Source organism: Dicentrarchus labrax, unplaced genomic scaffold, assembly GCF_905237075.1.
Source record: "Dicentrarchus labrax unplaced genomic scaffold, dlabrax2021, whole genome shotgun sequence".
Taxonomy (NCBI): domain Eukaryota; kingdom Metazoa; phylum Chordata; class Actinopteri; family Moronidae; genus Dicentrarchus; species Dicentrarchus labrax.
In genome coordinates, this window is record NW_026136702.1 from 3179154 (window position 1) to 3323332 (window position 144179).

The window sequence follows — 144179 nt, forward strand, 5'->3', positions numbered from 1 at the left end:
TAAGACTCTGTGTGTCTTTGTGTGTGTGTGTGTGTGTGTGTGTGTGTGTGTGTGTGTGTGTGTGTGTGTGTGTGTGTGTGTGTGTCGGGGGTGGTTGTGTGTGTGTGTGTGTGTGTGTGTGTGTGTGTGCAGGCGTGTGCACATATATGGGTAAGACAGTAATGTGGGAGTGGTTTGATTAACACATGAAGAGAAGAAATTTGTCGTTCATTAGCAGAGACACTACAGCAGTATTAATTGGATACATGCCAACCCAGAGGAATCAGACTGCAGTAGCTCACTGGATATAATTTGATTTCACAATGTTGAAAATAAATCTTAGAATCTTTTAACCTCAAAAGTAACAGGCACAATTCATCTGTGTCACTTGACATGATCATCACAACCGCTCATCTTATCAAAGCATCATCTGTCAAAGATCTCCCGTGCCATAAGGGACATAGTCAGGTATAATAATGTGATGAGTGCTAACCTATTACAGGCGTCAAGGTAAGAAAGTCATTTAAGGACATTTGCTTGGTTTTTGAGGGTAGACCCCTATTTACGATTAATGAATCAATATATTTGACTTATTTAGAATTTTTTTTTTTTTCATATAGTAGTACAATATAGTTATTTCTACTCCCTCCATATTTGTAGCTGCGATGCAAACTAAACTATCAGTCATAAACTGCCACCATTCACCTCAGTTGCCCAAAGAGGTCAGGGGTTGCATTCATGTATGAATATTTGATAACTCAATTAAAAAAAAAAAACTTCGACAGGGGTGAAATGCAAAAAAAAAGAAAAGAAGGGAAAAAAAGGAAAAGTTACTCCTAATTACGGTGGTATTTCTTGCCTCATTTTAATTTTATGGACATTTTGTGAACTTGCCCTCACTAACCATTAACTTCTGACCCTAGTCATAGGTCATTAAACATCATTTATTTCATACAATTTAAAAACCCAACCTCTGAGCAGCATAACCTTTTAAAGGGTCAAATCATCATATGCAAAAACTTAACACTAAGAAAAATAAATAAATAAAATAAAATTAGATAATTGCTGTTGTACAACCTTAAAGGGTGACATTCAAAAACTCACAAAGAATCGACTGAAAACATTAAAGCCACACTAATCAATATTGTTATGTCGACAATCAGTCATATGACTATGTATAATGTGAAAGAGTTGCTCGCAGTGATCAAGAAATAGAGAATTAGCACCCAACTCTGTTGTTCCCCTCAGTGGCACATGTAATTATATCTTAGTTTAGCTAACTGGTTTAGTTTACGACAACTTTACTGTTATGGTTCAATCTCACTGCTCTCATCAAATTAACTTCCATCAGCAGCAGGCAGCTGTTTTCAAGCGAAAAAACCCAAACCCCTAAGAATACTACTAGCTGGTAGACTCAGTATCGGCAACCAACTGCCCAGCAACACACAGCAGACTGACAAAGTAAGTGACATGCTGGGGAACACTAGATCATTTGGGTGCTAAAGAGTCAAATATATCAGTCCACAGTTGTTGGAGAACAAAATGAGATGCAAGAAAGCTGATTAAAGTGATAAAGTCTTATATTTGTCAGGGTAGCCAGAAAAAAAACTCCAAATGAATGCTAATGTTGCTCTGTTCCTGCTGGATATGGTTCTACAATGAACTCTCATATGAAGTGATCACACTTTTTACATGGAGTACAAAGTCTCAGAGTGTGTCGGGGAGATTGATTAATTAATAAATCATTACATTCAGATACACCAGATACCACTGACAGTTGTGTTAATGGTTTGCCACTGTCATTTTGCAAACACGGCCCCTTGTCTTTGTGTTTTTGGTAACCCTTGCATTATGGTAGGCCGAATGTGTGGTTTATGATTATGGAGACTTAACTGTTTTACCTAATTTTCTCAAAATGGCTGATAAAAGAAGCATTTTCATAATAATAATAATAATAATAATAATAAGGAAATATTGCCTAACTTTTATTTATAGACATTCAAGCACTAGCTACTTATACTGGTTCTTGACAGAAAATTAACATTTGTGCAAAGTCTTACACAACTGTATACACATGTATCACAAAATGAGTAGTTCAAGAATAAAGATGTGAACTCTTTAATATAAAGTAATGTGTCAAGTTTTTATGGTACATTTTTAGAAACATCAGATAAAAATATCAGATGGTGATTAAAAAATGATGTTGCCAAAAACATAAATGTAATAGCAACAGCACCTCAAACTGTGCAAGTGTGTAAGTACAGAACCTGAGTAAACTTTGTTACTCTATGAGATGTGCACAGTTCTGGGAACATTCGATCAGACAGGCAAACTAGAGCTGCAGCTCTCGCAGGGAGCACAGATTACAAAGAAAGACTGCTTTTTTCTGCAGGATGCAGTCATAAAAAAAGACATTTTTCATTGGCTGTGGGTTATCGACTGTGACTGTGATCAATAGCAATGTATAATGTCTGCACTCCACCGCTCTTAATAATGAGCCGCAAACACAGCCAAATTCTCATTTTGTTTGGCATCGAAAGAATAACAAGGTTGTTAACTACAAAGGTTACATTGATTAATATCCCCTCTCGCCCATCAATGGATGAGTAATTCTTGGTAATGGAACATGCTTTGCTCAAAGAATCGATCGGGGTTCATGGAAGTGATGAAAAAATATCTGGTTGATATCGGAGAAATGAATTAGAGGACAATCACAAGGGGGCAATGAGCTCCTGCCTTTTCCAGATGTCTTAACTTGATGGAGTAGAATCTGAGATAACAGGGAAGAAAAAAACAAAAACAAAAATCATGCATTTACAGTTGCTGTTTTCTGCCAAAACTGCAGTAAATCTACACAACTAAACCCTCCGTAGAGCTCAATGTACAAAACTCTACTGTATATGTGGGCAGCTTGCTTCCAGCCCACATCCTGCTTGTGGACACATTCATAATGACTCATTTGATTTGTAGCCAGAAGTGATTATACATATGGCAGATAATACATGCTGTACCTCCTGATAAACCACACATTAAATTCAGCTAAGTGAGGCATATTTTGCTGCATTCAAAAAAGAAAAAAAGCACTTTTGTGTTATTTTTAAGTGAGTATAAAATAAACAACATTCTTTTTTGGCTTCCATGTGGCATCCCTCTTGAGGTGAGGGGGAGCTGCCATTCTGATCATCTAATCCCCACCTCCTCCCCCTCTATACGCCGCTCCTGCCTATCTCTGTGACTGAGGCAGACACCGGTGGAGGGCCAGATGGTGCATGTTACACTTGTTTCGCTGTCGTGCGACTGTTATTTATACGCCACAGAGGCAGCAGCAGCCGCAGCAGCAGCAGCGGGCCCCCTAGACGAAAGCTTTTGTTTCGGAGCTTGAAGAGGAGAGAGAGGAGGCGAGGAGCCGGGAACGAGCAGGAGACAAAAACAAATGTCCCTATTAGATTATCACCTCAGCCCCTGTGGAAGAACTCTCTCCTCCTGTCTTGTGTTTGTAAGCTCTGCTGGCGTGGGTGTGTGCCCCCCGCTGCCAGGAACAGAAAACAGCGGTCTGATATCTCAATATCACCGGTATTAGCCCGCGAAAGAGGCCATGGATCATTTTAATGCCACCTCGTGTACAGGAAGCCCCGAGTGGCGGATCGATGATACATGTCCCCTGGCCACCCATGACACCTACAAGTCGCTCTCTCTCTCTCTCTCTCTCTCTCTCTCTCTCTCACTCACACACACACACACACACACACACACACACACACACACACACACACACACACACATCCCTTAACTGTGCCCTGCATTCCTGCCTTTTTATTCTGTCACACACACACACACACCCCCCTCCCCCACCCACTCAATAAACTGTGAGAAAAAGCAATATCTCTCTCGAAGGCAGAAGAATATGATTAAAGCTTTCGTGCTGCCGTTATCATCCCATGAGCCGTTAACAGCGAGCAAAATGAAGCAAAGTGAATTACCTCCAGCTGTCACCGTGTAGCCTGCAGACCCAGAGTCAAGGGCCTGTAATGTTCAAAGCATTGTTGAAGCTTATAATGACAGATAGAAAGAAAAAAAACCCACTGAAAACGATGTATTGTGGTAAAAAGTTTCTGCCATGGTTTTCACTGTTTTTACTGAGAAGTTACAGAGAAAATACTTGGACAGCTTTTATTACAGTGTAGTGTGTGCAAACAGCTTAACATTGATGTTATGGATAAACATCTACACCAGTGCTGCAAGGCTTTTCCTGGTGCATACTGTAATTTCTCAAATATTGGTGTTTTCATTCACTCACCTTACAGTTATTTCCAGTCGCCTTCATTTTGCCTTTTTTCGGTCAATGTTGAGCTACTCTCAATAAAACTCAACACTTCCTGTAAAAATGTTTCAAATGAAAATGGGCATAATCTCTCCCATTGCTGGTAAACTTTAATTTAAAGCTTTTGTTCCATTAACAGTAACTAAAGATCAGCAGTGTCAAAGCAATTTAATATGATTAATTAAATAAAACATTATTTCTGTTTAAAAGAAAAACTGTTGTTTTCACCGGGTTTTATTAGCAACGACCCTTTATTTTTTTCGTCCACCTTTATTTTACCACCACCTTTTAAGAATCTACAGAATTATTGTGTTGTTCTGTACAGAAGTCAACATCTTCTTACAGACATGTTTATTGTGCTACAATATATAAAAAAATGTTTTACTAAATTTTGTGCTTGTTTGGGGACTTGTTCACCACTGTGATCAAGCAATGGCAGGTGGTGGTTTTCTAACTGTACTTTAAAAAAGATGCAGATCCAGTTAAAGGCTCTGTGGTCCTGTTTTCAGGAGGACCAGAGATCTGTGTGTCCACATTTAAAAGTGAACTTAAAACATTTGTGTTTTTTTTATTTGGCACTGGGTCATGATGGCAGCAGGCCACGTGCACACAAGGTAGTGGATCTCTAGGTGTTCCCAAGCCAGATGAAATACATCTCTGCAGTGTGTTCTGAGTTTACCCAAGTCTCCTACCAATTGGACATGGCCCAGAGACCTCCAAAGGAAGATCATATGCCCGAACCACCTCGACTTGCTTCTCTCTCCTTCTGTGCTAAATACAGCCTAAGTCATGCCCTGGTTTCCCTACTGGCATCCCAGTATCTTTTGCTGCTTCAGGAGACCCCTGGGCCAACCAAGCTTGTAGAGCCTACTTCCCACAGTATGGTACGATACGATACTGTCAGTTTACACTGAAATTAATATTGCATCCTGGGGCATCTCCATTCCAGAAATGCACACATAACAAATTACCTCGCATTGTTCTTGCTAGTAAGTGTTAAAGGGGCAGTTCACCCAAATGATAATAAAAAAGAAATACAAAAAAATAATATCACCATGGTAAAACACCAGTGGTTTTTTTTTTTTTTTTTGTCTAGGTCATAAAAAAATACCTTCTTGGATTTATGCCTCCATCCCAATATGCTGAAAAGATGAAAATCTCAAACTATTTTAGCACTGACAAGACGAGTATTATAACACATACGTTTCTTTCCCTTTGCGTTCGTTTTGCCGTCAGGGTATAAAACAAGACTGTAAGATCAGGGTGTAAGTGGCAATTATTATTCCTGTCATCACACTGAGGCATTCGTGGGTTGTTGAGTTGTTGACTTCCATATAGATCTCAGCAAGACAGCAACGTAAGGGGAAACACTGAGTCATTTCCAACATGCCATTTATTCAGTTAATCCCATCCTTTATCTGTTCTCTTGCTACTTCCAGAGTGCATATTATGTGGTGGGGTGGAAACATTGCAGAGAGAGACACGGGTTATAAACACTGTCGTTAGAAAATGTTCACTCCGTCCTCTTGAAAAGCCAAGAATTTTGCAATCCTTCAAAGATTACATTACAGCTCACCATCAAACGAAATATCATCAGCTCTGGCTGCTACACTAATCGGTAGCAGCAATGAGATGAGAGGGGAGACTCAGACAAGAAGAAAGAAAAGGAAATAGAAAGGAAAGAGAGGAGTAAAGTGAGAGTAGGAGACAAATTGCAGCCGGCTCTCTGATCCCTGTCGGTCTCCCTGTTTGATTGCAGCCCTGTCAGCGTGCTTTAAACCTGCATTTTTGAAGTCGATGGACAATATAATGGTTTACTCTGTGATCTGTACTGAAATGTAGCAGGTGGCAGATGCCTTGTCAAACCTCAGGAAGCATTAGCATTAAAAGTAGTGTGTAGGCAGAAACCAACAGAGTAGATGTTACGGCAGTGAGCTCTCATGTGAATGGAAAGGCAGAGTGTTGATAAATTAAGTCAAATAAATTAGGACAGGGACTCATTTTGTGCCAGACTGACAATTAAAGATGTCTTGGGATTCACCCAGTGATAACATCCATCTCCTCTTTTACATCCATTAAACAGGAGCAATCATCTAGATTGACACAATGAGTGCTTATGAAAAAAAGAACAGATCACATGACATTATTACTTGACTTAGCAACTAATGCTCAGTAATCTAGTTTTCACTGTTTTGTGTCTCTCAAAGGATGTCCCAAATCCATCCTATATTCTCAGCAGGATTTAAGAAGTAGACTGTGCACATAAGGAAAGTGACAGAATGAAGTGTCAGTATGCCCCAAAGTTATCATTTTTATTAGTTTTTGTTTTTATTTCATTTTTAACTTTTGTTTTCAATTCAGTTTACTTTCAGTTAGTTTCCAAAGTGGGTTTGCTCATTTCAGTTTCATTTTTAATGGTTAAAAAAGTTTAGTTTTTGTTTGGTTTCTGTTAGTTTCAGTATTACTTTTAGTTTTTTAAATTATAATATAGGGGGTATTTGTCAGGATTTTATTATGTTGTCTTTAATCAGTAGTGACAGCCGAAGAGCAACAGGAAAGGAGGGAGAGAAAGAGAGAGGGGATGACTTGCAGCAATGGGCCATGGGTCGAAGCCGAACCCATGGACTTTAAACTACAAAACAGACCGTCATTGACAGATAGGTGTGTCTGATCTGGTGCCCTTAACATCAGGAGAGCATTGTCTTCAATACCTTCCAAAATGCATATGAATTATTCATATGATTTTGTTGGTTAGGTTGTTTATCTACGCTATGACTTGGTTAAAGCTGCACTAACTGATATTTCTGTATTAACCAGGGAGTAAATGAATGAATGATGTGTAATGAGAGAGGTGTTGCTTGCAGAGACAGTTTCAAAGAGAATCATCACTCAACTCTGAAGTTTCCTGCACCTCTGTGGAGTGTTTTAATGTCTTACAGCTAATTGTTAGGGTTTTACACTCCCATCAGTGTTGTCTCCAGCTGCAGCAGGCAGCTGTTTACAGTGAAAAAGCTCCAAAAGCACAGTGTACTCTACCTGTCTATCACCAAATCCGAAAGACAAAGTTAGCAACTGGTGAAGATACAGGAACCTTTAGCCATTAGAGAGCCAGATATGTCCTTCTGGGCATTGTGGACACCTAACCAGAACTACAACCAGAGTGAATATCACACTGAGATACTTAGATTAATCAAATGATGATTATTATGTGTAAATAGCTTGCATGTGTTATAAGACATGGATACCCCAAGATGGTGGCTTTTCACTGTCTGCCAACAAGTTTGTCATATTAATGTTATAAGAAGATAATTATGTCAAAGTTGTGTTTACAGCTTGTTCAGTTTCAGTTACTGTTTTGAAGGTGTTAGTATATTTAAAAGAAACAAGTGCTTACTGTTGCTAGGAGACAGCTTCAAACAGAGGTCTCCTGTGTCAAAGTTGGATACTTTCTACTCTCAGTCTCAACATACAGCAGTATATTAAAAAATAAACATATAGCTTGTTTTTAGTGTTTACCAGAAAAAGCAATGCTTGTCTAGTCAAAGACACTCTATTACCATTTGTAATGAAGAGGAGATGGAGCCCATAGCAACTTTTCATAACGATCAATATGCAATTTTAAGCTCATGTAAAGTAGAAATGATGCAATTATAACAGTGAAAATGAAACAGAGTTTTACATGAATTGGAAAATCAAAGCTGTTACCATTTTGTGCAGTCAAGTAATCCAGCAGATTTCACACCTACTTTCGCCCCATGGAGCAAAATGTAAAACCAACTGCAGAGAGATGCCAATCACATTGACAATGATCTCAGTTTACAGTGATTACCCAAAAAATTAAAAACTCCACCACTTTACTTTGTAATACAAACTAAGAAAACATGGCATTGCTTCCATTTTAAAAAAGGTGTGCATTGATCTAAAAAGGCTAAGGGTAATACTTTACTGGGCTTTTGTCAGCCTGCACTACAAGACCGATTGTTGCCAAGCACTTGACGTTTTCTTTTTTTGCTCAATCCAATGGGATGGCATGTGGCTTGGCCCTCGAGGGTGGTCAGACGTAGGTGTTTATTCAGCATGAAATGAGGTGAAGCCTAAAAATACATGGGGGTTGAGGGGGGCACTGGGCGGGGTTAAATGGTTGGCCCTCCATTCAAAGAGCCACAGAATGAACAGCGCCGCCTCATTAGCAGCCTGATATGGAAGCAGGTCCATCTGGAATAGCAGGCAGAGGAACTGGAGAGACTGGGACTGGGCACAGAGAGAGAGGGGTCAGAAATAGCTAAAAGATGAACAGACTGACCGCAGGACACACACACAACACACACACATATACACACACAAAACCACAGAAGCAACCAGTCAAAGAGGAGGATGAAGAGAAGCACAGACACAGACAGAGGATCTCTGAAGCTGTTAGTCAAAGACAATGTCAAACACATACAAATACACAGGACTACAGTACAGCACAAAGACACACAGAGATGCAGATACATTCAATCACATGTACACCATCACAGGCGCACACACACACACACACACACACACACACACCACACTAGACAGAGTCGTCAGATCTACTGTAAGTCCACCATTACATTCTTTCAGCCTCTGAAAAGAAAAACTGTTAAACCGATTGCAGTTTTGTTTTTTGGCATTACAAAAAGCATGAGACAACTTAGGTTCAGTATGAAGACAGTCTGCAGACTGCTGTAGGATGTGAGGTTTGTGATCCAAAGTCAATTGAGACGTATAGACATTAGAGCAGATTATCAAAATCCAACAAACAGTCAGCCCTGTTGCATCTTTTTATTTGATTCTCAAGAGCCCAAGTAGTTTTCCATGTTCTTTTATTTATAACGTGATGTCAAAATGCTGTCCTGTAGCCTACATAACTGAGCTAGTGGGTATTTTCATGGAATAGGAAAGATGTGTTTGTGCTGTACTCAGGTTGATTGTTTACTCAGCCGTAGTCAGCTTCAATTTGTGGGAATGCATGTATATTTTAAATCCCCATAGTGTGATGCAGTACACATGAGTATGGTATATACACAGAGTGTTACTGAGTGGTCATGTTTACATTGGGTATGCAAAAGTAAACATCTCTTATTGTGGGAAGTTTGTATGCATTGCTTGAAGGGTTACTAAATACTGTTCTGTTGGGGGACTCAGGATCTACATTTCCCATAATGCATATGTAGTACAGTACAGTTGATCACAGACCTGTACTCGCCACACTGACTGCACCCTAGGATTTTCTCCATTATTGGATCTGCCCTAATATATATCCCCTCTTATGGACTGAGATACATCAGGAAAAGCTCCTTTCATTGCAGTACCATTTAATGTACAGGATCAGTACATATTCTGTTCCAATTAGCATTTTTTTGTTTAATATTCTTTAAAAGGATGCGTTTTTGTGTTTTTGTGAAATGGGCATGGAGCAGAGAGAGTTTCTTTCTCTGGAATTATTAATTCATTTGATCAAACATGTGATACTCCCCATAGTTAAAGTCATTCACATAGATGCAACCTTGCAAATATTGTACAACAAAGATCATAGACAAAAACAGAACATAGATATAGAAGGCACAAACTTGGACAGACTTAGAATAACAGACATAGTGGAAGGAAAGCTGTGCGCGCACACTCCCATACAAAGACAAACGGATCAGATTCTCTCCCCCTGCCTGTTTGCCACAAAGCAGAAAGCGGAGGGAGGAGTGGAGTGTGATGACATGTTGCAGCAGATGGCTCATCTCCTCCTCATCCTCCTCCTCTCTTCCTCTCGTTCCTCTGCCACCTGTGGAGGAGGACACACACTCTCCGAAAGCGTCCGCCCTCCCTGAAATCAAGGATGCAGGTCATTTATCATGAAAGGAGCAGGTCACCTCAAATTAAAGTTAGTTGTGCAAGTGCATGGTTTTTCTTGTGCATACGCGGGCTCTGCACATCACTCTTTACTTGTCAGACTGAACGAGTTTGAAAGTCACAGTGACACCAATGGGAGTTTGTCTTTGCAAAAAAGTGATCCGTAAGATCTATTTTAAACATCTCTACTGATCACACAAATCTTCAATTTCATTTCTTTTTTCAAGCAAATTAAAAGAGCTGCAGAAACTCTCTGTGGAAATTCAAACCTTTTTTTGTCCTGGTATTTATTCAATATAGAAATGTTTATGTACTTTGTATGCTGTAAAATTGTCTTGCCTAAATGTGATTTGAACAAAAGACGATCCGTGCAGAACTCGTAGGTGGTGACAGGGTCAAGATGAGAACTTTTTTAAAAACCCTTTAAAAGTTTAGTTCTATTTGATGAAGACGTCTCCCAGCACACCAACTTCTCTTCACTGTCTGTTCTTTTGTTTCAGAGCTGGCCAAAGCCGTGCATCGGCTTCACTTCTCTCCGGCTGAGTTGACGTTGTGACAGGCCTTGAGAGGCAAGGATACACAGTGTCCTTATTCTGTCACCTTCCCCCATTGGCTTTGACTTGCCCCAACACATGCATTCAAACCCCTACAGCACAGCCAATAAATCACTGTCTTCTGATACAATACAAGAGAAAGTTTGCTCAAGGAGCTCGGCTCAGACATTATCAGTGTTTGGTCCCAATCTATTTTGGTCCTCTCCTTTTCAGTCGCTGGTTGTCTGACATGAAAGGATAGATATGCCAGTGGCTCAAACTGAGATGAAAACTGTGATGTTCTTCACTGCATTAATGGTTTGGATAATAATCAAACAGATCTAGATTTGTGTGTCAGCTCCTTTTTGGCATTTCATTCAGAGACGCTCGCTCTCACCTCTGAGGAATGTGTCCACGCAATTATTCACATTACACACTTACTCACTCATTGTTCACCATGACCTTTTGTCACGTAACTTTGAGAGGAAAGTGACACTTCATATTCTATCTTCAGACCGTCTCCGGAGAGGCATTATGGCTGATGCATGTTCCCCCGGGTACATGTGTCCTCCTCAAAGAGCCACCCATTAATCTCTGAGCACTTCCTATCAATGCAAACCGTCCCCATATCATCAGCTCTCTCAATCAACCTCATAATATCTGCAGTGACAAATTGACAGAGCTGCAGAATGACCTTACATCATTTTGGATCGCAATGTATTCATGGTTAATTGTGGATGCCAAAATTGCATCTTTTTCAAACAGTTTTTGTCTCTTTGTGGTCTTTGAGTATATTTGTAGTCTTTTTGCATCTGTGTGTGGTCACTTTGTGTCTCTAGGAAGTCAGTTTTTGTCTTTTTTTGTCATCTTTTTGTAATAATTTCTTGTTTTTGAGATTGTTGTCTCTCTGTAGTCGTTTGGTTGACTTTGCAACAAGAAATGTTTATCATCAGTTTAAACAGAGGCTCCATATTGGGAACAGGTCCAGGGGCCCAAGTAGGCAAGTTCAGTAATCCATCCAGGACTGGATCACAGTGCACATGCTTGTTAAAAGGTCAGGAGTAAGGCTGCAATGTGGCAGGACACAGAATGAGTGAGACCTGGCTGGCGTATACCATCAAGTTGTCAATATAAAGCTCCTATACCATGATGGAGTTAAAAGAATGGTTGTCAGACCACAATGATTGAAGGCTTTTGGCACTGGAATGTCACTGAGGGAAAACTGGGGATTGGAAATGATTGCATAGGTAGAAATGAAAACTGATTGGATGGCAAAATACATTTTTGTCAGCAAATCAAGCACTTTTATGCAAATTCTTGCAAGCAGTTTTTCATATATTCACACATCTGTCATCTCAGTCAGACCTCAGACATCGAGCATGCAAAAAAGGGAGTGTTTTCCAGGCAGCGAGGAGCCAAAGGCGGTGATTTGCATAGAAAATGGCCATATGTGATTGGCTGAAAGTGATGAATAAACAAACAAGCTAGATCTGAGGCTTTAAAGTTGGACTGCAGCCAAAACTATTTCTCTGAGTGAGATTGAAATTTGGACAGGAATGAGTTAATAAATTGTGTCAAGTCCTTTTTTAACCAAATTTTTACTCTTTGTAGAGCAACAACAAGTAGCCGGCAGTCCATGCATTTACTTTCCAATGAATTTCCACTTTCAAATGAATTTCCTGTACTACATTAGTAATTACCTAAGTTCACTGAGGTTAAGTGTTGTATTATAATCAGTTGTATTGTTAAACATTCACAGCTATCTCTGACTAAAAGGAGAAAAGATGGTCTCATTTAATAATCTGTGATACCATGCAAATGTATTGCTCCAAATAGAATAAAATGGAGGACTTTGGAGCAGAAAGTGTTACCATACTACACTTAATTCTTTGCTTTACAGCTTTACAAACAGTTTAGGACTCTCTAAGGCCAAAACAACAATGTGTGAATTCTTAAATTGAGTGCTACAGCCTTTTAATCCCTTTACACTGGTGAATATTTAATGTGAATGTAGAAAGAGATCCCATTCGCACTTGAAAAACAATTAGGAAAAAGAGAGAAGGACAAATGTAAATTTATTGAGGTCAGCTTTTTTTTTTTTCATTTCTTTTTACTCTGGAGAGAGCTCCTATTATTTGGTAAGAATCCCATCCCACTTTAAAAACATTAGATAACCCAGGAGACCAGGGTGCTGCAGCATGCTCCATCTGGTTAACACTGCAACTTGGAACCTTTTAAGTTTGTTTTGTGTCAGCGAGGTTGAGAGAGCAACACAGCGGGAGAAAAAGAAAGACAGAGACCATGAGGGAGAATGAAGAAAGGGTGGTGGGAGGAGGCCCGGGTCAAGTCCTCAAAGTGCAGGACTGTTCTACTTAAAGATCTTTAAATAGGGTGATTCACTAGAATGCCTTGCTCTCATCTGTCTCTGCTCTCGTTGAGGCACCATGGGATAAACCCGGGGGCTGAGCATCATGGGAAAGTGGGTTGGGGTGTGGACAGCGGGGCAGATTGTGTCATGACTGGAAGAAAAAGTCAGACTTGCCCAGATTGCCTACAAGGATCAATTAAGTTTCTTCATTAGTGGATCATTGTCCTACAGAGCCACTGTACGTTTGAAAATTAAGGACACAAATCTTGATAAGCAACCATCATACATAAAACATAAGCCAAAATCAAACCCATAAGATAATGGATGAGTTGCTTTGAATGCCAAGATCCATCCATGTGGTTATGGGCTCATTTACCTTCCGTCTGAATTCTTGACGATTTCCCGGTGCAGCTGATTACCTCTAATTTCAGCCGAGCATCTGGGGAAAGGGGATTCATTGTGGAACGAGAGCGGAGACTATGGGTCTTTGGATAGCGGCATGTCAGCTAAATGATCTCCAGTGGACGTAGGCTTAAATGGAGGCTAAATGGCGATGCCAAGCGCTCCTCTATCTGAAGCTCATTACCCGCCTCTCAATTCCCCAGAGACCTGGCTCAGCTTCACGCCGAGCACTTTCCTGCCAGGAGGAGGGTGATTACAACATTTTGCTCGACAAAAGCTCCCCTCTCCCTCCCCTTCGCCTTTCTCATCGTTTCCTGTATTCTCCCTCACCCTCTCTCTGTGGTCACCCCCTTCCCCTCTTTTGCTTCCCTCTGTGTCTTTTTCAGACTCCCTCTCTCCTGCACCTCGCAGGCACCCCAGGCAATTCATACTCCGACTGATTTGTCTTTGTGAGCTGCCTATGATTACAACACTTAGAGACAGGCAAGCCATGAATGGTATAGCAGAGTGTTTACTCACTAAGAGACAATAAGCAGAATTCTGAATCATACACCAGCGTGTAATGCAGACAACAACAATACCGGCGTCAACAACACAAAACTGTATGGAAATCAAAAGCTGTTTGAAAGTGAATCACAGGAGAGCCGCAGAACGGCAAGCAGATGGGATAAACACTGATGTACGCACAGGATATCATCCAGCCAGGGGAGGAGCGGAGGCCTACGCATTTCTCTGCCAAGGCTCGATGTACTCGAGACCCAGATGGGCAAAGATGTCCTTTTCAGTCGTGGCTGCCAGGAACTCTTTCTAGAGAGAGAGGACAAACAAACAGAGAGTCAGTGACTTGTGCAGGAATGTGTCTTAGTGACATCAGTCAAAATCCATCAATTCTCAATTTTAAGCTTCACTATTCTTGAAAATGTTCAGGTTTTCGACTCCTAGCCTCGGCTGCGCTTGTATTTGGACTTCTATCTTCACTGCAAGCTGTCAATATCAATTTAGGATTTTATTCACCCAGTTTGTGCCAAGCCTCAAACATGCCGTGACTGTGCAGATTTACATTTGACCGGCCACCTCTCTTCCAACCCATAAACACGTTAACCTTGCTCTTAGTGATTGCACTCTTCAGCAGATGAATATTTTCCCTGACAAATCACGACAGGGCTATTAACTGCTGGCCGTCTACCAACGCCATGTGATGGGCTATGTCTCTATAGGAGTGGTGACGAGGCCTGACTCACCTTGGGAGCGAGACAGCCTGGAGAGAGAAAGGGCTGTGATTCTGACACATCCTGCCTTCAAGTGCTAAACTGGACCTGACAAGTTGCAAAGAGATGGCTGAAAAACCGAGAGCGCGTCGGCTCACACTGCCAGCCGAAGGCAGAGATAACTGAGAGCAACTAGTAGGCAGCCAGGAAAGGGAAAAACACTACAAGGCACGTCTCCTAGCATACTGGCTTGTTATTTATAATGCAAATGACAGGTTAGCCATGTGGCAGGGAGATTTGGGTGCACACTGCATGAAGCTCTGTTCAAATCACACCTCTTTAATTCTCTTTCAAGCCTCATTTGGATTAAAGTTATAAATAAGTTGTTTTGGCCATCAGTTCTATCAGGTATTATAACATTCTGGGATATGGGAACACGCTACACTGATGGAACATTCTTAATACTGTCAAAAAATGCATTGATATATTTTGTCACCACTACTGTTTGCATCTCCTTTAATTAATATTTTGAGAGACTGATCAATATTAGTTAAATATTACCATGCAGACAGTAAACTTAACCCCATTCTTTTTTACATTTTGGCAAGTCTTACTGCATTAGCTTGAAGCTCCTGTTTCCTGTTTTTACTACATGCATGCATACTAACCAGGTTCCAGTATGCTTTCTTAAATGTCATGTAAATGATAAGCAGGTTTCTGTAATCTGGATAGGGGATAACATTGGAATGAGCGGATGAAAGGAGATATCATTACATAGAGAATTTAAAATAACTCAATTAAACTGACTGAAGCTGAAACTAACAGTATATCGAGAAGTAAAAATAAGTTGGTTTCTGAACATTTGACTATTTGTCTGCTCCGACAGACACATACACCGGAAAAAAGTCAGGAAGCAGTCTCTTCTATCACTCATACAGTCACAATAAGCAAGCCACTGAAATAAGATTGGCAGTAGGTGATAAGTCTGATTACTGACCTGCTGCATATATACACAGATTTACATTAACCAGGTTACTACAGTGCATGTAAACACATTCTCCAATTACCTGCATATTACTTTTGATATTAAGAAAACATCTAAGCATGATGATTATTAGGCGAGAGCTAAAGTTATAAGTGATTCATAAGCGAGTTTATGGATGTCAGTGTGATGGACATCAGAGATACCTGGAAGGACCAAGTCGCACATTCCAGGTGTTTGCGTGTGATGTCTGTGTGTTTGATTTGACTGGATTATGACTCTGAAAAGAAGAGGTGCCAGTTTTTATGCAAATCGCATAAATCAGGTTCAGAGGGTAAAGTTGCATTTTAATCTGATTAAATAAAAAACTAAATAAGACCCCAGGTGTAATAACCCATCATATGCTTTAAATCCATTTCTAAAAACCTGTTGCCTGGGTCCAGACCTTTGAATCCACCCACTCCAGCAGGTTGACTGGTTCTGGTCTGGCATCATGACATGAAACAGCGGTTTCTCAGTTGAAAAAGTATCGATCCGATAAGCGCCGCAGGGGGGCTAATGCTGTTGTCAAGGGGGAGTAATAACATTGGCGAGCACTGTAGACAATAGACGCAGCTATTGAAGCGTACATAGACAGCATGTCTTCTCAATATCTCCCGACAGTGTAGTTTGTTCCAGTATGTTGGCATAGCTACCCATCACGTATTGACTTAGAATTACATTAGATTCAGGCTTATATGTTGGTCTCTTGCGATTGGTTAGGGAAAGTCAATTCTCCCTCCCCCACGGAAATCAGTTAGAATGAAGCCAATGTCAAACTAAAGACGGAAATGGAGTGTAATGAGTTGACCATTCTGTCTGATATGAGGCGAGAAAATCTGTGAATATGATATGATGATGTGCAATAAATATCTAAGGTTAGTTGTGTTTATTGCTCGCATTTTCTTTTGCACACAAAAACATCTAATCAGTGGTGTCCAGAGAAATATTATTGCTCTTTCACAAAGAAGAGCGTTTTGTTAGTGAAGCAGTATTATATTTGAGGGAAACTATCCTGAGGCCCATTAAGTGGTCCACCAATGCCTGTATTTTTCACTGTGCTCATAACCCTCAGCCTATTTATTGCTCTAACCACTCAAAACACATGAAATGCACACAAATCACTGCAATTTATGATCCGTAAAGCCATATTGTGTTAAACATACAGGTGATAAAAAGTGTTAGTAGGGATGGAGGAGGAATGGAAGAAAACAGAAAGGAGCCTGCTGGACAAGGTTAAAGTGATTTTGAGCAAATCCACATTTCTAACAACACATGGCAGGGCTTATTGTTCAGTGGAAACAGAGGACAACTCAGGAGATCCAGCTAAAGAAAAAAACAAAGGGCACAGATGAGATTCTCAACATTACCAATTTAGCCATTGTCCTGGATCAGGGCTAAAGCCCTTTCTCCGCTGCACTGTCCACTTTCCTCAATTCCTACAATCCTTACATGCCCTCAGGGAGATGCTGCTTTATTTACTTTGCACAACACAGTGTGGGCTCTCTGAGAGATAAATCCACAAACCTTATGTACCTCTGAGTTCTCCCCTTTAGGCATACACAGGGAAACTATACTTGAAATGGCAAAAGCAGCATTTATTCCAGATATTTTTGGTATATCAAAGGAGCTTAGAGTTAAAGAACAGAGCAGTGGTTAATTAAAAGGAGAGGTTATCTGTGTGAGACACTCAGGTTCTCTGTGACTGGCAAGCCATTAGCACCACAAGCCAGAATGGAAGCCGCATGTTACTGAAAGCCAGTGTCCTTGACTTAATAAGCCTCTAATCAGCTACATGTTTCTCTGTCCGCCGTGTAATGACATCCCTTGTGGACGTGAACACATATCAGATCCTGCAAAACATCTGCCCCTTCTCTGCTGCCCGTCATCCTCTCTCTGCCACCCGGCCCACTGCTTGATGGATGGAGCTGATGGACATGGCTGCCTGCCCGGCTCTGGCCCAACTCAACTGACACATCAAAGAGAGAGAGGGAGACAGAGAGACAAAGAGACAGAGGAAAACCTGGATAGCTGCTCAACACTACGCTGCCAGCAAGCATATGAAGGACAGAAACATGGAGGAAGCTCAATATCAAGCCAAATGAGCAAAACCATTGAAACGCAAACAACAAAAAAATACTGGACTGATGTCTGAATGAGCACATCATAAAACATAATGTTGGAACTTAGTGAAATAAACTTGTGTTTTATCATGAATATCTTTTATCTCACATTGTCAAGTTTAAATAATTTTGAGCAAGTCTTGTGAATTGAAATGAGGCGAATGAATGTCCTGCTGAGTGTTAACTAATCTAAATCAAATTTATTTTCTGAAGACACATAGTGAGCATATTAGCTTATTTCCCATGTATATAGGTCAACACCCTCCTCAAAGTCTTCTCTCCACTACAAAGGAAACTTGCTCTATACGTGTGAGGACAAAATAGTTTCCTCCGATTAGAATGAAACTGTGCTAACCATGATGGAGGCTCACATCAACTTTAATGAACAGGTGTCCACTTTGTTTCTGAGGAGAGTTTTCTGAGATCCGACCCAGGACCCGTAGGAATTCCGATCCACGCTTAATATAGTCAATTGGATATGGGACGGGTCCCGTTCTATTACTGCGGATGCCGGCTCTGTTTAACATTATGTGTAATACCCGAGTAGATCCGAGAAAACCGAGCCGTGATCAGACAGCGTTGATGTAAGGCATAATAAAGTTCTACAGTTGTTAATCTTGTGTATGAATGCTACGGCCATTAAAGTTTTATACCTATCCAAGCCCTGGAATTACTTTAACTGACAGCTTAGCTAGCATTGTCTATGCAGAAAGTGAATAGGACTTATATTCGCAAAATCGGGATGTTCAAATAATTCCTCCTACTGCAACTCAATACGGTTATCTCACAACTAGCAGGCTCATCAGTTGTCACACAGTTGTTGCTCCTGTACCCACAGCTACAACTGGAGCTTGCACTGCCCCCAGTGGCCAAAAATCAATGAACGTGGAAGTAAAATGTTTTATAGTGTATGGCATGATTAACATACCCAGAGGCTATGGACAAGCGCAGATGGTTGTTAAACCAAAGTTTTTATATTTACACAGATTTGTGGCAGTTTGCGGTATCCACATAATAATCCTGCCTGAATGTTACCTTGGCATGGCAACCTTAGTGTGCATGTACAATTAAAAGATTAAACAAGAAAGAAAAAGACAAAAACGATGTTTCTTTAGTAACAAAGTGAGACAAAAGAAAGACAAAGTCTGCTAAGAGAGCCACACCAAAGTTCATGTGGAGAAGTATGTAAAACACAGCCTGAAATCCATGCAAATTCACTTATACAAACTCTCTGGTAGGAAAATGTATCTGAACAAAAGCGCCGGTAAGAGAGCTGTCATCTCACTTTCAGTACTGACTGTCTGCTTGGCCACAGCAGCAAAGACCAAGTATGAACTTGAGTATGGAGGTCAGACTGAATGGCAGATGCACATAAAGCTTTCAAAATCATCACTTTGAGCATGTATTTTCACAGGAATAACATTGAAAGGAATATTTTCGGGGTGAAGTATTTAATGTTTGAGGACATCCACCTTTATATAGAGAGTCCAAGGTACACTTCCGTCAGAGACAGCACACTCGAAGGCAAAAAGAAACGAAGTGAATTTTTTCTCTCACATACATCTCAGGTTATCAGATCAGTCGGTGTTCTCCGTCTCCTTTTTTTATTTGGACTTTCTTCTTCTCACTGACAGTTAGAAATAGATTAGTTTATTGCCAGGAGATCAAGAAAAAAATCCTTTGATTGCCTTTTAAGTTAATTTGTCTTTATTGCAGCACACAGGAAAGGGCTGACAGGGGCAGAAAAAGTAGGAAGTCAATTATGCCCCTGTGTCTTCCTCCTGCAACGATCCGCCGCACACCCACGCTTCCCTGTGCTCCGGTCTGCAAGAGCTCAGTTCACAGGACAGCCGGAGCAACCGGAGAGGGCACAGACACCTCACTAATCACGCCAGCAATTAGTACAAGCATCATAAAGCACCGCTGCCTATAAAACCGCTATTGAGTTTAGTGTTATCGTCATTACCTATCCTTCCCTAGCTTGCTAATCAGCCCGTGCACTGGGCAGAGAGGCAGATGGGTAGCAAATAATGAATTCCTAATCAGAAACAATGGGATCCTCATTCGACGTCCCTGGTGTTATGGCTCTTTGCTCCTGTGGAGGAGTAAACATTTGCAAATCAAAGTTATTTAGTTGATTAGGCTGCCCAAAGGTAATGAACAGATACAGCAAAGAGTCAGAGAGAAGTGTAATAAAAGCTCCATGTTATTCCAGTGTCCTTATAATGTTGCCAAAGTGGAACTGTAACACTTCTGGATTCAAATTCAATTTGTGTATCATTGAAAGGAACTGAAAGTATTTAGTACAGTATTCCTTCAGGATGTAATGATGCTGTAGCTCACTGTGAATGTATAAAAAGTCTTCATTTGTTGGCACAAAGTTCCACCAACTCTTTTTTTGTTTGTGATACACATGTATTTATATACATTGTAGCTTTTCTATTACTTTAATATCAGCCTTCAAATCTGTCTCACACTGCTCCGCATACACAACACTGCACTATGTACATGGTTAAAAGTCATGTCACACAAGTTGAGTTGATTAAGAGGAAGAGGCTAAGTGGCCACTTAGAGCTTCATTAGTTTCATAATTTGTAAATGTTTTCAGCATAAGTCAGTGTGACATATGCATTGAAAACGCCTCTGAATGAATGTGTAATGTGAATACAGATGCGCTACTTTTTCACCAAACTCCACAATACAGATAATCTAACTGCATCAGATGGTTTGTTACACAGAACTACATAGGAAGAGATCCTTGGAAATGATTGGATGAACAATCTGTCAAACAGGACCACGGTAGAACCAATCGGATCAATGAACCGTATAATGTAGTTTACATATTTACGTATTTTATCTTTGTACATGCATTAAGCATATATTATTACAAATAACTTTTGCACATTTCTGTACAGCTCTTCACTTGTTTATGTAACTATCCAGTCATATTGTACATATTCTCTTTTTCTATTTGAATATATTGGCTCCTTTTATTTTCTCTATTTTTATCTTTATTTATATTTTTCTATGCTTAATTGTTATCCACCAGCTTACCCAGGTTAAATTCTTTGTATGTGAAAACACTACTAGGTGTAGGCAATAAACCTGATGTTATCTACTGTAAATAATTAAGTTGAAGATGACAGTTTCAACAAGAACAGTGTAAACCAACAAACTGAATCAACATTTGTCAAGACTACAAACCACAATAAATCAGTTAGTAATTAGTTTTTGTCCACAATATAGACAGATATAATAACAATGTATTCATTTAATGGCATTCAAGAGAGGCAAGGTACTAAAAAAATGTTTCAGTACTTTATTTATTTAATAAGTACTTTAATTCCTCCTGACATAATTTGTCAACTTGGACAATTGTCCTTGCAAGATATTCATTTGTTGGTCTCATTCTTTTTATTTGAATTTATTAGCCCATCGTCTTCCTAAAGCTCATCACTGAAGTTTGGAGGCATCATGTGAAGTGTGAGAACTGCTGTCAGCCCCAGTCATATGAAGTTCTCTCTAATCTGTGGAGCCTGTAATTGTAGCTTGACTCTTCCTCCTATGGACCCAAACAGAACACTCTTCTAATGATAACAATAAATTAACTTTCTCTGCTCCACTGAAGCCCATAAATAATTAATTGGTTTGTTGAAGAGGGGCTGGTTTTGCATGACCAATTTGCTTCCTGCTCCAGACAGGGTGATCGGATGCTGCTGCTGCCTCAGCACTCCTTTCATTCTGCTCAATTAAAATGGCACACTGGCAAAATATGAGCTTTGTTTGGGCATTTAAACAACACATTTTCATTCTAATATGAGCCAGATCTTCTGAGTCATCTGACCGGTCACACCACTGGAGAAGCAGCAAAATCATTGGATTGCATGAATGAAATGAAAGACTTTTTCCTAGTTTTGGAGATACATTTGATAATACAGTAAGTTGCCATTACTTATTTGTTGCTGTCATACTGCCATTTCAGTGGTGGCAACTTACTTTGAAACTTGCTTAACACTAATGTATGACAGGGTTTGAATTTTAACAGCTTTTTCTTATAATATGATCAGTTACATGTTGAAAACTGTCATCGAAATACCCTTGAAAATACATTTATAATGCAAAACACTAAATGACCGAAACTACTTCCTGGCCAAAATGACATTTTACCATTTTAAATGTGTATTGGGATTTTTATCCAATAATGTATTCCTTTATTTTCAATGCACGAAATCATGGGTTGCTAGTTTAATTTATAATTAGAAGCTAGCAAGTAACACAAGGCCACACAGAACTTGCACACCCAGTTTCTGGAGGTTGGACGTGACTAAAGTGGTCAAAACCAATTTCAAAAGACTGAAAGACTTTCTGTCTGAGGGGGCGATCGCAGGCTGATCAACCCAAGTATCTGTATTTCCGCTGTCAGCGAATGCGTTCAGTTCCTCTATAAGGGCACTCAGGGTTCTATTTTTGTGACAGTGCACTGGTGGGCTTTGTGCTGGCATTTTTGCCAGATGCACCCAGGTTTATTTTCTTGATGGCAGTCATTTTGTATTTTGCTAACTCACTGTGATGGTGAATGTCCCATTGGGGAGCCAAAGGTGCAATATAGTGTCTGTCAGTAATAATCAACTAGGTAATTTTGGTATCAGGGCCCTGGAACACGTGCTTACAGAGAGACTCGGTCAGAGTTTCATGGCAGAGAAGCAGTCATTTTCTGTTATTTTCAGGGCAACCAAGCTGTGTACATAGCAAGAGGTCCAAAACTTCAAAATAAAAGGACATTTTTCATTCCAACTGCTTTATCCTTGCTGGCTCTGCTTTTAATGGTTATCGTCCAACACAGAATTACCAACATGCGTCATGATGCACAGAGTTAAAAGTCTGGCAAACGCCATCATTCTTATTCCATATCATTGAACAGTTTTCTACATTGGAAATGGTTCTCTTAGGATCCAGGAACATGTAGCACTATCTCCTCCCACGCCAATTTAATTTAAGGTACCATATATTTACTTCAGAGTCTCATTGGGAGAGGCTTTTGTGGCAGAGAATCTTTTGTGGTGTGTTTTTGCTGTGAACGGTTTTCTCCATCACTAAATTGCTCAGAGAAGACTGCTTTTAAAAGGAAAGAAAAGAAGGGATCTGATTTGTCATGACTCATGTCAGAGCCTACACTGGCTGATTAATGTATTCCTCCTAATCGCACCCTGTTTCCAACAAAGTGTCACTGTGGCCATAAGGTTACAAAAAATCTGTTGCCACATCCTGTGCGCCTGCACAAAAATAGAGCCCTGGATGAAATATAGCTTCTTATCTTTGCCCCCTCATATTTCGTCCAAACGTTTCGTCAGTTGTTGGTTCTGTAAACGGACAAAATGCATCGCCTCTGAGCAGGAGGGCTCTGATCAACAAACAGTGTTCAGAATAGCTCATGTACAACCTTTCATGAACTAGGTACAAGCTAAGTCAAACATATGATATCAACTGACAACAGGGTTGCTACACATTTTCTTTTTTTTTTAAAACACTGTCAGCCTGCTCTATTAAATTACTAAATCCTGGTCCAGTCCTTCAAGTCCTCTTGGTCATCAATCATAGTTGAATGTCAATAATTATGAGTGCAGGCATTCATTATATATATATATATATATATATATATAAATATATAAATTTAACATTTTGTTGATTTAAACCTTTTTCTTTGGTCCAGGAATATGTGGTTACTTTTTCAGTGAACTTAGTGAATGCGCATGAGGGATCGCATCACCGTTTAAATGCACTTTATTACATTCATCTGTAAGTAAACACATCACCATTCATAATGATCAGGGATTTGGCACTGACTCTGAGTGTCTTCGGTTTAGTAGTATGTTCAGTCAGTTTCTGGTTTAACCTGACATGTTTAGTTCAGTACAAAACCAGCCCCATCTGGGACTGTCTCATCCACTGCATGGGAGACAGTCCAAGATGCTTCCCATAGGAAAGCTAAAGGAGGATGTCTACGTGCTGTTCTTAAGACATAGGAAGGTTAACCAGATTTGTCATTTGCCAAACCAACCAAAAACTTTGGATAAAGCATAAATCTCATGCTTATACGGCTTCACCTTGTTTGTGAGGAATAGGCTCATTGAATATCTTGTTTCTCCACTACTGTTTTGGTTGTTACTGGATGGGAATAAAGGGATTACTTTCTACATGCAGAGTTAGACCCACTGCACAAGCACTGTTTAGAGTATAGATTTATCACATCATGATTGTTTCTTTGTCTTTTTGCTGTCTTTCAGTAAGCTTTTAACCAAGTAATCACATCTAAGCTGACAAGCTGACACCAGTGAGGGGAGCTCCGCTGTTAGAAAGCTACCAATTCATTCAGTGACAATGATGCAATATAGTCAGTTCAGTATAAAGAGTCTGTGTCAAAGACTTATTTGTACATATACTAAACACCTCTTGCAACATGACCTCTCGTTTTCCTGGTATTCTACAGGACGTGGCCCTAATCCTCTTCCTTGGAACCAGCTATGCCTTTCAGAGGGCACAAGAGACTACTACAAGATAAGCCTGAACCACCCCAATGATTGCTCAGTCGACTGTCCCTGTAAATAAATCATGGTGCAAACTGTAACAGGAGCTATGGAAGGACGAGTGCCTGCGCCACCGCAAGCGCTGTATCAATTAATGTTACATGACAAGGGGACATGGCCCAACACCGGGCCTTCCTGAAACCTTCTGCCATTCACTTTCATCAATAATGGAGCAGGATCTGTCTCCTGAGTGAACCGAAACCCCGGTTCAGCCCAATCCTCAGACTCCACCTCCAACATTCCCTGTCTCCCTCATTATGTTCCCTTCTTTGTCCTCTTCTTCCATCTCGCAAGTTCACAGAGTGAACTTATTTCTTCTCTATACACTGTAATTCCAGGAAAATAGATTGAGGGTTGCAGGATTCAAGGAGATAATAGCTTGCTATTAAATTCAATTTTTTTAGGCATGCGAAACACATTCTCAATAGAATCTATAAATACTTCCTATCCCTTTTCTTACCCATTAAGCACTGGTAACAGGCACTGTGTGGGTGGATGGGAGGCTGGAGAAGTGGAGGCAGAGGTACAGTGGGTGAGGTGGCGATGGTGAAATGGGTGACAGGAGGAAAGAGGGGGTGGTAGAATTTGAGTAGTGTAAGTGAACAGATAATATTCATGCAATTAACATGAATGTGCTTCTGTTCTTGTAGAATTTTTTTCCTTCCCCTCAATATGTCCATCACTCTTCTTTTCCCCCTTAATTCCCCTTAATTTCAGTCTATTTTCCAACAGTTTTACATTCCCTCCTCTATCATTACCCCCCTTCTGTCAGGCAATAGCTGTCAATATGATTTATCATTGATGCTAAGTGATGTAGTTGTCCCACTGTGAAGGCTGATTAGATGACCATCCTGCTGATACAGCCTCGCCAGGCTGCGGGAATAGCGACAAAACCTTCCTGTCGCTTTCCTTCTCTTCACGTGTCACTCTCTCTTTCTCTATCCCTTCTTTTATTGTCATGACTGTTTGTCTTCCCTGAGCTCATTCCCACCCCGAGCATCATATGCCAGCCTCTTAAAGCTGCACCAGGCAACATTTTTATGGAAACACATACTTGTCCTGTCTACATAAATCACAAATTGCAGCAAAAAAACAAAAACAAAGTGTCCCCTTCCCAGTGATGTAGATTTTCCCTATTTGCCCCAGAAAAACTGTGGTGTCAGGCATGAACGGATTCTTCTATGCCTGCAGAAAGTGATGAATTGAAACATAAGACTGAAGAACAAACTACGTGCCAAACAGCAGTGAGAAGCACTCCTTCCACAGAAAATGGAAGCACTGTTTTATTGTTTCATCTCTTTGCTATCATTTGATATGACGCGTCACATGAAACTCAAACAGTTTCACTTTAAAACTACTCTTTAAAACTACTCTACTCTCTGCGTGTGTTGTGCGTATTGTGTATGACCAGGAACAGCATCACTTAAGAGCTTGATGGAAAATAAATATGTGGGGACCTTCTTAATCAGGTTCAAGTAAATGCTAAATGTACTAAAAATTTAACAAAATGTGAAACTGAAAGCAGAAAAATTCATAAAGACTATCATTACGCCAGTAAATCAACCTGTAAACCAAATGCCAGTGGACCATTTATTAACTGGCTCTAACACTAGGCGTACTCTATCACTGTGCACCATTATTGCAGCAGACCTCCCACTTCACACTCCCCAATCATTCCCATTAAAGTCTCTTAATTGTTTCTCTGACCTCTATGTGGAACGACCCAATCACATGGCAACTGTATCCTGAAATGAATGTCCGTATTTGCATTGTTCACCTGTCATGAGGGTGTCATTACTTGGGTGGTTAGAGCGAGCAGACTTCTTGCTCAAGGGGAGGGAGGACAAAAAGGGTTCTCACACATTTGTGCTCATGAATATCTTGATTTTTCAACAATTATACCATCACATGGAAAGACATGAGGACAACTGACTTTAAATTTCCAGCTCTACAACTTGCTTGAGATTTGCTAAATTAAAATGTGACATTTAGGCCGTCCTTTGGAAAACAAAAGCTACTGTTGTCTCCCATGAAATATCTGAGAAAGGATAAATTGCCAGCATCCTATATTGAGTTTAGGATGGCATATTTTCTCAGGAGTGGAATTAGACGTCACTGCAGCAAACACCTTCACATTACACTCAATGAATGCTGTCACTGTATAATCCATCATACATACATGCTGATTTACCTGTCTGCAATCATTCCACTCGGCTTCTGTCTAACAGTTGGAGCCTTTCAAGACCAACTCAGGGACATAGCACAGAAAACTCCCAAACCAATGTGATCAAAGCAAATCCCTGAAGTGAAAAATTCCTTGAACCCTTTTTGACTGGCAGAAAAAAAAAGGAAATATGTGCAGGCTTTTATGGTGAACCTGCAAAACTCCTGTCCTTTTAATGCTGAGTGGCAGCTCCCTCAGAGGAGAACAGGGTTTTTAATCAGAATAGATGCAAAAAGACACAAGACCTGTTGAGTGGCTACAGCATTAACATGGACAGAATCGTCAGACATTCCAGCCATGTAGAGGAGATCCCAACTATAGCACTAGCACTCAGACTGGAAGCAAATAGCGATCAGCCAACCATAAGAATCAAGGCAAAGTGCAGCAATAATTGATCAAACTAGGAGGTTTCCGATGTGTGTAAGATTTGTATGGGCATGAACAAAAGCAAAAGTAATAGAGCCTTCCAGATTTGACCAGATACTGCAGACGTGCAGCACCTGCATTGTTCCAATGGAATTGTTTGCTTGGCAAGTATACAAAGACCTCATTTATACCTCGTAATACAATCTGAATCTAGATGTACGATCCAGATAACTACTAATCTGATGGTATTTGCTGTTATCTGCATTCTGTCTGTATTAATTAGATCCTTTTATGTATGAGCACTGCGCAAGGCAGGTGAAAAGGTGAGGCAGTGACATAGACACAAAAGATACAAAGCACTGTACACCCTAAACATGTTTTTTCTTTGCCATGGAAGGCTTAGGTTGTTAACCAGGATTTTCCCCTTTTTCCAAGTGGAAAAATTACAGGGAATTACAGGGAACAGTTCAAGTAAAGAAGCCAGTCCATTCTGTCAGATGCAATGTCCAGATAAAGATGTGTGATTAGTAATAAAAACCTGTGTTCGTTACCACTATTTACCACCTTTGGCCCTGACATATACTGCCACACACCATGGCAGTGACTCAGAAAGGGACCTGGAGCGTCCCATTGTTTAAACCAATCATGCACATAACAGAGTTGATGGGTGGATGCTACTTCCTACAGATGCTTCATTCAAGTTCATCCCAATGTGCGCAATGGGATTGACATCAGGGGATTGTGGTGGCTGGGTCAAATTGGTTGTTATCTCACAACTATACCCACCAACTATATTGTGATGTTATCTTACTTCTTATGACCTGAGCCACCCAACATCTATCATGTTCATCTTCCAAGGGCAGGCACCCAGAGAACAACTCTAGAGTGCTGTGATACTCGGACTCACCTTTTGTGGCACACATGACCAAGTCTTTATCTGTTAGATCAGGATTTAAACCCAGTCACAGTAATCCTTTCTTCAGTAGTGTGTGGAAATTGCACATGTTGTTGCCTGAATCTGTTAATGTAGCAGCACAATTGCAAATGGTAAAGGAGAGGTTGGGTTTCTTTAGTTTTTTTGTCACTGACTATATGCATCTGAAAGGCTGTACAGTGGTGCTTTAAGGTAGGCTAAATGGTAGCGGTATGCCAACATGCCCACAGTGACAATGCTATGATTCTGTTGAGCTCATATAATGTTGAAATGTTCCCCATCTTAGTTTTAGCACGTTAGCATGCCATCATTAGCTAATTAGTATGCTACTTAACACAAGCACAGCTGAGGCTTATGGGAATGTCAGTTTTGCAGGTATTTAATCATAAACCAAATTATTGGATACATTAAAACGATGACACTAGATGAAAAATAAGGTCATCACCATAATTAATCATTGAGGGAGGGGCATGAATACCAAATTTCATGGCAACCCATGTAATAGTGTGTTAAGATATTACACCCAGAACAACAAGAGGTACTAGAGGAAAAATCAGAGTATGTGAAAACTTAATCCAGTCCCCCACACTTTTCTGACGTCGGAATTGGGGGGGTCTGCATCTGACAATTTAAATTTTCCAAAAGTGACAATTTGACAAGCACCCCAATGCCAGCGATTAGCTAGTGGCCCTTTTCAAAGCAGTGATTTACGAGCATTGCTTACGTGCAGATTGCAAATGGTAGCAGCATCACATTTTGAAAATGAAATGCAGATAAATCTGAGAGTCATGCATGGCATTATGACATGACATTTGTTTTGATTAGTATGATCTGTTCAAATTAATAAGGAAATGATCTCACAGAGTAAATCACAGCTGGCATGCTGCAAATTTGGTGAAACTACTTCCATAATTTTTCTTTTGTGCAAGTGACAGAAAAACCATCATTGCCTTTAAGGATAAACTGTCCAAAAGGTGTGCACAGTTATTCCCATTTTTATGTTTCATAGTGTCTTGCCCCAATGACAGCTTTTCACTCGAACTTGGTGTGGCGATTTGAAACAGATATAAACACTTACACATGGTTGAAAACCACTTTGTTTCAAGCAAATTCTAGCCTCAGGAATAGTAAAAAGCCATGGAAAGAAATGTCACAGCAACAAAAGTGAAGACTAGCTCTTAGAAAAGCTTAATACCACTAAGAATGTTTCTGTGAAACCCAAAGCTCCTGGTTTCCACACCTGCACAGCCATTCTGTCATCCACATGAGTTTCTCACTTCACTTTTTGCAGAGACTTTACTGCTGGCCCAGCTCCATGCTTGTTTGTGAGAATGCACATGCTTGCAACATTCAAGATGGTCCAATTTTCCAAATCCTATTTACAAATCCAAATGAATCTTGTAATTTCTAATTTCCTGTCCTTATCTCACAGTTAGGTGGGAGCTTCTCTTGGAAGAAGGTTTTGAGAGAAATCTGGAGCGGACGGCCTGTAAATATGAGATATGTTGAGATTTTTTAAATCCTGTGGTCTGATCCAGCTTAAGAAGCAACTCCTCATCCAGCACTGCTCCAAGATGTCTTCATGTAGTATACTGGTCTATTTTTATAACTGCTCAATTTTTCCTGGACAGTACTGTCACATCGTTGTCCAATGTTTTTGTGAGGTTTCTGTTAGTTCCAGGGATGATAATCGGCCATTTTATGATATATGACCAGGAGTATGGGACATAGTCAGTATGTTATTTTCAGAGGTTTCTACCTGTAGTGATGACATTGATACCCATGGTGATGACATTTCTATCTGCGGTGCTAATATTTGCACCCACAGTGAAAACTATTTTACCCACAGTGAAGATTTTTCCAGCCAATTGGTCCGTCCCAATTCAAGGAATTTAAATGGTTGATGGTAGAAAATAAGGGTAAGGCAGCTGAAATTGGGAGAATATCTTGGCCATCACCTTACAAAATCTTATGTCTAAGGATTATTTTATGCTTTTCATATTTTATGTTAGGGACTCACAAAGCTATTCAACTTGAGAAACTGTCAGACAGTGTGACATGTAGATCTAAGGCATGTTGTGGGCAAAATACCTTTCTATCAATGTCTAATAACTTTGGTGATCCCATGACTTTTCCTCTAGTACTCTAAAATCTTTCATTTTAATCCTGTGAAAGCTAGAGGGTTGCCATACAATTTTGGGCAGACATTCATGCCCCCCTCAGGATGAATTTTAAATAGTTGATAACTTCTCATCTAGCACCATCATCAGGTCCAGTTTTTTAATTTTGTCCATTAGAACCACTTCTCAACTGCATAGTAAAAGAAAAAAAAATCCACTTGGACAGACATATCTCACAAGTACTTTCACAATGACAAAATGCCTCTTCAAAAAGTAAAAACTGGATATGAATGAGGTTTTAATGAAAATAAGCAAATAAACTAAACCAAAAAAAGCTGCAAGCAGCAGGTAATCGTTAGTTACAAAAAACTCTTGCACGAATGGCACTAAAATCTGCCCAGATGCGGGTAACCAAGTGGAAGGAGTTCTATAATTAATCAGGTTTCAGTTCCAAAAAACTCAAAAACACTTTGAATCAGAAACAAAAGAGACAGCAAAGAAATCTCAATAGGGCCTGAAGACCAGAGTTTCTAGCTAACAGTATCTGCTAAAGCGAGTTCTGCACTAAACTGAAGAAGGATAGGAATCCCCCTGAGTGTGTATTTCCCCACCTCTCATATGCCCTAAAGAACTGGTGTCGTCACACCCTGATTGTTCAAGAGGGGAATGCACCAAGCTGCTCTCAATCATTGTTTAGGAGTCAGTCCCCACACACTGTGCACAGGTGATTTGAATAACGCTTCAATAACCTAAAAGGAATTTTGACATTCAGCTAAAATTAATTAAAAAAAGAAAAATTGAATAACAGCAACTAAAGAATGAAGGACTGCTGCAACATGCCTGCACACATTCACAATGTTTTCTTTGGGGATTTACACCTTAAACATACTTTTTCTTATTCAGGCACACACTGCACTTTGTTACAAGGTATAAATGAGCCCGAGACTCCAGCTGCACCTCCCACATGCATTTTCTCTTTATGTCTCACCTTTATACTCCCTACTGCAGTAAGTTCTTGATCAATGTATGTAGCTAAATAAGGGTTAAAAGCAAAAGATAGCACAATCCAATACTGAGAGCAAAATCAACCACTTACAAACCACACGCAGCCTATAATAAATAAAACAAACCATCCACAAAACCAGAGGAAGCTAAGAAGAAGGGGGAAAAAACTTTAAATCAATTTCTGTTCCTGAAAATAGAACACCCAGTGTAGCAATTACCAGTGTAATGTTCCCGGAATACTCCACTTCCGCAACAATAATAAACAGTGACGATGCTTCAACTTGTAATCCACTTAGTGTGCCTAATGAAATGCTACATATTGTTTGTACCTATGTAAGACAAAGGAAAAAATAAACTTTCCCTCTGGCTCCACAGTTATATTTTATATGAATATTGTGAGGACGCCGAGCAGAAAAGGGTCCATGTCTTATTTTAGCAATCTGAGCCTTGCACTCCTCGCTATCGGTTGCTTAAAAATGTGGACAACGAACAGGAATTCATTTTGCATTGCTTATTCTAAACAGGACTGGATTAAAGCTGTCAGCTAAAGGTTTATAACGAAAACAGAAATGATAATGAAGTAGCATGAAATTGCTGCATGCTTTTAATTGGTATGGGATCATATTTGTTCCTTTATAATCACAGGGAAAAGACCTGGTGGTTAGGATGCTACCTTCTCTGTTAGTCTGTAATTCTCATTTATTCTGGTGAATGGTGCTACTACAGCCTGAGAAAGATAACTGTGGGTGTCCAAATTAGTGTGCGAGTGTGTGGTTTGGAGGCTGTGTGTGAATATCTGTGTGTGAAGTGTATTTCCTTTCAGATTCCATGTCCTTTCCCCACAATTTGCTATTTGTATGCCATTTAGCCTGTTTTGATATCATCAGCAATAAAAAAAAAAAAGGGAAAAAAAAGATACTTCAACTACTGCACCAAATACAAATCGATTAACTTGCGTTGAAAGCTAGTAGCCCCGCTGAATGAACTGGATCTACTTCTGACCTTGAAAAAGAAAAAAACATTACAGCGTATCCCTCCTCTTTCAAAACACAGCTACACCAGGGTCTATTCATCTACCTCTGTTAATTAAAATTCAGATGAACAGACGTGCCACCAAGGTCGAGAAGAAACGTTTGTAAATGTGAATGGTGAGTGAACACCCTCCCCCCCCCCCTCCACACATAGCTCCATTTAGAAACGGCAAATCTCCCAGCTCTCCCAGCCAGCCTGCCACTAGGATGTTTGGAGGACAGAGACCGCACCCTCCTCGGCTCACTTGTCTGTCACAACGTACGCTCAGGTATGTGCGTCTTACCGTATGTGACGCCCTGAGGGTCCCTGTGCCACCATCCGCTAAATTAAACCTCCCCCTCCTCCCCTTCCTCTGCTCGCTAAGAGGGGCCTCCTTCCAGGCGGCTCCCTTCCTCACTGCAAACACTGCCTGTGTGAGCACCAGCCAGCCGGCCAGCCAGGGGAACGTTCGAAACCGCCAACGCTCCCCAAAGCCCAGTGCAATTGCCCTGTTATTGTCCACTCATCCACTGCTCAGAGGGTGGAGGAGGGTGCGGGGGTCGAAAGAGCTGTGAGCAATCTACATCCAGGATATCGTAATTTGACAGTGAGCTTCGTATTAAATTCTGTTACCCTAGTGGACAGACACAGAGAGGAGGTAGCGCTGGGGCACATTTTGGAAACACTTGTCGAGGAAAATTGGAAGAGCAATCTGCAGCCTGACGTTCATTTAGGTGTATTTTAAAAAATGGAAGGAATATTCTGTAGACCTTCATGCTTCATACATTTGTGCACAAAAGCTCTAACAGATTGCAGGAATTCCCTGCAGGAATCTAATATTGTTATAACCAAACACCAGTTTTTACTTTAAATCCACTATGTGTAGATTCTTTATGTGATTACAGCATCTTTAGCATTCCTTTGATGGCATTCATTTTTGTTGTGAAAATTCATTTTCATTTTAGCTTTTAATAACAGTTTTAGGTTGTTAGATATTTTTGGTCTAGGCCTGTATTTATCAAACAGCTAAAAGTGACTTTTGGACTTCAAATAATCTTCATTTCACTTTTACTCCTACTCACAAATTTAAGAATAAAAGCAATTTCTTTTTATTTATTTTCTTCTGACTTAAAACTCATTTTAAATTTGAGAGCACTCCAGAGGTGTCTTACACCAGTTAAGAGTTGATCCTTAAGTACAGAAACCCACACCTTGCACCTCGAGCTTCAGTTTTTTTTTTTTTTTTCATTTAGGCCAATTTCCTGTTTCATCCATATCTATATTTATATTGTAAAAATATCAGTTTTAAATTGTTATTCGTTTCCTATGATTTTTCTGGTTAACTGCTACTAGAGATATTAAGGTGAACCTTCCCAAATGGAATTAGCAGTGTGCAGGAGTATTAGGAGTCTTATTGCTCACACAATATTTTTTCATATATTATCATAATCAAGTGCAATTCCTATAAGTTGGATAAAAACAGGCCCTGGTCTCTTTGATAAATGCATATATTATACCTATAATGTGCAAAATAATTATGGGAAGAAAAATAAAAATACAAATTTTCTACAAAAAGTCTACAGTAGATTTTACAGATTCCTATCGTTCATAGCTGATATTAAATGTACAAAATGCTGTATTTTTGGGATAAGATTATGTTTCTTTAACAGCACATTAGAGTCTGGTATGCAGCCGGAGGGGTGTCAGGTAGAGAGGATATGAATGGTGCTCTCATATCAGTAACTGTGCTTCAGGACCAAAGCCAGGACATCTATGCTCACAGCCTTTTGACCAGAACCTCATTAATCACACTCCTACAGATGACATAGAGTAATTACCCTCTGAGAAAGACACATAACGATACACACACTCACACCCACAGTATATAACACACTTTCTGCACAGGGTATGTGAAAGTATGCATAAATAGGCAGAAAAACGACAGTGAATTGCATTTACATGAACACATTTTGACCAGGTGTACTTTGGTTTGCTGCCTGGGAACACCTGAGCCGCACCGCTGTGTATTCACACACACACATAAAGCACACACAGAGTTTCAAGGGTAGATCCTTCTACACATAGAGGAGTGTGTTTTTTTCGAGGTGTTGGGCAGGTCATGGATCCCTCCTGCCCGGGGAGGGAGTCAGTCTGTCTAGGCATGATGAAATCCTCCACCTGTCCTCATTCATCAAGCCCACTACACATATTAATTATCACAAACCTTCAGACTTACAGCAAAGGACACACACACACACACACACACACACAGACCCACCTCCCTCCCTCGGCCCTCTCCCCCAGCCGACACCACTCCCTCAGACCTACACTTCAGTTAAAATTCAACTGTGGTGGCTAGGTACTGATGCTGGTTGTAAGTGCCTGTGGCACTACAAGTCAGCAGAGTATTTTCAGAGGACGCCTAGATGTCAGTTATTGCTAGCAGGGTGTCCCAACCCAGACCCGACAGAGAAGGTGCAGTCATATCGATCACACCAGGGTGCAAAAGAGTTCCTGGTTGCAATTTGGTTTTCAGTACATTTCGGTTCACAGTGACCAATTACAAGTACTGACTCTGTGACTTCTTTATCACAAAAAAAGGTTTTTCCACAGCAGGAACTTTTCCAGGGAAACCATGGGAGCCAAGATCTGAATTTGTGTCTTGGGCCTCAAAAATGCAGAGACTACGAGGGTGGGGGTCATTTTGACATGTCACAGCATGAAAAGCACAGGTGTGAATAATAAAATAAATGATGGCTGAATTCCATTTAGCTGCTTTAGTGTCAGGGTTTAGTATTTTGCATGCTGGCTCACTGTCACACTGCCAAGCCATGGACACTTGAATTGTACAGAGTCATTGTTATCAGTAACACCTACGCTTTCCATACAGTGACTTTCCACTCATCTTTACAGTGAGTTTCAGCTCATTGTTTAGTGGTTTGGTTCACACAGCGTCGTTTTCAGCCACAGCAGACAGCTGTTTTCAGCGAAAAACCAACTGTACACAACCTGCTCAGCACCAACAGCAGACGGATGAAGATAACAGCTAGCTGGTGAACACTGGAGCATTTAGCAGCTAAAAAGCCATATTTCCCTTAGGAGTTGGTAGAGACACAGAAGAAAAACAGAACTAAAAGATTCATCAGTTGCCCAGAAACACGACTCCAAATGAATGATAATGTCCGTAACTGCTGGATGTGTAAACAAAGCCCCTTTTACCACAAACACCCACTAACATCTGGCTTTTGTCTTCAGAGGGAGAGCTTACAATCGGCATTCATTCAGGTAAAATGAGTCTGCGGCAGTATTTATCGGCTCCAGCTCCTATCAGCAGTGATGGAAACCATGACACCTGGGTGGACACACACATTTTCGAGGAAGACGAGAGCTTCTGATCTGAGGGGAAGAAGAAATAAGGGGACAGGTCGCTGGCACTTCCTCCAGAGCTGACACAGTGCTGTGGCGGTCTGGCGTGATGAACAGTGAGATATACAATAAAATATTGAAAATGCTGAGTGAAAGAGGCATTGCTCGCAGCCCAGGGGAACAAATAGTGCTTTCTACTGTTTACAAACGCTGTTTTCCTTTGTGTTTGTGATCTTGAACGTGACACATGAGAAAAAAAGCAGAAAGGTGAACATGCATACAGGCAATAGGAAAGGAGTCAATTGTCTATTTTGGCAGGTTTACCCTCATTTAAAAAACCTACATGCTAATTTTAGTGCAAAAGGGTATAAGCAAGTGTTTGCCACCAGGTAATCTTCAAAAAGGTGATGATATGTCAGTGCTGTTTTCACAACATGTTCCTGCTGCCCCAAGTGGGAAAAAACTGCTATTTTGTATTAATTTATTATTATTATTTTTCAGAATACCATTCTAAAATCATCATTAATCATCTAGTCTAAAATGTCAGAAAATAGTGAAAAATGACCAGTTAAAATTCTAAAAACCCAAGAGGACATCTTCATAATGCTTGCTTTGTCTGACAACCCAATCCAAAACTATCTAGCAATCTAAAACCCAAAGTCTTCACATCTCAGAAATCATTTTTTGGTTAATAAAGGAATCATGCAACTAATCAAGATTTAAAAGTGCAAGAGATTAATCTTTTGTCAATTAACTAATCAATTAATAAATTAATAAATTGTTTTAGCAGTAAGTAGAAATGTCTTGTAATGTTTATTCCATTATTAAATGTACTATAAGGAGTTAGTTAGGAGTAAATTTAATACTGATACCTCTGTTTGATCGACAGAAACATGTTATTCTTAATGCCTGCCACCAGATTGGATTTGATTGGATTCCCATGAATCAGGTGTTGAAAACACTACTGCTTTTGTCCACAGGGGCCACCAGAATCAGCAAAAAATTAAAGTTGCCAGGGGTTGCAGGGGCTCTGAAGTAGAAATAAATAACCATAAAACATGCACAACCCAGTTCAGTCTCTGTCCTCCTCTGTATGTGACAATCGAATAACAGTTAACTACAAAGAACAAAAGCACAACTCTTTTGTTGTCATTGTGTGTGAAAAACGCCCCTTTGACAAATGGCCTAATCTTAATGGTTCTTCCGATAAAGTGAAAACGCAAAATGGACAGTCAGTTTGTGATTTAGTTCCTTTGTGGGGCTCCTTATTTCCTTGGACTGTCTGGTAATAAATGGGGCCTACAGTTTTGGCAATGTGTCATTCTGTAAGTTTAGAGGATTTAAAAGCAGGGAGGGAAATGGTGGAGGCAAAACAAACGTAGCTTAGCATCTCAGTATAGGTGTGTTTTCTTTCAAGGAGATGGGAACTGAGCTCCTCAGGCTATATTCTCAACACAAGTTACAGTGTGTTCATTTTGTTATGCGAGGCTTTATGAGCACGAGGAACTCTAGCTGTCAACACCCATCTCCTGATACCCATAAAGCCTTGTGTTGTGGGGTCATTCCCTGTAATTGGTTTGGATTATGCTCCCACTATGGACCAGAAGCTGCATTTTCAGCCATTTTACTGCTGTTCCTTTGGTGTTACCTGTGTTTAAATGACATCATTTTCACCTGTGCAAGCAAACTGAATTACAGTCGATCCTTCTAACTGGAAACACGTCTGGTATGCATGAACCCTAAGTCATTGTGTCCCTGTGTGACAGTTGACAGCGTTTCGAGGATTCCCCCTGAGCCTGTTCTTAATTGGGAGGAGATCATTAGCTTGAGTATAGCCCTCTAATCTTTTTTTAAGCATTTTATAATAAGACGGAGACCAGCTTGTATCCGTTGAGAGCCTCTCAGAAGCCCACAAGATTAAAGTCCTCTAAATGACCGCCTTTGGTCCTTAGCTGGGATGTCTCCCCTTTAATCAGACATCAGTCCTCATCGCTCCCCTGTTTCTCTGACACCAGTCACACAAGCAGCACAGAATCTCTCCAAAACTACTGGCCAATTAGAAGGGACACGAAAAAGATGAAAGCGCCATTATTGCATCGTCTTCAGCCATACGTAGAACCAATTAACGGTGGGTGAGTGCAGACAAAAAAAGGAGAGAATGCTCCTCCTCTCCTGCCCACGGCAAAGCGATAACGCGTGGAGGGAACAGCGTTGTGTGCAGGCATTCACAGGACAGATGCCGGGACAGTTAATTGATCTTCATTACGTTAATTACGGCTGTGATGTGGAGTGGAGAATGAAAAACGGGTCACACTGTTGTGCGATTCTGTCTGAGTGTACCCCGAATGTACCCCTGTTAAGCTTTCTTCTGACCTTGAAACTAGCCTGGGAAGTGAAGGCGAGTGTGTGTGCATAAATAGTTTGGCCTGTTTCACTGCCCTTTTAAATCTCCAACGGGCTGATGGTTGTCTGCTATAAATCTCCTATTGTGGTCTCATTCCCTCACCCTTCTCACTTTATAGAATCTACTTTTCTTCAAAGTGCTTGACGTACCTTCTTACCTCATCAAACTCCAACAAACACATGCAAGGATTCTGTAAGAATGAGGGGGTGTGATTTCCCCCTGTCCACCGCAATGCACGGATGGCTGCACTGTCAGCAAGCCTGGCTCTGCCCTTGCATTTGAATAAACACCATCTGAGTTGGCTGGTTGTGTATAATATCTGTCAGGAAGCTGCCACCCAGTGATCCCACCGACTCTGACCTCTGTCCCCAGGGAGCAGCTGACGGGACACCGCGGTGACAGGGTGTCTCCCCTGTCGATCCACTCGCTGATACGCCTTACACCCTTGTCCCGCTCCGCTCGCAACTCAAGTGCTCTGCCTTATGCATTGGAAATGAGCTGGTGCTGCTTTACAGGATGCAATGAATAGTCGCAAGGATAGGATAAACACGAGCTTCGGAGATGCCTGTCACAAAGATTGATGGTTCCCTGGAATTTTTGTTGTCGTCTTGTCAGTACTATAAACTTTTCCCTGCTGAATAATTGAGTCCTTCAGCTGAAGAGTCCTGTCAATCTTTTTTAAGTTTACACTCACGCACTTGTGCTTTCAGGAGTGTATCTCACTGTGAGCTGTAAATCACAGAGCCGTGTGGATAAAAGAAAGCTGAGGTTGTGCAACTTCAGCGGATGTACGACTTACAAATAACTCCGATTTAATACAAAGACTGCAAGTGGCTTCATTAATCAACACATTTCACAACGACTTGCATTTGTTAGGCTTCAGTTGTCTAAATCCTAATTATATTACACGATATTCAAATTCCCTTACTTGTTGCTCTCTGTGTGGAAAATGTAAAAATGGCTGCCATCTGTCACCTCTGCATCCCAGCTCATCACACCTGTTGTCAAAACGATTTCTCACACGTGAACTTCTCTGTGTGGCTAAAAATACCTTTTAGTCTTTTACTCAACAAAATGCCAGAAAGCTGTGAAAAGAAACACAAAAGAGTACAAGGTGATGTTTTCAAAGCGCTTACTTTGTCTGACAAACAGTCTAAAACCCAATGATATTTAAATGTATAGAGATAAAAAAAAAAAAACAACATTCATCTTTAGTTAGTCTCTGCTTAATAAATGACTTAAATGATTAATTGAGCAATTATTCTGCCAATAGACTATTTCACTAATTGGCTTTCAAAGGCAGAATTACATAACTCCAGTGGTTGACTGATCAACACATTTCAAACAAACTTCTAATTATTCCTTTCTTGGTTTTCAGCAACCTATAGCTATATAAAAATTATATTACCGGATAATTACACTCCCTGACTGGTTGCTCTCCGCGTGGAAAATGTAAAAAATTAATGCTATCTGTCACCCCTGCCTCCAAGCTCCTCACATCTATTGTCAAAACCGACTGTCACATGCGGGAAAATGACTTCTCTGCATGGCTAAATATATCTCATGCTCACAACTGAAGGAGTGACTTTGACATAGTTTACCAGCATCTTAACATAGTACCATTATCACCCCTGCATGAGACTTTGAACTGCTGGATGAAAACACACCTACCCACTGTTTTACCTCTCCTGAAGCCAATTAAGAACAAGATTCCAACAAAGGCAAGGTGTTCCTAAAGAAAACCTAATTATCTTTGTATGCAAACAAAGAGTTAACTGGTTATTAAATTAAAAGAGTTACACTGTAAATAGACTTTCTCTCTTTTTCTATGTGCCTTTATACCACCGTGTAAGGTAAGATTCTGTTTATTTAATTTGAAGATGTGTAAATGAACCTTGAACTCCCCAGTGCAATTACCTTTACGTTAACAAGCTCTGGCTTTCATATATTGAAACATGTGATGTGTTTTGTTCACTCAGCTTGCTCTGATGTTGTCGTTAATACGGTGCATTCATTTGTGAGTGTGTGCGGTGGAGCATCGCACTGCATCCCACCCGCCAAACCCTGCCCACCTCCCACTAAGCACTGTGCAATAATTAAAAATGTTGTTCTCGCTCCAGTATCACCTTTCTGCTCGCTCAGGGGGGAAACACATATTGCACCAAATAATTTGAGATCATTTGTCAACGTTTTCTCCTGCTGTGGTATTTCAACGCTTCGGCCCTAATCTTTCCAAAACCCTTTGAGGACCAAAGCTTTAGCAGTAATTCACTAACCAGATTCATATGCACACTCTCAGAGGGGAGACGTGGCAAATTCCACCTGATAGAATAAACTCTGTGGAAAACACTGATCAGATGGCCTTTTGCACTCAATGCTGGTGGACTCTCTTTTTCTTCTTCCTGGGAAACGGTGTTCTGTTTAAGATTAATTGAAAGGAGGTTGTGGTTTTAAAGTTTCACTGGCAGTTAGTCCATAATTGTTTGATTTTTTTCAACAGGGGGATGGCCCAAAGGGAGGGGTAAGGTTAGGGGTAGGGTACACCTTAACCCAATGGGTGTATTTCCAGTAGCACACTAGTGATTGATCATAAAAATATTATAGGAATACTACAGGCAGTAGTGTGTCTCTATGATCCTCTTTACTTGTCACTTGAAGGCGACACTACTCTATTGTATACATAGATAGATTAATCGGTTGGGCGATTAATTTTGAGGTAATCGGTATTGGCCCATGTCTGCACTCACAAGGCCGATAAACAACAAATCAGCAAGCAGCCTTGTCAGTGTGGCTGCTGTGGAACAATGTTAGCGCTACCCTTTGGGAGTTTTGGGAAGGTGGTGAAGAAGTCAGTCTCCAGCTCTGTACTATAACTGTCATGCATCCTACTGTAAATGTTGGTCTGGATTTCCTCTTTCCTAAATGTAACGCTTTTCTCCCATCCTAAATGACAGCATGCATGTATATATAAACATATATATATATAAAATATAAAAGAATTTGGACATACTGTGCCCTGCTCTCCCTTAAATACCACTCACATTCTGAAATCTACAGCATAATCAAATGTATTTTTCGATTCATTAATTCATAAAAATTCCATCTAAAACAACATTGTAATGTGCATGAAACAATAGAATTATACATGACTTTTCTTTGTTTTTATATTATATATCGGCCACCGGTCGCCATGCTCTCTAAATATCGGCATTGGCCATTGACAAACCAATATCAGTCGACCACTACTCTATATACATTATACAGGCTACGATATAGAATTGAGTATTTACAGTATATAGTTTAGAGAATATTATAGATCCAACACGAAACTGACAGAAGGTCAGGACTAAAAGAAAAAGGCACAATTACAAATCTGTCTGCTACTTGAGCACAGCACTGTGGATTTATCAATACACAGCACAGTTAGGCTGCAGATATTTCACAGCCATGGTCGGGGCCATAGATTCTAACTTGCACAAACCTCAGCCAGATAAAGGACCAGTAAGTCAGACAGACAAGACTAACATATTCAACTAAACAACCCCTCTGCCCCTGCACTCTCCCTGCTACTAAGGGATGGAGAGGGGGGATGGCAGGTTAATAAGAAGGATGTTTTTTGCTTAACAAGTGGGATGGCATCCCCGCTCAAATCGCCTACTGCTGGCAGTACAGGACTTACAGCAGATGAGCTTGGATGAGCTCAACACAGCCGTAGAAATTGTGCTAAATTGACTCTACTCTTAAATCTACACATCTCTTTGACCACTGCCATAACTTCAACTGTGTCAACTGAAAAAGGAGTCACGGAACGGATTTGTTGCTTGCTGCTCATTCACAGATCATAATGCTTTGTGCTTGCAGTGGTAGCCATAGTAAGTTCCAGTTTTGTATACTTCTATCTATTCCAAACATATATTCTCAGCAAAAGAATGGATAAATACTCTGCTTCCATTTGCAGCTTTATGGTGGGCTATTTTCAGCAAAAGATGCAACAAAAGTATAGAGTTTAGAACATACTGAGCAAATGGCTAGAAAACAGACAATTGGATTATGCTGCAAGAAGTTTCTTTAGTTTCTATGGATATTTTGATACATTTTCTCTGCTGTAAACACTTTAAGCATATTGACGCTAAAACATCTCTGTGAAGGATAAAACTACTACAACTTTATCCATCCTTTACAAACCTTTACAAACTTACAGTGGACGAGGATTTCAAACTCAATTTTTACATTTTGTCGTTCTACATAGTCAGAATGGCAAATTACAAGTGTTTTAAGCTATAGCATAAATCATCTTTACAGTAAAGGTATCATAAGGATGAATGTCTGAACCTCAGGTATTTTACTCTGGAGCAAAGAGTGTGACCAATTTTGGCATACAATATTGTGACTCTTGTTTGAGCCACGCCACTAGTTTAAATCATATAGAATAAAATGTAAATGTTTTTTATATGTTATTAGCTTATTGACAACAGTTCGGTTGTGTATCTACTCTAATGTTGCATTAAGTACCTTGGTTTTGTCGTACAGTGCATGGTTGTCCAAAAGCATATGCCGCTCCATTCGAGCAAACCTCCTCAGGTCTCTTTCAAACTGCTGTGGAAGAAAAGAATCAATAGTCTGAAATCAAATACAATAACTACTTGTCTGCTTTTATGGCAGTGAAAGAAAACAGTAATATGTGAATGCATTTTTCCTTCCTGAAGGACTTATTTATTATATTAAGTTAAGATAGAAGATATTTTCATATTAGACATTTTTATGTAATGTTGTACACTTGCATAACTCTGTATTATTTCTAACAACTTTCAAAAGAAAGGTTTCTTTGAAAATGTTTTAGTTGATTAAAATGTATGTCTCCTTATAACCTGACTCCAAATGAACCCCTTTTTGCCGAAATAAAGACTGCATGGACTTTGACCTTGATGTTGTTCTTGTGTCTTGTGTCTTGTGCAACATTTTATTACATGGTGTTGGCACAAACAAGAAATACAGTAACTTTAAGAAAATGTTTTTCTTTAACCATGGATTTGACCTGCAACTACTGTTCACTGTCCTTCAGTCTGTATAATCCTTCATACCCTGGAGCCGGACCAGCCCAGGAGGGCAAAGGCGTAACGATCCATAGGTGGCGACACCAAGTCCACGCGCACTGCCCTCCAGCCCCTGATGTCCCCCTCGGCAATGTGGAGACCTCCCCCCACTTGGCTGTCCTCCAGGCGCAGGATCAGGAAGCACTTTGCGAAGTGGTCCATAGCCTCAAATCTGCGACTGGGAAGCTTTGAGATATCAAAAGTGGATGCCTGGTAGTCACAGTACAGCAGAATGCCCTGGTAAAGAGGGGGAAATTACATATTTTAGAATGGATATTGGTAGAAATTAATAATCTATGCTAACTGGGATTTATAGATGTAGATCTTTTTTCTTTATAAAATTCTTGCTTCTACTCTATACCACCCTGTCTGTTTGTCCAAGATATACACCAGTCCATTAACTATTCTCTATAACCGTTAATAAGAGCATTATTTGTAACATAAACATTACATTAAGTAGAAGTTATGAAATAATGAAACAGCCTTTTGCATGGGTATTGGCAAGTGACTTTAAAGAGGACAGCCTGTCTATCTTCCTCAAGAGAGCACCCAGGGGCCCTCTCAGCAAAAAGCCGGTCACCTTTCATCTTTAGCCCAGACTTCAGAGCAGCCAAAAAGAGCCTTATCTGAGGATCAGAGCCTGCACACTGGCTCCTAGAAGGTTAAAAGTACTGCAGTGTAATCTGCAAGCTAGGTGTTGATCAGCCTTTAACATATCAAATAACTCTATCAATTCCAAAGTAAGGATGCCACATTTTAAGTAATGTGGTCTCTTAGTCCTGTTCAAAAGCACTTAGGGTTTTGCCAGACCTGAGTCATGCTTTGTTAGCATCATGGTAATTAAGATGAGACCATATCCAAGGCTGGCGTGGTTGTTTTTGTGTCACTGACTGGCAGGAACCATTTCATTTTTTAATTTCTATTCATAATGAATACTGCTCGAAGGTTTAAACTTGGAAGCTTAATTACAGTAAAATGTTTCAATTCATGGCCTGATGTTATTTGTTAGAGGACCATCAGATACACTTTTGCTCAGGCAATCAAAACAACCTCTCTGTTATCACGGATAAACTGCGAGTTTAATGACATTCAGTGCTGTACATCTGCCACAAAATGATGTAATTTAAATTAAGTATTTAAGTAAAAGGTTTTACTGGAAGACTTGGCTGAATATTGTCAGAGGAGAAATGATTGCCAGTCTGGCAGACAAGGTCGACTATTGCACTGTCTGACCTAGAACTGAGCATTCAAGGGACACAAAAGTCTTTCAGTGTTATTTGACAGGTAGGATGAGAGTATAGCCACAGAAAAAACAGCCCCTTAAACCTTGTAAAAAACTTTGGGATAATTTTTGATCAAATGCTGTGATTTAATGCAGCAACCCTATCACAGAGCACCTTACCTGATTTTGGATTCATCATAAGTTCATTTAAAGTCTCAACACAGAGAGTTTCAGTGCTCACTTATAGAAACCTGACTGCAATTCTTACTAAATGTTATTGCTTTCCACGAGCACTGCAACTTTCTTAAAAACTAGATTCCTCATAATCTAGGAGATGAAAGAGAGCTTAGATACAGGCCTGAAGGTGTTGAAAATGGTTGAATAAATGTTATGTTTGCTTAAATGTGAGATATTCATCTGAAAAAATGAGAGGAATTTTCTGGCGATGACGTGGATGGGTCTGATTTGTGCAACATTTGTGGTGCACCCTGTTGTTGCCTAGCTGATATATTAATAGCCTATAAGTGAGTGTGAATATCGAGACTGATTGTTGTTTGCCACATTTTTTCATTTGGTCCGATAGTCCCGACTTTCCAGACTGAAATATCGCAACAACTGTTTGGTACAGACCTCCATGGTTCACAGAAATGAATAATTCTTGTGATCTCCTGAGTTTCCCTCTTCCACCTCCAGGAGACAAAGTTTTTGCTTATTCAGTGAAATGTCCACATATTTGTACACATTTGTATTTTGCACAGACATTTATGGTTCCCGCAGGGTGAATTCTAATGACCCTAACGTCTGAGTTTTCCTCTAACGCCACCACTAAGTTGCCATTTGTGGTTCTGAGTAAAATATCTTCAGACATTTAGAAAGGTACAGACATTATTTTCTGCACAGAAAGAATTATAACAACTTTGGTGATTTTCTGACATGCCCATCAGCCTCAGCTGTACTTTGCATTTAGTCTAATTAATTAATCTAATTAGCAAAACATTAAATATTACACCTGCTAAACATCACCATATTAACACTGTCATAGTGAGCATGTTAGCAAGCTGACAATAGCATCTAGCTTCAAGCACGGAATAGCAGCCTGTGGGCCAAATCTGGCCCTCCTATAAAAATATCTCGATGTTAACACTACAATTAAGTTGTCCCATTTATATTTTGTATCAAACCTTTTGCCTATTTAAAAAAATTAAAACAATAATAATTCTAAGACAACACCAACAACAAAAGAACATTGATTCAACCATAAATGAAGCATCTATAGTATAGATATAGTATAGATCTATCAATAAATTTCAAGTCTCATGCTGGAACTATTTTTGGCCAAATGAGCAGGAACCTTTGCAGCCCTTACTTAATGATGGGTAAAGTGACCTGCCCTCAGATAAAATCCTAAAAAACACATTTATAAATCAGTTTTACTGTTAAAAGAAATAAACTGCTAAAAATTAAAATACTCAAAGTTGATCCTATTTCACTTTGTTTTGGTAAAATCTCCTTACAGCAGCATTGGCACACTTCAGGCAAATTTTTTGTGTACTTTGATATTTAAAAAAAACTGTAGATTCTCTGTCACAGCTGGAAAGGGAGGGTGGAGCGAGTGAGTTGCAATCTGCAACTACACTGCTAGATGCCACTTAATCCTACACATTGGACCTTCAATCAAATCCAAAGAGTATTATATCAATAGAAAAGTCACCTTGATTGGTTAAATTAAGCTAACAGCTGTAACTTTTGTCATGGCTGAGAACAAAGGTAGCCATGGGGCTATGGATGCTGGTATCGGGACGTGGACCACTGTGTGAGCATCTGCTCAGACTTGTCATCAGTCTAATTTGAGCCCAGAGTGGCGAAAAAAGAGGATGGCTGTGTGTAGGATCCAACAGAGAGAGACAAGCCTCCAGTCAGCCATAGTAGATGGCTGAAGCCCATTCCCTGGTAAATGGTTCCACTCCTTAGATAATGGAAATCTCTGTCAAGTAAGATGTCAGTGTGTTGAAGAGAGAGAAAGAGAGAGGGCCACTGATGAGAAACAAACCCTTAAGTGTAAAAAAGAGCGAAATAGAGTGAGTGCAAGAGAGTTAGGGAATAAAGCATTGGACCTATGAGAGAAAGTAAGAAATAGGTGGACGAGGAGATAGTGGGCACGACGGAAAAGAAGAGAGAGGAAAAAGACAGAGGGTCTTTGAATTGATTTCCTCCAGGCCTCGCCCTGGCTGATTATGCTTCTCCCTGGATACAGGAGTGTTAAGGCGATTAAGATTACAAATTGTCAATTTAATTCTAGCGTCCTGTGTAATTGTTGGGATACTACTCTCCTCTCACTGGCCATAAATCTGCCGCACTCTCCTTAAAGAGCAATAATTGGGGAAGCGAGTGGAGCGAGCAGCCACTCTGCCTGTCCAGTGCAATGACTGAGGTTAATCACAAAACATTAAACACCTTGTCAGCATAGCCCGAATAACTGCTACTAAACATTCCTGCCCGACCACCGAACCGCACAACTTATCAGACGAGGACAGCGCTTCCCAGAGGGCAACTGAGAAAGCAGGTACGGAGAAATCTGAGGTGATGATGGTGAAAATCTTGAGTGAAGCAGATCTCAAAGAAGTCGCCAACCCCAGCCTCACTTTTCCTTCTCTAATTATGTTCAGGGGTCGACTCGTTTGTGATGCAAATGCAGGCAAAAATTCTTGCTACTGCACCCCTGGAATGCTTTCCCTCAGCAATTACAGATAACCATTCACCTCTCAATAATAGGCAGGGAGAGGGATTCTTAAAGTTCCCTTTACATTCAGTAATAGCTTAGCTAAAGGCAGTGACAGTCCCCACTTAGATAATGAGGCCAGAATGACAGCATAAAAGCACTTAAACACTGACTAATCTGAAATTAAAATCCCTGCGAGCCACACTTGAGACAAGTTGTGGGAGAAGGTCTGCAACCCATCTCATACATGAGGCCGCAAATGTAGGTCACTTCTTATTCTGGCGGATATTTTGGTCCCTCCTGGCAGTGCATTTCTTTCAGCACTGAATCATTTTGATGCCTTCAGAGAAAAGTATTAATGAGTTATGATGACAGTTGCACAGACTATTAAGTACCTGAATATGGATGCCCTTCGTTCGATGAGGTCTGTGGCCCTTCTGCCTACGCACATACTGTAGCCACGCTGCTTTCTTTCTCAGCCACTCTCTTTCTGTCTGACACACATACACTCACAAATCCACCATAAAAACAGGATGTCATGAAGTTCCCCGTCTCAGCATCGCCGGGGGCTGTTTAGCCCAATAGCGCTCTGTAATCATCTCCCACGCAGCAGGTAATGTCAGTGAGCATCTGAGAGTAAGCTTATTCCACCAGAACTGTTTACAGAGGGAATTACAGAGGAGGACAGCGGGAAGATAATCTTTTCCCCCAAAGCTTCGCCTCAGAGCACTGAAAAAAAAAGTCAAGTGAACACGACTTTGGAAAATGTGATCTAAAATGTGAGCTTTTATTTTTTTTAATTGACGATTTACTAAGGGGCTCTTTTTTGAGAGCGAGCTGAAAGGGTCGCAGTAGCCGGTGCAGCCACCTGCATCCAGTGCATGAGCACGATGTTGTCAGGGAACACGAGGTGCTCTGATCTCATCTCGCAGTCTCTCTGACTCACAGAAAGAGACTTCAAAACTCGCCTTCAAGTCGCAGATTAGCGTGCGTTAGCTAGGGCTGTTTGAACTGCACTTTGACTTTGATTCGCCCAGAATGAAAGCGACTGATTGCTGAAATTAAAGTGCAGCGGTTTGTGTGTCTATATGTGTGTCCTCTCAATGTCAGTCAAAGTAGCCTTTACGGCTCCGATTTTATTTAGATCTCAAAGTGACTAACTCTATGTGACTGCAAAATAACCTCAGCTTTATGTGCAGCTCTGCCTGAATCACTTATTCAACCAAAGGGAAAACTCTCCGATCCCTAACCACATTGACTCAGACCAAATGCAGAACAATAAAGCCTGAGCTGAATGGCATTATGGTGGTGGCAATGCGCGCAGAGCTCAGCCTTCAGAAAGCAGCACTTATACAGTATTTAGAGACAGAGATGATAGATGGATGGAGGATGAAACATGGCCCTCTCCGTCTCTCCGTTGCTATTACCAGGGCCAAGCTGAATCTCATCTGTCTGCCACAGAAGCTGGTGGCTGACCTTGCCTCTGCCCCCAAGTTATGCTTTCAGAATATCAGCAGGAGGGGGGGAAGAAAAAAATGATGAACCCGTTTTTACAAGGACATTTTCTAGATAGATGTATTTTTAACTCCCTGCAGGCTGAAGAGGGGTGCTGAAGGGGTGGGAGGGGGGCAGCAGGGACCCATGATATTAGGCCTGAGTGAAGACACGTGTGCCCCCAGGGGCTTGATTGCAGATGACAAGGTTACACGACTTAGAGTCAACCTCTGCTACCTCCACTTAATCATTGTCTCTTGTGTCCTCGTCCCCGCAGACCGGTCCCCTTTGCATCCCTATTCCATCCAGCCTGGCTGAGAAGAAAGCTTCCGGTAGTATCACGCTGTCCCTTCTCAGGCTCCTTAAGCCTTTTTAACACCTGCCCTACCAGCCTAATTCACTGTCTCACATCCATTCTACTTCCTTATCCCCACACATTCACACATACTTTCACACCTTCACCTTGTTCCCCCTACCTATAGTGAGCATAAGTGGCTGCAAGTGGTGAGAGCTCCCCGCGATAACATACAGTAAGTAGGAGGTAATTATCGCCAGGACAGACCGCTGAAGAAGTGGAGGCATGTGGAGGTGTGGGTGGAAGAGGGGACGGAGGGATTTATTTTTAAACCCAGCTGATGACAAAAAGAAGCCGACAGCTAGGCTAGACAGCGCGGTCCTGCTCTTCATCAAACACTTGTCTCCTCTCATGACCCTCTCCAACTACGCATTTATCTGAGGCAGAAAACTGTGTTGACAAAGAAAAGACCTTCCACATCCTCTCCCTTGGTTTTCTTTACACAGTGTAATGTACTGTACATATTTTGTAAGTGATATTGTTCGTAATGTATTTGCGATGGCTTTTGGAGATCCAGTTTTGCTGTAACATGTTGCATCATCATCCATGTTCAGTAGAAAGGAATTCAACTGGTCTGCATGACATTAATTATAAGGGACTTTACATTAAAGCCTCTCTGAAGGCAGACATAATCTCATTGGTGTGACTGGTGTGACCTGCTGCACACACCTCTATTTGGTGTGGTAATATTAAATGACTAGTTTCACATTTGATATATAAGATAGAACTATATCTTACACAATATAAACATGATACGTCTACATTGAAAAAGATATTGGTTGCAGTAATCACTGTACATAGAGGCCACAATGTCAACACTGTAAGAAATGGGGGGAAAGATTCACAGTTCTTGTTCTGTGCACAATGTTTTTTAAAGTTCTGTCTATTCAAGAGGTGTTTCAGCATTTTTCAACTGCCCATTTGACAGCACAGCCACACGTCTATTTTAATCAATACAACTGTCTATTCAGGCCGTATTCACATGTATTTTCAACCGTTTTAGTGGGCGTTCAATGCAAAGAGCTGCGTTGGTGGCGGCGTGCTGCAAGTAATGGAGAAACAATAAAATACGATCCAGAAATTCAGCTAAAGAACTGAGACTGAAGGCTTATTAGAAGCCAAAAAACTGCCCAGCGTACTATGAGAAAAAATTTTATTACCACGGTGACAATTATTATCTTTTGTTGCAATGATCACTAGGTGAACAGCAGAGATGCAGAATTGACATTACAAAGTAATCTACCAGGAATGTGCAAATATCTGACTGGCCAACACCTGCACTTTTTGGCAGAGCTCTCTGCACTCGGACACATGCCACATTAATTTTGTTTAAATACTACTTCTCATACTCATACTACCTTTGGCTAAACTTTACCATCGATTTTTGCACATAAAAATAATTGTACACTTAGGACACCATTTTGTACATTGTGTACATGCTTTCCACTCTAAGGAGGTTCATGTATCATGGCCAGTATATAGAGAAGTTTAGAGGATGATTACAGTGACCCACAGCTCTGTATGCTTCTCTAAAACCTTTTATTAACTAAGAAAAACAGCCCTCAGGTTTGAGTCAATGCAATTTTTAGATAACACGTTCTAATGTGTGGTTTCAATAGTTGAAAAGAGCTTTCCCATAGCAGATATTTGGACACGACCAACATAGGTGTAACCAACAACAGTATTATTTGCTGCATTATAACAGTTGTTTATGTTGTTAGTTCAACATTTCCTGCCATGCAAATCAAATATCTGCTATAAAAAGATCTGAATAAAACGGTGTATCTGATTTATTTGCTAGCTATGTAAAGTACAGATATTAATAATATAATAAGATTTTTGACATGGAAGAAAAGAGAAACTGGTGATGCACATCCAGCAAACACAAATCCATAATATAGAGCCTTTTGTCTTTTATACTTTTAACAGAAACTAATAGGAAGCATGTGGAAACATAAAGTTCATGTTGTTGTTAATGATGATTTACTAAAATTCTACTTGGATCCTTTAGTTATTAGTTTCCTCAAAACTGTTTCACGTTGATAAAAATGTGATAAACATGTGCATTAAATGGTAGTGTGAAATTCTTTAAGCTTCAAAGGGGGACATGGGAGAAGTTCAGGAACTACTGCTTTAAAGTTTGCGGATATTCAGGAATCTCAAATGGAAAGGTCATTATTCATGGATGAAAAACAACCATTTCTATTTATATGCCAGTTATATAACAGCAAATCCAATCAATGTTTGTGTAACTGAACTTGCAGACATTAAAGTGATTTGGAAATTTCCCCCTTTCAGGGGCTGAATCTATGCAGCTGCTTTCGTCTCCACAAAAAAAAGAACGCACAAACTAACGCAAACGTGCTGTGATTGAAATTTCCATCTTATGAAGCCAGAGGGCTGGACGAGGTAAAAGCAGTAGGTGTAAATATGAGGATGCTTGACTGTTTGCACAATTGTGATTAAGACCTCAGTTTAATGTTATTAGATGAATGTGTTTACCTAGACAGTAAACAGTTTTAATTGGACACTTCTGGAGAGCATTGATATTTGTCACATTACTGTTATATTAGCAGCAAATAATTGTCATCATTATTAGCTGAGTGCAGCCAATAATGACACCATACGTGTATGTAAACATAGCCTCTCTGTGTGTTTTATCTCTCACACACATATTTTCTCACTATTCTCACTTTCTACTCACTTTCTCTCTTTTTTGCCCATTTTCCATTAAAGGGTCCATCTTCCATTAAAGGGACTGCAGATGGTACTTGAAAGCGCAGCTAAAAGTTCTTAAAGTAACCTACTTAATTGCACTATTTCTCTTTTACCTTATTCACTCACCTTTTCCCAATCTCTTTCCATTAGAGGCAACGAAACCTGCAGAACCACAGACCACCTTTCTTTAAGTTTCATTTAAAAAAAAGGTGCTGTAATTTTCCAAGGGCGCAGGTCTTAATGATGGACACTGACCAACTCAATTTTATGCCTTTTTATGGAAACATTCTGCACTAATCAGAGATCTGTCCTTAAGTATTGTTAATTTTTCATATTTTCATGAAAAAGTCTTTATGACTGACTTTTGGATTTATGAGCTTTTTATCATGTATCTTCATAGTGCTATCAAGTCGAAATCACATCATTAATTCAGTATGTCATGAATGCAAACATGTCTCTTTGTTTGGGTCAAGGTATGTGCAAAGACATAAATCAGTCTTCTGTGCCTACACTTGGTATATTACTGAGTGCATTATGTGTCTAAGTGGATGCAAAGGAAAATTCTGATTAGTAGAGATTGTTGGGCAGCCCTTTTGGTCAGATGAGTAAAATTTAAGAGTCATTCATCGAGTCAATAAACACTGTAAGACATAGAAGCAGTAATGTAGTCCTCACACTAACTTAAACACCTGGACTGGGTAGCAGCAACTAAAAAAAACATTTCTAAGTTTGTGTGTTAAAGATCCAGTGTGTAACATTTAGGAGGATCTATTGTATCTACAGTAGTGTAGAATTTTTGTGTTTTTGTTACCTGACAATGAGCCTACAGAGGGAGTGAGTCCTCATCAATGTAGTTCATGTTGAACGGCCATGTTTCTACCGTAGCCCAGAACAGACAAACCAAACACTGGCTGTAAGGCCTTTTGAGCAAGTTTTACGGCCATGGTAGTTAGCTCCCATGCTTGGAAGGCTGAGCTGTATTCAGGTGGTTGCAATCTGCAGCTTCACTGCTCGATGCCACTAAATCCTACACACCAGCCCTTTCAGGCTGTTCTACGTTTTAGCAAATAGCCTACTAGTTAGTTATTAATCTGGTTTCAGCATAAAACTTGAAATGTTGTAGCTGGTAAACTTTAGTAATGTGTAAATCGGGGACAAAAATAAGGAAGTTACTGTACCATCACACTATTATAATCTAACATAACCAAAGAAGCTATTTATTGGCAAAGTGTTTTGTAATTTTATTTTTGTAACATGCATATTAAATACTTCACAGTTTACATCATTATTAAAATGCTGACCATATCCTATTACACTCATAACAGGTTACAAAAATATAGGCAACTAATGTTAGCTTTGTCAGTTATTTTAGTTGCCTACGAATCAGTTAGTAACTAAAAACAAAAATTTCTGTGGTGCAACCCTTTTAATGTCATCGTAAACTTTAGCTAAGTCACTAATACAAACTGCTCTTGTGCAATGTAATGCAATCAAATATCAGAGCCCTGCAAAAAATATTACTTTATGAGGTTTTAAATGTCAGTTTAAATGTTTGTTTTGACACCACATCAAGTGATGTCAGTCCAACTCTGTGGTACTTCTCAAGGCTGTAGCTGCTATGCTGTACAGGATTCCTTTAATTTGTTGACTGCTGTTTGTGTTATTGTGTGTAGGTTTAATTAAAAAAGTGTTTGATTATGCAAATGGAAAAAAAACTAATGGCCAAAAGGACCCCAAAGTTTTAGTTTCTTGAGACCCTAAAGCAGTTTCAGTAATTTAACCTTAAATGCAAAGCACTTTTATTGTAATGTAACACTCGAGTACTACGAAAATACAGGTTTTCAAGAGAATATTCTGCAGTGCTCTGTTTATCCTATCATTTTGTCCACAAAATTGTGTTTTCATATTTACCTTAACCTATAATAAATTTTTGTTTCTCCAAAATACATTTAAATTTAGTGATTTGGATTTAAACCAATACAGCTTAGTAATTATATAAATTGTAGGGAAAGCAAAACATTTCATTCACAAATGATGGCTCAACATCTTCATTACTTCCCTTAAGTGAAAAAAGAAGGGGAACAACATACTTACTTCCTTTGTCAGTTTATCAATGATTCTGGGTAGCAGACCCTCCTCCTTCCCCATCTCAGTCGTGGTCACGATAAAGTCTACGTCATGACCAAACTCCTTACCCCTGGAGATAAAGACATACCACTGTTACCCACTCACTGTGTGAAGGAAATAATGAAAAGAATTATCTTTTAGTCACAGCTCTTAACTGATGAAGAGGGAAGGTGGCAGCCGGAGCTATTAAAAGCACAGGCCATACTAATGGCACTGACTTTTTTCATTATTCAAACAAGTAATTTGTCCTAAGTTGTTAAGTGTAAAAGCTCCCTTTTTGTTGCCTCAGCTGTCAGAGCTTTAACTTTTATGAGAATCATCATTTTCTACTTGGATCAGTGTCATAAAGCAGACCCATATGGAGCCTGACAGCGCTTACACAATGCATTTTCTCCGTCAGCACTACTGCAGGCAAGGGGTGTTTCGGTACTGTAAGTGATTATCAAGTGATTATCAGGCAGGCACAGATAAGAAAAGATATGAAAAGCTCAGCAGAGAACCCCTGCATTTACATTACATTTGTACACAAAAGGAATGAAGATGCAGCTTGGGATGATTGATGTCTGTACATTTCAGTAGCTCTCTCACACACTGTGGATTAGAAATATGACTTGTTTAAAGCAGGTTTATGGTTTCGGGGTAGTGATTTGTTTTGTTACAGTAAGTAAGACATATTCTTATTTAAATTCATGTTGAACAGTGTCTTCACTGAAAATGTCTTCGAGCACAACACTGTCAGAGTATGTAATGAGGCATGCAGATAAAATCTAAATTCAAGCTATTAGGTTATCAAAATCTGTTTCTGCATGTAGAATGCTTAGGCCTGTACGACTCAGATTGGGAGGTTTCTAAGAACCAGCGGTGGAGTTCTGTCGATTTGTGCTACCTTATCGCACCTTCATACTGTGGCATAAATGTATTTACTTATAAGCTAACCTGTGCTGTAACACACGTACATGTTGTACAGTCCACTTCTATTTAACCTTCTCTGATGGAGTAGAAACTGCTCCACAAAAGTAACATGGTTTGACAGTTGTTAGACGAGAGTTAATGTGTGGAGAAGATGCAGAAACATTGATATACCTAATATTGAAGCAATTAGATTAGATTTGTTTCTTCAATAAAAATCAGCCAGAGCTCTTATTGGCACAGATGACTCAAATGGAGGTTAATTCTTATCTGGTTCAGTGGCACCATTCAGTTTTACAAATAGAGTACAGATAGTTAAAGTTAATCAGATATATTCCACTTCCATTGTTACTAACTCAGGAGCAACCCAGGGTTGTGTATGCTTTTTATACAGACGATTGAAAACTCATATACATTTAAGCTTTCAGATGACACACTGTTGTCTTCGTTAGGCACCGAAGATGATCAGTATTGTACAGTTAGGTTAGTGGGTTGGTGTGAAAAGAATTCACTTATCATTAATCAAAAGATGAAATCATTTTCGGGCTTCCTGTGAACTCTTATCCTCCAGCTGTCACCGTCCATAACACACAGATTGAAGTTTCCTCCTATAAATTTTTAGGTGTCTATGTGAATGCTGGAGCGCTCATATAGAGTGTATCAGGTTACAACAATGCATTTACTGTCTAAGGAGACTAAGGACTTTCGGGGCAAACAAACAGATCCTGTTATTGTTTTTCTAATCTATAATACAGACTGTTATGCAGCATCAGTGTATAATACTGTTCAGCTTAAAGCTAGACTGCCTACTCCTATGTGTCTGAGGGTGAGGGTCAAACGCTGGAATCAAGTTTCTAAACTGCATGTAAGAACGTCTCTGGCTGCTAATATTACACAAGAGTTTTACCATCAGAGGGAAGAGGCACACTGGCTCAACTTAACAGGTTCAATCAGGATGTATGATGTTATTCCTTCTATCATATTATTTATTTACATTCTCTCTCTCTCTCTCTCTCCCTCTCTCTCTCTCTCTCTCTCTTCCTTTTGCCACTTCAAACTCAATCTGCTGACACAGGGCGTTTTGCCAGTTTTTGCCACGACCTATGTGAGCCAATCATATCGTTGTTGTCAATCTACCAAACTGCTCCTTTCTCTGCCGCTGTCGGCTGTCATTCCAGTGTCAGATTGATGCGACCCGCCTCCACCCCATTCACCTCCAGTTTTCATCACGTCCAGCACCCATGGGTCCTTCCACTGAGCTCATCAGAAGTCCCCCTGCACGTCACATCCATCCCTTCAGCCATTTCTTTTCACCCACAGACTCCATCGAATTGAATATTCCAGTATTGCTCATGGCATCTCTACTGCCTTAAAATATCACATCACGATGGGGTCTAATCACCATCAACTTTCTATTCTGCACTATGTCAAATAAATCAATTTAATAACACAAGTCTCTCCTAATTTGACTGCATGTAACATTTCCTTTTACAAATGAGTACTTGGTTGCAAAAATATAATTACTTCTAAAACAGATGGTGACAGGAAGTTAAATGTTTCCTGAAATGTGAATTTAATAAACATCATGCACACATGGGACATTGCCTGTCCTTGAAAGCGTATTTATATTTGTTGCTTTGAAGGTCATGACAGGAGCTGATTTGATTGGCTATTACTGAAGCACATTCCAACTCCACCTGCTGATAATGTATTCCTCCTACTAGCAAAACATTCATCCTGTTCCTGCCAGTTCTCCAGACTGGTCCATGTTTTGCCGGGGCTGCATGCACCTCCAATCGACACAATTACAAAACCAGTTGGCAACACCCACATGTCTACATTACACGTGTGTGCATTTCTGCTTAGACCCAGATTCAAGGAAATGTAGTAAAGCTTGTTGTATTGTTAGTTTCCAAATAAAGTCTTGATTCAAATGATCACTGGCTTTATTTCAAGCAAGACAACAAGACAATGGTGGCTTAAAGCAACAAACTGACAATTTCATCTGAATCGGAAACTGCCCCAAAGTGTAAATAATGAGAGTGAATGTGTTTGGACAGAGCACCGGCCTATAAGGTGTTTCCCTGCCTTTTATTCTGAGACGGCTCAAACAGCAGTCAAGTGGAATAATGAAAAGAAACAGTGGGCTCCTGTGATTGTAGTAACCCACTAAAACAACCTCATATGGCAGGGTTTTTAGCAGTCTTTAAAATGAGAACAATGCACACAAAAACACACAGCAAACGCCGTCCACGAGCCCCGAAGTTGCCCCTCAAATTACAGAAGCTTCCCCCTGCCAGGCTGTGATCTGCTCAAGTTGGCTGCCACCTCAGCTTTGGCCTATGCCGGCACAACCTGCCAAAAGGGCCAGGCATCATTTCAAACTAATCATTACCCGAAGCCCACTCACAGGCACGCACGTTAAACAATAGGTGAAATCATACAGACGTTAGCGCCGATGTCACCGCTAACAACAAAGCGAAATGACAACGAATGTCGGGGGCGATACGGCTCCAAAGAGACCTCCACTGCCATGAGGCTCCGGGTTTGATCTCCCCTCGCCACCTCCAACGAATGAGTGACAGCAGTGAGAGAGAGGGACATTAAAGGAACGGACAGAGGCTGTGAATGGCTTGTGGGTAAGCTTCAAAGGTCACCGTGGCTAATTCAGGGAGCAGGGAAGTATTAGAAAACAGCCATTAGAGCTCCACCAGGCATGATAATGTTAATGGTTAGCGTTACTGGCAGAGAGCATGTACCCCTGTGGCATTAACAGGTTCACTCAGCAGATGCTGCTTCAGTCACAGTCATTTAACTTGCCCTGTGACTGTATATAATTCATTCTCTTTCAAGAGTAATAGAAGATGTGGTAGTACTCACTTTTAGGTTTGTGTTCATACTCAGTGGTATTCATGTAGGCCTTTATGTGAAAAGTTGACACTTCTTTAATGAGTTGACCGGTAGGACACGGCTATTTGAGCCTGCATCACAGATTTCCATCTGCTGAACGAGCAACTTTCCTCCGAACCCTCTAACACTCTTAATTGGCAACACTGAAATTCCACAACACTTCCAGCTTGTACAGTGCGCTCAAGTTGTTAAGTGAATCTCACTGCTAGCCTCTGCTGCGCTGGCAAAACTCACTCGAGTGCACTGCATAAATGTGTGCCATGAATAGCAAAAAACCGAAGCAGGAGAGAGACGGAGAGATCATCAGCATAAATTCAGTTTACCTCCAATCAGGGCTTAAAAACAACCTGACTTTATCAAAGCCTGTGTGCGTGAGAGGGCTAACATGGGAATTGATGGTTATTTGAGGAGAGGAAGACCGTGGCATTACGCTTCTCCGCTCCTTCCTGATTGCACCGGCGCATTAGTATGTGTCGGGTCAGTGCAGATACCTCCTCTCGTTCAACCCCAGTCAGCGGAAAAGTAGACAACAGCACGTGGGGCACATTCTCCCCAGGAAAGAGGGTGTTTTTCTTCTGCTCTGCCTCTAATGGTGTACCTTTTAGAATTCTGTTGTTATTTAGCATTAGGCATCCACTCCTGCTCAGCGGGAGATATGGCTGGGAAGATTCTGCTGAAAATATGAGCTTTGATGGGCTGTTAACACACTGTGCCCAGTAACACCACCAGTGTTTCTATCAATTTGGTGCAACACAGAGCAAAGCAGTTGAATTTAGCCAGTCTACTATTTTATTGCGTGAGGGAAAATGATAAATTATTTATTCTTTCTGCACAAAGCCTATAAAATATACATGGTTATTTACAAATTTGCGTGGACGACAGGGTGACATGTATAAATAATACAGATGTGGGAAGTGTTGCTGCTGCTGGAAATTTTACAGAATGCATTCATCTGCAGGAAGGAGAGTTTGGTCAGGGAAAAGAAACAGGTCCATGCATACTAATGCATCATTTCACCTTGTATCTCGCTTGCCATCTTAGTTTCTTGCTAACGCAGAAAAACAAGGTGATAATCAGTAAGATATAACATAAAAGGAAGAAAAAGCAGCCAGTGTGAAGCGTCAGTGGGCTATACCTCATGATGAGACAGCTTGTTTTGCTCTTTCCCTTGCAAGCTGATAATAGAGTTGGTTTTAAAAATCATGACACCCTGAACTAAACTGATAAGGATGACTTATCTCTGTTGTTGTTCAGGGGAAACAATGCAGCGGGACTCGACTCCTGTTTGAGGATTTGAGAGCAGACACCATTGGCCCCCTCATCAGTGTCACTTTGAGTCGTATTCCAGACAATCTGATGTTAAATAAGATCCACAGCAGGGACTTGCAGGCTTCACACCGAAATAAATACAGCGCTCCGCTGACACTGCGTGAGCCTTTCACACACAGTGGTAGTAGAAGCTGTATTTTCAAGCCTAATCTATTTTTAATCCTCCCCCCAACAAAACCGCTTTAAGACTTGTCACCCGCCTTCCACAGCTGTCCTTTCAATAAGGCTAATGTCAGTGGCATCAACAAATCCTCACCATGCTGTTTCCCTCTGAAGTGGATGACAGCTTGAGTTTACTGGAGCACGGCGCTTATTTCCTGAAACTTTTCGGAGCCCAGTTGCTTCTATGTGTACGTTATCCAGAGATGAAAGAATTTTCCAGAGCCAAGTATATCTATTTAAAGAGGTATAGAGTATGTGTGTGTTTCCATGTTTGACAAGGGCTATCGGCTGGAAAGATGAAGCTAATAAGAGACTCCACATCACGTTGGAAATTATAGGTAATTAAATCGAGCTTTGACAGGACTTTAGAAGGGGAAATTTTCAAATATGTCACACTGAAGAGAATTAGTGGGTTATTAGTGGTGCTGCTGGCATCTTAGAGAGCATATGAACTATTTTGATATAATGGGCCTTCTACCGCCTCCTGCTGTGTTTTAACCATGTCTGGAGAATCCGTTTTTCAACAAGATAAAGGTAAATTACTTACTTACTAACTGATAATGTACAAGTCATCATTCTTCAATTATAGCTCCGTATGATTCCAATTAGATCTCACGTAATGCTCCCCTAGTCTGCACCAAATATGAGATGAAGTAAATGTGTGCTTCATCTCCCTGAGTTTGAAGCCATAAAAACTCTCTCACAGGCCCCTTTACACTTTGCAGCAGACTCCTGGCCCATAAATCTTGCGCTGTTCCTCCCCTTCATTCTTGATGTTAACTATCCATGATGCTCTAATCACTTTTCTCATCTCCTTTACCACATTTTCCCCTTGAGGAGCAGTTATTTACATAATCAGATATCATTCCAGCTGTCATTTATCCTTTTGAAGATTAGAGATATTGGATTTTTTTTTTCTTGTGCTGTTTGATACCATCTTTACTTAGGAAACTTGTGGACCACCAAGACAAATTAAATATACAACACAGTCCCAGCATGAAAGCTAGACTATGTAACTTCTGAAAGAAGAAATAATACAATCTTCCTATTTAGGTTGACCATATTTTCCAACCCCCAAACCGGTACCCTGAAGTTTACCGCGTGCGCACATGTATGAACGTATGCACACACAATAGGAGTTTTCATCAGCGTGGGAGTATATTATTTCAGCTCTTAGCACACCTACCGAGCGTACTTATAAACACCATGCAACCCGGAGCTAAGCTGGAGCGTTTTAGAAAAAACTGACACCTAACCGTTACCAGACTGACAGCTTCTGTCAGAAAGAGCCGGAAGCACCATAGCCTGTAGAATATAGTGTTTAATGGTTCGGTACTAAATTTCTATGTAGAATAGAATGAGACAAAGCTTATGACTCATTTCCACTTGTGCTACTGCAACAACAGCTTAGCCTTCTAACTTTTGCTAAATTTGTCGCTGAGTGGCACTTGCCACAGTGGTTGTTGTTTAGGAAAAGTTACTTTGTCTCATTTTAAAAGTCAGTCTATGGCAGCGGTTCTCAAACTGTGGGGCGGGCCCTGCTGAGCCACTGCAGGTGGAGTGTGGATGACCTGGGTGTCTGGGGGGGGGCATGCCAGAAAAAGTTTTAGAACCACTGGTTTATGATCATTTCGTACCAAAATTTGACAAACTGGAATATGTTAGAATACAATAAATAGAGAAAAAGGAAAAATTCATATGTTTTTTAAAGAAAAAAGGGAACTCTCCCTGGCAACATGTAACATTTGTAGCCCAGGCACTATTAAAGACCATCAGCTAAGCTGTGGCAGCTCTGTCACCCCTGTTGAGAGGCAAGCGCCTGTCCTTACTGCCAGACTGCTTTTGAATTATTTACCTCACACGCCACTGGTTATGGCTGGATTTTTACAACACCACAGAGTAGAGTGCTCCACGCTTACTCAGGCACAAAGCAGCGCACATAAAAAAAGAGCATCACAAAGAGGTGGTGATGGAGGGAGGCGCCAGCTGTGAGCAAATAGTTGCACTCAGTAGGTAGCTTTACAGGAGCACTCAGCATGCACTCTGAGATTGACAATGTAATGCATTTCATCATCTTAATGTAAATGCAACACTATGCTGGGAATGACCCGTGCACTCAAGATTCATTTTTTTATCATCAAGAAAGAGATTGTGAGCTGTCACACGCTGTGTTGTCAAATAAACATATTTGATCTATCAATTCAAATCAACTGCAGGATGCATTCAAGTGCCAGCAGCTCTGACGCGTCTACCCACACACCCTCTGTGACTTAGTGTGACAGTAGTTATTAATAAGGATGAGAATTCAAGCAGACCTCTTGAGACATTTCTAATATCTCAGTATTCCCATGTGCGTAACGAAAATGAGTCGAACAAATATAGTGTGGAAAAAGTGCAGCATAGGAAGTGCCATTCTATTTCAACTACCATATCAACACTGAAAGGAGGAGACAAGTCCTGTACCTGCGAAAGCCACCTGTCAGTGCCAGCACGGCGTCCGGTGTGATTGCATGGACAGCTTCGTCAATAATGTTCCTCAGGGCTAAGGCCTCTGCTTTACTGACAGCCCTGGAGATGTCTCCATAATGCTGAAAACCTGCAGGGAAAAGACCACGTGGTTATTAGTCTGGGAGCCTGCCATCAATCATAGCCATTTGCTCTGGGGAAGTGGAGAGTCAGGGTGAATTAAAAGTAAGGTAAAATGTGATGTGTTCTGCTGACTGATAGGAGGTGACTAGAGGTGCACGCTTGCTGCAAACACAAGAGAATTACAGCCACTGTAGATACTGAGCTAAATCATGATTGATGGATTGATTGGTATTTTGTTGATTTCATGCATCTCACTTAGTTTTTTTTTTCATGTTTCTGTGCTACATAAAAAATTCTCCTTCTCTTGGATCAGACGGAGCTACATGCCAATTAATTACAAAACTTTCCGTCTGTACTGCAATAAAATAACTGGAATAATCCATGTTCCTGCCCTTTTAAGATTTACAGAGTACAGTGGAGAGATCAGGGTTCAAACACATTTTCCATGTCAAAAACTCGCATTATTTCTCTGCATGGAGCAGAGACTGCAGTGTTCCGAATGATGGATCATGACCAGTTTGATGAAGATGTCTGTCAGCGTAATACATTATCGGATGGAGTTTCAAACTGAATGGGAACCTGCGAGCAGTGTAATATAATGTTTTGAATTACCACCTCATGCAGTGCTACAGTATATGCACACAGCAACATCCTGAGCAGCAGAAGAAGCAGAGAAATGATGCAGACAAATGAAAAGCTGCATATCAGTGTTTCCCTTTGAGACATTTAACCACGGACATTAAATGCTCTGTGGGATTTCTATCACTGACAACAATTGAGGCTGATGTTATCTGCATGTTTGGATGCTCCTGCATTGCTGTATTCCTGTTCCCTCAGCTATTTCTTTCAGATTTGAACGTTGCATCACCTCAGAGAGTAATCACTGAAGATATGCTCTGAACAGTAACTTATTTTACTTCTTTCAGTTTCCATTCTTTTTTTTCTTTTTTAACCAAAATTATTATTTGTTTGTTTTTAGGCATGCTGCTGGCATGTCTCTGAGGATAGACAATGTTCGACTGACAGCCAGTCCACCGCTTTGGTCCAGACTGAAATTGAAACTCCAACATGTTGTTTATGAACAAATATCTTAAAAACTACATTATCAGTCCTAAGCTGTACTTTGTGCAAATGTTAGCATGCTAACATGCGAAAAAACATATGCGTACCATACCATATGTATTTTATTTTAACATATTATAAAAAGTCATGCTAAATATGATTAAAGCTCTCAGCATGCTCCCTGTGAATAGCTGTGCACCACCTCCACAGCGGTTGTTTGCATACTGTCCACAACAATGACTGTGTGTGCATGTGCATTACCAGCAATTGTATTCTTCCAGATAACTGTCACTGATAAGTGTCAAACGGTGTCGAAAGATGTCACACATCATGTTGTGATCATTTATGCTTTATGTTTGCTTTATGAACAGTTTGAAAAATGACCATACAGTCCGCAGTACAGGTCATAGTGTTTGTTGAACTCAGAATTAAAATACTCTCTCATTTTTCTCACTTTTCCCACTATGAACAGCACAAGGCTTGTGTAGCTTAAGCATAATGTAGGAGCTGTATACAGAAGAAGAATTAGTATAAAAATAATAAGTAGAGGAATGGTAATAGTGTTCCTGTGGCACATTAAATACAGATGAGGCTGATGGGAATGCCATTCATTTTTCATGTATTTGTCCAAAGCACTGGACAAACTGATGATTTGACCTAAAGATGGCGCTACATAAGCGTCGGTGTTACAATTCATATTGATGAATGTACCAAATTCAAATGGAAGGTCAAATAGTTCAACAACATCATTAGAATACAGCTTCTGGGCACCATGTTAAATAGATGGTAGATTATTGTAGCTGATATATTTTACAGAATAAGTAAAAACTTTGACCTACTGTTGAGCTACAGGAAATGTCAGTAGGCTTCATCCTCTGAGGTCTGGGAATGTCTGTACCACCTTTCATGGCAATCTATTCAATACTTGTGGAGAGTTTTCAGTCTGGACCCCAGTGGTGAACCAGCAGATAGACCAGCACTGCCCTCCCTATAGAACCACTAGCATGGTTAAAAATATAGACTGTGTTTCTTACATCCCTCCAGCTCATTTTTTACATATTTGCTCATCCAGCTGCAGAAATGATATCATAAAATCTCACAAGTGACTCAACATGATGACCTTTCTACTTTCACCATGCTTACACAAACTATGTAATACTGCCACAGATATGTTCACAACATGACAAACCCTTCTGATAACGGTTGCCATTATTTCACTATGACTGCTAAAGATCAACAATTGCAAAAGATCAGATGAGAACAGCTGTAGACTCAAACATCATATTTTAGCACAAAATTAATTTACTACTGCTCTGGAAACTGTCCAAAACCTTCAGCGAAATCCATCTGTAATTAAAGAAAATAACAATATAACAAAAGTAATGATTCCCCAAAGAAAAATGAACAAAAATCTTTCTTCCTTTAGAAATACCACTAACGTGTGATATCCTAACTCTGGCACTGTAAGTCAGCGACCTTTCATTGTTCTTGCCGTGATGGCCCACTCTGCCCAGCTGATTGATGAGAGCTCATGGGAATTCTACAGCAAGCGTTCCCCTTCACAGTCACTATTCATTGATTTTTATTAAAAATACCCCTGCTGCCTTTTCCATTGTGTTTTCACTGCAAACTCCCTGCTGGCCTCACTTTAGAGAAAACACATTACAGATAGAGCCTCACATAAGGAGCCTCTTGTGGGACAGAAAAGGACAAAAAATCCCAAATGACATGCAGGCCCCCTGGAGAAATGTAACGATTAGGTCTTTGAATCTCTTTTGGAAGCAAACTCAAGTTGAAATTTTCAGTCTATAATTTGTGGAGTGGCAGAGTGGATATTGTGAGATGTTGATGTACCACTTTGTTGCATCCGGTTTAGACGAATGCTGCGGTCTGCCAGAATCTCGCTGAATGAGCGCAGCCCTCTGCGGTACCACTTCTCCGCCGTCTTAGGTCCAACCCCAAACACACTCGTGAACAGCTGGCAGGAAACGAGGTAAGGACGTAATCAAGAAGACATGCTCTGAAATGATAGGCTCTTCTCAGAAGGGGTTAGCATTCAAAGTTTTTGAAGAGCTCTGTGTCCTTAAGAGATAGCAAATGCAAATCACTTTCACAGCAATTTTCAAAAGCACCGAAATGCAGAAAGCAAACGAACGGTGGAGTTGTTTTTCATCTACTGACCTTTAGCGTTTGATACCTTTCATCAGACAGTATTTTCTCGACTTCAAACGAGCGGCCATATTGAAGGATCTCCTGCGAAACATAAAAGTAGGTGACATTATTGTAAGAAAACACTGTGTGTCGGCAGCGTCATGTTTTCCCCCTGCTTTTGGTTCCATCAGCAATTAACAAATGGTCCCAAATTGCTGCTCATTTCAAAACAGTTTCCACTTAAATCAGGTGTTCCTCGTGTCCTCATTTGCATTTCCTTTCAAGAAGTAACGACTTTGTTGTTGTGAAACCTGGTATTAATACCGGTTTTATGGCATTCATAAAAAAGCCCAAGGTAATGTTTTCTCCAGCTTCTATTGTTTGCACCGAAACAACTTTTCCACGTTTAATTGTCTGCAGCTCTCAGAGCACCACTAATTTGCTGGTCACATAAGCTGCTTTAAACGGTCTTCATTATGTGAAGGCATAAAATCAGGCCGCAGTTATCTGGTTAATATCAGCCATCTTCCATGGGGAAATTGTAAAAGTCATTAAAAAAATGAGCTGGTATATTCTTTTACAATATGTACAATATGTGTGCTTTTTAATCTTGTGCATGAAGGGAAGACATATAGTATCAATGAACCAGTGGACCTGAGATCCAGACTGTGAGTACAGTGCAGTTCAAAACAGCCTTCACTGCTCAACGATGCATCCATCCGTCCACCTCTCCACTTTTCAACCCTCGAGCTAGGGCCAACCTCAAACGCAAGGATAATGCTTCAACACGCTCCCTGCTCCGGGGAAGACACACATCCACACACGCACAACGTCTCTCGCACACACGGGAAAACACATACTGACTATTCATCCCCAACTCTGGCTCAGTGCTCCTGGACTTTCATGTCAGTAGGTTTTATATATTTCCCCCACTTTGGATGTTCAGTCAGCAGCGAGCGGTTCAGTCGCTGCTGACAGAGTGTCACTCTGATGTTCACAGGCACATCAAGCGTTTTGTTTTTACTCTGTTTGGTTTCACTTTGTTTTTCGTGTCATGTCATTTTCTTGTTTTGAGCCACGATCTGCTTTTAAAGAGACAACCTAGCGAGAAAAAAAACCCTCACCGCCGGGTGTGCATCTGAATCATGTAAGAATAACAACAGGGAGAGGTCATTCACAGGCAGTCTAATTTGGTCTCCTGGGACCTTTATTTTATTTTGTTTAATGAATCCGCCTCAGTGCTGACAGATTTGACAGATTTTGAAACTTGCTCTGAGACCTGCAGTGTGTATGTTAGGTTTAATGTGTCAGAGAGTTGGACTGCAGAGCTCACCTTGTTCTCCTACAGGGACCCGGCATTTTGCCCAAGCAAACATTTCTCGACACTTTCCCTGACAACTTGCCATGATTTCTGCCCTGAGCACGACTGTAGGTGAGAGGATGATTGCCAAGTGACCCAATAAGACTTTTTTTTCCCAGACGAGACAAATGTGTGTGATGCCTGTCAGTGTGTGCTCATGTGTGAGGCGAGTTTTGTTAGCGTGGCTGTCTAGGACTAGAAATTTCAAAACTATTTTTGATATCTTGTTGAAAGATTGAACTCCACATTGAATTTTTTTAACCTTCAGTAACTCACAGCAAATGTGTTTTGCAAGATGAAATTCCACTTTGATTTCACCTCCAGAAAGCACATTTGTGCAGACTTGTATTGTTAGAAGAAGAAAGATTCAGCTACATTCTTGACGTCGCACTAACACAGTCTGCACACAATAATATGAAATACTCACTCAGGCTGTATGTCACTCCATTATTATAAACATTATTTATACTGTCAATGCTTTATTTCTGAAAGATTATTGAATGATGTCAAATTTGATTTGATTAAAAAGGTCAGGAGATTTTGATTATCACAATGGCTAAGATGCTGCACCCAGTTGGCTAGCTCCTTCAAACTTCTTTGTTTTTTGCTTTGTTACTAGAACACATATTACCTATTACAGACATGGGCTACAGTCATCAGAGAAGGAACCGCGGGGGTTTGGATTAAAGAGCAGCAGACCTTGAGACAATCCACCCATGTCGGCCAGACACAGCACTGTGGGCTGGTTATGTGAGACTACTGCTACATTAAAGCAGTAATCCTGTTGGTTTTGAGTGCTTTAGCTCATTAATCACATCACATGTAAATTACTGCTGACAATTTCCAGTGTTTTTCCTAAAGTGTTTAGATTGACTCTATCCCTTCAAAGCAGCCACAGATTTTAGATAATTCCGCAACAGTATAAAAATCATGTTCAGGAGACCTGAAAGTTGCAGGGTGAGAGAGGTAGTAAACACTGCATTAGTTATTGTTTGCACACACAGACTGGTTTGGAAACTCTTTTTTGTGAGTCAGCTTCTGAAAACCTCTGCATCACAAGCTATGTTGTCAGAAAATCTAATCTAGAAGACAAAAAATGGACAAAGGGTTTGCTGTCCTATCCATTTAGTATGGCTGCCCAAAATAAACTGTTGTTTCATGACAACACTCTCAGCACATAACACAGATGGATTGGCTGTCAGCTGGACTGTGGGCCTTACCTCCATGATTGCCTTAGTGTGTTCCCCCAGGCAAGGCAGGTTGTGAGTGTCCCCCAGGCACTGCACCGCCCAGGGTAGACTCTTCAGGACAGATGCAGCTCTCCTGAAGGCCAGGCATGGACCCTCGATCTCGTTGAATTCATAGATCTCTACCAGCACTTCAAAAGCATCCTAGAGGGAGAGGGAGGCAAGGACATGTGAGAGGAGAACGAATAATGTGGAAGAAAAGATCAAAACTAAACATTTCCACCTGTAAGATATTATATGAAAAGAATTATGTGGCGTGCTTATTGCATGAATCACCATGGATTGTTTAAAGCATTTAAACAAAGGAAAGACAGAGAAAACTCAGGAAAGGAAGCAAGACCAAGCAAAAATGTGTCAGGTGTTCAATCACATGTGAAATGCACTGACCCGTGCAGGAAACCAGAACTCCCTCCAGTTCCTTCGCCCTGCCTTTATCACTCCTTTCTGTCCCTGTCCCTGTCACTGTACAGTAGGACGTGCTGCATGTTGGTTTTCTTCTGGATGACCGAACAGAGACATTAGAGGCTAGCCAACACCAGACAGGAACCTGTCATTTCCCACTTGTTCACAACAGGCTCCCCAGGGGGGGCAAGCATGGACTTTCTCTTTACAAAGGCAAGATGCTCGAACACTCAAATAGGCTGCAGTCAGAATCATGGAAAGAATGAATCCACTAGAGAGCATACGACACTGCCAACTTCCCAGAGTCCTTTACCTTTCAATTCTAATGCTGTTTATTTAAAGCTGCTATTATGATTAATATATGTGGATCAAATGACAACATATAAGTGAAAGAGAACACTTGTAGTGATGAACTGACAGATGTCTCTACAGTCTCCCGTAACCCTACGGAGTCATTGTCATTCAGCCCTTTGTTTTGGTTTTACTGCTCACAACTTTACTGTTTTGATTCACTCTCACAGTTCTCATAGGCATTGTTTACAGGCACAGCTGGTTATAGCAAAAAGCTCCAGAAACCCACTGTACCGTAATACCAGATCGGAGACCTCAGCGCCTACTGATCGTCTACTAGGATTTCTAGTAGTTGCTTGAACGACGACGAGAGGATAAGGAGATAGGGCCTTTTTGTGAGTTCTGCAGCCACCATAGTTTCTCCTACAGTACATGTTTGGAAGACCTTCTTCCGGGTGAATATTGAATTTAATATTTGTGTTAGAGGTCAAACAAGACTGAGAGTCTGTAGCCATGCTAGTGGCTATGTGAGGCTTGTGGATAAATGCATGTTTGTACACTAACATTTGCTTATTACCACAAAACACAAAGTAAAGCTGATAGCTGATGGGAATGTCAATGGTTTTGCAGGTATTTTTGGTCATAAATCAAAGTATTGGACAAATTGCAGTTTTTACCTAATCTTACTTTAGCTTCTACACCTCTACTTCAGGAGTTATGAGTGAAAACATGAAATGTATTTGTAAATGGTTGCTCTGTCCTCAAACCCTATACTTAATTCCTTGGTCCAAAGCCCAGCTGTCCACTTAAATTAACATCTTCTGTAATTCTTAATTTTTTTTTAGATATCCTCTTAACTAACTTATACAGACCAAATGAGATTAGTGAATCAGGGGGACATTTTCAAATGGATTGTTATTGAACCTCAAGAAAATTAAGTGAGAAAAAAAACCCTTAATGAAACAACTTCACTGTCACACTTTCTAATATTGGCATGCAGCTGAACATTTGGCACCCTGTTCAGCTGGCCCGCGTCACAGTTTGCTCTGCTGCTGGAGTGATGAGCTACTGTTGCAGAACCAAGTGGAGGACAGCATGTCACCACAGTAGAGCTGGTTCATCAGTAGAGCCATTCATTAGTTAAACAGGTAATATTTTTATGTGGGCTATGACAAAACACTTCAAACTAGGTTTCTGTTTGAATGTCTCTGAGATGGAGCAGGTTGGTGCAGTGAGGAATAAAGAGCTGCAGGTGGGTTTTCTGCCTAATAATATGAGAACTCCCATTATTTCTAATAGGCAGCACCTTCCTGAAAAAGTTTTTACTAAGGCAAAAAGGTAGAATTTTCTGAAATAAAGTGCAAGTAATAGGTTCTTCCCATTCTTCCTATCCAACCACCAGCTTAAAAACAAAAAAGCCATTAACAAGACATGGTCTGGAAAACAACAGTACAGTATCTGAACATTTATTCAAACTACTCAGAAAATATTTGTGTAGCACATCTTAAATTTCATTAAAAAGTAACTTGATTCAGTTATCACATTTCACTCATTTATAGAAGCATATAACACAAAATGCTAATGTGTCACTGTATGAAAATCCTCAGAGTATTCATCCTGCCAAACCCCCTACACATATTGTGTTATGTGCTTCTTTAAATGAGGAAAATGTGATAATTGCATTGTCTTTTCTTTTTTTTTTTTCAAATTGGTGATGTGCTCTCTCACTATGTAGTTTTAATTTGGTGTGTCATTACACTGTATGCTGCCTACAAAAAATATTTTCCAACCCACAAATTTTTATTAGTTTCAAAGAAGAAACTGCTCTCTTGTCATTTGTCTTCTTTCTCTGACTTCTTTATTATAATTCTGTGTATTGGTGTGGAATATTATGTCTGTTAAGTCTATTTCTACATAACATCAATAATGACAATAACTGACACCATGTGCAAAGCTGCTTCATATACAAACTGATGTTTTTTGTGCAACAAAGAATGCCGTTTTTAAAAGCTCAGAAGCAACCCAATGGTCTCACTACAAAGGGCTGAACAGAATGAGTTGAATGAAGTGACAACCATCAAGAGAGATGGTCAATTCAATGTGTCCACTACATCAAAGAGACCTCTGACAAAACAGCAATTGTGCTTTTGCCATTTTAACAGTTTTCATTAATGCCAATCTCAGAACCCATTGGCTAGGGTCTGACAACGATTTAGGCTCTGGGGCTTCCAGTGCAGCAAGCAGATGTCCGGATAATGGATTCAAAAAAACAGATATATGCATACCGATAGCCGAGGGGTTCTGAGATTGCTCCCAAGTAATAGTACTAGTACTTAAAGATAATTTTGACTTATTACTTTTAGATAGCATGTCAGCCAATGAGTTCCACCTCTTTTGCTTATTTTCCACAAGGACTGTTGACCTGCACGCAACCAAAGCCCACTCAAACGTGATTGGTCAATACTACTCGGACTACGACCAGAAACCAGAATGTTTATGGTACCAAAATCTTGTCCCTTGCCTACAGCTTTTGAAGTTAGCATTCATGTAATGTCTATAAACAGAATGCTAACTTAAACCGACTTACAAGCAAACACACAATGACCTTGACGTATTTACAGTTTAGAACTAACATTTTAGCAAGCTACTGCTGCATGAAACCATAGACATGTCATCATAGCACACTGAAAGATTGGCTAGTTATGGACATGTGCTTGTTGTAATTATTGGAAATCTATGGCGGTCATTAAGTTCATAAGTTCCAACGTTGTAAAGGTGAAGGGGGAGGATGTGATTCCAGGCGCTGCTCAACCATCTGACAAGAACTTTGGTTGGAGTAAACTGACATTTTAATAGTCTTGTGCCTTTTATTCCTGGTTTGGTCCACCAACTTCTGACGAATTAGACGGGTCTCTTTGTTCTAATGGTTGATTCACAATGTGACCACTTTTTCATGCTGGGGGCAGGTATTGTTCAACAGCCCCGTTTCACAGCAGACATTTTTGACTTGTCATAGAAGGAAAAGCACAGGTGCAGCTAATGATGATTAACGATGGCTCTCTTCTATTCAAGTGTCCCAGTAAGCCATGTCAGTGTGACAGCCAGCATGCACAACATCAGAACCCTGAAACTGAAGCAGCCATTATTTGATTTATTCTTTACACCTGTGCTTTATCTGCTGTTGCATTTCTCAGTCGTCCATCTAATGTGTAAATGAATTAATCTTAATTTGATTCAACATTTATAACACAAATATTGTTTTTGTGATAATACTTAAGAAAACTGTGTGTAATATCTTCTCTAAAACCTTAGCTAGCACGGGAGCTTAGAAACCAGTGGGTAATAACTCATGACATTTGGGTCAGGATTTCATATTATGTTAACTCTACCATGCTGTTGTTCTGCCCTTTATGTAATGCATGAATCAGTTATATTTAGAAAGAAGACTGTAATAGAAACACATATCAGTGAAAAACTCTACAGCCGATAAAAGCAGTGTGCCAGTACACAGTGCCTGAAGGACAAATACCGAAAGCCACTACAGGGACTTAACCTGAAGAATTCTAAATCCAGGACCTGGACTTGATGCAGCACAGTGTGACCAGAGCTCAGGACAGACTCGGCCATATTTATGCCTTCCTTTCCTCTCCTCTAGCCAAGCCGCGATCTGAGGTCACTGCACCACCCGCAGTCCTGTGCAGACATGCAGCCTCAGGTCAGTGAGCAGCAGACTTTAGTCCAGCTCACCCAGGAGACGCACTGACCCGTTTACTACAGCACATGGAAAGAGAACGACTCTTTATATCCCAGTAAACACACACACATATACACATATACAAGACAAACACAGACACACACAGACATACATCTGGGCTCTCTTCACAGCATGCAACAAATAGGAGAAGCAAACTTGTAATTGGATAGGTGATAGGGCATGCTTGTGTTGTGCAAGTGTTTAGTGTGCAGAGTGTGTTGCAAGTATGTGTTTAGTTTGGGGTTCCCAGCACCTCACCAATAAGGAAAATTATGAATTACCAAAAATAGATCATTCATAGTAAAACAGACAGTAGGAATCTGCCGAGTGGCTGCATCCAGTGCTTGTAAACACCGCTTAATCCTCTCACTGGTGTGCTCTCGATGGCATGGCAGTTTGCAGTACCTTAGCTTGGACAGTAGCAATATGGGGCACTGCATTTGATGAATTTACTGTTTATCAGACCCCAAATGAGGCAATTAGGTTGGAAAAACAATAGACGCAGCCAGAGCGTGTGTTTCTGGGGACTGGGCTTTACTGATTGCTGTACAAATGCACACAACTTTTTCACTTTATTCACTGGATCTGGATCATATTTTACAGAGAAATTATTTTCAAATGTTCCCTCTGATGTCCTCCAGCTGTTCAGTGATTTATGAAGTTCCCTGATGGAAATACAGCTCTATCCACTTGTTGTTAGCAGTTAGCTAGTTTAGCTGCCCACTAGCCTCTGCTGTTAGCTGGTTAGCCTGCAGCTAACTTGAGATGCTGCACGACATCACAGGAAAAAACAGAAAACATGTAACTTTTGTTTACAACCAAAAAAAGCCCTTTATCTTCCTTTATTTTTTTCTTTCAGTCAAAAAAATGAGTGAGAAATGTTGCAATCAGAGCAAATTCTGTCTAAATTCTGAGCTTTTTGCACACACTTGGATTACTTTTACTTATATTTATCTCATTATTTGACACTTTGGCCTAGTTTAATACCAACATCTGACAATGTCAAATTGTAAATACATCAGTGTTGCACTTGCAGCTTGTTGTGCTGCCCCCAAGTGGCCAAAAAAAATATTATTGCAGGTTTAATTCCTGGGAGCAAACAAGTGAATTTCCTAAAGCGACTGGTGTTCCTTTAATTCAGATGATATTTTCCTGATACTTGTGGAGTGACATAATTGCATTGCTTGTTCCTGCAAAATCACACTCAAGCAGAACACCCAATTATCTCACCTGCAAGAAAACAGATTTTAAGACTTCACACACTGACACACACTCTCCGCAGCCAGTCTGTCAACTGTCATGTTGTTTTAGCAGCTGCATGGAGTCGCCACCGCCTACTCAAAAACCCACCCTGTATATGTGTTCATCTAATTAATGAGGAGTTAAGGGCTGTAAGGGGGATTTGGTGCGCAGGGACGTTGATATAGTACGCCGATTTACCCCCCACTACCAGATATCACGGACATGCCTGCGAGTCATGTTCGCACAGCAGCCCACCTCACGGCATGCATAAAAAGAAACCATGAAAGGAGGTCAGAGAACCCACTGAGAAGAGTTTTAACACGATTAGGAGATGGATTTTATCCATCCCATATCTAATGAATAAGTAGTGGACATAATTCTGGATTTAATGTAATTGAAGGTTTACTTCAAATGTAGAGAATTCAATTCAATTCAATTTTATTTGTATAGCGCCAAATTCATAACAGAAGTTATGTCAGGACACTTTTCAAATAGAGCAGGTCTAGACCGAACTCTTTATAACATTATTTACAGAGACCCAACAGTACCACCATGAGCAAGCACTTGGCGACAAGGGCAAGGAAAAACTGCCTGTTAAGGTTAGGTCAGTGGTCATCTGTCTCGACCAGTTGGGGTGAGAGAGAGAGAGAGACAGAGAGAGAGAGACAGACAGACAGACATGTGCACAGCAACAACAGTATTGGCAATGGCAATCTAGCAGGACCATGGCAGGAGGCTCCACCAGGATCGATAAGAACCTGCGAAGGAGTTTGTATTACTTTTGCTTCTATGAACACCTTCGAAGGAATGATGGAGGCATTTTAATATGAAATCTATATAAGATGTTGTCATGGCATATGTATTTAAACCATATATATCTTTATACATCTTTCCAGATCACTTAAACCAAGCAAGTGCTGAACAAGCACTGTTTGACATTTGACCCATATAGCTTTTTGTTTGTTAGCTTTAAGTTGTAAATATGAACTCCATTGAGGGATGTAGAGAATCAGTTTGATGCATTTAAGGTTCAGTGCTCCCATAACCCCTCCACCCATCTCCTCATCCGTGGCATTGCTCTTATCAATACATTGGAGGCCTTGTGCTGAAGGGAAACAAATTCAGGATGTTTAGCTTTTCCTCTCCGCACCTCTTTCTCTCACAAACTCTGTCTTTCCCTCCTCTCATTTGTCTGGCAAACTGCGTGTGCATGTTGGCTTGTGTGAGTATGTGCGTGTTGCCATCAGAGAAAAGGCATCCGATGCTGCACGTCAATCAGCCAAGACACAAATGTCAATTTTTGTGTCGGCGTACATCAGGCTTATGGTGAAATTATGACAGCAGAAGACTCGTGGCTAAGCAGATAAAAACAGAGAGAGGGTGTAGGCTTGACTTGTGTGTGTACATGCACAAAGACCGTGTGGATTTCGCAGTCACAGCAAGAGCAAGACAGCAAGAGACAACAAGAGTGAGAGAAAGCACAGCAAGAATGGATAGACGAAGCAGGGAGGGATGGTGTTAGACACAAGAGCAGGGAGAAGTGCTACGGGAGTGAAAGAGTGCGAGGCAGAGATGGTGAGGGATAAAGAGGGGGCAGGGATGAATAAATCAATAGTGCATGGCTGTGGAATGAAGGGCCGCTTGCTGCCAGCGAGTGATTGACACCTCACTGGGGTGCTGTTGCTGAGATGATGCTCATCCTCTCTTCCTGATCCTGACACCTCTCTGCACCACCTACTTCCTCCTCCTTCACCAGCAGTGCACACCCTGCTGGCCCCGGATGCTCCTCTCTTCCCCTCCTTCCTGAAATCATCACAGGTTGTTTCCTCCGACACTTCCTCTGTCTGTCTATAATGGATCCCTCCGTGTATGCACTTCAGAATACACTAAGATGTGCACACAACCTCAGCGGTGCAATATAATCACACCCACATGAATACAGATACACATCATTTTTTTATTAATTTTATTTGGTCATGCAAGTGCTTGCTCATGTGGGATTTGTTTGGTCTCTGTAAATAATAAAGAGTCCAGTCTTGACCGGCTCTAAATTAAAAGTGCCCTGAGATAACTTCTGTTATGATTTGGCGCTATATAAATAAAAGTAATTTGAATTGAATGAACCTTTTCATGACAAACACAAGACAAACAGTGTCCAGGTGCAGTCACCTTAAAAAACAAAATACAAAGTGTTAATTACTGAGTGTTGGAAAAAAAGCAAATTACCTCCTGGCTCAGGCTCCTTAATTAACTCTCAGGCTTGAGAGTGGTATCAATCTTGCCATCTAGTTCTCGCCAGGAATGTGAATAGATGTATTTCCCAAAATATTGATAATATGTTCCCATAAAGTTATGTCCAGACGCCACTTCCTGTCTAGCTGCTGTTGTGGGCTCCTTTCACTGACCTTTCTTGGAAAGTGAAGTATATTCCTGGGGTTTACTATAGTCTGCAAATAAATGAGTATCTACTACAGAACACTGATATTACAGTGGAAGTTGAAACCCGTAGTTGCCCAATGGGTGCAAAAAGGCACAATTACAAATCACTCAGCAACTTCAAGGACAGCGCCATGGATTTATCAATACACAGCATAGAGAGGCTACTGTTATTTCAGAACCATGGTCGGGGCCATAGATTGTATCTTAGATACATAAAGCATACATATTCAGCTTAACAACCCCTCTGCCCCTGCACTCTACTAGGGGATGGAGAGAGAGGCTGGCTAACTCTCAAACTAACCAAAATACACCCCCTTTAAATCACCTACTGTTGAAATCTTTTGGCAATGTGATCTTAAAAAACGCAAAGATATATTTATCATATTAAAAATACAGTTATACCTTGGTTTCTTCTTTTGAATCTATTATATCTACCCACACTCTCTTGTCATAGACAATAGCTGTAATCTGTGCTATCTAAAAATGTTAACACTGTTCAGCCCTTTCTGTGCTGAAAGCCATAGACACTCAACCATGAATGTATTATAAGAACTAAAACCAGACTCAAAAATGGCACCTATTCACTTGAGTGGAAATTACTCACCCATCAGCCCAAAGGTTTTCCTATAGCTTCCAGGTTTGCTTCCGCATTGTGCAGCCCACTGCACATGCACATTAGCGTTTCTCCCGCTGGCTCCACCTGCATGTTCCTGTTTAGCACCATGGTCTTTATAGTAGGATAACGTCACACAGTTGGCGCACTCACTTTTCTGGGCTCAGGATAAGTTTTGCTAATATAAAACCTTCATGGTTTAGAAATTCATAACACAAAGAGCAATAACCGGCATATTTGCAGATCGAGATGTTTCTAACATTTAACAGACGCAAATGGGGTCCTTTATATTTTTTTGCAGGGTATTATGTATCATCAATACCGTGAGTGGCCACTGGGAAAAAATGGAGCAAGGCTGAGTGGGGGCACCATATCCATCCATAATACATTAACTCACCCACTGACTCACCTCATTCTGTTGAGCTGGTGATATTTAACCTGTGGTGGTCTAAGGCTTATGGAACACAGTATTTGTTTAAGGAAACTAAAACAGAAATATCACTTAAATAAACTATATCATATCAGGTTTTTTTTTAACAAATTACCATCCTTGTCTAAACAAAATGATTGAACTGCATCGCCTAATGTTGAGAAAGTTCCTTTTGGCTATCTACAAGCACAAAACAGAGCAGCTGCCTTTCAGTGTAATGCTAGCCTGTTAGCCAGCATCATTTTGTTGGCATGTGTTTGCTGTTGGAGAAAGCTGCACTTCTAGCTCCGGCTGTATTTATGTGAAAGAGCTGCTTTGTTAGGACTGGGTATATTAAACGCATTGTAGTGTTTTTGGGGCATACATTGGCTGCGTCACTTGAAAGCAATGCTAAACACGAGTCAAGAGAGTTTGATTTAATTGAACTGAGAGATTCCAATTTACAGTTTAAGTTGAGGAAGTCACACAGGTTTGTATTCACTGTGTCACTGTGTGTAGTGACATAAAACACTACCTCTATGGGACTCAGGGGGTCACCAAAGTTTCAGATTCTACTGGCAAAAGCTTTAAAGCTACAGGACTCTTCAACTAAAATCAGATCTTCTGTTCCATCTGTTTGGAATACATGTTGTGTATTGTGCAAAGCTTTTGAAGTTACATAAATATCAAATGATTGTGAAAACATTTCCATATTGGAATCCAGATTTTATAAGTCAAGTGCAAATGTTGGACTGACAGGGTCTTTCTTTTTTGCCCATAATATTGAGATAGCCAAATAAATAATGAAAAAACAGATATCACTATCACTTGAAGACTAACTCATATGGTTGTGGTTGCTAGGTGACAGTGACATTGACTAGCCATGACACAGCAGTGCCTGTACCAAAAAAGATATTGCTTGGCCATATTCTGGACTGTACTATTTTTTTATACTATGCTTGAGACAGATATGCAGCCTGACAGGAGTCAGAGAATAATGTTGCCACATGGCGGCTCAAATACAACAATAACATGAATATTATTTTGCCCATCAAGGTGAGGGTGTTTAACGACGTGGTTTTGTTGTGAGTCTTTGCTGCAATCATCTTTTGTTACAAAGGATGTTGGTTGTTACCCCCGCTGCCTTAAGACGTATTTCTCCTCTGACACCGCTCATCAATACAGTGTCAAGTGACATCTGATTTTGCTAATGAGTGAGAATGAACTTTTCAAGCGCATGTTATTGACAACGTTAATGAAGGAGAAGCAGTAATCCATATTTGGCCACATTCCAACACTGTGACATACATGACTTGACAGCAAGGACACCAACCACCTAATGCAGTATAGTTGCAGTATATCTACAGTGTTAAATCTAAATGATAAAACTACCCCCATGTCATTTAAAAGAAAACCTTCTTGTTCGTATCAGTTATCATTTGCGACTGAAATGGAGGAGCTAATTGTCAGTGCGTGCTCACATACTGAATACAAAGATAAAGACAGACATCACACACATATACACATTAAAGTATCTCGGTCCCATAGAAAGCCTTTTCATTAGACATGTATTTGCAGGGATTACATCATTACTGTGCCTCAATCAAGCAGACAGGAAGACACATCAAGGATAGCTTTACCATCATGGATCAATAGCTTCCCCCTCATTAGCACTGCATTGCACTGTATTGTATATAGTAGATCATATCCTGGGTCTAGAGACTTGGCTTACAGTCAAAGGACAAGGCAAATCGTTGTTTTTTTGTCTGACTGAAATATTTCAAGTCATTGCATTTTACCTGCCTCTGTGGAGTGTTTTACCTGTGGCTTTCTGAAGACCATATCTAGAACAACCTCTCTCTCTAATCAGAAAGTCTTCTTTGATGTGGCTTTATGTGGGGATAATGAGTTAATCATGGGGATAGGAAAATTGCTAATTATGGAGTTAATGCTGTGGAAAGAAACAGGGGATACGAGCTTGAACAGCATCCCTCCCCAGGTGAGACATGTGTGGGTGTGCATATCTCCACATGTCCGTCCATGTGGACAGAACATGCATGCAAGCACATGTGGTTGGATTTCGGTACACGTGTGCACATCTATTATGTACATTTACCGTCACTGGGAGGTAAAAAGTCATTATGAAACAGATGCCTCACAGGCCCTTCGGTAAGCTGTTCTTAATAGGTCTTACAGAAATTTATCAGCGGGTCTCCACACTCCCACACAACACAGACATAGGTTTGCCAGTTACTTCACGGGGATATTGCACATCCCAGACCTCTAATTTCATATTCTGTGCCAAATATGGTATCAAGACAGTGCCTCTGAGAAGGATCCCAAAAAGCAAAATGAGAGAGAGTACACCACTATGGATGTGTCTTTGCATATAGTCTCTATTTCTTCATTAAGCAAGATTGTGAATGTTCCATTAGGTCACAGCAGTGTTATTAAACTTACAATTACTGTTTTTATTATGAATTAGTCCGCCACTTATGTCATGATTAATTATTTTCTAGATTAATTGTTTATAAAATGAAAATCATCATTTCCATTATTTCCCAGAACTCAAAGCAACGTGACTCAAATGGCTCTTTTTTCCCCAACTAACAGTCCAAATCCCAAAGATATTCCATTCGCAATGATTTAAAAAAGAGAAAGGCAAAGCCTGACATTTATGAAGCTGGAAAATTGTTGATTGTTGACTGATAAATGTCCTTAATGATTAATAGGTTATCAAAAATATTGTTTAATTTAATAATACGTACTTGCACAGTGGTTTATTTTTTGTTTGGTTAATACTTTGACTGCATATTGTACACACTACCTTGTTCCTACTTTCTGACTTGTTTCTCACTCTGCACCTGCAGCTACACTGCCATTATCTGAATGCAATATCATTTCCCTTTCCCTTCACGCTCATCAACACCTAAGCCAATCAGCCGGTGAACCACTTCCCCATTCTGTGTGGGAACCTTAGAGTCCCTTCCTCAGCCGCCCGCCCCACCACCCCTCCCTCCCACCCACACCTCCCACCAGATGGCAGAGGGACAGATCCATCATTGCTTGTGAGGAGTGTCACGTTCGTCACCCACCTTGGCGTGGCGCACGGCGCCTCAGGGCGTGTCCGTGCCAGCCCCCGTGCCAGGGATCGTGGGCATGTCAGCTGTTGCACCTCCAACGTGCCGCAGCTGCAGATGCTACTCATTTGCAGGTTAATGTATTTTGGGGAAGAGTTGTGTCAGAGCGCTGGTGAGTGAAGCAAGCCAGCCATCCAATTAGAGCAGAACAGATTAGTGGGGGTTTTACATTGCAAAGTCAGAGCGACAGCCTCTGGTGGCTGAAAGTGTGGTTGTGCCCAGAGTGAGGTTAGATAACAGTTTCTTACTGTGAAAATCTTGTTATTGTTTTCTGTGGTTGTCCGTCTCTGGCAGGCATATTGAGAAACAGTGGCCACTGCAGTGGGTGTAGGACCTTCTGGCAATGTGGGCAATGTGTCCTGTGTACAAAAATAACCAGAGAACTATAAACACACACACACATACACAATCATATATCACCTTAATTTCTGAGCTCTTGCAAATAGTTGACCGTCTACATGTGTAAATGTGTGTAAACCTATTGCTGACTAGCATAGAGCCAAGAGTTCAAATTGAATTACATAAAAATGTAGCCATTTGCCTTGGAGAAGTTATTTTTATGACTGTGTGTCTCCAGGGCAACAGGCTAATGACACTCATCTCACAGTCTGGTGGCATCCAAATCCATTACGCTACCTAACCCGTGGCATTACAAATCTGCTTGCCATCATCCAATTTGCCTCCTGTAAATTGCCTTTTCATTCTATGAAGAAATGGTTCCCCATTTGTAATATATGTGTCAAAAGGATTACCAATGTAATATTAATATTCTTGCAGACAATTAGACATCACAAAAGGGAACATTGTGTCCATAAAATTACCCATGGATTGGGTGGGAGAATGATACAGAGAGGGGAGGAAGAGGAGAGAGAGGAAGATGAAGAGATTGTCACCACACAGTGTTGACTGGGGCTGATGCTGCAGACGGAACAGGGGTGTCTCTAAAAGATAATGAAAAGAGCTAGTACCTCTCACACTGCTGGGCTGAATCAATCAGTAAGGGATTCAAAAAATGTTCATCATTTATTCTCTGCCAGGAGCCTTTCCTGTTCTCAAAAAAAAAATAACTTGAATAACTTTGAATATATTTCACGGCACAATTTTTCTGCCAATCAAAAGTAAAACTGTCTTAGAAACTCCCTAACTGCGCTGCAACAGGGGGTGCTCCATCACTTTTCCACCTCAGCTGCCGTTTGTTTAATCCAATATGGGATTGTGGGTCCATGGAGACAAACGTCTGTGCATCAGCATGCAGAGGTTGGTTTTCCCCATCTGGGCTCGGTTATTATACAGGCCTATAACTCTGTGCAAGTTAAAGCTCTCAGACTGATCTCAGAGGCAGCGTATCCCCTCCTGGCCTCCTCTCCAGTGTCCTCTCCACCTTTGCTGTATGGCTTAGATGTAACTAAGCTAATGTGTGCAGTCTACACTACAGCTTCCTTTCTGCACATATCTGCTGAGGTGAAAAGGTATAGTGAGCGTTGTAGGACCTTGCCCACTCCTGCGCCCCTCCTCTAAACTGTAGAGACACTCCAGGCCTGTTCCTGCCACCATGTTAATGCCTGTCACACAGGCAGAGAAGTGCACTCAGGTGGGTTAGAGCAATCCTCTCGGGCTGCTGAGCAGGACAAAGTTCACAGAGGTTCCACCGCTTAAGGGAGGCTGCTCGCACCTGCACCCACAGACTTACACACTAACCCACAAACATTGTCCTCAGACATCCAGCCCACCTGTCTCCCAGCAGAAGAGTGAAGTCAGACACATGTTCATAAGTCAGATACAAACTCTGAATCTCTTCCTTTCAAGCAGCGTATTCCTACATCTCACCACCTCTCCACTTTAACAGGCTAAACAGCCTCTCTGCAAGCCAGGAAGCAATGTTACATTATAAATACAAATATTACATTTCAATGGGTTTAATACTTAAAATTCCTCCCTGACTTGCAGTGGAATATTTATGATAGTAAAACACATTGCATTTCCAGACTATCAAGAAGAGCCGCAGGCAAATGTGCCCAAGAAGTAGCCTGTTTGGGGAATATTTTATCCCTACATGGTAGCTCCTTAAATGGATTTATGACTCATAAAAACAATCTACTGGAAGCGCCGCACACATAAATGCCACCACATATTACCTCGTTCACTTCTGAGAGGAATTGCATCACAAAACAAGAAGACAACTGGGCTCCTGGTTACCTGGGGAGATGGGTCAATAAATGTCAGCATGGAATCATTAGCCTTGTCACTTAATGATGCAGCCGACTAGAAGCTGATGTGCCACACTCACGTGGCCATGTGGAAACAATGCTAGAGCAAGACAAAAGCATTTTTGGGGGGGGGGTATTTCTCATGAAGGCACAAATGCAGCGAATGTCATTGCGGCCGTTAATGCCGTCACAGGCTGTTAGGAGGAACCCTAGATGGAGCTTGGCAAATGTGACTTCAGTAGTTGAGTGTTTTTCCCTCTCCACTGTGGGAGGAACAGGAGACAACATATTTCTTTATTTTGGATGCATATGCTGCCAAGCCCTCATAGTGTCATGCACAAGGGGAAATATGTGTTTTTCCATGTGTTTCACTTAGCGGGCCGCTCTAAGCCCTGACGTCCAGCCGATGGGTTTATTTGACACTCCCACGCAACATGGGGGATGTTTCTGTTGCCATCAGCGATGTGAAGTGTTGTAATATGAGCAGAGGCAAAAAGAAGTTATATGTGTCGTCTTTGTAAGAGCTCCCTGTCTGGGGGTTGACATTTTAGATCTGCAGAAGCTCACTACATAGCAAGTAGTAGAAGGAATACCTTCACAATATGCATTTCCTGCATAAAAGAGTATTCAGTTATTGTTTTCTCAAATACTGCATGCGCATGTCATTTCTTTCGTGGTAACATACTCAATGAAAAGCTTCCTTTTTGGTTTGTGGTGCCACCTAGTGCTTGTCCTACATTTTTCTATATATTTCTTTCGAACCTGAATGAGGTGTCTGGTCTCCACAGCAACAGGTCTCCCTTCCCTCATGCTGTCAGTGAACCAGCTGATGTCGAGCACATGCATGTTAGGTAGATTCTTGGGGGCACACTCCTTTAGCCAGTTCCACAGGGATGAAGCCGTGCTGTCCTCTGACACCACATGAGTGACCTCATTGCTGTAGAGGAAGAAGAAAAACACTGTCAGAAGGTTCATAGTTCAGTTTAAAGGACCAGTGTGTAGGATTTTACTGGCACTGAGCGGTGAAGTCAGGTCTGTTTTTCTGGCCACGAAAAGCATATTTTCGCAGTATCAACGTAACTCGTAAACAAAACTTCCCATGCACTGCCAACAACAGTCAGCTGCTGGTAGGTTGCAGGATGATCGAACATCAAAATTAACCACTGCAACCAAAGTAACTTAAAACCTGCAACATAATGAAGAGGTTGAACACACTGGCCAAAATGCAATCTTGAAACCCATTGGCTATCATTGAACAATAATTTAGCTTTTTTAAAATGTATCTGCATTCATATGTGGACATCTGAAGAACATAAAGATGAACAGAAATACATCATTATCACATATACATTTTCTTAATTGGACTTACCCAGATATTGTTTCTAGGCTACACTGGAAGACCCGAAACTTGCCGTTGTCCCCAGAGGCTAAATTGTCGCCAGATGATAGCCAACAGGGTTCGAAGATTGCGTGCAACACAGCCCCTGATCTGTCATTGGATTCTGATTTAAAAACCATGTGACGTCACCTTTTTCCTTCCGCGGCTCCAAACCAGTTTGAAGAACACACATACAGAAATCCATCATGTGAAAGTGTTCATGTACAACCAAATAGCTCATGGTAAGAAGCTGAGTGAAGTTATTAAGTTTCTCTTAATGCACAAAATTAGCAGACAAAAGCCTTAATACCGTGTTTGTGGATTAGCAGGATTCCCAGGGTGCCTTGCATTGTTTGATTGAAAGATTTTCTTCACTGCTTGATTTAACAGAAAGAACTTTCCTGTCTTGTTCTCAGCAGCCTTGAGAGAGTGCAGAGATTCAAGTGAGGCTTTTGAAATGCAGCTCAGATCTCAGTATCGTGGTCTTATTCGTGCTGTTTGGGGATCAACACTGGGTGAACAACAATCAGCACAGACCCTCAGTGCCTCCCTCCACTGTTTGATAGCTGAACTCATTCAACCAGTGCCTCCTAGAGGTCCGCCGAGACTTTCTCAACAGACTTTTTTACCACGGCCTCCTCCCCTCTGCTTCCTGCCATGCAGTCTAACTACCATACCCAATCAGGGCGCTCAGCCGTGCATAATTACCCTCAGCACGCCCCTCCTCTACCTCTCCTGGCGTTGGTAAATCGGTGGAAAGACTCCTTAAGACATGTCCCAGCAGAGCTCAGGCTGAGGCGTAATTGGCCAAATCGCTGGCGAAACTAATCCTCTATCTGCTCGGCATACCAGTCCGGCCACCGATGGTACATGTTGTTGTTGTTTTTTATCCTTCCCAGCACAAAGACATGGACAAAAAGCCTCTAAAACAGATACATTTGAGGTATGTAAGGTTGGACACAGCTATTATCTGAAAAAGCTCAAACTCACTTGCCGTGAACAGTTGTCTAACCACAGTAATAGAGATTTGGCTCTTTGGTTGATTTCCCTCTCAAATCACAAGGGGTTGAGTTGCTCTGTTGGAACAAGATTGACGATCATAGAAAAAAAAACGTTCTCTCTTTACCTAGATATAATCCAGCCCATGAATTTGGATCCTTATCTTATGCGTAGCTGTACAGAATGTAAAACAGCAGATTGACATGCAAATGAGCGAGAATGCAAGCCCAGCACCAGATAGTACTTCCCAGAATCAGTGGGACTGCGCCCAGACACAAGGACAGACTAAAGTCAATGGGCTTTGATATAGAGAACTCTCTCGAGTCGTCTCTCTGCCCCCGTTCATGTCAGCGGCTACCCTCCTATTCCTCCTAGTGAAAACCAACAGGCTGATCAAAGACAGAGTATGTCCACAACAGATTTTTACACCATAGCAAGGCTTCATCTGTTTGCTTTTTACAGCTGCTCCCATGGGACCTCTTCACTGAGATATGTAAGATAATTGTAAGTGGTGTATTAATCATAATAAATAAACATCTAAATTAAACTCCATTGAATTATTTTTTAACTGGCTCAAGAAGAGCTGCTTCCACGCCTAATCAACCAAGATGTCACATCGCAGATGAACAACATGAGGAAGTGGCCATTTGCTAAAGCCTTCCCTCCGGACACAGATTGTCCAATCACAGCTTAATTTGGCAAGGCAGGCCTGTCAAGCTTTGGATTTATCTGCATGTTGAAGTGGTTTGCACATGGCTGTAGTGAGACTGATACACAGAGTGTGATTTGGAAGGTTTTTATTTTCTACCCTATTCAAAACCGAATATCCAACTTAAGTTCACCCCGGTCATTCATGAAAGAGCATTTATTGCAGCTCATCAATCAGCCAGGACAAACATGTCGATATTTGGATCCATGTTCATGTGCATCAGACTTGAAATGAGGACAAGAAGAGACTGGTGTGTGCGTGTGTCATGTGTTTGTGTGTCAGCGTGTGTATGCGAGCAAATTCCTTTATGCACAGAGGAGTCCACACAGTGTATCTGACCATATGCTCAAGGCAGTGTGCCTATAACTTGTGGAAGACTAGATACGGGAGGTGTTGCTATCAAACTGCAGCTGATATCAGTTTTGTCGGCTTGCAGAATTAATGTCAGTTTGAGGCAGGCACGCTCTACTTCCTGTCGTTGGTTTCAGACAATTGTATCAAGCCAAGTGTAACCGTAGGAGCGCTCAAGCTGTGTTTCTGGGAATGCTGCCATGGCCAAGCTGGCGCACGGCTGGCATGAACACTTAGACGCGCATTTGAACACACACACACACACACACACATGTTGGTTTACTATACCTGTGAGGACCCTTTAAATGAACTAAATCACATGCTAACTTCAACCATTTTTTTTTTTTACCTTAAGGGGACTTAAATTTGGAAATTTAAAAACTAACCTCACTGTGAATATTTAAAAGTGAAATAGATTCTTGCAAAATAAAAGCAGAGAGCACACACACACACACACACACACACACACACACATGCTCACCAGAGGAGCTCAAAGTCTGAGTTTGAGCTGCCCAGCCTCAAAAACAATGTCACTTTTAAAAAAGGGAGGTTGCATCAACAGTAACAGTAGCCTCAAAGGAACCTGACTCTGAAGCGTTGGGTGTCAAGCAGAGGGCTTCTGCTGTGTTCACAGTTTTGGATTTAAAGGATACTTTCAATTAGAGACAGAAGAAATGAAGAAGGCATGCTGCTTCCATAATTACTGCACAATAGATGATTCATCACTGCAAGGAACAAGCACACAAAACATCTCTCCTTAAGTGCGACTTAACAAAAAACTTTCACCCAAACTCATTAAAAAAGTTTGTGTTTGCTCTGTTACCTTTCTTCCAATGATTCTACTTTTCTCACTGTCAACTGGGTGTAGCTGGGTTAGACAATTTCTTCCCCGTCCTAAACGTATTTACGTCGGAACTGTGAGATATGGCTCAGGGGGGAGAATCCACTAAGCTGTAGCAGAGAAAGGATAAATGCCCTAACCTTCTCTAATTAAGTATTCATGACACTATAGTGTCTCTGTAATCAGCTAATTGGACCTTAACTTCTTTAAAAAAGTTATGTTTTTAAGAGAATAGCACGTAGAAACACTGAATATAGTCCTGACCTTTTTTTTCAGAGGAACAGTTTAACAGTCTGATGTTTCTTTCCTGTAAACATCTGGGATGTAGGTTATCTCCATCATTTTAACTGCTTCTACAGACTCTGTAAATGAAAATGTTTATTTAAGCGTGCAATTAAGTCTTCATTTTGCATTTACTGGCCCAGCTGCTAGACAGTACAACAGTGCTCAAACAGGCCGTTAATTAGTATTGGGACCTTCCTTTTCACTATAAATGCCTTGAAAGCCAACCACAAGGTCAAACAATTCTGGCTGGTACTGATAGAAAAACAACACAGACCCAGAAAATACTCCTCTTGCATCCTTCTAAGCTCTACATTAGCGCGTTCTCTTGGGTTTCACATTCAGAAAAGCTTTTAGGCCCCAGCCCTGTTCAGTCAGTGAAAAACAAAATGGCAAGCTTTTTCCAACCTGAGGACGTCTTCCACAGCAAAGCCCTTTGACCTGGCCAGCTGGGTCAGAAAGCTTCTCCTGCTGTGGCCCATTTTCCTCTCCACCAGGTACAGTCTGACATCTTCAAACTTCACCTCTTCACGCCTGGAAACACCGGCATCCACTGGTCTCGACCTTTTCCTCGCACGAGGCACAATAGGAGTGTGGAACATCTCTCGTGAGACCCAACTATCCAAAGTATTTCTGCACCTCTAGGAATTTCTGCTGTTTGGAGCTTTTTCTGTTGTTGCGTGCCACTTAACTTCCATCCAGGAAAAACACCCACTTTGGTAATGCCACAGTTGTGTTTATTGCACGGTTTTTTTTTGCCTGACAGTGGGAGAGTGTGTCAGTTGGAGCAGGGTTGGTGAGAGTTGGCAGACAGGAAAAGGGCTCTGGCAACAGGTGTTGAGGATTTGGTGTTTACCAAAAACCACCTGCCAAGATCGAATGATTGAGGATGGGAGGGAAAAAATGAAAACAACCGTTTGGCGTGGCATTATGCGCTACCAGTAAAAGTTGCAAACACACGTTTAGAGGAAGTAAACACCGCCTGATCCAGCTGGTTCTTAAAAAGCATCTCAAAAGTTTCAGTCGTAATTCCCCTCTCTTGGCTGGAGTAAAGCCTCACTCCTGGGAAACGCCTGAATTCTGGTCACCTCACAAACCCCTCACAGCTGTCCTGCCATGTCCAGTTCGTCTCGCCACTCACCGTCTCATTATGTCCGGACCAAGTCTCCACCATCTGCTCCACCGCTTTAATTAGCTTACTGCCTAAAATGAGAGGCTTTGTAGGCATTTCCCCTGAGATCCCACAAGCTCATACACGGCCTTTGCACACGAACACACACACAGGTACTGGATATGCAAGCCATTGATGATTAGGAAGCATTTATCGAGGGAGAAATATTGCATATGCAGTGGTCAGGAACACAAACTGAAAATGGAATTAATCTGTTTAACTCATCAATTCCTTTTTCTTTCCAGAGAGGTAATTACAACATGAGCCATTGTCTTGTGCTGTTTGGATGTCACTGCTACACAACGTGAAAGAAAAGCTTTAAATGTCACTGTAATTATTTACAATAATGCATCTGCTTCAGTAGACCAAATAGTAATGATTTGTTGATTTGGGCAAGCAGGGGGGTCATTACAGACTTTGATTCTACATCTCATTACCAAAGCCTCTGTTCCTTTTCTTCACTTTAATAAGCACACCTTGCTTCTGTCAGCTAGACAGAATTTATTACACTGCTCTCATTAGCATGGAGTTCTGGGGGTTAACGGGTGTCACAGGGCACACGTGGCTAATTGTTTGACTATTTACCCCAGCCAATCACTCAGCTTTATATGAGGGTGCTGGCCTCCATCCAAACTGAGACCGATGATATTCTACCAACACTTTAGACAAATGGTTCCTACACTGCCAGCGGCAATTACTGCAAGGGCATTGGACCCACTTTCTCATAACTTTCTTCAGTAGCTCTGTGGATGCATGACACAATGTCTGATACCTGTAACACATTTTTGTAAATAGTTAATTTGGTTAGTCAAACCCACAGGACTTTATTTTACTCCCAAAGTAAAATAAATTTTACTTTTAATTGACTTTTACTCAAGCAGTGGAAGTACATACTTGCATTTTACTGATTATTTACATGTTATTCTATTTTATACTCCACTCATTTAAGAAAGAAATGTTGTAGATTTTACTCCACATTCATCTGACAGCAGCAGTATCTAGTTGCATTTTTAAAAGTGAAATGATTTTATTTTCAAAAAATGTCATTATTATAGAATAAACTAATTTAAAATGAGCTCCACCTTGACCAGCTGCAACATTAATCTCTGCATTATTGTTTCAGCAATAATAATCCAGTATTATGTCATGTAACTGTCTGAAAGGGGGCAGTCTGCAAACATCAGTTTATACAGACTTAAATATCTTCAGTGCAATATGCAAATTATTTACTTACTGTACTATAAAATTACTCCATAACAAAAGTCCTGTATTCAAAATGTTACTTAAAGTCCAGACACAATAGCAACAAAATGAACTTAAACTAGTATTAAAGTATTAAAAGTTAAAGCACTCACTATGCAGAATGGCCCCTGGCCCTTATATTTTAATATTTTGGGTCATTATTATTGGTGAATAAAGCAGTTCTTTAATGTTGTAGTTGGTCGAGTTTGAACAAATTCTATTTTGTATTTTATTCAAACACTGTAGACTAGTTTAACCTTTAATGCATCATATTTTATAAACATATCACATGTTGTAGGCCTGTGTAAAATCTTAACCTGTTAAGTCACTAGTAGTAGTAGTAGTATTTAAGTTAATTACAGTACTGGAGTATACTTGGTTACTTGGTTTACTTTAATTAACTAATACAAATATTAATTAGAGCAGCTTTAAAGCCACTTAAGGAAAAACACAAAAAACAGTATGATAAGGAGATACAAAGATAGATAGATAGATAGATAGATAGATAGATAGATAGATAGATAGATTAGAAGCACTGATATAAAATCAGACTCTCAATGCTTGGAGCAGACTGCATTGTTTTGACAGCCCTGTTTTCTTGTGTTGGTTCCCATATGGAACATAACATGCCAGGTCCAGTGGACCTTCTGCATTAAATATTTGATTTGTAATCAATACTCAACAGAGCATCAAAAAGGGAGAAAAAACACAGCCTGAAGGTAAGTCTTATTACCCAGTTTTCTTGCTGAACACTGTTTTGTATCATCAATATTTCAGGTTGAGAATGCTTCCTAACAAAGTAAAAGCCTGTACTAAATAAATACCCTGCTAAAAAAAAAAAAAAAAGTGAAGCAACGGTTTCCTTTTGTTTAACTGGATGTACTTGCTGCAATGTGTTTCATTTATATGCATGTGTTAAGGAAGTGTGTGGCTGTGTTTTAAAGTTATCTTGGGAGTTTTCTGTTGGGTAATGAGAGCATCAAACACATTTACACCATTACTGAAAATAATTGGAAAATGTAGAAAATTAAGTTATCGTCCATCTGGAAAAGGGACAATTCTGTAGTTTGAGGTGCAAGCCTTTTACACAAGCAGAACACAAAAACTCCTATTCATCATAATCATATCAGTTCCTGCCTTAACAGAATAGATTAGTGCTTATTTGCTTTTGCTTATTTGATGCCTGTGCATTAAGTATGGAGCTAGAGGCAGGAGGGGATCTTAGTTTGAGGTCACGGCGCCCAGCCACCGTTAAAAAAGAAACCATTACGACATGTAACTCTGTGTAAAACCAATACTTTTGTAGGTTTTGTGTAAAGAAACAAGATACAGTCTTCCAGTCTTTATGCTAAGCTAACCAGCTCTACTTAAAGGAGCATTTCACCCGTGGAAACATTAATATTTATTGAAAGTGGGTTATATATGTAGTTGAAATGTAACATATATTTTGAATTTGGTGCCTATTTGACCGACAAAAGACAGAAAGTGACTTTAGGGCGCATTTGTATTAAAGACAACAACTCCTACAATGCACAGCTCTGCAATCCGCTCCCACTAACACTATCAAGGATTACAACGACAATGTAAACCATTTATTTACAGAAATATATCAACAACAACAAAAATAAATATGTTAACAATGACAGTTATAGTTCCTCCTGAGCGTCCTCAACTCCTCGGTGCCGCAGTACTGGCCATCTGGAGCTGGGTACTGTCGGATAGCCTGCACCACATCAGCGGGTAAAACGACACGATGGCCTCGACCCAATCTCTCGCCTTGCAGGACCCATTCCAGAAAGGCTGTTAGGTGATATTGTCTACAAGACATTGAGCACACAGTTAGAGATGCACGGTCTTTGTGTTGAGCGTGCCACAGTAGTTAGCAATGCAACTGCAAGCTGTTTGTGCAGTAAAGAAGCTAACGTTAGTTCAGTTGGCTGACGTCACGTATTAACCGGGAATAACTTCGTGACAATGCTTGAACAAATTGTGTACATACATGCCACGTTGTTATAAGACAGAAAATAGAAACACTCACTTTACAGTCAGACGTCCGTGTGTCCGTAGGCGCAGCTCGAGCCAGTCCGGGCTCCTTGTCCGCGACAGGCAGGTCCTCGGCTGCAGAAGCCTCAGCCGCTGCTCGCTATATAGCGGCTCATAAAGGTAGCCACGAACATCTGATTCGACCATCATACTTTCTTCCATATTAGATTGATTACCATAGTCGTAACGTCTGGCTCCACAGCGCCTCCGCTTAGCTTCCAAACAAGATGGCGGTTATATTTTTTAGTTTCTGCAGGCGAAGTCCCACCCACTGATCTGTAATAGGTCTGTAGCGTGAGTGAAAAAAAAATGAGGAAGTAGTGTTTGTAGTCTCACCCCCTCTACAGAGATATGAGACTTCCTGCTTCCAATGACGCAAAATGACGACTTTTTACATCATTGGAAGCAGGAAGTGCAACACTAAACCCCGGAAGGGGGAATACAAAAAATAGGGCAATGATACAAAGCTAACAAGGAAGTGTCCCTTAATCGGCAATCGTGTCGGACCCACACAAGAACACGAACACTTGATCTTGCCTTATCAAATGGTTTGACGGTTTTAACCTTGAGATAGACGCAGTGTTTTCTGACCATATGCCAGTATTATTGGAGGCTGCTCTTGCCTGTCATACAGTTAAACCTCGCGCTGCTGCTCGGCGCTGCCGCATTATTAACCCTTCCACTGCTGTTCAGTTCTCGGTTGCTTTCAATCAGAGCTCCATCTTTCTTGAGTCTGTATGCAGTACAGAGGAGCTTAGCTCATGGTTTCACTCCACCTGCCAAACTGTTTCAGACACTGTGGCTCCATTAAAATCCAGGCAGCCTAAAACTAAATCTGAGCCCTGGTTAAAGAGGGTTAGAGCTGGCTAGAGTTGGGCGCAAGTGGAAGAAGGACAAACTGCAGGTGTCTTTTCAAATGTTAAGGGACTGCTGGCGTCATTATCAAAAAACTGTGAAAGATGCTAAAAGAAAACATTTCTCAGATATTATCCTGTCAAACTGTCACAAGCCTCGTGTTTTGTTTAACACTATTGACTCACTTCTGAATGCCCCACAGACTGCCTGTATGGAGGCGTCCCCTGCTGTGTGTGAAAACTTCCTTCACTTTTTTATTGATAAGGTCACTTCAATTAGGGCTCAAATCTCACCTTCAGTTTATGACCCCTCAATCTCTGTCCCCTGCTCTGCTGTCTTTGACCAGTTTGAGCCTGTGACTTTTTCCTTTTTACAGGAGGTTGTTGGTCATTTGAAGCCCTCAGGTTCTCCAAATGATGCTGTCCCCCCTCAACTATTTAAGGAGGTTTTCCCCACTGTGGCATCTGTTATTGCAGTCAAAATAGCAGTGACCAGGTGTGGTCCCTGAAAATTTTAAACATGCAGTAGTACAACCTCTGATTAAAAAACCTACTCTAGATCCTGCAGTTCTTGCTAATTTCAGGCCTATCTCCAAACTGCCTTTCCTTTCAAAAATCCTGGAGAAGATTGTGCACAGTCAATTAATGGCCTTTCTGGAAGAACATAATATTCTAGAGGTTTTCCAATCCGGTTTTAAAACCGTGCACAGCACAGAATCAGCTCTCTTAATAGTTTTTAATGATATCTTTTTAGCTACTGACTCTGGTGACTGTGTTATCCTTGTGCTTTTAGATTTAACTGCTGCATTTGACACAGTGGATCATGAAATACTGATCTCACGTTTGAAGCAGTGGGTGGGCATCAGGGGCATAGCACTGGAGTGGTTCAGGTCGTACTGGGCTGATCGAACTTTCTGTGTCAGCCTGACTCTGTATCCTCCTCTGCTCCTCTCTCGTGTGGGGTCCCACAGGGCTCAGTTCTTGGCCCTCTCCTTTTCTCTCTCTATTTGCTCCCACTTGGTTCCATACTTAGGAAGCACGGCTTTTCATTCCACTGTTATGCAGACGACAGTCAGATTTATGTGCTTCTTAAAAAGAAAAATTAATACTCTGTCAGACTGCTACTTAAGTGCCTCGACGACATAAAGGCCTGGATGGCTCTGAACTTTTTAAATTTCAATAATAAAAAGACAGAAGTGATGGTTTTTGGTGGCACCACAGGGACCCCCCCTGTAGATCTGGGTTCCTTGGCCCAGTATATTAAACCTAGCATCACAAACCTAGGGGTTAAAGTGGACCCTGAGCTTAAGTTTGACAGTCAGATCAAGGCTGTTGTCAAATCAAGCTTTTTCCATTTGAGGCAGCTGGCCAAAATAAAGCCAATTCTATCAAGGCAGCACTTTGAGACGGTAATCCACGCCTTTGTTACCACTCGGCTGGATTACTGTAATGCACTATATGTGGGGGTTAGTGGGTCCTCCATCACCCTTTTTCATCATCTTTTCATTTTATTGTTGTATTATATGTTATTTTGCGCCTCATGTGAGCTGTTATGTCTTTTATTTATGATGTCTTATTTATTCTCCTGTACAGCACTTTGGTCAACTTTGGTTGTTTTAAAGTGCTTAACAAATAAAGTTGGATTGGATTGGATAGGTAGGAGTTCTAAACCAGTCTTTATCTGCTGGGGTTGGAGGAACTGGGAGCTGTGGCGTTGTGGAGTCTGATGGCAGATGGTACAAATGAGCCTCCAAACCGCTTTGAGGCTCGGGGCTGGGTCAGTCTGTGGCTGAAGATGCTCCTGAGCTGCCTGAGCTCAGTGTAGAGAGGATGACAAGGGTTGTCCATGATGGCTTTCAGCTTCCCTCTCATCCTCTTCTCCGTTTTGTTCGCAAATAATGTTCGCAACTTAAAAGGTTTTTTCTAAATCAGTAAATTATAACATTTATTATGCATTTAATTAAGTGGTAGTAGGTCCACATTACTTTTTAGAGTGGATGTTTTTGCAATGCAGTCTGCAAAATTGGCATGTTAGCATGTGGTTAAAAAATAATATTAACTTTGCACATTACTAACATGACGACAATTACCCAAAAATAAAACCCAATAAACCCATTGAATTGAAAGATTGCAGATATACTGTATAATTAAGTTTTCACAACAATGCTGAATAAATGTTTTTTATCAGAGTATAAGCATTGGTAAACTGTCAAAATACAGTTTTTGTAACTGAAAACAGCAATAATTACTGTAATTTCACAGATGGTTACTTTTATTGACTTTTACAGTTCTATACCTTTAAGATTAAAATAAGAAAAATCAAATAATAACAGCACTCCGTAAACTTAAGCCTGATTATTTGTATTATAGCAGTTTTTGCCTTTATTTATAGGTAATTTCATTGTTTTTACGGGTATGAATATCTTTAATTTCAGATTGAAAAGCCAATCAATTACACAAGATTTTATATAAAATAAAGGCTGCAAGCAGTGATTTGCAGGTCCTCGCAGTCACGCAAATGTCATGAAAAGTACTCGATTATTGCCATATAAGGCTTGTCATTGTGTTCAGGAAGGGACTCTTATCAAACCAATTGTTTATTCTTCTATTATTTTTATTTATTTATTTATTTATTTATCTGTTTTTAATGGATACTGATAGCTGAAGAGAGAGAGGAAAGAGGGGAGAGAGAGAGAGAGAGAGAGAGGATGACAGGCAGCCACAGGTCGGATTCGATCTGAGAAGTTTTTTAAACGTGGGAAACCGAAGCTTCTCGGAGAAAACCCTCGGTGAGCACTCTGTACTCCTCACAGCAGAGAGGGTCAAAGGTCGGAACTGAACTCTCACCTTATAACTGTGAGGCCACAGTGTTAAACACTGAGGCACCTGCGTGGTCCTAGGACACCAGATATCCTGTGTCACATCCAGGACATCAGTTCAATTCAAAGTTAGACTGTACTGCTTAAAATTATTTAGAGAAACAATCACCAGAGCAAGCATTGGACAGTGGCAAACTCCCTTTTAAGAGGCAGAAACCTCGGACAGACCCCGGCTCTAGGTGGGTGGCCGTCTGCCACGACCAGTTGGGTCTACGACATCTGAGGATAGTAGCACAGAGCATTTTTTTTTTCATTAAGGTTTAAAATGTGGGCAAACCGAAGCCTCTCGGAGTAAACCCTATGTCATTTCAGTTACTACGCGTGTATTTTCGTCTGTGTTTGTCCTAACCACTACCTAAAACTCGCCAAAGATTACTGTTTGATTCTAAAACAGGCGGTGAATGGGTTGGCCGCAGTATTTAAGAGATGTTAGAAGAATCCGTTCATGCCGGTCTTGTCATGTGGTGTCACCTGTTTTTTTGGTACTTAGGTTTTTTTTCATTAAGGTTTAAAATGTGGGCGAACCGAAGCCTCTCGGAGTAAACCCTATGTCATTTCAGTTACTACGCGTGTATTTTTGTCTGTGTTTGTCCTAACCACTACCTCGAACTCGCCAAAGATTACTGTTTGATTCTAAAACAGGTGGTGAATGGCTTGGCCGCAGTATTTAAGAGATGTTAGAAGAATCCGTTCATGCCGGTCTTGTCATGTGGTGTTACCTGTTTTTTTGGTACTTAGGTTTTTTTTCATTAAGGTTTAAAATGTGGGCGAACCGAAGCCTCTCGGAGTAAACCCTATGTCATTTCAGTTACTACGCGTGTATTTTTGCGTGTGTTTGCCCTAACGCCCTGAAACCGCCAAAGATTAATCTTTGCGTCCAAAGCAGGCGGTGAACGGCTTGGCCACGGTATTTAAGAGACGTGAAAAGAGTCTGTTCACGCCAGTCTTCTTTTCTGGCATCACCAGATGCATTTTCACTGTCTCAGTTATGTATCTGTAAATAGATACATTCTGGGTCAGCAGGCTCTTCTGCAAGATCTTTGCACCGCCTGTATTCTTGCACAACTCCTTGTGCACCGCCTTGGCGACCCTTTTTATATCATGGCCGCTCGGCTTGACAGCAACATCAGCGCCTCCAATCTGCTCCCAAAGCAAGGCCGCCAGTGACTCACTGATGCTTTCAATGACCTTACAGGTCAGACTACCGTCCAGATGTTTTCGCCTTTTCATAATCTTTTGGAATACTGCAATGGCCATAATATTGCAGCTCATTAAGTCCCACTGATAGGCTGCTGGTGCTGCGGTCTCACCTACAGCTTCACCAGCCTCATCTCTGATGGGTGACACGATGGACTGAATGGGGATGGAAGGTGGTTCTACTACAACCACCGAAGTGTCACCAGACTTGTCTCGGATTGGTGACTTTACAGACTGAACAGGGGTGGCAAGTTGTTTGGCTTCAACCACCAAAGTGTCGCTAGCTCTGTCTCTAATCTCTGACTGGACGGACTGTATGGGGGTGGAAGGTGGTTCGGGTTCAACCACCAAAGTGTCACTAGCTTTATTTACAATTGGCGACTTCACAGACTGTATGGGGGTGGAAGGTTGTTCGAGTTCAACCACCAAAGTGTCTCTAACTTCATTAACAATTGCCGATTTGACGGACTGTATGGGGGTGGAAGGTGGTTCGGGTTCAACCACCAAAGTGTCACTAGCTTCATTTACGATTGGCGACTTCACAGACTGTATGGGGGTGGAAGGTGGTTCGAGTTCAACCACCAAAGTGTCTCTAACTTCATTTACAATTGGCGATTTGACGGACTGTATGGGGGTGGAAGGTGGTTCGGGTTCAACCACCAAAGTGTCTCTAACTTCCTTTACAATTGGCGATTTGACGGACTGTATGGGGGTGGAAGGTGGTTCGAGTTCAACCACCAAAGTGTCTCTAACTTCATTTACAATTGGCGATTTGACGGACTGTATGGGGGTGGAAGGTGGTTCGAGTTCAACCACCAAAGTGTCTCTAACTTCCTTTACAATTGGCGATTTGACGGACTGTATGGGGGTGGAAGGTGGTTTGGGTTCAACTACCAAAGTGTCCCTAGCTTCATTTACAATTGCCGACTTGACGGACTGTATGGGGGTGGAATGTGGTTTGGGTTCAACCACCAAAGTGTCACCAGCCTCAGCACTTACAGCGACCTCCAGAGCAATAGAAGCTGAACCTGACACAGGTGTCACGCAGCCACTTTGTACAACTGAGGTCTGTGTGAGCGATCGCTGGCTGACCACTCCCCTGATTTGCTTCACAGCCACACTTGCGTGGTCCCCCTCTCTTTTGTGGAGCTTTAGCTGCCGGTTGAGCCAGTTGCGTATCTGCCTCATAAAAGTGTTGACCTCGCCCTGTATTTCAAAACGGAAGTCAACGGAAGGGTCCTGCTGGAGGTGCTGTGAGACAATATCACCAAGTTCAATTGCAGCCATGTTGTGTTGTCCGCTGGATATTACCTCTGCGATTCTCTCATAAGTGGGTTCGTCGTCCGTGTCATTATTTATGTCCTCTTCGTTTAATGAGATGATGGTTTTCACCACCAGATCGGCCTCTTCCATTAACTGGCTCAGAGACGTCTCTTCCTCTGAGACGCAATTATATTTACGCCTCAGTTGTCTCACAAGGACAAGTAGTGAGCCCTTGGCAAATCTTACCGCAAAGAAATACTTAAGTTTATCTCCCACCGTTTTCCAGTAGGGTAACTTTTCATATTCAGCCACTGATTCCGGCACTGATTCCGGCAGTGAAGTGTCTTCAATTATTTGTTTGACTATAGAAGAAGCCATCTCGTTTGTGTCCTGGGAGGAACCGGACTCAAACACTTCGCATTCTTCATCGGAAATCTTAGCGTTATAACTAATCGGGGTAATGCATTTTGCCTGTTGTTGCAGTATAGTTTTCACGGCTTCTGTCGTTTCGATGATGAAGCTCGTCTGAGGCAGAATGTCCGTCTCATCCACAAAAGAAAGTACGGGGGTAAACTCCCCGCTTCCAAGGGGCGTGGTGCCCTCCTCACCTGTGCAGTTTTTTAACATCCTCACAACATGTCGGACCATGGTCTTCAGTCTGTGCGTGAATGAACGTGAGACGAGAGGACTTTTCCCTTTATTGCTGCCTCCAATACTTCCAGAGGCATTGGAGAGCTCATTTAGTCTCTCTGTGATCTCTCTAACCACAGCGCTGGTAACCTTCTCCACGCTTCGGCAACTGATGTTTGTGATCCTGGTTGCCTCAGAGAAAGCCAGGGATATTTTGTCTCCCAGACAGCTGCGCACATCATCTTCAGATATGCTGTCCTTCTGTGATCTGGCAGACCCAGAAGAGCTTTTAGATGATGTGGGAGTGAGCCTCCCCTTCAGTTGCCTCCAATTAAACACCTCAGTAACATGTATGAATAGCATATTTACAATATCCACACACAATTCGGTGATTACATCCTTTGCGGTGCTGTCTAGAGACCCGCCTTGCAGCTGCGACAACTGTATGGTTGTCAGCTTGTTCAGGCTCTGTTGGATAAGTACGCGAAGACTCTCATATGTAGATTGATCCATGTCTGTTAGTATCCTTGGATCCGAAGTCCTTAAGAATCTGTGCTTGTTGTGGAAGTGTCCTTGTGGAAGTGTCCTGAAGAATGTGAACTGAACCAGGTTGATTGGGATCCTATATCCATAGTTTCAGACAGAATGTTCACCTTTGTATCAAAGCAACATTCTATTGGCTTTGATCTTGACATCAATCAATGACATCACAACATTCCGATGACATCACAGCAAAAGATTAAAGAAATTTAAAAAAAAACACTTCATTGAGAAATTGAAACAATTTAAAAATAAACAAGTCATCTTTGCCAATAATTGATTGTTTTAGTCTTATAAAAAACACTATTTGAAATTCTGATTAATAATTGTTTTGGCTCAACAACAAAAAAAATGAACTCAACAGTTATAATAAAAATAATGAAAATAGGCCTAATAAGATAAGATAAGATAAAATAATTCCTTTATTTATCCCCCTAAGGAGAAATTAGTTTTGACACAGCAGCAATAGGGCAAAGCAGCGCAAAATCACAGTAAAAATATTGTTAATATTATTAATATTAGAAAATATAAAAACTATAAATTAAAGTATATACACTATTTGTTGTTTAAGTAGGACACGGGGTCCAAAATATGAGCAACAAATTAAACTTGACTAAAACCAAAACTAAACTAAAACTAAACTAAAAACTAAACTAAAACTACTTAACTACTAAAGTGGAAATCAAATATAAATAGAGCAAAAGGTTTGCGCGCCGGCACAACGGCAGCCTCTCATTGCAGCTCCTATCATTGTTGTAGTTTTAGTGTGTTTTCTGTGTTTTTTTGCTATTTTTAACTGTTTTCTTACTTTCTTACTTCCTTATTACATTGTTCGCGTCGCCTAAATACTTTTTCGCCGTTTTTGAGCACTTTTTATTTTTTGTTTACGCTGGTCTCCATGGCGACGGAGAGTCGCATTGTTTACACCCGCGACCAGATGATCGCCCTGAGGTACCCGAGCATCCTGACTGGAGAGAGACCCTCCATACCGGAGGAGCTGAGGAGACGGCGAGGCTGCAGAGCGGGGGTTAAACGGAGGATGAAGAAGAGGAGGTTTGAACCCTACATCCCTGCAATCATCGAGCAGATACCGGACTCCAACGTCACCCCCTGCTCTCCTCACCGCAACTTACGGCCTCTGTGTCGGGCTCCCCGGTCAGCCAATGCCGCGGCCCCGCCGGTTCCTGCCAGGATTGGCCTGGTAAATGCTAGATCACCAGCGAACAAGACTTCTGTCTGAAAGGATTTCTTCACGTCCCGAGGATTGGATTTCCTCTGTGTGACTGAGACATGGCTGAGTGTTGGTGAATCCAGCGCTTTCACTGAACTTTTACCCCATGATTGCTGCTCCTTTAACTCCCTGCGGACGTCGGGCCAATAGCGACCGTCTATAAGAGTCATTCTAAATATAAGCAGCTATTGCTGTCATCCTCTTTCACCAGCTTTGAACTGAGCTTATTTGAGCTTGGTCGCTCTCTCACAGTGTTGTGTGCTGTGGTCTATCGGCCTCCCAAGTACAATAAGGACTTTATAAATGACTTCTCTGATTTCCTGGCTGAAATCATCCTAAATATGACCGTGTTCTTATTGTTGGGGATTTTATTGTTCATGTGTGTTGTCCTGATAAGCCAATGGCAAAGGGTTTTTTAAACCTCATTGATTCTTTTAAAGGAGCATTTCACCCGTGGAAACATGAATATTTATTGAAAGTGGGTTATATATGTAGTCGAAATGTAACATATATTTTGAATTTGGTGCCTATTTGACCGAGAAAAGACAGAAAGTGACTTTAGGGCGCATTTGTATTAAAGACAACAACTCCCACAATGCACAGCTCCGCAAGCCGCTCCCACTAACACTATCAAGGATTACAACGACAATGTAAACCGTTTATTTACAGAAATATATCAACAACAACAACAATAAATATGTTAACAATGACAGTTATAGTTCCTCCTGAGCGTCCTCAACTCCTCGGTGCCGCAGTACTGGCCATCTGGAGCTGGGTACTGTCGGATAGCCTGCACCACATCAGCGGGTAAAACGACACGATGGCCTCGACCCAATCTCTCGCCTTGCAGGACCCATTCCAGAAAGGCTGTTAGGCGATATTGTCTACAAGACATTGAGCACACAGTTAGAGATGCATGGTCTTTGTGTTTAGCGTGCCACAAGCTGTTTGTGCAGTAAAGAAGCTAACGTTAGATCAGTTGGCTGACGTCACGTATTAACCGGGAATAACTTCGTGACAATGCTTGAACAGATTGTGTACATACATGCCACGTTGTTATAAGACAGAAAATAGAAACACTCACTTTACAGTCAGACGTCCGTGTGTCCGTAGGTGCACAGGCTGCTCGCTATATAGCGGCTCATAAAGGCCACGAACATCTGATTCGACCATCATACGTTCGAAATGTCTTCCATATTAGATTGATTAACATCGTCGTAACGTCTGGCTCCACAGCGCCTCCACTTAGCTTCCAAACAAGATGGCGGTTATATTTTTAGTTTGTGCAGGTGAAGTCCCACCCACTGATCTGTAATAGGTCTGTAGCGTGAGTGAAAAAAAAATGAGGAAGTAGTGTTTGTAGTCTCACCCCCTCTACAGAGATATGAGACTTCCTGCTTCCAATGACGCAAAATGACGATTTTTAAACATCATTGGAAGCAGGAAGTGCAACACTAAAATCCTTATTTCTCCCCTCTCAGGGAAAGTGAGGGAATGATGCACGACCATTCAAAAATATGACTGGGGTTCTAATGATACAAAGCTTAATGCAAATGGGTGAAGTGTCCCTTTAATGCCCACTCCTCAATACAAGATGTACCACTCTGTATGGAGACAGCTAATGTCAGCCTGGCGCTGTCCAAAGCTAACAAAATCCACCAGCACTTTAAAAGCTTGTGGAAATATCCAATACCGTGACACGTACGACGATGTAATGCAAATGAGCTATGTTGTGGGTTTGCATATTGTCGCTAAGGTTGCTGCTGCACAGCGAACATACAGAGAGGACAAGATGGTTTCCCAGAGCCAGCACACTCCCACTACTATAGCTAACGTCGCAGCAACAGCATATCTTGGCAAACTTTCTCTGAATGTCCGTCGGTACGTTTTTTAATGTTACCTGACACACACATCCTAGTTTTTCTCCTTTTGGCTGCAAGGGATTGCTTTGTATTCCCTGTAAGATAGCAAATAAGCATATTTCCCTCAATGTTGAACTATTCCTTTAATATCCATTTTAAATTTAAAGTTAGATACTTGTCTGTCCCTCTTCTAAGCCTGAGACGTCCTCTCTGACTTACCAGTACTCATATTTTGAATACTGACTGATATATCCAAAAGTAATATTTGAATTTTTACATTTTCCAGTACGGCTTTGTTATCGCCAACACTACATGTCTTAATCTGATAAAAACTGAAAAATTCATTTAATTTGAAGTCTTTTTTTTATCATATTTTTAAATCTCTCTTCCTCTGACATGCCTGATCACAGTCATATTTCTTGTATCAGAAATGCTAGTCAACAAAAAACACCCTATTTCCTGTCTTCATTAAATTTCCAAAAGTTGAATGAACACACTCTCTACACATGCCTTTCATTACAGATAGTGCAGCTATTATTACCACTTCAGCAATCATTTCCCTCACTGTACGGTCCGAATAGTCTTGCAACCTTAAACATGATCAAACCTTGATATAAAAATAAATGTACAATAAATTACACACTCTGCCTGTAAATGAAGTGAATTCCCGAGCTGGGAGGTAAAAGTAAAGCCACACACTCTATTATGACACTTTTGTTTCTGAAGACTTTAATATAGAGTGACTTTGAGGAAGTCCCTTCTTCCCTTTTGCAGATGCCTTAATGCAATCTTGGGGACAAGTTTAGATTTTTTTGAAAATACCACGAATTGCCACATAACTTATGGATGAAGGAGAAGACGGAGATATATGTGTTGGTTTTAATGAGGTGACTTCCCTGTGTGTACTTCTCCATGTTGAGGCAGGCCGGTGTGTTGGAGCAGTGGTGCGTGACGGGTCAGTCTATGACTGTACTTCCAAAAGTACACTCCTGCTCAGAGGCTCCCTGTTGAGAAAAAAATGAACCTGCCGTCCAGAGAGGAGTGCGAGGGCTGGGACCAGGCTCAACTAGCCCTCTTTATGTGCAAGGTGAGTACAAGAAAAAATTCTAAATTAGAAAACTAGAAGTGGCTTAGATGGCATGCTGACCTATTTTCTCATCATTTTAAAGGTTAGTGGTCCATTCTAGCTATCAGGTATGTTGTATCTGTACAGTATGTTTGAGTACACTCAAACATACTCAAAACAGGACAGGGAGACAAGTACTATGGAATTAAATTCAGTTTATCTGTGTTGTTCATTCAGTAAACTAAATCAATATGTGTTTACTGCCCTTAGAACAAAATGCAAGAGTGTGCTGTCACTATAAACAGACTGAAGATTGATGGACAGAGACTTTTGGTGAGTTAATCCCTTCATTTTCCTTCTTTCACCTGAATTTTCCAGGAAATGCTCGTTCTGTCCCTCTTGCAGTTACATAATCTACTAATCCGTTCAGGATCATATCTGGGTTGTGGTTGTGTTCAGTTCGTTATTCTAATTACATAAAATTGGACAAATCCTCCCTAGAATTTATTATTATGATTATGGTATTAAAAACAGCAGAATAATTACATCTCCTTGAGCTATTTGTGCCTGTTTAAACAACTATAAATCTGAAAGTGAAAATCCAGTTTACAATGCTGAACATTTGCAACATTTTCACTCTTTTAAAGTCAAATGAGATTGCATAAGTTGTTTTTGTTCTTTTAGATATAGATAAATCCTAAACCTTCAAAAATGTTTTGAATTCTTTTAATAGATTAAAGAATAAACTTTACTATGAACATTAAGTCCTGTACAAATGTCCAAGTTTAAAAAACGGGGGGGAATTTACAGGATATGAAACGTGACATGAAGTGTTAGTTCATGTACACATAGTACTTCCCACACTGTTTTGGTGTGTAATCAGCGGCCCTCCTAATATGGAAGTGAGTACATCAGTTGCAACTTCTGCTTTGATATGACTTATTGCTTTGTCTCCATCATCCACATTGGGTGTGCAATCTACGAGGGCATGACGATGTTCCTGAGACGCACACTGACACATTGCATGCAGGTGAAAACTGTGTCAGTTTGGGAGAGAGTAAGAAGTGTGAAATGAGACTTAGGGCTAAAAAATAAAGCTGTGATCCCTACTTATTTAAGTAAGTATCATTAAATCTGCTACAGTCATGGGCGTGGGGGGAACTGCTTAAAGAGGATTTTGTGCAGTTAAATAACTGAAGCATGGGTTTATAATTTCCTGATATTATTGTAAGGGAGCCTAATAATATCTCACTCATACCTCCTGTGCATTTGCATGCCTGTAGAAGCCTCCATTTATATGCATCTTTCTAGTGGCCACTTATAAACACTTGTTGCCACGCAAACAAATGAGAGCAACAATCTACTCTTCTATTCATTATTCACTGACCCTGAACTGATTCTATTTTAGGTGGGATATTGCATCATTGAAATATTTCCCCTGTATCTCACAGGCTTATCTCCCCTCAAATATGCTCGCTGTGGATTTTTATCGGTGAATAATGTTTCAGAGTAGAGGCTTTGATGTGCAAGTTAGATCTGAAAAATACATATACATACAGTATGTGTATTGACTGATAGATCCCCTAGCTACAGATACAGCCAGCACACCTGGCCTCTATTAAAGTTAGGTAAACCCATGCAGTATTGAACAAGAATATTTCACCATAGCTGAACCACTGGGTGCACACACTTGAATTCAACCAGCTTCAAGGCTGCAGAGTCTGATAGACATTCACAGTCATACAGTATCAATTAAAAATGTTTTCCACCTAGTTGTGTGTACTGTTGTTTGCTGTTACTCTATGGCAATAATGTCTACCATTTAGGTCCAGACGGAAATATGTCAATAACTACTGAATGGATTGGCATGAAGATTTTTTTGATTACCTGACTTTTCCTTTAGTGCCGCCACAAGGTTGACATAATATATGGTTCAACTGTTTAATTGATTGGCATGCAATTCGCGGCAAATATTCAAGGTCCCCAGACGATCAATTTTGAAGACTTTGGTAACAGCGTGGCTCTAGGAATGGTAACGTTAATCAGTCGGTCCACCACTGAAATATCTCAAAAACAATTAGATCGATTGCCATAAAATCGTGTACAGATACTCTTCTTTAGGCAAATTAGGCATATGTGTAATGATGGAGAGTCTTAATATTGAATCGGGTATTATAGTAATAAATTAAGTGAAAGTCAATTTAACAACATTTGCAGAGGTGAGAGTATTTGTACTTCCTACCTCTACTGTATAAGAAGTTTTTTCAGGTATGTTTTTTGACAACCTTTTACTTTCACTCGCTACATTTTTCCACAAATATCAGCACTTTCTACTCCTTACATTTGCAAAACAGGCTTGGTACTTTAGTTTCAATATATTTGAGAGGAATTATTGATGAATACAGCACCGCCGCTACACACCCAACTCACCCTGCATGATGCACTGTGTGCAGGGCACCAAAACAGCCTAAGGATCATAATAGTCATACATACAGGGCGCAGGGCTTAGTGTTACAACATTTTGCTTCCTTTATGTTCGCGCTTCTCTTTTCTCTTCTCTGCAGGACAGAGGGCAGGGCTCAGCTCCAGACACACACATAGAGCAGGCAGACAGACAGACAGACAGACGCAGTGCAGTTTACTCAACTTGGCGACAATTCTTGTTAATCTAATAATGAATAAAGCCGTCTGTCGGCAGTCTAAGTGTTGGTTTGTCATTAATCTGAGAGGACAGGAGGAAGGACTGGTACTGACTGGTGTCTATGTGTCAGAAATATGATTTATTTTACTGACATTCTAGATTTATTTCCAGTGAGATATCATTGAGTTTATAGTGAATTTGCTGTTGTTGCTGTTGCTGCTCTAGAAACAATATTTAGTTATATTTATACATAAAAAAATCATAATCCAGTAATGTGAAGAACTACCACCTGTGTGTTTTTTTTAAATATTCTCATAATAATAATCTGTAGTCAAATAACATTTTGGGGAGGAGGAACCCAACCCCCCTCACCTCCACTATATTGTATATCCTATTCGAAGTTTCAGTTAGCTTTGCACAGAAAGAGCTGGTAGAAATGTCCTTCGGAGAAACCAGAAGTTCATTTGGAGCCTGTACTTTTTCACTTTTACTTGAGTAAAGAAGTTGGATCAGTACTACTTTTACTAGAGTCTATTTTTACACAGGTATCTTCTAATTCTATTTAAGTAAAGGATGTGTGTACTTTTTCAACCTCTGAACATTTGTAGTTAGTTACAAATAGTTAGCTCAGTGATCCTCAAACCCTGAGAGGGCCCCCTGTGGGGTTGTAAAGCTACTGTAGTACTGTTTATTTTTGCAGGGACAGCGCACAGTTAAAAGTAATTGCACCAGAATTAACAGCTAATTTGCATCTGTTGTCCCTGGGCAGGTAGGAAAAAAACAATTACCAGGAGGATGAATGCTAAGCCAGCCTAAAGTTGTATTAATATGATTAATGTGGTGACATAAAGAAATAAAAGTGCTCTTCTGAAGGGGGATAAGACAGAGAGGTTTGAGAATTACTAAGTTAGCTGATGGATTGACCATTATACTGTCACGAGAGAGCCTTCTGTATATATAAAGTGTGTGTCCTTGTACCTTGTCCTTACCACACCATGTGTTTTAGACAGAGCGGTGTTAATATTTAATCTGCAATCTGCATCCTCATAGATTTTTGTTTTGACATCCGCAGCTCTAAAAAGTAATTACTGTAAGTATGAGAAATGTTTTTTCTTGGATTTCCTGATGATGAAGTGAGTTTCAGTAGGTGGCACTCTTTACCTCTTCAGTTATGAGTGTTGTTGCTCATTGGAACTATCCAGTTCCTCTTCTATTTCTGACAAACAAGCTGCTGTTGCCTCTGGCAATGAAATGTCACTTCCTGTTGCAAGAGGATTTTACAACAGCAACTGTAAACTTTGATGCTTTAGAAGGTTGGATCACAGTTATTTTATAAATTTGACTGAACTAAAACAGATATTTATTTGTATTTACATTACAAGATGTTTTCTTAAAACCACACACTCTTTAAAATAATGAATGTGCAGAGTTTGACACTAGACACAGTTTTTATCATCATCTGAAGCAGCAAAGTTTGTCTTTCACATGTACATTCAAGCATGATTCTGTGACATAACAACTAGTTTAGAAACCAGTCATGGTCCAGTATTTGAGTCCAGTACACAAGTGATATGGAAACCTCCAGGACACAAACAATGAGAATGGAGTTAACATCTTGTCTTGAACTTCTTTTTTTAGAAAAAGGAGAATATTTGTATATGTCTGGAGGGGATCTTTAAATTTATAATACATATCTGCACCAATGCTACTACGACGCATCCCTGAGAATTTATTAAACATGCGTGATCACAAACATTTTTCTTAAACCTATGTAGGCCAGCAGTCAGCCAGCGATACAGCAGAAAATGAAGAATAATTATTTATGATAAGTTCAGTTTGACTCATCAGTAACTCAGCGTGTGTGTAAGGCCAGAGAGGGTCTGTACTGTGGGCTCTGAATGTCATCCAGCCAGCGTGCTGCTGAGCATTGCCTTTGGCTTACTTTGCATATTCATATGATGTTTATACAGTAGATGGAGCAAAGGCCATAAAATGCTCAAGTAAGTAGGCAACGCAGATTTAAACTGCTCTCATAAGACAACAACGGGCTCTGCCTTCGAATGCACCTTCTTCACATTACTCCTACAACATCTCTTCATCACAGTGGTAAGAATGAGCAGTGAAAAAAAGGAACAATCTAATTCTGTCTGAGTGGTGGGTGGCTGTACACTACAGTGTGGATGGGAATGACAGTCAGTCAGCACAGCGTAGATAAAGGCAATCTCCATCTTTTTGATGCCATGTTCGCTCACACAGGTAGACAGGTTAAAAGAGATATGTAGTAGATCAAAAGAACTGTCAGCCTCTATCTTTGTGACGCTGCCTGTGTGTGGCTGCTGAGCGAGGATGTCACTTTCAACTCCTGCCTGTGATGACATCAACACTACAAACAAAGGCCACTCACAGTAAAGGACAGCCTATGCACTCATATATATCACATGCCTACTTTGTTGGTGGTATCAGGCATGCACAGAAATACAAATATGTGCTCAAAAAAGGAGGTTTGTAAAATGCATATAGGCAAAAGAGAAAGAGCAAATGTAATTTTCCACAGAGACTAGGTGCTAATGTAGTCCATCTGTAGCCTCACAAAATCTAATTTGAATTTTGCCACAGTCCCTTTGTAATGGATTATAAAGGAAACAGAGCGCACTATTTGTGTCTTAAAGGAGAAAAACACTTTAAACCATAATTAGCTTGTTACACTTGTGATTTTGGAACATTTAGTGTAGATTTGTGAACATGTGGAAAGTCGCTCACCTAACGACAGATATGAGACGTTGCACAGCTGCTGGGAAAGAACCAAAGGTAATTTTGTGGGCATGTAGCTGCGAAGCTGCTCTTTCTATCGTGAAATGAAACTCATTTCAAAGAAGAGCATTAACAAATGTTCCATGCGTCAACCCCTCTGCTTGCTGTTTGCCATTCAAACAGAACCGACAGCCACATGCGAACAGAAACAAAAAGTGGTCGTCCATCTGCCTGTTTTTGGGTGAAACTGAGATTTCACACTGACCCCGAACTCTTGCTGAAAAGCTACAAAAGATGTGTACTTTAAAGGTTATGTGCTTGAATGTTTGGCAGCTGTAACCAGGGATTTTTTAATGTTTGGGCTCAAGGTGATCTTGCACAACATCTGAAGAAGTGTCCTACAGCACAGACGTCTTTGAACCAGCCATTGTGAGCATGCTTATGTTTTGTATACTGAGTATATTAGTTTGTTTCAGGTACTACGATTTAAAGGAGCAGTCTGTAGGATTTAGTGGCATCTAGTGGTGAAGTTGCAGATTGCAACTAACTGAACACCACTTGCAGCTGTATTTGATGACCTGGGAATGAGAACGGACTGTGAAGAGTGTAGGAAAAACTAATCTTTTATATGTAATCGTTTTAGACAGAAGAAACAATCGTGGCATTGTTTTTCGGCTTAGAATGTCTCTTCAGCAATAAGTAGGGACGGCAATGTTGGTCTGTCAGTCGGTTGGTCCATCATTTTAGTTCAGACTGAACAATTACAGGATGGATTGCCATGGATTTCGGTGCAGACATTCAAGATCAAAAGATGAATCCTGATGACCTTGGCGAGACTGACTTTTCATGCAGTGCCAGCAGCAGGTCGGATTTGTAGTTTGTCCAGTACTTTGGTTTCAAAATATCTGCAGAACTGTTTCCTGTAGCCTTAGCTGTACTCAGCTGCGTTAACTACTTATTAGCAGATGTTGGCATGTTGACATACTAAAGTAAGAGAGCATTGTTAGAGCATTTTAACATTTAGATCAAGCTGTGCTTAAAGGTCCGGTGTGTAACACTGAGGGGGATCTATTGGAATATAATATTTGTAGCTATATTTTCATTAGTGTATTATCACCTGAAAGCATTGTTGTGCTTTCTTTACCTTAGAATGAGATATTTTGAATACAGACTGGGTGGGTCTTACACTGAGTCCACCATGTTGAACCGCTGGGTTTCTACAGTAGCCCAGAACAGACAAACCAAACACTGGCTCTAGATAGGGCCTTTCACATTTTACGCAATTTTTGCAGCCACCGTAGTTTCTTCTATACGTTTGGAATGGGAGGGTGATGCAAGGGTGTTGTAATCAGCAACTACACTGCTAGATGCCACTAAATCCTTCACACTGGGCCTTTAAATATGGCCTCAGAGAGCCGCTAGCTTGACTTGAGTCGCAGCCTTGCTAATACTACCAACTAAGGACCGGTGGAGCATTCATTCAAATAATCTTCAGCTCAGAATTTGGCATGCACATTCATTGCTTTTCACACAAATCACTCAACTGCAGAATAGAATTCAAGCTAGAAAAAGACTGGACCATGGGGACAGTAGTTTTTCTCCACATATGCTAATTGGACTGCATGTAAATTATAAAAATGTAAAAAAAAAGAAATGAAGATGTGACCGAGTGCTGTTTTGATTGAGGGCTCCTGGTCTGTAGTACAATGGAGAGGCTGCAGCTTGTAGAGCTGTTGTGTCTCATTTGAACAAGCACAGACACTCCTATAAATAATTCAATGTGGGAGCAGTGCCTGGGAGTATCCACTGGGGCGGACTATTTGATATTTTATTCGGTGTCAAAAGGCTAAGTCTGATTTTATACCGATGCGTTTTTTTCTCCTGTAAGTCAGTGGGATGATCAAGTGTGTATCTGTGAGGCCAAGGTTCAGTTCTTTGAAGGAGGTAAAGCCGTTCATATTAAGTGATCTCCCTCTCTAATTTACAAATGATTAAATCACATGCTCTGCTTTCACTGTACTATGGGCTTATTCCTAGAAGTAAAACATGATTTTGTTGCACCACAGTTCCCATATTCACACACTAAGGTAAAGTAAGCTGCATTATCAAGCCCTTCCCTGTGGAATATCTCATATAAATCATAAACAGCTTTGAAAAAAAACACTATATAATCAAATGTAGGCATCAGAACCGTATATCATTACATTTGTTTCACAAGAGACCTTGCAGATAAAGGGTCGGTCATACATTATTCATATCTAAATTAACCAGCCATATTAGACTCATACCTCACACATTAACCTCTTATCACAAGCCTCTCTCTATTTGTTCATTTGGCATCTTACAAACTTAAACGCACAATATCTGAACTTTCACAAACATTTGCTGTCATGGATCTTCCTTACATTACAACAAATATAAAACAGAGAAGAGACAGAGCAAGTAACGACCTGGAGCAATGAATTATGAATGAAGAGGGAAATACATAATTTAGAGGGATTTGTTGCATATTTTATGGTAATCATTTCCTTTCATTTACGAATCACAATTGCCTTACTGCAAAGCAGACATTAAATGCAACCCAAAAAAAATCACAATGCAGCAGGCAGCCAGATCAACTGTTTTAAATGTTTGATGACTTATGAAATTGTGTAACAGGGTGGTGTGTGTGCTTACAATGTCAATACTGTGTGGCTAGTGGAGCAAGCGCTTCGGCTGGAGGTCAGCAGTTTTAATTCACTTAACAAGGGAAACTAGGCAAGAGCACTTAAAACACATATTTTTATCTTTGCTATATTTTTGAGAGATGTCAGTTTAGAAACAAGTGTCACTCTGACATTTTAGCATTAAATGAGCCACATGCAGTACATCAATAAAATGATCTCATTTTGATCTCCCATCCTTGAGCATTATACTATATTTGAGCCCTTTATCAAGGCACCAAATTCCAGTAACTTCTCCGTCGAGGAGCAGTATCTAACCAAGAATAATTACAACTGTAAGACTGAAGTGCTTCTATCTATTAATATATGCATTTATATCATGTTTGTAACCCTCTCTGACCCTGCAGCTCCCATGTTGTGTGTCTACTCTTCTTCTTTGGTTTAGTTTAGTTACATTAGTCCAAAAAGTGTGCTGTTGAAATGGCCCTTAGTGATATGCTGCCATCTCCTGTAAGTTAAGAGGTGATGCACGCTGCAGCCCAAATAGAATGACTGCTCCGATGCATGTATTTAGGGAAGGTGACACACTTGGAGTATCATCTCTCTGCTATAAGGAATCACAGTCATTTGTGAACTCTATAGTCTCTCATTTTTGTTCAACTTGTCACTGTGTGTTTACAGTTGATTTCTCTGATGCTTTCACAGAGCCTGTCTGACAGTGACATGAGCAAGTTTAGTCTCGTCCACCAACCGTAAGTAACACTTTTATACCACTGTCATCACACACCTCAATCTTATCGTCCTTTCTGCTCACCTTACCTTCCTCCTCCCATTCTTTGCTTCTCATATCTCCCTTTGTTGTAAAACATATAGTAACACTTATTCACAAAATCTAGAGTGCTATTCATACCCACTGGGATGGCCAAGTCAAATTTTATTTATGTCGCCCAAAATGACAAATCACAATTTTCCTCAGGGATCTGACAATCTGTATAGCATTTAATACCCTCAACATATACTGAAGTAGTACTTATAATAGTATTATTAGTATTATTATCATCATGATCACCAAGTAATCAATTCTAGTACACTAGACGTTATATGATATATGCCTGTGTGTAATATGTATATATAATATAAAAACCTACACTGTGTGTGTGTGTGTGTGTGTGTGTGTGTGTGTGAGTTTGTTTGTCTGACTGCACCTGCACATTTTGGCTGCATGTGTTTGTTCTTGTTTGTGAGGATTCTTCCTGTTCATGTATCCCCATGTGTGTGTGTGTGTGTGTGTGTGTCTCACATTAATATTCCATTTAAAGTGAAGTGGAAACCGAAACTTTATTTGTAATGTGTGTGTAACCATTTTCATATATATTTTTTATTTAATATTTATGATAGATGATGAATAAATTAATCAATTCATACATTTAAAAAATAAAATAAAAGAAATACGTTTTTGTAAATGCATCGTTATTGCTAAAAGGAAAATAATACTGACCTTCTATTATGGTTAAATAAAAGCTTTAAATGCACAGTATGTCATTTCTCACATCAAAACAACAATAAAAGACATGCTGACGTGGTGAAGTAGCGTGGGATCATGCATTGTCTGTATTTGTATTAACACCCACTATTGCTCATGAAAATGCATCAGACATGAAATTGTTCACAGACGTGGTATTAAAGTTTTATTCACTTCACGTTTGGGTAAGTTTGCTGGCTTCCTTTCTCGCTCTCTGACTGGTACCTGAATAAATGAGTTTGTACATTGTTAGAAACATTTGGGATAATTTAAGTACACAACTGAACAAAATATAACATAGAAATGGATGTTTGACATTTTGATGTGAAAACATATTTTATGTTTAAATCATTACAAAATTGTAATGATTTAAACAAGTGTTTCCAACCATGTTTTCATTTTAATGTTTTACTTAGCTTATCATGTAATTTACATTCATCTTAAGTGGTTTAAGTGGTTAAATGTGGGGCTAGTGGTGCAAAATCAAAATTACATTTCAATTTTGTTGTATGTGGTATTGTCAGTCCTGGGCTCCCATACTTTCATACTCTCAGTTCCTCTTTTTATGTGGTTAATCATACACTTGTTGAACCAGGAAGTTGCACATTATTGCTGTAGCATTGAAAGTGTCCACTGGTCCTCTTAGAAAGTTAAATTAACATAACACTAGGAGAAGATTTGGAGATATTGCCACACCATACTGCCAAACAACTGACTTACATCTGACTGGAAATGTAATCCTCTCCAGTAGGTAACTGAAAAGTAAGGTGACAGGAATTCAAAACTCTCATAAGCAAATTTGTTTTTATTAATTTCCAACTCAGCAGCCACAGACCAAATGGTGACTAAAAGCTGACAACGGACTTTTTCTCATCATGAATCATACACAGCTGGTTCCTTAAAAATCCAGACTGTTTCTTTAATTCTTTTAATTCTTGATACCACACTACGCATTTTCCTGGTTTCTCCTCCGCAGTGGCTGAGCCATAATATTCACAAAAAAGAACTAAAACAAAATTCCATGTGGTGACCACACACACACTGTAGTCCTTCCATATATAGAAAACACTAAGAATTACAACATGGTACTTTCCATGACACCATGAATGACCTTGCACATAGATCGGTTGCAGAGCTAAAAACAGGCATCCTCCTTACACTTCTATTGAAACAAGATGTGTAACTAAAAATGTATGTATTCAAAGGGTGTCAAACAGTAACATCAGTAATGACAATATCAGTGAGGACGCTTTTAAAACAGTGGCACAATTCTTTGCAGATGATGGAATGTTAAGAAATTAAAGCCAATAAGTGCATGGCTGACCTTGCTAAAAGCTATTCCAAAAACATGACAACACTAAGCTAAAGGCTGCCTCCTGCGACCCCATTCAGGTGATCAGATGTATACATTGCTATCAGCAGCAGGTAAAGTAGTTGTGTCTGAATGCAAGTGGAACTGAAAAGAGTCGAGAGAAATGTGATGTAAGACGTTGTTGAAAGCATGTTGACTGAAATCTGTTTTTGAGTATGTGTGTGAGACAGGGAGAGGAAAGGAGAAGTGATTTTTCTTTGAGTGGCTAGAATAAATTCCCTCCCCTCTATGACAAAGACGTGACTCTTAGCCAAACACAGTGTTCATTTACATTTCTGCAAGCAATCTGGCAGCACAGACATAATGCACAAGGGGAATGAGGGACAAAAATGTAAACTCTTGGATTAAACATGAATATGGATACGTTAGGTAAACTCGCTGCTCCTGCTACAGCAAAGATTCGGTAAGAACTTCAGTTATTAGTCAGATATTTAGCTGACCGATGGCACAATATCGCTTTTTGCTAATGCTTTGCTAATGTCTATATCTGGCGCTTTGGACAAGAATGAAACCACAGTTGTTGCAGTGTAGTGTTAGTAAAAGCATTGTTTCATCTGGTGACTTCTATCCACAAAGGTGAAACAAATGTTTTACCATTACATGAAGCAAAACTCAAATGTAAACCTTGTTAGAATTTGAATGAATTAAATTCAGATTAATTTTACTATGTCACTTTTCTGTTTTCCAGGCAGCTTCAGAAAATTGTTCAAGACATCAAGAAAAATGACGGCAGCTTACTGAATAAACTAAGAAGGTCAGTCTTTTCACTGCACCCTAATATTATGGTTGAGAAAGCACAGTGGAAAATATATCAGTCTAAATTTAAGTCTGTTGTTAAGTCGCAGACAAATCTCGCAGACAAGTCTGGTGATCAAAAAATTCTTCGTGTGGGCTATACATGCATCAGTAAAGAAGGTCAATTCCGCTTTCACAACGGTTGGAATAAGAGAGAGACCCACAGACCAAAAATAACCTAAACAGATGGCTGTTCTCTCACTTTCCTTTCCTGAAATGAGTCCTCTTAATGCACATAAGGATCGAAGCCACAATGACACACGTGTTACAGTATCCGTTTATTCTCATCCTGTCTGGTAAATATGCACATCAGTTTGCTAACTTATGCAAATATAGAGCATTTACACATTTACAGCACAGGTGTGCTAGGAAATGTGTTTTACACCAAAGTGTAATTATTCAAACAATTCCACTTTAATAATTTACATCTCAATTACTATCTTGTATTACACACACATTGTCAAAGCACTGTTCAGTCTTTCATTGCCTGCTGCTGATGTCAATATCTCTCTGTATGCCAGATTGAAAAGCAAACCACTTCCAAAAGTACCTGCAAGAGATTACAGAGGTAAGAGCATGAATTACTGAAAATAATGGCAAAGTCATTATTACTGGTTCCACAAGAAATGGTGTGAGCGAATCGGCAAGTATATGTGTCTGTAGATTCAACATTAACACTGATTGTGGTTATTAACAACGCTCAAATAGCCTATATGTACATTGCACTGAAAGAATTCTAGCTCTCCATACTGGCCACAAAGACATCCGCAACGTAATTCCAGTGTTAGTGATTCAGAGTCTTCATTCTGAGTCTGAGTTAGCTAAATCAAGTCATATCGTCCAAAGTTAGTCTCGAGTACAAAATTCCCTTCTTTATGTCGCTAACCCAGCACCGAAGCTCAGCAGAGACACATTGTAGGAAACAAAGAGAAGATCTGGTACTGAAAGGAGTCAAACTTTGGAAGATTTGAACCTCATATAAACTTGCTGGACCCCATCACTAACATTGGAATTGTGTCACTGAAATCTTTTACCATTCATTATGGACAGGATGGGTTATTACTAGAGGTGTGAATTGTCACTGATCTCCCGATTCGATTCGATTACGATTATCACGTCAGCGATTCGATTCGATTCCTCGATGCATCACGATGCTTCAAATACATTTTTCTATTAAAGCCATATAGGATATTTGACTTGACGGAATGCATTAAGATACTGTATAGTTCAATACCCGTCAGTCCCCCCTGCCTGTCGCGCCCCACTATTTGAGAAGTACTGGTCTAGATGAAACGGGTTAGGCTACTGAGAATGTTATTTTTCATTTGAATGGTTATGCCGTGGCTGGAAAATTAACGAGCGACATCATTGCGTTATAATCGATTATGGATGCAGCATCGTCCATGTCTGCATCGTGATGCCTCGATTATTTGATTAATTTCAACACCTCTAGTTATTACAGGGACTTCTTTAGTGTGCATATGGGAATGTGAGTGTTGTTTTAAGACAAACTTGAGAAAAATACAGTGCAGAGATATAACCTAGTCTTTCATAACTGACTAACCTGGTCCAGTAACCTATACAGTGTACACTGTATCACACATGTGATGTAGGAACTTGAAGACACCAGTACACATCCACTGAGAATGGACTTTACAGTGAAGTAGGAGACATCTTGTGTCCAGCAGGAAAACTTTAGAAATAAACAAAATATGAATATTCATATATTCTGGAGTTTTTAATGAGGTAGAAGGAGTACATGCCCCAGAAATGTAAAATAATATGCATAACTATGTTTATATCTTCGTATAATATAAACTGCCATCTTTCTACAGTAGCCCAGAAGAAACAAACCAAACACTGGCTCTAGATAGGGGCGTTCACATGTAATCACCAGGGTGGCATATAGTGGTGTACTTGCTGATTACAACTACGGTGGCTTCCAAATTTGCGGAAACTGTGAAAGGCCCTCTCTAGAGTCAGTGTTTGCTTTGTCTGCTCTACGCTACCATAGAAACATGACAACTCAACAAGGAAGGCGAGCAGCTCCCTCTGTAGACAAAAATATCTCATTCTAAGTTAACAAAAACACAACTATTCTTATAATATATTATTAATATTATATTGCATTTCTGTCAAGAGATCCTGCTAAATGTTACACTCTGGACCTTTAAGGGTTTCAATGTGGAAATTATACTTCCACGTTGCATATCCAAAGCATATCAGATACACATTATTGTTCCAACAGACTGTATATATGTCTTATGTCTGGAGGGAATCTTTAATGATGACAAATTGCTTGCACACATTGATGGTTTAAATTGCAAAGTGAACAAAGTACACAACAGGAAAAGAGAAGGTACAAAGGTATCATCAGTAAAATATATTTAAAGTACCAAAAATGAAATGACCTGTTGCTTAATAGATATCCCTATGCCTGTTTCCAGGTGTTATTATGATAAACACGCTGTTTTAGTGACAGCAGCTTCTGTTCAAATTGCATCATGGAAACAGAGATAAAACCACTTGTTGAGAGATGATGCAGTTGTTGAAGAGGTGAGAGGCACGCTCCACTGGTTCCTCAACAGAGAAGCTAAAATTAGAAAACCTGCTCTGACACCTGCTCGGAGGAATTAAATGCTGGTATTTAATATTTTTGGGCAGCAGCAGAATTTAATAAAATCCACAATTCAAAAGTTTACTTCCACAAACTGAGGACCTATTTCAGACTCATTTTTTCTTATTTGTAATGAAATCCTTTTCAATTTCTGTGTTCACAGATGATGACCAAGGGTCTGACCCTGATTATGTAAGTTGGGGAAATTGTGAGTTGTAAGCCATTTAAACTACTGATATTTGTTTGAAACATTACAAGTATGTTGTTCCCAGGATAATGATACATACGAGGATCCACATGAGGACCAGGATGACAGCTACGAGCCTCCTCCCAGCCACAAAGTCTTCACCACAACTCCCTCTGCTTCCTTCCCAAGGGGGGAGTATGTCGGTCGGTACAGTCACTTGACAAAAACAACTATTTATATCCGTGCTTTAAACATATTATATTTCACAATAAATGCCTGAGTGTTGACTTTTATGGCAACATAATTAGCTACCCTCATGATGAAATTCAAAATTCACGAGCTTTGATTCATTTTCGGTTTCTATATCTCTAGTCACTTCTCCTTTGCAGTGATCTCTCTCTCTTTCTGCTGAAGATGAATTTGGTTCATTTAGACCCCTCAGTAGACGCTGTTGAGCCATGGCCACAATATGCAGATGGCTTCAGAATGATGCTTCATGCAAATGCCTATGTCCTCTTTCTGCTTCTGCTTCTCCTTTCCAGACAGCTGCCATAACCGACCCCAGCGGCCACCCAGGAAGCCCCTCCGCCCAAGCAAACCCTCCAAACAACTGCCCCCTGAACCCACCCACACAGGGAGTGATGAAGTAAAGCAACTTTGTTTCCCCACCTTGAGCTCACACACACATACTGTGCTGCAGGCCTGTGCTGTGCTGAGACTTCCACAAACATTACTGTGTCTTGGTTAATTTCGCCATCTCCTCCGTGTTGGCAAATACCTTCCGTTGAGCGTGGATGGCTGACACAATATGTTGTCTTTGTTGTTGTGTAGGAGGACTACATCACTCCAGACAGTAACGATGATGATAACTACGTAGAACCCGCAGAGAACCCACCTTCCAGTAAGATACACAACAAATTAGAGAGGGGAGAGTCACTGATATGGATACTTCTGCTGCGAGGACTAATACTATCAAAAAATATAATGATAATAATAACTAAAGAACATCTCCATGCCCTTCCTCAGATCCCATCATACACAGTGGAAGCAGAGCAGGGAGGGACCTTCCCATGTTGCGTACACCTTTAAAAGGTCCACCCAGTCCTGGTAGGTATAATCATGCTGTACCTAAACACAACTTAGACTTATTGATCCTAATAAGCTTTACTCAGTCTCATCACAACTCTTTTGCAATCAAACCCTCTATGTTCATGATATAACATGGTGAGCCCACTGCTTGTATGATTATATTTAATTACTCAAGTCAAGACAAATTTTATTGATCTCAAAATCGCTATTTGCCTCAGGGGGCTTTACAATATGTACAACATTTTAACATCTTAGATCCTCGATACGGGTGAGGAAAAACTCCCCGGAAAAGATGGAAGAAACCTCAAGAAGAGCTACAGTAGATGTCAGGTGTACAGAACAGAGCAACAAAATCACATTTCATACAAATTTTCTTCTGGTACATAAAGATTATAAAATGTATGTGAAGAATGTGCATCCAGGAGGACAATTTGTCACTGTCGGCTGTATCACGTATCTCCAAGCACAGTTATAAACCAAAGTACTGGGCAAATTGAAATTAAAAGTAAAGACATTATTAAATGTCATCCTAAGGATGACAAAGAAGGGCAAGAATGATGTCAGTACAAACTTTTGTGCTGATCCAACAAGTAGATCTTGAGGTATTTCACTGGATAAGTGAACATTTTTGGTGTTTATCCTTTAGAATAAACACCAATCCTTTACAATTTGCCCATCCAATCTGGACCAAAGTGGTTTACCGACTAATAACCATCCTTAGAGCCACGCTGCTAGCATGGCTAAACACAGGAAAAGGAGGCCTCATTGTGTCTATTATATTATTGAATGAACAGCTCATAGGCTAATGCATGTGACGTCTTTGTAAGTACAATACAATGAGAGAAAAGCAGTTAGTCCAAACACAGAAAAATGCCCAAGGGCAGCTACTCTTGTCACGAAAACAATGCGATCCAGCACCAGAATGAGGCTTTTGTGGTTCAACTATGTGCTTAATTTTGGCTTTGATTATTTTTCAGACCTTTATGAAGTTCCTGACAAAGAGGTAGGCTCTCTATGTAACAGCAATTACATGTATTTTTTATACATTACATTTATATGTGGAATTCATTGTGGTTCCTTTTTATGGCCTCTTTACAGGAGCAGTCATTATCTCTTCCAGCACGCAGGTCAGTGTGAGACTGTCTCAACTTGGTTCACTCATGTAATTGTATGAATATAAAATATTTTAGAAATCATTTTGACTACAGTCTGAGACTGAATCACTCCTTGCATCTACCTTGCAGACCATTTCCAGTCCCCACAACGCAGTCGCATTCTTTACCACCGAAACCCAGCCCCAGGTAGCACTGACATGTCATTCGGAGGCCTGAGAGATGTGTCATTATTGAAACTTAATTAAGTGCAACTTGACATTATTACATTGTTTATATTACAAACTTTCATATAACTTCACTAATAATTACTTATTTTTCTTCCTCAGAATAAATATGAGGAGATCTCCTACTACTGTAAGTGATGACAAATGTGTAAGATGTAATTTAAATGTGGTGTTTTGCAGAGATTTAATGTATGCTGCACAGTTATGAGGACACTGACATATTGGTATTGTGATTTTCCAGGTTCCGGAGCCCACAGGCGAAGATGAATATGAAGTTTGTGATCCAGATGATAGTGAGTATTAAATCAAACAATAAGTATTTTTATGAAGAAAGCTACTATGAATCATTCTAGCATGTTGCACCATCTAGAGGATGACTAGGGGTAAGAGGAAAAATGGATTTCCCTACAGTAAATGAACAATAGAAACATATGACTGTTGTGACATTGTGTGCTCCTCTAGGTTCCCATGATAAACCTGTAGAGGGTCCTCCCCTACGCCTACCCAAACCTTTGCCCAGAGAGTAAGCACCACTTACCTAATTATATATACTGTAAGCTGTTTAAGCTTTTTAAAGGGAATAACAGATTGTCTGATCATCTCTTTTTTTCTCTCTCTCAGGAGGTCACCGAAACCACCTGTAAAGCCAGTAAGAAAATCATAGTTCGAAATAACACATTCAATCATAATGGTTTTACTGTGTTACTTTGTTTTTATGTGATCAGCTGATGTGTGTAAAAAATTAAGTGTATTTGGTAATATATGCTATAAATCATTAAATATGACTTGTTTGCAGAGGCCGGATTTAAAACCTAGGGAATTTGAAAGTAAGTACATTACATTAATTCAGATTCTACTACATAATATCACACGTTATTAGTCACACCGAATTGAGATTGTATTAAACACTGTGAAATCAGTTTTATGAGTGTGAAATACAGTGAAACCTGTAGTAAGTAAGTAAAGGGGAATGTGGCAGATTAAAGATGTGCAGTATCAAACAACTATTTAAAACTAGTGACATGTTCAACTTGACTACTTCTTACTAAAAAGCTTGAATTACCATCCGTCTGGTTCTCCACAGGCCGAACGCTGCCTGTGACACAAACTGAGCAGAAGCCTCCACCAAAAGCTTTTACGCTGGACTTGAAACGGCCAAAGTAAGAAATGTAAAATGCAGTTTTACGCTATGCATTATATTTATACCGAGCACACGCATTTTTAACGCTTCTCAACTGAGGAAAATTGCCTTTAATCGCAGCTTTGTGCTGTGTATTTACTGTGGTTGGCTCTGTTTGTGGTCTGTCTTGCAGAATTCCTCTCCCACAGTTTACCTCCCTCAGTAAGTACAGCCCCTGCTTGTGTCTCACAGCAGGTTAACACCCATAGGCACACACGTTTTGTGCTTCAAAAACTCAAATTCAAAAGCATCATCCCACATTATCAAACAAAACTGAATTATTTTAATGTGTGTGTCTCTTGTCCCAGAAGCAGGAGACAGAGGAAGCGTTTCTTCTGAAAATGGGTCAATAGATCAAGATAAGGTGAAAATGAATATGAAAAGAAGGACTTAACTATATTCATACAGTATATGCAGAGTAACGGTTTAAAATACTTTTAACTATTCTACATTTACTTATTATTTCAGGACGCAGATGTCTATAAGAAACCATGGTATGCCAGCGCATGTGACCGCAAGACTGCTGATGATGTCTTGATTCGCTCAAATAAAGTGAGGGCACAGTCATCCAAGCGAGCAGCATGTGGATTATATCCCATAACCCCCTGCTGGGTTTGACTGTGAGTGCTTTGTGTTTTCAGGATGGGGCGTTCATGGTGAGGCAGAGCTCCGGTCAGGACACGCAACAGCCCTACACGTTAGTGGTGTTCTACAACGACAGAGTGTACAACATCCCAATCCGCTATATACCAACAACACAGCAGTACGCTCTGGGCAGAGAGAAGAAAGGGGAGGAGGTACAGTGGAAGACTCATTTTAACTGTGTTTGACTGTCACCATGGCCTACAAAAAACACAGAATTTTATTTTGTTCAGAAATGTAAGATAAGATTTTATTGATCCCACACTGGGGAAATTCACTTGTTACAGCAGTTCTAGCTACAACACAGCAGATAAGAAAAAAGAAAGACACATAAAATAACAAAGTAAAATAGAAAGAAACTAAATACAAAGAAAAAATAGGGTTGTATTATATGTCATGGAACACTGATTGTAGTAATACTGAAGACTGAGAAGGAAATTATTCATTATCAACTAAATATACAAAAAAACTGTATAGGTAGGAAGTGCAATGCTTTGTTTGACTTATTAATCAGTAATAATCATCTCAACTAAATTTTGGGAATATGTTGCATCCTGTTTGTGCAACATTAGTAAAATGTTCAGCTCATGAACCTTATTTGGTGATTTCAAGGATATTTCGACTTTTAATTCTAAGTTTAACTCGTCATCCTGTTTTTTTTCCCAGTATTTCAGCAGCGTCTCCCACATCATCGTGAACCATCAGAGGAATCCACTGGTGCTGATTGACAGCCAGAGCAACACCAAGGACGCCACCAAACTGTGCTACCCCGTTAAGCCGTAGATGAACCTCGCTGATGGCAAACAGCCAAGTGATTGGACGTGTGCATCCAAACCCGCCGTGTTTACTGTCAGACTGCTGTTTACAGAACTCATTATCTGATGCTTTCCTCCTCCCTCATTGTTAATTTGAGGTCCTGCACTTTTCTGCATTGCTGGCCATGCAGAGTTTAAGTAGCACTGACTCAGAAGACTTTTTAACTCATGTTTTATTAAAATGTTTATTTTTTTTAAATGCTCAGTCAGTAAACAGTGTATTAAAATAAATGCAAAGGACGAGACAGTGTTACTGCAGCTACAGACAGCACGCAGACAAATAATTTGTTGATGACAGCAATACATTGGGGAGCCAAAAATACAAGGTTGTATATTTTGTTTTAATAAAATACTTCCTGTGTTGCATACATCTCTAGTCATCACACAATGCCACCAGGAACTGGCAAACTGGTTCTTTTATTTTGTGGTCAACAAGTAATGCTATGATACTCATGCACATTTGCTTTGTTTGTGCATAACAAAACATCCTAGGCACTTGGTGAAAGTTCTCAGGTCATATTTTACAGTACCTCTATCTGGACTATATACACAATTATAAATCTCTTATCTAAATTGAAAAAAGCACACACACGCACACGCACACACACACACAGTTACTGACACTAAGGTGTGCGCTCCAGAGACAAGAATAGATGCTAAACATCAGCACACGGGACAGGTGCATCTGTCCAATGGTCATTGACTAACACACACACATACATACACATACATACACACACAGGAGCCACAGTTCCCTTGCTGAGAATACTGAGGGACCATGGCTGCATAAGGAAATGTTTAGCCACAGGAGGACACTGGTTGAGATTGTCAAAGGCTTAGGCCTGATAAGGTGAGGTAACGGGAAATATAAATCCTCCTTTCATAGTGCAATTAAAAGATAAGATTATCATTTCAAGTCAAAAGAGAGGAAACTCATTGGAAAAATATACATGATCATATTATCTAGGCCTCTTCAATCTAAATTTAAAAAGAAGTCATTTTGCTAGTATTTCATCGACGCCACAAACACAGGCTTACTATTTTAAATCAATCGTGTCTTTAGGGAAATCTGCTTCCACTGAGTGAAAGCATCAAAATATACCTTACAGATAATACTATATTTGAACATAATTTGGATTTTATTATACAAAAAAAATATAAATGCACCGATTCTTCCAATGGCCCAAAGAAGCATAAAGAAAAGCATATAAAGGCTAAACCTAAAAGTCATAAATAAATGTTGAATAAAACAGCTTATTGTCTTTTTTTTTTTTTTTTTTAAACACACAGTTTTGGTATATCTGAGTAACTTGTGGGTCTCTGCGTCCCATTCCAGAAACATAAATATGATAGCTACCACGCTGTATAGCCTACCCGTACATAACTGATTCATAAAATTCAGGTGTTATGGCAAATATACATATTACAGTGTTCTATAAAAAGATTCCATAAGACAGTGTACTTAAATCACCTTAAATAAAGCTATTGCGTAGACAAAGTACAAACAATACAAACAACTAAATGATCCAGACCACGTCCTTGTGGCTTTGCAAATAACCTACATAAGAGTTTGCAGCTACTCAAACTGGGAGAGAGACAACAGGTAAATGTTTAAATTACCCTGAGAATGTAAACCCTCCAGGAAGCGAGATAATCATGTGATTCTCCTCAAAAAACGACCAATCATAATTAAGACTTTAAAAAAAATAAATGAGGAGCCTGGCTATCAGCGTTTCCATTATTGTTTTGTTGTATTGCAAAGTCATCTTTTTCCAGGCTGTATATCATCCAGTGTATGCGACATTTAAGAGTTTTCACAGTTTGGCCTTTTCCACTCCATCAGATGTCGCTGCCGATGGACCATCCACGTTTCTTGACTTGCAAAGACCCTGCCGCAAAACCAGCAGCGAAACTTGGTCGCGGCGGCATCCCTGCTGGGAGAGGTCACGCCGACCACTTCGTACTTTTTCCTGCTCAACCTACGAAATTTCAATTTCAACATGAACCTCTCCTGTACAGAGTTTTTCCCATGCCTGGCAGAATCGGGTCGGGCATCCGTCGGGTCATCCGTCTTAGGGAGCTTGCTGTTCATAGCTGAAAGCGCGTTCACGGTCCTCTGTGACAGTAAGACCTTCTGCACCTCCCCTCTGTATCTGTTCACGACCTCCATAATCCTGGCGACCTCGGGGATGTCAGCGTCTGGATGATTTAGCACCACAACGGGCTGGTCTCCCGCTGGACGCTTTACCAACTGAGATGGATTTATGGCTACTAACTTCAGGGTCCTCTCCTGGTTTTTTGGGACCAGCTGCCACTGGTGCCCAGGGGCTGGTGATGGCTCCTGTTGGATGGCTTTCCCTGCAGGCAGGTTGGTGTTGCTGAGAAGATCTGGGCAGGAGTTTGCAGGCACTTCTCTGTCTCTCATCGACTCGACACTCTGCTCTGAAGAGAGGGCAAGGCTTACATCTTCAGAGTTTATCTCATCTGCAAGACAAAAGGTGAAAATGCTTGTTTCAAAACAGACAGGTTTGCTATTGGTTGTAAAATGTAAACTGAACAATAAAATGTATGTCAAGAAAATGCCACTGCATACTAAATCATTAACCATTATGTCTATGCAGAAACTATAATTTGCCATCTTACCCTGTGGTGTGATAACAGGTTGGGAAGCAGGGGAAGACTTGGTGTAACTGCTACGAGGAGTCACTCCATCAGAGGCTGTACTCATCTTATTGTCCGACACATGGCGGCCCCTGCCACTGCCTGATGTTTGGAGCCGTGCGCTCTCGGGGCACACCACCTCTACTTCAGTCACGGCTGCAGCCCTTGAATTCGACTGGCCTGTCCTACCAGCTAAACCGCTCACGTCAACTTTGGTTTCCAGGAATTGCAGTGACTTCTCTGCCTCGTCTTGCATTTCTTGATGCGTTGACAGCGAGCCTTCGAGCGTGACAGCCGAGTTTCCTTCTATATTCTTAGACCCCATTGGCTTTGCAGCACAACTAGGGGTTAGTTCTTCTCTTGGCTTCGATCGAGGAATTGAAGTGATGGCTTCAGAGGGGTTGTGCGGGTCAGTCTTGGAAGCTTTTGTCCGTTTCTGCTGGTTTACTTCATTTTGAAGAATCGGCACCGTCTCCTCCAATGTTGTACGAGGGATCGGCAGTCCATCATCCGTCGGACCCCCTCCTGATGGAGACAAAGAGCTTTGTGACACCCACTGCTTCTCCTTCACCGGATTCTTCTTCAAAACTATCTTTAAGGCCAATCCTGCTGATATTTTATTCACTCTTTTAGATCGGGCCTTTCTTTTTCGTCTTCTTTTGCGTCTCTTATTTTTTGGTACAACTTTATGAACGGATGTCGGCTCTTCGCTATCATTTGTCAACTTCAGCTCACTGGAGATTTTAACCCCGTCCTCATGCATAGGCTCCTCATTTCCTTGACCATGTTCCTCGACTTTCTGATCAGTCTGTAATTTCTGATTCTCACAGTTTTCCTGCATTTGAGCGCACTCAGACAGCTCATTCTCCGCTGGCATCGAGACCTCGTTAGTGAGTTTGGTTTCAGTCTGTGGACAAGGCGTATGATCGTTCAAATTTGACTGACATCCATTTTGGTCAACGACACAATGAGCATCATCAGCAGCACTTTCAGGGGAAACCGTTTCCTTATCTGACGAGGTCATCATTTTCAACTTTTTGGCATAAGTAGCACCGTTCTGAGCCACCGTTATCTTGTTCTTGACCGTCAGCACAGTAAGATCTGACGAGTTCGACATTATTCCATTCTCAGACTTCGGGTGAAGATTCATATCTTGAGGGACATTTGTCAAAACAGTTTTAAGAGCCTTGGTCCATTTCTGGTCACCGGTTTCCCCGGCAACAGATTTCATCAAAAACTGTTGAGTCTCCTCTAGTGTTGTCTGTGGATCTGACAGATGGCAGTATTTATCCAGGAATTCTCTCCCTGGCAGAGAAAGGCAGTCCTGTGTCAGCCAGCACATTTCCCTAACTGCACTTCTTGTTAATCGAGGCTTAATTTTTGGGATTGGGTCACTCGCTATGGAATGAACCTCCTTCTTTTTCTTCTTCCTCTGATTACCGTTCTGGCTAACATGGGCGGCTTTAATGTGCTTCGTAATCAATAATTTGTGAGATGCCTCGTAGCCACAGTGCTGACAACGCAAAGCTTGAGTGGTTGTTTTGGGCCCAAACTTATTCTTGTCCTTTGTGTGCAGCGATAGATCATCACTGGCTCCGTCCAGGCCCAGATTATGTGCATACATGTGCCCTAAAAATACTCTAACATCGCCTGTGGAGAATTTTGGACACATTTCACATGAATATTTGTCATTTTGGCAGTGACACATAGTCAGGTGTGCGCTGAATTCAGGCCATGTGCGTTGAACATTGTCATTACAAACGCTGCAACTAGAAAAAGTGTCTTTGTGGCTTAAAAGATGAACCTGAAGGTAGGAGAACTCATGTGTACTGAAAGTGCACATATGACAGGAAAAGACTGGTGGGCTCCCTCTGTGCTTTTCCTCAAAGTGTCTCACTAAGTCTCTGTGAACATATTCCAAGTTGTCCGTACATTGAGAGCATGTGAACCTGAGTGTATTTCCGCTGTCATTTGTCCTCTGCTGTGCTTCCTGGGGGGGCTTCTTTGATGAAGGCCACACTGCGCTTTGCTCCCACTCCTCTGCTATCTTCTTTGGTCCACGCTTATCTTCACTTTGCATAGTTGGGGGCTGAACGGCAGTCTTCCTGAGGTGGAGCCGTTTGTGCCAATCTCTATTCTTCTTGTTGACACGCTGTTTATTGCCTCCTGTGGAGGTAACTGCGCCAATATCCACAGAATCCATGGTTTCAAAAGGTTTCTGAAAGTGCAGAAAAGAGTCAATAAATAAATAATACAGCTTCCAAACCCAAGAGTGCTTTCTGAAATGTATTTGCCTTAGTTATGAAATGAAAAGAACCACTGTGTGCTGTGTGTTGAGACTGCTGGTTCATAATTTCACAGTCAACCCATAAAGAGAAGCTGCATTCAGCCCAGCTCTGCATGTTATTTTAACAAAGTCCACCTGTTGCTGGCTGTGGTTCAGAATGCCTCTGCATGGATATTCATTCATCACACTCATCACGTTCAAAACTTTCATTCTTATCGAGCACCAGCTGCAGGAAAATGCACTTTAAACTCACCTGCTCACACAATAGTTAGGGACTTCACCGCCTGCTTAATACACACTCCGTGCGCTACGGTGGGAGGTGCAATTAAAAACCTGCCAAAACTAACAACTGCACCACTAAAAGAAGACTACAGCAGCTTCAGGAATCCCCTCTTAGAGGCAGATTAATCGGTGAATCGTGCGGCCATTGTGCAGTTTGAGTTGACCACAACAAAGTGATGAGAGGCTTGCTTTTGTACCGAGCAACGACCGCCATGGGAATAGAGAAGTTAATAAAAAAAAAAAAAAAAAACTATCCCACTGTGAAACCCTTAGAGCCGTTTTCGCTTCGGGTGGAAACACACATTATCATGTAGCATGTGAGCTAACTGTTCAACCGTTTCGTGAAACAGCGTTTGAGTGAATTAACGTGACGCGACAGCAGAGCTTACAAAGACGAAATAACTTGAAGAATAAAAAAACGTGGCGACAAAGTTGCAACAGAGCAGTTTTTAAACATTGCATCGAGTTATTACTGCAGAGAAACCCACCGGGTGGTACAGGCGAACCATAAAGCTGTAGTTGTGTGTGAAGTAGTCTCAGTTTTTACCTTTTCTTTTGTGGAGAGCTTGACAGCTCAGCGAGTGGCAGCCATGATGGTTTCATACGGGGATTACAGTCTCTGAGCTGCTTTAGCCTTTAGCCTTTAGCCTGGTGCCTCCAACAGAGAGCCGTCCTGTCCCGGGCCTGCAGCTGCACACAAACACCAAGGCTTGTTTAATGCAAACACTGCTCTCAGTGCAGGAATGGAGAGTTCATTCTGTCAGCATGCTGTAAAACGACGCCCAAAATGGTGTAAAAGAGCGTTTCAGATGAGCATTAAATAAACCTCTTTGCACATTAAAGCTCGTCTGCACCAATACTGACAAAAACTGGGAGCTACATCCGTCAAATGCATTGTTTCAAGTTAAAAGTGCACCCACAAGCACCATGCTGGATATTCAGAGTGCAGGAAGGCTGAAATATTGTGACACAGTTTTACAATTAACCCACCAGATATCAGGACTGTGTGTGCCCGCTTCAACACACAGGTGAACTATGAAAATACAAAAAAAAAGTATTTTGGTGGTAAATAACCTTCATCCCACCAACATATTTAACATATAAGAATTACTGGGGACCCCCAAGTATAAAATACTGTAACCATCATAGAAAAATGTTAACTTATTGATTCTAAAAGCATTATAAATGATGTAATTAATGTAATCTAAAAGCAGATTTTTATTATTTTAGGGAAGTTACAGTTACATTTGCAGATTGGGTAAAAATGAAAATAGAGCACATGAGAAAATCTGTGTCTGTCTCTTATAACTATAATAACTAATAACTGTGTGAGTGCCCCAACCCCCCTTGATAGTGTGTGATACTTTAAATCGGGACCCAGGGCACAAATTAACTTAAACATGAACTCAAGTGGAATCAGGTGCTTGTGACAGGGGTTCCCCCGGGAAGACATTTGTATTTCTAAAAAGCACAAATAAATGAAATAAAAGCAGTGATATGACTTCATGAGAAACAAATTAATTGACAAAGAATATATTGAATGATAGAATAAAGCAGCTGTGAGATATGACAAAAAAAAGTATACATGAGGTCTTGTGGGTATCTCAGGGTTAAAGGCTCCTGTGCATTAAATCATTAAAATGAATTGCAATGTGTAAATGTGCAGAACAGTCAACAGTTAGACAACTCATATCTAATCAGTGTATTGTCTAGAGATTAAACAAAAAGCTGTATTATGCAATCATTCTTAAATATTGTGACAATGAACAGATAAACTAAACAAATGAATTGGTTCAACAAGGGAGCAAGAAGAATATAATCACATACAAAGTGAGTGATTTTAAAATGAAAAATATATTTTTAATTGAGTCATTTTTCTCTCTTTGTGCTCAGTTTGGGGGGGTCCGCTGGTTTGTGCTCATTCAGCTACGCACCTTGTTGTTATTCTAGACAGGTGCGGTAGATAATGCAGTGCCCATTATTAATTTGCAGAACACTTAGGGAGTGAGGCTGTGTGAAGCTGGGCACCCTTTGGGTCTGGCCAGCAGTTCACAAATCACATTACCACACAATGAAGGGATACTCCCCACGGTTCAATAACAGCCCACTGGGCCTCAGTTCAGTAAATGTGGGACACTTTATTGCGAGGCTGCGGATTAATTTTCTACCAGTGACCTTTTAGTGATCTTTAATGAGACTTTTTAAGATTAATTTGTAAAGAATATAGATATATATTTAGATATTTATATACTTACATAACTGTTGTTTTAGAGACAAGTAGTCATTTCAATGTGTAGTTAAAAATAATCTCATCTTGTATTTACTGATTTTTATGTGTTGAACCAACTTACTATTTCTACTTTACTGCTTCCACTGGCCTTACCCTTTGACATTCACTTTCTAATTACTGCACATACACTCACATCATTCCCATATGACTACTTGGTTTGTCATTAAATCTTATGTGACTCAGTCTATATGGGCATGCAGAGTGACCTTTGTGCTGCCAGCGATTTGGAACAGAGCCCTTCCTAAACTCAGATAAGGTAAAGATGAGCATTTGAGTTAGCAAGGAATGTCTGAAGTACAGCAAAAAAAAAAAAACAAGAAATCAATGGTTCAGATTTAGAAACCAGGTGAGTCATTCAAGACCTCTGGCGTCACCAAACATATTTCAGATGTGAATAGCCGCCAAACAGGATGTTATTTCTGCAAACACTGAGCATGCACACTGCCAGGGAAATATCAATAACTGACGTTTACATCCACTACTTTGGTGTTTCTTTGTCTGGCTGTTTGGAGAAAGAGCAGCGGTGGGTTGTTCATAGGTCAATGGCTGTCAGCTGCCCTCCACCGAGGCCCTGCATGACACCAAGAGGAAGAAAGGACTGCCACCAGCTCCCTCCACCCAGGACACCATTTGTTTCCTCTGGGAGACAGTTGCAGTCCTTTAAGAACAAGACTACCCACCACCCTCAACAGCTTCTATCACAGAGCAGCTAGTATTACCAATCCTCTTAAAGACTCACCCCCCGCATCGCACCCGTAATCTCTGGACTGCTCTTTTATTATTTAAGAACAAAATGGAACCACTATGACGTCTTCTCCCCACAGAACATGTAAAGAAATACAATGAATGTAACTTCCAGCACAGTATGGCTGCTAAAATAATGATGGTATTTGATTAGCAGATAACACATTTTAGATAATTCCAAAGTTACGTATTCAATTAATTATTTATGCCAGTTGTTTACAGGAGGAAATTTGTGAATAATCTGTTAGAAGATACATTTCCTGGCAATAAATGACTGACTAGGACACTTTTGTATCATACTGGCTCCATTAATACACCTTTTGTAGGCCACAGAAGAGTCGACACACTAGTTTTACCTTCTATATATCTTTACTTACTTACTTATCTGTACTGTGGGCTCATCCCACTATAGCTCCAGCCAAACTCTCCAGTGCTCCCTGAATAGCCATAAGTGATGAGGTCTTTGATGTTATATACAATCATCATGGTTTAACAAGGAGGTGAGAGAAGATAAACGGCATATTCTGTGAGAAACTCCAACACCAGTTCTCAGCCATTGACTCTGGTTCCGTCTGGAAGGGGCTCACACAGATACAGACACCAACTACAAACCTAAAGCCGCCCCCCTGCCCCCCCTGCCCGCCCACCTCCATTAACACCTGGCCAAAGAACTGAATGAATTCTGCTGTCGTTTTGAAAGACAAAGGGGACAGTCCTGACGCCATCCCCTGTGACACCATCAGCTTCCACTTCCTCCAGCTCAGCAGGGTTCCTGCAGCCTCTCCACAAGTGCCCACCTCAGTGGCCCCGTCCAGAAGAACCCCCCCACCCCCCATGCATTAGATTAATTCCTTTGCTCTTGAAAGACAGAGAAGCCATAGTAACTTCAATGTTGCTTTAACCTATTAGGGTCAGATTGACTTGTGCTGTGGTGCTGGGGCAAACTGACCCCTTTTGTAATTTGTACCACAGAAATAAACTACCAGACTGACCCTGGGCATATAAAGGAAGAGGATAAGAGATGTAAGTATAGCAAATTATAGCAAATCTGCCAAAAACAAGTCGATTTCACTTCTTATAACCCTATATCTCCACATGGCTCTCACTAGTGCACCCAGACACATATGCATGCTTACACTAAAGCAACAGATGGGTTTCTCTGAATGTGATATATACTGTAGTAAATGATCAAAACAAAAAGGATATCTACTGCCTAACACATGAAAACCTTGTATATTATTTAAAACTCCAGATATTCATTATTGTGGCTTTATTTACCTTCAAAGAAGATATTAATTGTTATTTAGCTTTGGGTTAATGTCTGTGACTGTACCGTGACATGAAATAAAATGGAAGAGAATGTTAGATTGATAGATTTTATTTCCACGTGGCTTCAAGTTGATCTGGTTGATGTCAGCATATTTATAAAAGTAAACCACAGACGAGGGGTTAAATCTCTGAATGCTGTTTCTTCTTTTGAACTGTTTCCTGAAATGTATCATGAATGGAATTTCTACAGAGGCCACGTGGGAGTAAACCTGATGAATTCTAAGTAAATGTGAATGTGACAAATCATTTGCCATTTGTAACATCAACATATCAGTTTTGCTTTGTGAACTTTCCAGTTCTTATTTATCTCGAAATTTACACAGTTAAGATTCTCTGGAAATGTGATAACTCGGGCCTGTATGCAGACATGTTTTTCTCCACTTTGGCTGCTTTTCAGGCATTACATTTAACTTATATTGGATAATATTCAAACAATAGTAATCTGTTCATTATTATTTGATGTTTTCCATTATATAAATAGTCATAATTCCCTAACATTGGGTATGGGTTGCATCAGGCCAGTGATTGGATGTTGGCAGTTACTATACTTACTTGTAATTGGCTGCGTCCTGTGTGCACTAAAAGCCAATGAAGGTGATGCTTTCAAGTGCTAATCGGAAACTTTTTTTCTCACCTTAGTAGAAATTCGGACTTAATATTTCTGGTTAAAATTAAATTCTACAAACTTAAAAGGTTATTTCAACAATGAATCAACTGTGTATGAATGCGTTTGTACTTTAGTGGAATAGACAAGATCACAACATAATAAGATGTGATAAATGATGTAGGGTTGTTGCAAAAAAAACTCCCACTTTTGTGTTTTTCACCAGTTGTTTCACAACCTTTGCGGTTTTCACGTCTTCATTTCCGTCGGCTGTTCACGCGCTCCCAGCTTTGAGGCTGGTGTTTCCGGTAGCACGTGAAGGCAGCAGTAGCGTTTGCTGAACTCGTGCTGAGCCCGAAGATCCTCACTGACTACAACAATGAGTGTGAGCGTGTCCGGCTAGTTTGAATTGAAGTTTACTTCAGTGAAACTGCCCCTAATTTCCACTACATGTGCTCATTGGGTGAGTGTCCACTTTCTGAACCGTGAACACAAACTTTTCTTATTTCCTAGTTTAGTTAAAGAACCCTGAACGACCCACTGCGAATCCAGCGAGTTTAAAAGTGTCAGTGTGCATCATCAGATACTGTCCCCCCCCCCCACCCCCACACACACACACACTTTCAGCACAAAGTATGAGTAGATTGATTGGCCTTTCACGTGTTTTTGTGCCTTTCAGAGGTTTCAGTGTGTTAAATGGAGCTAGAGGACCAATGGTGGAAAGGACAACTGGCTGCAGACATCTACCAGGCGCTACGGTACAAAGTGAGTGCGACATATGGTTTGTGACGCCTGCAAAAACAGACAGGAACATCCATGGAAGTATGTTAGTTATTAGTGTTTTTTAAACTGTGCCATGTTTCAGTTTTATGCAGAACATCTTGTATCTGTTTAATGCTATTATTTTTTTTATTCACATATGCCATCCCCTGTTTCCCTTTTTAATCAAAGTGCAGAATCCCTCAAATGTCTTGTTTTTGTCCACAATCCAAAGATATTCAAAGGACTAAAGAAACCAGAAAATATTCACATTTGAGAAACTAAAATCAGAGAATATGGACATTTTCTCTTTACATTTTTTTTATTGAAAACGATTAATCAAAAAGGTTGACGATTAATTGAATAGTTGACAACTAATCGACTAATTGCTGCAGCTCTACAATGGATATGTGTTTTTGCATGTGATACCAATTAAACCTATTAAAAATCTGATGATCTGTTGGTCATTTTTATTATCTATTAGATTTTTTTTAATGACTTGAGCCCATAATAGGTAATGAGCAAGTAAGATATTTTGCAGTTAGTCTTTGCTCTCTCTGGTGGAGACACTGTTTCCCAATTATGTCAAGCACATTTTGGTATTTCTGCACTGCAGTGTGTTATTTACCAGCCGATAGCAGCATATCTGTGATCATTTTATATCTTCCCAAACCAATTTACCAGTTTAATTAGTGTGTGAGTGTGTATTTTTGGACCTATGTTGTGCATACTTAGTATTATAACAGATTAAAACCAAACTTTAGTGACCATCAAGTCTGTGTGCTCTGAGATCTCAAACACAACTTGTCGTCTCACAGGAGCTCAAGTTGCCCTCCTACAAAGGCCAGTCCCCTCAGCTCAACTTGAGGCGATACTTTGCAGACCTCATAGCCATCGTCAGCAACCGCTTCAGGCTGTGTCCTGCAGCCAGACACCTGGCCGTCTACCTGCTGGACCTCTTCATGGACCGCTATGATGTCACGGTGCAGCAGCTTCACATGGTCTCTCTGTCGTGTCTCCTTTTGGCCAGTAAGTCTTGAACTGACCTCTCACTCCCAACACGTGACCAATTTGTGCCTCTGCACGGTGTGATGTTTTGCTTCTCATGGCAGGTAAATTTGAGGAAAGGGAGGACCGGGTGCCAAAGCTGGAGACACTGAACAGCCTGGGCTGCATGAGCTCCATGAACCTGGTCCTGACCAAACAGGGTTTACTTCACATGGAGCTGCTCCTGCTGGAGACCTTCCAGTGGAACCTGTACCTCCCTACAGCCGCTCATTTCATTGAATACTATCTGTCTATTGCCGTCAACGAGGGAGACCTCCATGATGGCTGGCCTATGACCTGCCTGGATAAGACCAAACTATACATGGCCAAGTATGCTGATTACTTCCTAGAGGTTTCCTTGCAAGGTAAGTTGCATTTCATAAGGTAGGCTATTTGGACCTTTTAGTCCAACAGATGGGCACCTTTTTGTCCTTTTTCTAGTAGTCTGATAGGTTGTTTTCACACGTGTATGCATAACAGTATTTTATAGTTTTTTCGCTGCATGTGATGCCGTTTTCTTTCCTCCCTCAGATCATGTGTTTTTGTGTTTTGCACCCTCACTGGTGGCTGCGGCGTGTGTGGCCACCTCCCGCCTCATCCTCCACCTGTCCCCAACATGGCCACCCCGACTGCAGCGGCTGACAGGCTACACATGGGAGAACCTGGTCCCGTGTGCCGAGAAACTACTCATGTGTGTATTTGTCTATAGCTCTGATGGCGCTGACTTGCGTACGTGCTCGTGACGGTTAATAAAAATGACTATAGTCGCCAAGGACCATTAAACATAAAGAAACTCATCGTGGTGACAGTGATTCAGATGGATACTTACAACTCACAGTGCACGCTGACACACATTACAAGCAGGCAGTATCTTATACATTTCATGCTAGACATTCAACTAGACACGCTAATCAACAACTCTTTGTATTTTTGTAGTGCACATGACAGTGACGTTAAAGAGGCCAACAAGCAGAAGTGCCAGCAGCCCGGTCAGCAGCAGCAGCAGCAGCAGCAGCAGCAGCAGCAGCAGGGCCAGTCGGTTTACCACGGTTCAGGCCAGACAGCCACTGTGGCCCAGTACCTGCACCGGCCCAGCATGCCATATCCCCAGCAGGCTCCGCAGCCCGGCCTCGCCTCTAACCACAGACCTGCCTCCTACCTCGGCCACTCCACAAACAGCCTGCAGGCTCCTAATGGCCCCCAGCACGGCAACACCCAGGCCATCACTACCTCACTGGATCCAAAGTCTAATATTCCCAACAGGGCTTACCAAGTCAGCATGCACTACACCTGTGCTGCTCCGTGCTTTGACAGATGATGGATTTTCAGGATTTTGTCTTTTTTTGGGCAGTAAGAGATAAGAGATGTGATCTGTTTCTCTTGGAACATAACAAAATACACTGAAAAAAAGAAAGCATGTTTTTAATTTGAAGAGACTTGATGAGATTAGTACAGCACTTTGAACCATAAGGTGTACGCAATGTGCAATATGCATACTCTGCTGTAATTTTCTGTGGAGAGCCTGCATTAGGTATTTTGTGTTTTGTTTGAGATATCAAGTATGAATGTTGCTGTGAGGTGGCTAGAAGCAGAGTTTGCACCTCTGTACCCACTAGTGTTACTGTATAGTTTAGCTGCAGACCAAAAGTCTTGTATTTATTTGAGCCAGATTACCTCAGAAGTATTGAACGTACAAATACCTCGTGCCTGTAGCCTTTATGACTGTTACGATGCTAAGTTAAGGGCGCTTACATAAAGGGACTTTGGTTGAGATAAGAGAGCACAGTTTGTGTTGGTGTTCTGTACCTCGAAAACTTTTTTTTGCTTTGTGATTCGTGTCATTTGTAAAACTAAAAGAATATACTCCTCTATAGATGTCAGTTTCTTTGCAGAGAAAATTGTTGCTCTTTGTACACAGAGGATTTCAGTCAGTGCTGTGCACTTCTACAATGATAGTTTTAAATAAAATACAAATCTGTGTTGAACTTAGATTTTTGTCCTGTTTTCTGTCTTTTTATCTTGCCTGAAAATGATTGTCCTAGGAGTTTAAAATGCTGTCATAAAGTTGCAAAACAGAAATACAAAGATGTGATTGAGTTCAACCTTAAGTCATCAATTATTTTTAGTGACTGTGGGAGAAAACTGGATGTGCAGCAGTAACAAACATAATCTTTTAGGTGTCTCATTTGTCCACTGCGTTGTGAAAGACCAACAATGACAGCATGTGGTTGGATTTTGGGTGAATTTGGCTTCTCATTTACAATCTGAGGGAAAAGTAACAAAATAAGCCAGTCTGAGTTTTATTGAAATATTACCAAGAACTCGGGAGAGGTTTTGACAGAAGACACAAGGCTTCCCCAGTGCACTGACAGTGAACCCAGGAGCGACATAGACGTTTGTCATATTTTGGATTTGACTGACATATTTGCTCTGAGCAGCACCTGTTCTTTCCTTCCCAGACAAAAATATATCCATCTTGTAAGACAACAAGCAACAAACTCCTCCTGCAATCTCTGGTGTAAACCCAGTTACCATACACTCAGGGGCCACTTTATTAGGTACACCTGTACAATCTAATACAATCCAATATCCAATATTAACTGTTAAAGCCATAAAATCTACTTTTATGATGCCTGTAATGTAAATGTTCTTTTTGCACTGCTGCAGAAACATTAATTCAGTTAGCATCAATGTCATAGTAATAGTGTTGTACTGGACTGCATTATATTGAGAGGTGTTTCCCCTCATTTATGTAAATAAAAGCACAAGAAAAATAGTAACTTTAGTATTAAATTGTTAAATGTACACCAACAATGTCACCAAACACTGAGCCTAGTGAAGCTTGTAGATATTATGGCAGAGCTGTTGTATTGGTTTGCATTGGATTGCACAGGTGTACCTAATAATGTGGCCCCTGAGTGTATGCCTAGCAGGCAGTTTCTGTTTGCTTGTCAGAAGATTGGAAAAATCCCTGTCAAATGCTGCTGGTGTTTTTGTATAGCTGTCACTTTGGCTGTATTAAAATACATTTTATGAGGTCCTCGAACCAGCAGCAAGAGCAGCCGCCTAATAATAAAAAAAAAGTAATTTCCAGTTCAGAATAGTGAAAGTAAGGGTGCCCTTGGGGTTAAGGTGCCTTTATTACATGTCATTCCCTATCAACTCTCCCCTCATTTTCTGTTATCTTTCTACGGGTGGCAATCTAATAAAGGCACAAAATGCCCAGAACAGTGAAAGCAATGTATCATAAATGACAACTAGGAGGGAAAAGAGCAGAAATGGTGTCTGTGTGCTCCACCAGAAGCCTCCAGAACAGCTCCAGTGCTCCTTGTTACAGAATCTACAAGTCTGTGGTTAATGATGGTGGAGCACTGTCTAACACCGGGGCAACAGAATCTCTTGTTCGTGCTCTTAGCTGTTTACATACGTTTCAAACTCATTAAACTACATTGACCCTCTTGAAACTGTATTAAAGAATCTGCAATCATTATGTTTCTGCACTCATTTATTCAGGTTTTCCATTGAACTGTCTCTGTTCCTTGCAATTTGTCACAATAACAGTAACTCTTTGTTTAGTGTAAATCGGTTCAGTGCTTTCTGGGATCTAAAAACATTTCATATTGTTTGTTCTCTAGACATTCTTTGCAGTATGTGATTCACACAGTATATACGGCCATTGAGAGCAGTGACAAGGCAATCCACAGTCTGCAGAGGGCAGTATGTGCCACGTTTCTGTTCATGCTTCTCATCTCAGTGACTTCACTGCTCTTTTATGTTCTTGCATGTGAGCTGTCTCTTCTAAAGTTTTCATCTCCGTGCCAGCAGTCTGAGTAAATTTGTCTTTGGCTGCTAATGTGTTCAGGATCCAGCCTTTATAAAATCCCCCAAATAAGCCATTGCTTTCTGGTGATGAAAGTTGTTGAACAGAAAGGTTATATTCATTGGCATTTAATCCAATATTCCACCCCATCTCACACTAAGTTGGCACATCGGATCATTTAACAGTTGGAAAGAAATAAGCTGAATATTTACTCTAGTATATTAACACCGTGTACCTGAGAGGTGTGAACCACATCCCCCCACTCTCCTGGACATCAGAGGAAAAGGACACACTTAAAATCAGACACAAAGACAGTCTCTTCTTTACATAACATCCAAATGTGTTTCTTTGCCACTCCAACATTTTGTTTATTCAAGTCTGGAATCATTGCTATACTTTTAAGGGGTCTCAAATTAAAATCAGTTCCTGTTATAAAACAATGTTGTCAGATCTGACAGAACTATTGCTTCCAAGTAAACCTCTAATGCACTCCTGATTCCTACATGTCACGATGAGGCAGGCTTACTAAAATAGCATTTCCGCTCTGGGGTTACACACCACGGAGCTTCCTGTGGAGGAGGAAGCAGACTGATGAACCTGGTGGTGAGGACCAAAGAGAGAGAAGACTCTCTTCAGGCTTCACTTCCCCCTCCCAAACACTGCTGTTCACTTACTGTGGATATTAGTTCAGTAGCCAAACCAGTAGGTGGATTTATGAAGCAATCCAGGAACCATCTATTTGTCCTCCAGTGTCCGGGTATAGGCGAGTTAGTAGATACTAAGTTGGACACCTTTCAAAATACATACTGACTCAGTGTAAATCATTTTGACAGTGTTTGACGTCACAAAGGCGTTCAGTGTGTACTCATAGTGATGCAGGAAAACCACAATGACAAAGGTAACCTCATCCCACCAGACTGCATGAGTTCTGCTCTCCTCAGTAAGACTAGAAACCAGAAAACTCAATACCATATGAACATTTTTAAATATCAAGACAAAGTCCAAGAGAAAAAAGCAGTCAAAGAAATAAGTTAAATGACTTTCACATACTTTTCTGTGGTTGCTAAAATATTGTGTCTAAAAAACCCACCACCACGTTACCATGCACATAAAGCAACACAACAACAAATGGTTTTCAATCACAAACATTACATAATAACAGTGGCGAATCCTTTATCAATAATAGGCCAAAGAACGGTGGTTGTCGGTGCCACGATCAGCCCAGAGCACACAGGCCTCTGGGGATTTCCGAGCAACAAAAGCAACAGTAAACCGCCCACAGTAAACACCCAGTCTATCTATAAAAATAAAAAGATGCGGTAATATAATGGTCACACAGAGGAGCTATTTTCCAAACTCCACGAATTTTCTCTTGATGACAGCAGTAATTTCCCCTCTAAATTCAGCATCTTAGAAACAGTGACCTTGGAATAAGGTTCTATCTGCAGTCTGAGTGCTTTTGAGTGCTTCAAAGTTTTTACAACTGAGATAGAAAACTAATATACAGCAAACTTCTCTTTTATTTGTCAAAATAAAAGCACCCTAAAGGCACTCTAAATCACATTCTATCACATTTTTAAATGGGGTTTTTAAAATAGCTGTTTTGCAGACAGAACTCTCTAATACTTTTTCACTTGTACATTTGAGGCTTTAACTGCTTATAGGCAGATACTTAGAAGAAGTATAGAAAAGTTAACAGTTTTATTTTGTTTTTACACAGCTTAAAAGGTCCAGTGTGTAACATTTAAGAGGATCTATTGGCAAAATGGAATATGATATTCAGAGGTATGTTTTAATCAGCGTACAATCACCTGAAAATGAGAAGTAGTGAGTTTTTGTTACCTTAGAATGAGACGTATTTATCTACAGACGCCACGGGTCACCTTCCATGGAATATGTAGGGCCTTTCGCATTTTTTGCGAGTTTCGTGGCCACCGTAGTTTCTCCTATACACTTCACAGCCTGTTCTCATCACAAGGTCGTCAAATACAGATGCAAGCAGTGTCCAGTTAGTTGCAGTCTACAACTTCACTGCTAGATGTCACTAAATCCTACACTTGCCGTTTAAACTGACATGAAGTTTTACTGTAATTCAATTCAAAACAACGCCACAAATTAAAAATATGTTTCTCTATGAATTTCTGCCGCTTATTTTACATTCTTTTTTTCTCTTATCCTTCTAAAGCTAGCGTTATCACTGTCTGTGTCTCAGTTTTGGATGTAATCCCTGTCATCAGTTTATGTCAGCAGAAGTACACAAGGTGCAAGCTAAACAGCACAAACCAAGTTAAGATTACTAAAATACTGCCAGATTTCGCACAATATCATGATCTTTTCAACTGATTTAGCCCCAGTCACAGAGCAGTGAGCTGACACAGTAAAGAAGCAGAACTTGATGAGTCTTCCTGTGTACATTTTGCAGGTAGAACTTTTTTTATCACAACCAACCACACCACTATGACACACTGGTCCTTTAACTAAACTAAAAATGAACTACCACAAAATGTTAATAACTTGTTAAAGAACTGTTCTGTGAACCTTGTAATTCTAGATCATAAAATGCATATTATTATGAGCAGGTCAGTGTTTACCACCTCCCTCTGCAGTGTAATCAAGTGTTTTTGACAGGTGACAACAGACTGCTGAAGCCTCATATTATCTTTGGCTGAACTTTTGAATGTAGTTTTGCTCACAATGGGGATTTTTGATGATGCCCCCATCTCTTAATTTGAAACTGGACCTAGGAGGGATCACTTAACTGCCGGTATGGACAGGAGGAATGATTACAGCTCTCTTCTCCCTCAGTGTACATGTGGGCAAGTAAGTATTTTGTTAAGAATCTGAGCCTATCCCTTAAGACACAGTGTTCAAAGTATTTTAGCAGAAACAGTTGGAGTTTTCTGCAAAGAGACTAAGATTGATCAAATATATGCAGTTATTGCTCATGAGTGATAACTGTTGGGAAAAGCACATTTTATAGTAATTTAGACAGAAAAGATAATTTAATTACAGGCCTGTTGTTGTTCAGGAGGTGGAAATCAGGGCCCTGTCTCTTTAGGTATTAAACAAAGGCATGCTTAATACAGAAGGAGAGTTAGTGCACATGGAATTATCAAAACAGCAGAACAAATGACTCTTTTAGGAGGGAATTACTAACTGGTTTTGACTAAATCTAATAAGTAAGTGGTTAAAAGTGAGTAAGCAAAGACGATGAAAGTAGAAAAATAATAAGTACCAAAAGAATAAGAAATAACAAAGCATTTAGTTATAACTCTTTCTCACAGAGAGGAATGGGGCTGTGTTCAGTAACAGAGAGCTCCCAAACACTGAAAGCAGCCTGACTTGTCAAGCTGTTCTTTTACTGTGAAGTCAAACTGCTCTTTTAGGGCATGCAGGCGAAAGCTCACATTTCTCTGTGTCTCTGTTCAGAAGACAACAGCAATGGGAGATTGGTGTGAGGGCTGCTCCAAGGTGGTACATTACGGTGTTTTTAGGTTGCTAGGGACAAAAAAAACCCTTCCACATCTAGAAAGATAATCATGAAGATGGCTATAACACAAAGAGTTACGTCACCCTGACAGATCACATAACAACGAGAACTACAACTTCTCCTACTGACACAAATGCTTGAATATTCATAATAGTAACTATGTTTGGTTGGATCTGGGCACACAGGCATAAAACTGTTTCAGGAAATAAAACGAGGAAGGATTCAGCAGATAACTGCAGCGGCTGGCTGATTTGTGTATCTATCATATAGTCAGTTAGCTAGATGAGAATGGACTTTAATGCAGGTTAGACTGAACAACACAAGCAACAGAAATATTAATAGCAATGAATTTGATCTCCACAGTAAAGCCAATAAATGAGAAGCAACTCAGTTAACATAGTGAGGTGTCAAACCATCTAACTGCTTCTACAAATGAACATAGACAGATACAGAATTACATTACCTACAGAACTTTGTTTTAGCTCAACAAGCACATGTGTCTAACTAGCTATACAGGGTTTTTTTTTAAATCTGAAGATGTTCCTCATCCTCAGAGAAAGACACTCAACTCTGTGAAGAGCGAAAGGTCAGACAGTCTTCCTCTTTGGTTGCTCTAGCCGACAGGAGCTAGTTAACACTGCTAGCACTGGCTTCCACTTTGATGCTGGGTAGGTAGGTAGTAGCATTAGTAACCTTGTTAAGATGAAGCTTAACAGCTAAATAGGTTTAACCATTACTGTGTCTTTGTAGTGTGTGTATTTACAGCAGCAGCCACCAGTTGGTTGATTAGTTTAGCATTCTTGGTGATCTAGCTCAGTGGTTCACAACCGTGGGGTTGGGACCCCCAACGGGGTCATGAGATAATTTCCAGGGGTCACCAAACGGTTGTGGAGAATAATGGAGCAAGAACTCGTAAATAACGGGCAGCTTGAAATAAAATGTCCAATGAAATAAAAATGATATCCAAAAAGCTTTTATTAAAGTTAATGATGAAATAACATTGAACAACGATTAATATAATAATGAGTTCTAATTATTTCACGTCATTTTTTTTTATGGTTTCATTAGTCATTATTCATCACCTTACTCAAGCACTCACCTCCTGCTCCTGATGCCTTTAAGGCAGGTTTACACTGAATGTTTGCAGATGGACTCCACTGTCTCCAGGTCTGGTATATTGCTGGAATATTTCTGCCTAAAAGTGGAACACACAAGGACCATATGGCTGGACTTTAGGCAATCTGCATGTTGAAGATCACTTGAATGCTGACTCTGACGTCACTGTAATAAATGGTATATGTATTACAGTTATGGCGCTGAAGCTCTAATCTTTTTTTTTACCAGAATTTAACAATATTTCACATTTTGATATCAACAAATAAGCTCCAATATGCCCTAAAGTACCTATAAAGTATTATTCAGTGAGAGGTTTGCTGTATTATTTTGCTGTAATAGTGTTAATGTGGGTCAGCTTAGTCTGAGAGTGACAACCCCACTCAAGGATTAAACAGGGTTCAAATCAGGGCATTGCACTGGGTAATAAAAACAAATATGTGACTGATGCATCCTCCTCCTCCAGATTCACGAGCTCATTACGCAGAAAGTGCCTCATGAAAATCCCATTGTCCACCTTCTGAAGGAGGATGGGTGAATAATTGCATACATTTCGATGATAGGTTGTATTCAGAGTTTTGAATGTAGATTTTCTATCATTGCGTTGTGATAAGCATCTATTTCTGTTCGGTTTGGATGATCTATGTGCCTTCACTCTGTTCAGAAGGCAGATGGTACAAACACGAGCCAGCACCAATATGTCATTGAGATCCCAGCAGTGTATTCAAAGGAGATGAAGCGGCCTGATATGTCACACAATACATTGCAACATGATGTTTGTGACTGTAGCGACAGAAACCATTGCAGATATTATGTGACAGGTGTCAGTATGTTTTATGATCAGCTCCCATTTTCCATAAGACCTGTCTGTTTCTCTATTTTTTTCCAGTTCACTTCAGGTGTTCTTGTTGAGAATGTGCTTCAGCTAAAAAACTTTTAGCTTAAGCCTTGTCTATTTTAAAACTTGTTTTTTATAGCTGTTTCTGCAGCCCGATATACTGACATCAGTAGGTGAAACTCAGCTCAGTTTCACAGCACAACGTGAATCATTGCTAGTTCTAAAATAAATGTGCTCAGTGTTAATGTTATGTACTGTAGTGCTGCAAGCCATCAGCTGCACCTGATAGCTGACAGCTTTGCTCATTTTTTCCAATGCTCTGATACTGTACTGAACAATATGCTCTATGCTGATGTACTATACTGATATTATTTCTCATGGTCAACACAGTGTAAAAAATAGATTAATTTGTATAATTATCAGGCAGTTGTGATAGAACCAACTCCTTACAAACCTCCCTTTTAATTACCCCCCAAACAAATCCTCTCCCTCAAGAATATCTATTTCTATGAAGAGACTAACCTTTATGTACTCAGTAGTCAGGCCACAGTGACTTAAAAATGGAAAATATACATTTCAGACACATGTGAGTCATGGACATGCTTGTTGGTTTAAAATGTAACTAACACAACTAACAAAACCAACAAAAAGGTTAATCATATCTGTTTCTAATCACAAAATCCATCATTTACTAATAAGTTTTAACATGACTTTCACAGTGCATTGTAGGTTGTATATTTTACATAGCCTTTGAGAAATAAAACTGGATTCATTGTAATCTAAATGTGAGCACACGTTGCAGTCCTAACTGCACTGCCCTGTGCTTATTTTAGACATTGCATAACAATGTTTCATAACCAAAATTCTGAAAACAGACAGGATGCTCATTATGTGATAAAATCATTTCAAATTCAAATTTGATGCAGCCACTCTGTGTGGTTTCATACAGCGATGCACAAGATATTAGATGCAACTCTGTC

General features: G+C 40.5%; 4 protein-coding genes across 7 annotated transcripts; 2 read left to right on the top strand and 2 right to left on the bottom strand.

Moving 5' to 3' along the window:
* Positions 1-10095: 10095 nt before the first annotated feature.
* dntt (deoxynucleotidyltransferase, terminal) lies at positions 10096-87036 on the bottom strand. 2 transcript variants are annotated; one of them, XM_051425314.1, is made up of 12 exons: positions 86753-87036; positions 82547-82721; positions 79826-79936; positions 67261-67431; positions 64711-64782; positions 64384-64507; positions 61342-61474; positions 53536-53638; positions 42922-43170; positions 42353-42436; positions 14162-14281; positions 10096-10145 (listed from the first exon to the last, which is right to left on the bottom strand). In XM_051425314.1, the coding sequence occupies exons 1-11, from the start codon at positions 86944-86946 to the stop codon at positions 14195-14197; spliced, it is 1503 nt and encodes a 500-aa protein (XP_051281274.1). In that variant the 5' UTR covers positions 86947-87036; the 3' UTR covers positions 10096-10145; positions 14162-14194. The 2 variants fall into 2 exon arrangements, with proteins under 2 accessions (XP_051281274.1, XP_051281265.1); XM_051425305.1 differs by lacking the exon at positions 10096-10145 and having other exon boundaries at positions 13968-14281.
* Positions 87037-102072: 15036 nt separating this feature from the next.
* Positions 102073-122303, top strand: blnk (B cell linker). Of its 3 annotated transcripts, none has more exons than XM_051425372.1 (24): positions 102073-102343; positions 102593-102655; positions 111083-111129; positions 113960-114025; positions 114588-114634; positions 116847-116875; positions 116956-117073; positions 117413-117516; positions 117702-117771; positions 117897-117977; positions 118937-118962; positions 119058-119086; positions 119204-119260; positions 119401-119428; positions 119540-119591; positions 119761-119821; positions 119920-119947; positions 120095-120125; positions 120383-120458; positions 120612-120640; positions 120790-120842; positions 120947-121030; positions 121120-121275; positions 121787-122303. In XM_051425372.1, the coding sequence occupies exons 1-24, from the start codon at positions 102275-102277 to the stop codon at positions 121901-121903; spliced, it is 1521 nt and encodes a 506-aa protein (XP_051281332.1). In that variant the 5' UTR covers positions 102073-102274; the 3' UTR covers positions 121904-122303. The 3 variants fall into 3 exon arrangements, with proteins under 3 accessions (XP_051281332.1, XP_051281321.1, XP_051281343.1); XM_051425361.1 differs by having other exon boundaries at positions 102076-102343; positions 120787-120842; XM_051425383.1 differs by lacking the exons at positions 102073-102343; positions 102593-102655; positions 111083-111129 and adding an exon at positions 113509-113674 and having other exon boundaries at positions 120787-120842.
* LOC127377465 (zinc finger protein 518A) lies at positions 122092-128019 on the bottom strand. The gene is made up of 3 exons (XM_051425349.1): positions 127713-128019; positions 124579-126814; positions 122092-124419 (listed from the first exon to the last, which is right to left on the bottom strand). The coding sequence occupies exons 2-3, from the start codon at positions 126797-126799 to the stop codon at positions 123740-123742; spliced, it is 2901 nt and encodes a 966-aa protein (XP_051281309.1). The 5' UTR covers positions 126800-126814; positions 127713-128019; the 3' UTR covers positions 122092-123739.
* A 4392-nt stretch (positions 128020-132411) lies between these two features.
* ccnj (cyclin J) lies at positions 132412-135927 on the top strand. The gene is made up of 6 exons (XM_051378616.1): positions 132412-132595; positions 132812-132897; positions 133710-133920; positions 134004-134303; positions 134470-134629; positions 134875-135927. The coding sequence occupies exons 2-6, from the start codon at positions 132829-132831 to the stop codon at positions 135254-135256; spliced, it is 1122 nt and encodes a 373-aa protein (XP_051234576.1). The 5' UTR covers positions 132412-132595; positions 132812-132828; the 3' UTR covers positions 135257-135927.
* The last annotated feature ends 8252 nt before the right edge of the window (positions 135928-144179 follow it).

What these genes read in the sequence shown, in the direction of transcription:
- LOC127377465 (XM_051425349.1), bottom strand. Translation starts at nt 126,799, where the DNA reads ATGGATTCTGTGGATATTGGCGCAGTTACCTCCACAGGAGGCAATAAA. An exon ending in ACCTGTTATCACACCACAGG is followed by an intron (nt 124,420 to 124,578) that starts GTAAGATGGCAA and finishes TTTGTCTTGCAG; the next exon opens with ATGAGATAAACTCTGAAGAT.
- dntt (XM_051425314.1), bottom strand. Translation starts at nt 86,946, where the DNA reads ATGTTCCACACTCCTATTGTGCCTCGTGCGAGGAAAAGGTCGAGACCA. An exon ending in GCTGTGGAAGACGTCCTCAG is followed by an intron (nt 82,722 to 86,752) that starts GTTGGAAAAAGC and finishes CTTCCTCTACAG; the next exon opens with CAATGAGGTCACTCATGTGG. An exon ending in AAAGGTATCAAACGCTAAAG is followed by an intron (nt 64,508 to 64,710) that starts GTCAGTAGATGA and finishes GTTTCCTGCCAG; the next exon opens with CTGTTCACGAGTGTGTTTGG.
- ccnj (XM_051378616.1), top strand. Translation starts at nt 132,829, where the DNA reads ATGGAGCTAGAGGACCAATGGTGGAAAGGACAACTGGCTGCAGACATC. An exon ending in GTCGTGTCTCCTTTTGGCCA is followed by an intron (nt 133,921 to 134,003) that starts GTAAGTCTTGAA and finishes TTCTCATGGCAG; the next exon opens with GTAAATTTGAGGAAAGGGAG. An exon ending in CCTAGAGGTTTCCTTGCAAG is followed by an intron (nt 134,304 to 134,469) that starts GTAAGTTGCATT and finishes TTCCTCCCTCAG; the next exon opens with ATCATGTGTTTTTGTGTTTT.
- blnk (XM_051425361.1), top strand. Translation starts at nt 102,275, where the DNA reads ATGAACCTGCCGTCCAGAGAGGAGTGCGAGGGCTGGGACCAGGCTCAA. An exon ending in TTATCTCTTCCAGCACGCAG is followed by an intron (nt 119,087 to 119,203) that starts GTCAGTGTGAGA and finishes TCTACCTTGCAG; the next exon opens with ACCATTTCCAGTCCCCACAA. An exon ending in CCCACAGTTTACCTCCCTCA is followed by an intron (nt 120,641 to 120,786) that starts GTAAGTACAGCC and finishes CTCTTGTCCCAG; the next exon opens with AAGCAGGAGACAGAGGAAGC.